Source organism: Petromyzon marinus, unplaced genomic scaffold (assembly GCF_048934315.1).
Source record: "Petromyzon marinus isolate PM22_M1 ecotype Great Lakes invasive population unplaced genomic scaffold, UKy_Petmar_22M1.pri1.0 PM_G_Scaffold_101, whole genome shotgun sequence".
Lineage (NCBI taxonomy): Eukaryota > Metazoa > Chordata > Hyperoartia > Petromyzontiformes > Petromyzontidae > Petromyzon > Petromyzon marinus.
Genome location: NW_027422653.1, coordinates 225,053 through 354,404, shown reverse-complemented (window position 1 = coordinate 354,404; position 129,352 = coordinate 225,053). Strand labels below are relative to the sequence as shown.

Genomic DNA, 129,352 nt, shown 5'->3' with positions numbered 1-129,352 from the left:
GGTAGAGGGACCCTGGTAGAGGGACCCTGGTAGAGGGACCCTGGTAGTGGGACCCCAGTAGAGGGACCCTGGTAGAGGGACCCTGGTAGTGGGACCCCAGTAGAGGGACCCCGGTAGAGGGACCCCGGTAGAGGGACCCTGGTAGAGGGATCCTGGTAGTGGGACCCTGGTAGAGGGACCCTGGTAGAGGGACCCTGGTAGAGGGACCCCGGTAGAGGGACCCTGGTAGAGGGACCCTGGTAGTGGGACCCTGGTAGAGGGACCCTGGTAGAGGGACCCTGGTAGAGGGACCCTGGTAGAGGGACCCCGGTAGAGGGACCCTGGTAGTGGGACCCCAGTAGAGGGACCCCGGTAGTGGGACCCCGGTAGAGGGACCCTGGTAGAGGGACCCTGGTAGAGGGACCCTGGTAGGGGGACCCCGGTAGAGGGACCCTGGTAGAGGGACCCTGGTAGAGGGACCCTGGTAGAGGGTCCCCGGTAGAGGGACCCTGGTAGTGGGACCCTGGTAGAGTGACCCTGGTAGAGGGACCCTGGTAGGGGGACCCCAGTAGAGGGACCCTGGTAGTGGGTCCCCCTCGTCCGCGTGCCACTCTCGTCACGTCCCGGTCGTTGGCGGCGATGGCGACGACGTCGCGAGTGAAGGTTTTGTTTTTGGCGTGAGGGAGAGCTGCCCAGGTCCTGGGGGGCTGTCCCCCCTCCTCCTCCCCCCCCAATCCTCCCCCCCCCCCGGTTGCCGTAGCCCCCCACGAAACTCTTTAGTCGGACGTGGCGGCGGTGTGGACGACGACGGTGGCGAAGGTGGCGAAGGTGGCGAAATTGGCGAAGGTGGCGAAGGTGATTCACGCGAACACGTAGGAGGGCGATGATGGGTGGTGGCGGCGTCTCTCTCCAGGGCGATGTCTCGTCTCTCTCTGGGCGTACGATCCGCATGGCTAGCGCATCGATGTTAGGGGTTTGATCGCTGTGTGTGTCTGTGTGTGTGTCTGTGTCTGTGTGTGTGTCTGTGTGTGTCTGTGTGTGTGTCTGTGTGTGTGTGTGTGTCTGTGTGTGTGTCTGTGTGTGTCTGTGTGTGTGTGTCTGTGTGTGTGCGTCTGTGTGTGTGTCTGTGTGTGTGTGTGTCTGTGTGTGTGTCTGTGTGTGTGTCTGCGCGTACACTTATTTGTTAATTGTTTTAAATAAGTATTAAATAGTTGTTGACGATTTTGCTGCGTTTGAAATTGTTCATTTGTTTGGGCTGCCAGAATTGAGGCCCATTTTGCTTAGTCGTAACGTGTGTAAGTTAGACCTTACGTATCGCTTGATTGATGAATGATCGCGAGCGTTATCGGTTCTAGTTAACGTAAGCTCTGCAGTGATTCTCACAGTGCTAAGATATTCGTATTGTCCCTCTCAGTCACGGCGGGGCTGTTTAGTGCTTATCATAGACGTGATAAGTCGGGCAATACAAATGATAGCCAGGATAAGATTCAGACTTTAAATCCTAGTCTGGATAGGTAATATAATGAATTTCGTAGATAGAATGAGTATGGTAATACAAATGATAGCTGAAACATGTGTTAAGGGGCCGTCCATAAATGACGTAACCCAGCTGGGGGGGTGGGGGAGAGGTCAGACATTTGTGACGATGTGTGAGGAGGTGGGGGGGGTGTTTGAGAAATGTGACGTCACGTCAAAATGCGCAACTTTAAATAAACACGTCCTGCTGAATTAAAGAGTAAACAGACTTCTTAATAAACGTTTCCTGATGACAGTGAACACACACCCAGCATGCACGTGCCTTGACACTCACTACAGTCAGGACACAGCAAGAACATTTATTTGATGAAGTGGGAGAGAGATGCTGTGGTAAGAGGTTATACAGTTTTGATTTAAAGCTTTCATGACTGCAGTAATTCATATTCTTAGTTTTTTCGGTAAAGTCACGTTGAAGAGAAACAACAAAATAATAAAATATATATAAAACAATAAAACATTCTCACGACGTTTCGACCATAACTCAAACGGTCATCTTCAGGTGTGTTGGTTTGCATAAACACCTGAAGATGACCGTTTGAGTTATGGTCGAAACGTCGTGAGAATTTTTTATTGTTATATATATTTTATTATTTTGTTGTTTCTCTTCAACGTGACTTTACCGAAAAAACTAAGAATGTAGGTTATACAGTGTCGGTAAGAGAGGGGGGTAGGGGGAGGGGAGCGTCCACGCAATTCTTGCTGTGGTTTTCCCAATGATGATGATGGACGCTTGTGTTACAATCGAAACGTCATTTATTTGATTTGATTACCTACGTGACTTTACCGAAAGAACCAAAGAGCATGTTTCCTCTTTGCGATAAGATATCATTAAACCTGGGTACAATGTATATGTGTGTGTGTGTGCACCCTAGTGGAGATAATGCATACTAGAATTTAAATAAAAACCTAGTGGCATTTGGTACGCTTCGTACCAAGACAGTTATATATCCATACGGTTTTATTTTCTGGGTGAGATCACTTCAATACAAATGTGCCGTTAAACCCGCCAACCAATTGGTATGGTGTCACGTAAATAGAACGTGGACAATTCCTTACTAGTACAGCACAGCGGTATGTTTCAGTGTAAATAGAACGTGGACAATTCCTTACTAGTACAGCACACCGCTGTGTTTGAGGGTAAATAGAACGTGGACAATTCCTTACTAGTACAGCACAGCAGTATGTTTCAGTGTAAATAGAACGTGGACAATTCCTTACTAGTACAGCACACCGCTGTGTTTGAGGGTAAATAGAACGTGGACAATTCCTTACTAGTACAGCACACCGCTGTGTTTGAGGGTAAATAGAACGTGGACAATTCCTTACTAGTACAGCACACCGCTGTGTTTGAGTGTAAATAGAATGTGGACAATTCCTTACTAGTACAGCACACCGCTGTGTTTGAGTGTAAATAGAACGTGGACAATTCCTTACTAGTACAGCACACCGCTGTGTTTGAGGGTAAATAGAACCTGGACAATTCTTTACTAGTACAGCACGCCGCTGTGTTTGAGGGTAAATAGAACGTGGACAATTCCTTACTAGTACAGCACACCGCTGTGTTTGAGGGTAAATAGAACGTGGAGAATTCCTTACTAGTACAGCGCACCGCTGTGTTTGAGGGTAAACAGAACGTGGACAATTCCGTACTAGTACAGCACACCGCTGTGTTTGAGTGTAAATAGAATGTGGACAATTCCTTACTAGTACAGCACACCGCTGTGTTTGAGTGTAAATAGAACGTGGACAATTCCTTACTAGTACAGCACAGTGGTGTGTGTGAGGGTAAATATAACGTGGACAATTCCTTACTAGTACAACACACCGCTGTGTTTGAGTGTAAATAGAACGTGGACATTTCCTTACTAGTACAGCACACCGCTGTGTTTGAGGGTAAATAGAACGTGGACAATTCCTTACTAGTACAGCACACCACTGTGTTTGAGGGTAAATAGAACGTGGACAATTCCTTACTAGTACAGCACACCGCTGTGTTTGAGGGTAAATAGAACGTGGACAATTCCTTACTAGTACAGCACACCGCTGTGTTTGAGGGTAAATAGAACGTGGACAATTCCTTACTAGTACAGCGCACCGCTGTGTTTGAGGGTAAATAGAACGTGGACAATTCCTTACTAGTACAGCACACCGCTGTGTTTGAGGGTAGATAGAACGTGGACAATTCCTTACTAGTACAGCACACCGCTGTGTTCTAGGGTAAATAGAACGTGGACAATTCCTTACTAGTACAGCACAGCAGTGTGTGTGAGGGTAAATAGAACGTGGACAATTCCTTACTAGTACAGTACACCGCTGTGTTTGAGTGTAAATAGAACGTGGACAATTCCTTACTAGTACAGCACACCGCTGTGTTTGAGGGTAAATAGAACGTGGACAATTCCTTACTAGTACAGCACACCGCTGTGTTTGAGGGTAGATAGAACGTGGAGAATTCCTTACTAATACAGCACACCGCTGTGTTTGAGGGTAAATAGAACGTGGACAATTCCTTTCTAGTACAGCGCACCGCTGTGTTTGAGGGTAAACAGAACGTGGACAATTCCGTACTAGTACAGCACACCGCTGTGTTTGAGTGTAAATAGAATGTGGACAATTCCTTACTAGTACAGCACACCGCTGTGTTTGAGTGTAAATAGAACGTGGACAATTCCTTACTAGTACAGCACAGTGGTGTGTGTGAGGGTAAATATAACGTGGACAATTCCTTACTAGTACAACACACCGCTGTGTTTGAGTGTAAATAGAACGTGGACATTTCCTTACTAGTACAGCACACCGCTGTGTTTGAGGGTAAATAGAACGTGGACAATTCCTTACTAGTACAGCACACCACTGTGTTTGAGGGTAAATAGAACGTGGACAATTCCTTACTAGTACAGCACACCGCTGTGTTTGAGGGTAAATAGAACGTGGACAATTCCTTACTAGTACAGCACACCGCTGTGTTTGAGGGTAAATAGAACGTGGACAATTCCTTACTAGTACAGCGCACCGCTGTGTTTGAGGGTAAATAGAACGTGGACAATTCCTTACTAGTACAGCACACCGCTGTGTTTGAGGGTAGATAGAACGTGGACAATTCCTTACTAGTACAGCACACCGCTGTGTTCTAGGGTAAATAGAACGTGGACAATTCCTTACTAGTACAGCACAGCAGTGTGTGTGAGGGTAAATAGAACGTGGACAATTCCTTACTAGTACAGTACACCGCTGTGTTTGAGTGTAAATAGAACGTGGACAATTCCTTACTAGTACAGCACACCGCTGTGTTTGAGGGTAAATAGAACGTGGACAATTCCTTACTAGTACAGCACACCGCTGTGTTTGAGGGTAGATAGAACGTGGAGAATTCCTTACTAATACAGCACACCGCTGTGTTTGAGGGTAAATAGAACGTGGACAATTCCTTTCTAGTACAGTACACCGCTGTGTTTGAGTGTAAATAGAACGTGGACAATTCCTTACTAGTACGGCACACCGTTGTGTTTGAGTGTAAATAGAACGTGGACAATTCCTTACTAGTACAGCACACCACTGTGTTTGAGGGTAAATAGAACGTGGACAATTCCTTACTAGTACAGCACACCGCTGTTTTTGAGTGTAAATAGAACGTGGACAATTCCTTACTAGTACAGCACAGCGGTGTGTGTGAGGGTAAATAGAACGTGGACAATTCCTTACTAGTACAGCACACCGTTGTGTTTGAGGGTAAATAGAACGTGGACAATTCCTTACTAGTACAGCACAGCGCTGTGTTTGAGGGTAAATTGAACGTGGACAATTCCTTACTAGTACAGTACACCGCTGTGTTTGAGTCTAAATAGAACGTGGACAATTCCTTACTAGTACAGCACACCGCTGTGTTTGAGGGTAAATAGAACGTGGACAATTCCTTATTAGTACAGTACACCGCTGTGTTTGAGTGTAAATAGAACGTGGACAATTCCTTACTAGTACAGCACAGCGGTGTGTGTGAGGGTAAATAGAACGTGGACAATTCCTTACTAGTACAGCACACCGCTGTGTTTGAGTGTAAATAGAACGTGGACAATTCCTTACTAGTACAGCACACCGCTGTGTTTGAGGGTAAATCCACAACATTTACTATTTGAGGACGACGTTTCACCAGTGATTACAGCCGGCATCATCAGGCGACAGCCAGATTTGGCTCCCCAACACACAGCCGGTGTCGTGCTGCACTCGTAACGAATTGGCACGTCTTGTTCACGTGACAAACCTCCCTGTTTGGCTGTCGGGTGGTGGCGGGTTTCACGACACACATTTAAGTGATCTAACTCCCCCCCCAAAAAACCCCCTCATGGATAAAATTGGTCGCAAAAGCTTCCTACTGCTACCACGTGTTCAAGTGTTTATACATTTCGTTTATTTTGACGGTAACTTTTTTTTTTACGTCTGTTGCAGTCGTGAAAAACCGAACATTAAAACGTTAATAACGGACATGAATACCGAGTCTGTGGTTTTCTCTCCCGTGATGGAACGTTCATATATCGCGACAATCGTCGTACCTAATAGCGAGAACTGGTATCGTACCGTGCACAACGACACCACGACAACACTCGTCACAACCCAGCTGGTACAGCAGGTTATGGTTGCAGCTTGTTGTGCTAAGTGCCTCCTGTAAAGCTGCCCTCTTGCATTCCTTGAAGCAATGACAGCTGAAAAGAAATCACTGGAAGTCTTAGAGCAGGGGTGGGGAACATTTTTTCTGCCAAGGGACATTCGGATATTTATAACATCATCATTCGCAGGGCCATACAAAATCATCAACTTAAAAATTTGCCCGTTAATATTTGGTCAAACATTTAATTAACTCGCCCCCTAATGCGATGGGCTGGAACTGCTTCTCTTTGGTGAGGCGTGTGATGATGTTAGCTGGTATTGATGATGTTAGCTGGTATTGATGTTAGCTGGTATTGATGATGTTAGCTGGTATTGATGATGTTAGCTGGTATTGACGATGTTAGCTGGTATTGACGATGTTAGCTGGTATTGACGATGTTAGCTGGTATTGACGATGTTAGCTGGTATTGACGATGTTAGCTGGTATTGATGATGTTAGCTGGTATTGATGATGTTAGCTGGTGTTGACGATGTTAGCTGGTATTGACGATGTTAGCTGGTATTGACGATGTTAGCTGGTATTGACGATGTTAGCTGGTATTGATGATGTTAGCTGGTATTGATGATGTTAGCTGGTATTGATGATGTTAGCTGGTATTGATGATGTTAGCTGGTGTTGACGATGTTAGCTGGTGTTGACGATGTTAGCTGGTATTGACGATGTTAGCTGGTGTTGACGATGTTAGCTGGTATTGACGATGTTAGCTGGTGTTGATGATGTTAGCTGGTGTTGACGATGTTAGCTGGTATTGACGATGTTAGCTGGTATTGATGATGTTAGCTGGTATTAACGACTTAAATTTACAGCACAATTGTGGAGTTCTGACAATGCGCCCCCACGTGCACCACCGTCTAAAGTTACAGATGTATTAATTTCCGGCCTGTCTGCTTGCAGGCCAAGGACAGCAAATGTAGCGGAAGCCAACCAACGGGTTTTGGGGCGTGACTGCCTCGCCCAATGGGGGTCATTTAATGGCACGTCAATCAAAACCAAGAGCCGCAAGCCGCCGTGCACTTTGTCTCTCGGGACGGATGATCCCGGTGCACGCAAAAAAACACGGAAATAAACAAAACGAGAGGATCGACGGGGAGACCTGGGAGGGGTCGCGAGGGACACACGAGAGAGAGGGAGGCAAGACGAGCCGGAGGGGTCGAGTCGATGAAGACAGAGGACGAGAGAAGCCGGACCGGCCAAGCTCGCCAGGCTGAGAGTAGCCCTGTGTGGCCCTGCGTAGCTGCCTAGGGTAGGGCCGCTAGGGGGTTAAGCGCGGTCCGTACGTCGGCACGCTTGACCCCCCGGGGGCTGCTGAGACACGGCGAGACACGGCAGCCGGGAGGGGTGAAACGGGGAGAGTAGGGAAGGAGAGCAGTGAATAGGATCGGGAAGGAGAGTAGTGAATAGGATCGTGAAGGAGAGTAGTGAATAGGATCGGGAAGGAGAGTAGCAATAGGATCGGGAAGGAGAGTAGTGAATAGGATCGTGACGGAGGGTAGTAATAGGATCGGGAAGGAGTGTAGTAATAGGATCGCGAAGGAGAGTAGTAATAGAATCGGGAAGGAGAGTAGTGAATAGGATCATGAAGGAGTGTAGTAATAGGATCGGGAAGGAGTTTAGTAATAGGATCGTGAAGGAGGGTAGTAATAGGATCGTGAAGGAGTGTAGTAATAGGATAAGGACGAGGCGAGTGAGGGAGCGAACGAGCGACGGGCCTAGCAGGCGAGTGTTGTGTAACGAACTGTGATAAAGTGGCCCGGACAGAAGACAAGAAATCGTCTTTATTTTCCACGCTGCAGGTAAGCACGAAGAGGCATACAGCAGCACGCATCAACTGGTTCAAGGCCAGCGTGCTTTGTCAACAATCTCGGCAAAAGCACCGGCGCTTGTGTCGCCGCAGAGTATCTCCTATGGGGATGGAAAAATAAAAAAATTAATGCGGTCAAGCAATTGGCTTATTGCCCCCCCCCCCCAATCACTTTCGACTCAAGAGTTCACTCAGCATCTGGCTGTGATCGTGCTGCTGCACGCTGAGCGGCTGTCCAAGAGAAGCAAACAGCGGCTTCTTGACACCACCACCACCGCTACCCCCAGCACCACCACTCTCGGTGTCAGCGTCGGCTGATTGACGTCGTTTGGATGCTCACCGAGGAGCAGCGGCAGCGGCAGCTTGCCGCTCCGCATGCTCCAGGTCAAGCTCCATCCGCTGCAGCTTGCTGCCACTCCGGATGCTCCAGCTGCTGCTGCCGCTGCTGCTCCCGAAGATCCAGCTGCTCCAGCCGCTGCTGCTCCCGGAGCTCCAGCTACCTGCGGCCGCTGATGCTGCCGGTGCCTCAGCACCAGGTGCAGCTCCAGGTGTGGGTCCAGCTGCTGCTCCTCAAACTCAAGCCGCTGCTGCTGCTGCTGCTGCTCCAGCTGATGCTGCTGCTACAGCAGCTCCAGCTGCTGCTGCAGCTCCAGCTCCAGCTGCTGCGCCAGCTGCTGCTGGTGCCGCAGCTCCAGCGGCTGCTGCTGCTGCTGCCGAAGTTCCAGCGGCTGCTGCTGCAGCTGCTGCTGCAGCTCCAGCTCCTGCTGCTGCTGCTGCTCCAGCGCCTGCTGGTGCCGCAGCTCCAGATGCTGCTGCTGCTCCTGCTGCTGTTGCCGGAGCTCCGCCTGCTCCAGCCACTCGTGGTGCTGAAGCCTCGTCACCAGGTGCAGCTCCAGGCTCGCGTCCAGCTGCTGGAAAAGCAGCTCCTCCTGCTGACGCCTCAGCTGCTGCTGCTGCAGCTCCAGCCGCTGCTGCTGGAATTCCAGCTGCTGCTGCTGCAGCTCCAGCTGCTGCTGCAGCTGCGGGAGATAACGCAGGAGCTCTAGGCAATACACTCCCCTATTCATCATCATCATGCAGTAACAAGCAGCATCATCATCAGCAGCAGCATCCATCATCACCCATCATCATGCAGTAACAAGCATCATCATCAGCAGCAGCATCCATCATCATCATGCAGTAACAAGCAGCATCATCATCATCAGCAGCATCCATCATCACCCATCATCATTCAGTAACAAGCATCATCATCATCATCCATCATCACCCATCATCATTCAGTAACAAGCATCATCATCATCATCAGCAGCATCATCACCCATCATCACGCAGCAACAAGCAGCATCATCATCAGCAGCAGCAGCAGCACCATCATCACCCATCATCATGCAGTAACAAGCAGCATCATCATCATCAGCAGCAGCATCCATCATCACCCATCATCATGCAGTAACAAGCAGCATCATCATCAGCAGCAGCAGCATCATCATCACCCATCATCATGCAGTAACAAGCAGCATCATCATCAGCAGCAGCATCATCACCCATCATCATGCAGTAACAAGCATCATCATCATCAGCAGCAGCAGCATCGCTGTTTGCCTTTTCCGAAAATGTAACGAAGAATGATTCTGCCCGTTTGGGTGTCATCAGGACGTAGCGCGGGGGCGTGGAGAGGGAGCACACCGCTCACGGCCCGCTGCATCACCCCTCGCCACAGACACAGAGAGATAACACAGAGACAACAACAACAACAACCGCCGTTCGCCACTAAGTGGCGGTGACATCACCACGACGCTTGTGCCAGGCCATGTGCACCCTGAGGCCACGTGAAGTGTCGAACGCCCGCTGGCAGGGGGTCACGGGGCAGACCCAGCAGGTGCCACGGGTTGACTGACTGAGATGACTGGCTGATGCACCACCTGTGCCCCCTACTGTGCCAACCTGCTGTGCTTTAGCCACCTGGCGCTCCGCTCGTTGTTGTGAGCGTCGTTCCTCCGCCCTCCGTTGTTGTTGGAGGGCGACTACCTCCAACTGCCCAGTAGCGTCCTTCACGAGCCTCCTCCACAGAGGCCGATCTTGACACCGCTGGTACCGGTCATCGGCAAGTCCACTCAGCTCCACGTCTTTCTGTACCACATCACTCCATCTCTTCTCCAGCCCGTGCCGCGCCCGTTTAGCCCCCTCAATCCGTCCGAACAAAAGCTGTTTAGACATGCGGTGGCTGGGCATGCGGGCTACATGACCCAGCTAACGCAGCCTTACCTGCCTGGAGGAACTCACCGATGGGACTTTGTCCAGATCTTTCGAGGATTTGTGAGCTGCTCACACAATCCAGCCTGGTTAAACCCAGGATTGATCGTAGGCAGGCCAGCCTAAATGTTTTTAACCGGCGAAGATATTCCATTAGGGGGGTCCATGTTTCGCAAGCGTAGAGATGCGGAGCGACAGACCATGTAGCTTCCACACAGCGTTATGCAACCGATGAAAAGATAATGCCGCTCGACTGATTCGGAGTGAGACCTCTGCTGTTAAACTGGAGCCGGCCATGAGCACACTGCCCAGGTATGGGAAACTCTCCACTCTCTCCACAACTGTCCCATCACCGATTGTGAGTTTCGGGGGTGGAGTGCCCGATGGTACAAAATACCCAGGCAGGTGCTTAGTTTTGGTGGGGCTGATGGTAAGGCCCCACCTCTTAGTGGCACACTCCAGTTTCAGCAGCAGCACCTCCAACGCCTCCTCTGAGTGAACCCCAATTACCAGGTCGTCGGCATACATAACGTGGTTGACCAATAGGGAGCCATCCCTTGACTGCACCCGGGCATCGATCAGCCTCCGATTGTATCTGTACCAGATGGAAATTCCTCTGGTACAGCTACTGAAGGTTTCACGAACTACGTGGTCAAAATAGATGTTAAATCATGTGGGAGCCAGAGGACATCCCTGTCGCACCCCAAGGTGTACAGGGAATGGCTCTGACTCCCAGCCACGTAGTTTTACCCGGGTCCGCTCACCATCATGAAGGTCCTTAATGATCGTGAGCAGAGGGTCAGGTACTCCAAAAGCACGAAGAACAACCCAGAGCCCAGGATTACTGATGGTATCATAGGCCTTGACCAGGTCAATAAAGCAGAGATGTAGGTCTTGTTGGAATTGCCTACACCACTGCTAACACAGAGACACACAGAGACACACAACATAGACACACAGACAGACACAGAGAGAGAGAGAGACAACACAGAGACACAGAGAGAGAACACAGAGACAGACACAAAGAGAGAGAGAGAGAGAGACACAGCAACAACACAGAGAGAAACACAGAGAGAGAGAAACACAGCAACAACACAGAGACACAGAGAGAGTTCATAGTTCATAGTTCATTTATTTGGTATAGCCCTGTGAGACATTCGGCTCTTGAATCGGGTGCAACCGCAACAAACAAAAAACATGAACAGGAAAACATCTTAAAGTGATTTTGTGACTGTGCAAACAGAAAATACAGGAAAAAAATATCAAAATATTCCTGAAATAGCACCGTACACCAACGCTGTGTGCAAAAATCCCAGTGGGATGCAGGTCAAACAACAACAACAACCACAAGACAACTAAGATTAAGGCTATCAGTCTAACTCCGTACTACAATAAACAAAAACATGGCCAAAACAAAAAAAACTTTTTGAAATCACCAAAATAAAAGCCATAAATGCAATGTAACAGTGATCATAGGGACTGTGACCGAATTTTTAACAATAAACTCCATAAATAAATTATAACACCAAAATCTAGGGCCATAATTTAGGTCACTGAATAGCAGTGGCAGCTAGGGTTGTACAACTCCTCTAGAGCAGTTTTGAGTGAGAGACAGCAACAACACAGAGACACAGAGAGAGGCACACCACAGAGACACAGATAGAGAGAGACACAGCAATAACACAGAGACACAGATAGAGAGAGACACACAGCAACAACACAGAGACACAGAGAGAGACACAGATAGAGAGAGAGACACACAGCAACAACACAGAGAGAGAGACACAGATAGAGACACACAGCAACAACACAGAGACACAGAGAGAGAGACAGATATAGAGACACAGCAACAACACAGAGACACAGAGAGAGGCACACCACAGAGACACAGATAGAGAGAGACACAGCAACAACACAGAGACACAGATAGAGAGAGACACAGCAACAACACAGAGACACAGAGAGAGAGAGACAACACAGAGACGCACTTGGCTGCTGAAGTCAAAACTGCGGGAATGAAGGACGCGCGGTACGGGAGGTGGATGGGGGAGAGAGTCGGGGTAGGGGGAGAGAGAGAGAGATGGGGAGAGATGTTGGAGCGCTGAATGAGAGAGGGGGGGTTATCTACTCACTTGCAGCGGAGATTTTACATTCTCCATCGCTACACCGGCAGATAAAAAAAATGTTTGTCAGCTGAGAAGCGGAGGAGCAGATTCCACCACCACCACCGTCACCACCACCGCTGCTGTGCGTGTGGGGGTGGGGGTGTCACGTGTCAGTATTTAAATGTCTTAGCCCAGCCACGTGCTGTGTTCAAAGTGCCTAGCTGGTGTGTCACGTGTCAGTATTTAAATGTCTTAGCCCAGCCACGTGCTGTGTTCAAAGTGTCTAGCTGGTGTCACGTGTCAGTATTTAAATGTCTGAGCCCAGCCACGTGCTGTGTTCAAAGTGCCTAGCTGGTGTGTCACGTGTCAGTATTTAAATGTCTTAGCCCAGCCACGTGCTGTGTTCAAAGTGCCTAGCGGGTGTGTCACGTGTCAGTATTTAAATGTCTTAGCCCAGCCACGTGCCTCCACTTAACACCTTAATTAACTGAGTGGTTAATTGCTTTAGCGGGTGGCGCGTGAGCATTTAAATGGTTTAGCCCAGCCACGTGCCTCCACTTAGCACCTTAATTAACTGAGTGGTTAATTGCTTTAGCCAGGTGTGGTGGTGTGTATATAAAATCTCCTCTTGAAATCACGCAATACCCTCCACCCCATTATTTTGGCCAAGTGTAAGAAATACAATTTTAAGACTTAAAACTTTCATGACTGCAGGAATTCATTTTCTTGGTGTTGGGATCGAAACGTCGTAGTTTATTTTATTTCCTTTGAAACCTTTATCCGTGACTTTACCGAATGACCCAAAGTCGCGTGACGTCATTTATGGACGTCCCCTTAATTATTATTTTTGTATAGAGGATTTTACCACGGTCAAGTCGTGCGTGAATGAAATGATCATTATTGCTGGGTTCCCAATCACTCCGTGTTCACACCTCGTCACACCTCGTCATGCTGTGTGTGTGTTCACACCTCGTTCACACCTCGTCACGCTGTGTGTGTGTTCACACCTCGTCACACACTGTGTGATCACACCTCGTTACAATGTGTGTGATCACACCTCGTTACAATGTGTGTGTGTTCACACCTCGTTACAATGTGTGTTCACACCTCGTCACGCTGTGTGTGTTCACACCTCGTCACACACTGTGTGATCACACCTCGTCATCCTGTGTGTTCACACCTCGTCACACTGTGTGTATGTTACACCTCGTCACACTGTGTGTGTTCACACCTCGTCACACTGTGTGTGTCTTCACACCTCGTCACGCTGTGTGTGTGTTCACACCTCGTCACACACTGTGATCACACCTCGTTACAATGTGTTACACCTCGTCACACTGTGTGTGTGTTCACACCTCGTCACGCTGTGTGTGTTCACACCTCGTCACACTGTGTGTGTGTTCACACCTCGTCACACACTGTGTGTGTTCACACCTCGTTACAATGTGTGTTCACACCTCGTCACGCTGTGTGTGTGTTACACCTCGTCACACTGTGTGTGTTCACACCTCGTTACAATGTGTGTTCACACCTCGTCACACTGTGTGTGTTCACACCTCGTCACACTGTGTGTGTGTGTTACACCTCGTCACGCTGTGTGTTCACACCTCGTCACACACTGTGTGTGTTCACACCTCGTCACACACTGTGTGTGTTCACACCTCGTCACACACTGTGTGTGTGTGTGTGTTCACACCTCGTCACACTGTGTGTTCACACCTCGTCACACTGTGAGTATTCACACCTCGTCACGCTGTGTGTGTTCACACCTCGTCACGCTGTGTGTGTGACGAGGTATTCTGGCTGTGGTGGGTGGGTGAGGCAGGGCGGGGCCAGGCACACACAAACACAAAGACAAAGATTCCCCACTGTGTAGCCTGTAACAGACTGTAGGGGCAAGTGCTGTTAGCGAGTAGCAGCAGCTATGAAGGCTGCCGGCACTGTGGCACACGAGGGGGTGGGTGGTCAGCACCACGCCCGGCCGCCTTTGTCTCCCTCCTGGCGATGATTACTACACACCGCACCAGGTACTCATTTGAGGTGAGGTGGGTGGTGGTTGTAGTGGTTGCAGTGGTGGCAGTGGTGGTGGTGGCCGTGGTGGTGGTGGTGGCGGTCGTGGCGGTGGTGGCAGTGGTGGTGGTGGCGGTCGTGGCAGTGGTGGCAGTGGTGGTGCGCGTTCACACACTAGGGGGCAGTGGGGGTGGTGTCTGACTTAGTCCACTAGGGGGCAGTGGGGGGTGGTGTCTGACTTAGTTAGTCCACTAGGGGACAGTGGGGGTGGTGTCTGACTTAGTCCACTAGGGGACAGTGGGGGTGGTGTCTGACTTAGTTAGTCCACTAGGGGGCAGTGGGGGGTGGTGTCTGACTTAGTCCACTAGGGGACAGTGGGGGTGGTGTCTGACTTAGTCCACTAGGGGACAGTGGGGGTGGTGTCTGACTTAGTCCACTAGGGGACAGTGGGGGTGGTGTCTGACTTAGTCCACTAGGGGGCAGTGGGGGTGGTGTCTGACTTAGTTAGTCCACTAGGGGGCAGTGGGGGTGGTGTCTGACTTAGTCCACTAGGGGCAGTGGGGGGTGGTGTCTGACTTAGTCCACTAGGGGGCGGTGGGGCGCCACCCCACCAGGCAGCTGGACATGAGAATGATTTTTCAAATAAAAAAGACTTTTCTATAGGTAACATTTTGAGTAGTTCGTATAAGAAACCGCCGCTGCAACGCCGCGCGGTCTGATTTGTGCCTCGTGGGAGGTCTCGAGACCTTTCGCCGTGGGGTTTATATCTTGCAGAACTAACGGACAACCTGAAGTGGCATCACCCTGTTTGGGCCGAAACGTCGTGAGAATTTTATTTGATCAATTTATTATTTTATTCTCATTCTACGTGGTAATGACTTTACCGAAAGAACCAAAGAAGATGAATCCTTGCAGTCACGAAAGCTTTAAATCGGAATTTAATGTTTGTGTTTTTTAATCACGAGTATGTTTGTTCTGTTCTGTATGTACATGGACACAGTTCAACATTCAAAGCATCACAAGGGACAATATCCTCTAAATGCGATGGGTTTTATTCCGCTGTTTAGCCGCTACAAGCAGGCACGGAGGAACAAACGCGGCCGCTCGTGAGCCCCGTACTTAGACCGCTTCGAGTCGCACCTTGGCACAGCGATGAGCAATGTCACCCGATTCCACCAAACGCGGCGTCCAACGTTTTGACCCACGTGCTGTCGTCAGGTGCCGCCAGCCCACGTGACCGTCTGTTGTGACGAGAATGTCGCCCCGATTGTCGGTGTCACTCGCTGAGCCCCGTGCCCCTGCTGGACGTCTTTGCGGGGGGGAAAAATTAATGAGTGGGTGAGTGAGTGGGTGGTTGGGTGGGTGAGTGGATGGGTGAGTGAGCGGGTGAGTGGGTGGGTGAGTGGGTGGGTGAGTGAGTGGGTGAGTGGATGGGTGAGTGAGCGGGTGAGTGGTTGGGTAAGTGAGTGGGTGAGTGAGTGGTTGGGTGAGTGGGTGAGTGGATGGGTGAGTGAGTGGGTGAGTGGATGGGTGAGTGAGCGGGTGAGTGAGTGACCGGGTGAGTTAGTGAGTGGGTGAGTGAGCGGGTGAGTGAGTGGGTGAGTGAGCGGGTGAGTGAGTGAGTTAGTGAGTGGAACGCGAGCCCGCCCGCCCACCCGCACGCCCGCATGCACGACCCTCCCCTGTATGTCCAGTGTGTCCGGCCTTCCACCCCGGCTGGCCGGCGCACAGTTGAATTTGGCTGCTCCTCGCTCGTCGACTCGATGGGCGACGAGGTCATGGAGAGGGAGGAGGAGGAGGAGAGAGAGAGAAGGGCGGGCGGGCGGGCGGGCGGCGATGAGAAAGGAAGATAGCGCGTGAGTCCGTGACGCGGGTCGCTCCACGCGCATCGAACGCACGCGGAGACACGGAGAGACATGGAGAGACGCGGAGAGACACGGAGAGAAGCGGAAACACGCGGAGACACGCGGAGACACGGAGAGACATGGAGAGACACGCAGAGACACGCGGAGACACGGAGAGACACGGAGAGACACGGAAAGACGCGGAGAGACAAGGAGAGACGCGGAGAGACACACGGAGACACGGAGAGACACGGAGAGAGACGGAGAGACGCGGAGAGACACGGAGAGACACGGAGAGACACGGAGAGACACGCGGAGAGACACGGAGAGACAAGGAGAGACACGGAGAGACGCGGAGAGACACGGAGAGACACGGAGAGACACAGAGAGACAAGGAGAGACGTGAAGAGACGTGGAGAGACACGGAGAGACACGGAGAGATGCAGAGAGACACGGAGAGACAAGGAGAGACACGGAGAGAAACGGAGAGACACGCGGAGACAAGGAGAGACACGGAGAGACAAGGAGAGACGCGGAGAGACATGGAGAGACACACGGTGACAAGAGACATGGAGAGGCACGGAGAGACGCGGAGAGACACGGAGAGACGTGGAGAGACACGGACACGGAGAGACACGGAGAGACACGCGGTGACAAGAGACACGGAGAGACGCGGAGAGACGCGGAGAGACACAGAGAGACGAGAGACACGCGGTGACAAGAGACACGGAGAGACACGGAGAGACATGGAGAGACACGCAGAGACACGGAGAGACACGCGGAGACAAGGAGAGACACGGAGAGACAAGGAGAGACAAGGAGAGACACGGAAAGACAAGAGACACGGAGAGACGCAGAGAGACACGGAGAGACAAGGAGAGACGCGGAGAGACACAGAGAGACACGGAGAGACACGCGGAGACAAGGAGAGACACGGAGAGACAAGGAGAGACAAGGAGAGACGCGGAGAGACACGGAGAGACACGCGGTGACAAGAGACACGGAGAGACACGGAGAGACGCGGAGAGACACGGAGAGACACGGAGAGACACGCGGTGACAAGAGACACGGAGAGACGCGGAGAGACGCGGAGAGACACGGAGAGACACGGAGAGACACGCGGTGACAAGAGACACGGAGAGACACGGAGACACGGAGAGACACGGAGAGACACGGAGAGACACGCGGAGACACGGAGAGACACGGAGAGACACGCGGAGACACGGAGAGACACGGAGAGACACGGAGAGACACGCAGTGACAAGAGACACGGAGAGACACGGAGAGACGCGGAGAGACACGGAGAGACGTGGAGAGACGCGAGAGACACGGAGAGACACGGAGAGACACGCGGTGACAAGAGACACGGAGAGACGCAGAGAGACACGGAGAGACACGGAGAGACACGCGGAGACACGGAGAGACACGGAGATACACGGAGAGACACGCAGAGACATGGAGAGACACGCGGTGACAAGAGACACGGAGAGACGCGGAGAGACACGCGGAGACACGGAGACACGGAGAGACACGGAGAGACACGAAGAGACAAGGAGAGACATGGAGAGACGTGGAGAGACACGGAGAGAAACGGAGAGACACGGAGAGACGCGGAGAGACACGGAGAGAAACGGAGAGATACGGAGAGACGCGGAGAGACACGGAGAGACACGGAGAGACACGGAGAGACGCGGAGAGACACGGAGAGACACGCGGAGACAAGAGACACGGACACGCGGAGAGACACGGAGAGACACGGAGACACACGGAGACACAGAGAGACGTGGAGAGACACGGAGAGACTCTCTCCCCCTCCTCTGTTCCGACCATGGACGAACTCATCCGTCTGAACGGGGCCCGTAGCTATCCGTGGTGCTAAAGTTGAGGGTAAGAATCCACCCATTTTTTGCCATATAGCATTGTGATATATAACGACTTATTGTTGGTAGCTGAGCTGATTGGAGAATATAGAGTTTATTGATAACATTAAGGTAATTTATATTTTAGTTTTTATTGGGTCACTATATAGTACTGTGAATAGCTCAGATGTGTAGGCCTTGACTTCAACATAGTCATTTCTGTGACCAGTCACTAGCTAATCACTCAGTTATTTCAATGCTAAATTCGCCTAGTTATTTCAATGCTAAATTCTCCTGTTTGATTTGTACTAAGTGCCTCGGTGAATGTGTATGGTCTGACTTTAACGTAGCTATTTCTGTAAGCAGTTACAAGCTAATCACTCAGCTATTTCAATGCTAAATTCTATGCTAATTCCATTGTCAAGGGGTGCCTCTGCGGATGTGTATGCTTTAACTTAGCTATTTCAATGCTAAATTCTATGCTAATTCCATTGTCAAGGGGTGCCTCTGCGGATGTGTATGCTTTAACTTTTAACATAACTATTTCTGTGACCAGTCACAAGCTAATCATTCAGCCATTTCAATGCTAAATTATATGCTAATTCCTTTGTCAAGGCGCTTTGTTCCTCTCACACAGCTTAAAGGCCGTGATCTGAACGTGGCTCTTTCACTCCAGCGCTGTCCTACCAGTCTCGTCCCTTCACCTGATGAAGGCCGCTTGTGTTGTGGCCGAAACGTCGTGAGAATATTATTGTGTTATTTTATTTTATCAATTTATTATTTTATTCTCATTCCTCGTGACTTTACCGAAAGAACCAAAGAAGACACAGGGTTTTATTAGTGATTCCTGGTCCTTTCTATGAAGTAACGGTAGATAGAAAATAAAAATAACGCGGCAAAAATTAGATAGTAAAAATGTTTAAATAATCACTGGGGAAATAACAAAAGCCAAAAAAGCCCACGACGTTTCGATGGCAACACGAGCGGCCTTCATCAGGCGGAGAGAAGAGTTGTTGTTAGTGTGAGAGCTGTACAGAGCAGCACACGAGGCGTGGCGGGGGGGGGGGCGACGTTGGGGATTGACCCACTCACCGGCACAGCGACGGCCTCACCACTGGCACAGCGAGAGAGAACAGCTTACCACTGGTACAGCGAGAGAACAGCTCACCACTGGCACACGGAGAGAACAGCTCACCACTGTTACAGAGAGAACAGCTCACCACTGGCACAGAGAAAACAGCTCACCACTGGCACAGAGAACAGCTCACCACTGACACAGTGAGAGAGAACAGCTCACCACTGACACAGTGAGAGAGAACAGCTCACCACTGTCACACACAGAGAGAACAGCTCACCACTGGCACACAGAGAGAGAACAGCTCACCACTGGTACAGAGAGAACAGCTCACCACTGGCACACACTAACAGCTCACCACTGGCACACAGAGAGAACAGCTCACCACTGAAACACAGAGAGAACAGCTCACCACTGGCACACAGAGAGAACAGCTCACCACTGGCACACAGAGAGAGAACAGCTCACCACTGGCACACAGAGAGAGAACAGCTCACCACTGGCACACAGAGAGAGAACAGCTCACCACTGGTACACAGAGAGAACAGCTCACCACTAGCACACAGAGAGAGAACAGCTCACCACTGGCACACACTAACAGCTCACCACTGGCACACAGAGAGAACAGCTCACCACTGGCACACAGAGAGAGAACAGCTCACCACTGGCACACAGAGAGAACAGCTCACCACTGGCACACAGAGAGAACAGCTCACCACTAGCACAGAGAGAGAGAACAGCTCACCACTGGCACACAGAGAGAACAGCTCACCACTGGCACACAGAGAGAGAACAGCTCACCACTGGCACACAGAGAGAGAACAGCTCACCACTGGCACACAGAGAGAGAACAGCTCACCACTGGTACACAGAGAGAACAGCTCACCACTAGCACACAGAGAGAGAACAGCTCACCACTGGCACACACTAACAGCTCACCACTGGCACACAGAGAGAACAGCTCACCACTGGCACACAGAGAGAGAACAGCTCACCACTGGCACACAGAGAGAACAGCTCACCACTGGCACACAGAGAGAGAACAGCTCACCACTGGCACACAGAGAGAACAGCTCACCACTGGCACAGCGAGAGAACAGCTCACCACTGACACAGAGATAACAGCTCACCACTGGCACAGAGAGAACAGCTCACCACTGGCACAGAGAGAGAACAGCTCACCACTGACACACAGAGAGAGAACAGCTCACCACTGGCACACAGAGAACAGCTCACCACTGGCACAGCGAGAGAACAGCTCACCACTGACACACAGAGAGAACAGCTCACCACTGGCACACAGAGAGAACAGCTCACCACTGGCACACAGAGAGAGGACAGCTCACCACTGGCACAGAGAGAACAGCTCACCACTGGCACACAGAGAGAACAGCTCACCACTGGCACACAGAGAGAACAGCTCACCACTGAAACACAGAGAGAACAGCTCACCACTGGCACACAGAGACAACAGCTCACCACTGGCACACAGAGACAACAGCTCACCACTGGCACACAGAGAACAGCTCACCACTGATACACAGAGAGAACAGCTCACCACTAGCACACAGAGAGAACAGCTCACCACTGGCACACACTAACAGCTCACCACTGGCACACAGAGAGAACAGCTCACCACTGGCACACAGAGAGAACAGCTCACCACTAGCACAGAGAGAGAGAACAGCTCACCACTGGCACACAGAGAGAACAGCTCACCACTGGCACACAGAGAGAACAGCTCACCACTGGCACACAGAGAGAACAGCTCACCACTGAAACACAGAGAGAACAGCTCACCACTGGCACACAGAGACAACAGCTCACCACTGGCACACAGAGACAACAGCTCACCACTGGCACACAGAGAACAGCTCACCACTGATACACAGAGAGAACAGCTCACCACTAGCACACAGAGAGAACAGCTCACCACTGGCACACACTAACAGCTCACCACTGGCACACAGAGAGAACAGCTCACCACTGGCACACAGAGAGAGAACAGCTCACCACTGGCACACAGAGAGAACAGCTCACCACTAGCACAGAGAGAGAGAGAACAGCTCACCACTGGCACACAGAGAGAGAACAGCTCACCACTGGCACACAGAGAGAGAACAGCTCACCACTGGCACACAGAGAACAGCTCACCACTGGCACACAGAGAGAACAGCTCACCCCTAGCACATAGAGAGAGAGAGAACAGCTCACCACTGGCACAGCGAGAGAACAGCTCACCACTGGCAAACACAGAGAGAGAACAGCTCACCACTGGCAAACACAGAGAGAGAACAGCTCACCACTGACACACAGAGAGAACAGCTCACCACTGGCACACAGAGAGAACAGCTCACCACTGGCACACAGAGAGAGAACAGCTCACCACTGGCACACAGAGAGAACAGCTCACCACTGGCACACAGAGAGAGAACAGCTCACCACTGGCACACAGAGAGAACAGCTCACCCCTAGCACATAGAGAGAGAGAACAGCTCACCACTGGCACAGCGAGAGAACAGCTCACCACTGGCAAACACAGAGAGAGAACAGCTCACCACTGGCAAACACAGAGAGAGAACAGCTCACCACTGACACACAGAGAGAACAGCTCACCACTGGCACACAGAGAGAACAGCTCACCACTGGCACACAGAGAGAGAACAGCTCACCACTGGCACACAGAGAGAACAGCTCACCACTGGCACAGCGAGAGAACAGCTCACCACTGACACACAGAGAGAACAGCTCACCACTGGCACAGAGAGAAAGCTCACCACTGGCACACACAGAGAGAACAGCTCACCACTGACACACAGAGAACAGCTCACCACTGGCACAGAGAGAACAGCTCACCACTGGCACAGAGAGAGAACAGCTCACCACTGACACACAGAGAGAGAACAGCTCACCACTGGCACACAGAGAACAGCTCACCACTGGCACAGCGAGAGAACAGCTCACCACTGACACACAGAGAGAACAGCTCACCACTGGCACACAGAGAGAACAGCTCACCACTGGCACACAGAGAGAGAACAGCTCACCACTGGCACAGAGAGAACAGCTCACCACTGGCACACAGAGAGAGAACAGCTCACCACTGGCACACAGAGAGAACAGCTCACCACTGGCCTACAGAGAGAACAGCTCACCACTGGCACACACACAGAGAGAACAGCTCACCACTGACAGAGAGAGAACAGCTCACCACTGGCACACAGAGAGAACAGCTCACCACTGGCACACAGAAAGAAAAGCTCACCACTGGCACACAGAGAGAGAACAGCTCACCACTGGCACACAGAGAGAACAGCTCACCACTGGCACACAGAGAGAACAGCTCACCACTGACACACAGAGAACAGCTCACCACTGGCACAGAGAGAACAGCTCACCACTGGCACACAGAGAGAACAGCTCACCACTGGCACACAGAGAGAACAGCTCACCACTGGCACACAGAGAGAGAACAGCTCACCACTGGCACACAGAGAGAGAACAGCTCACCACTGGTACACAGAGAGAACAGCTCACCACTAGCACACAGAGAGAACAGCTCACCACTGGCACACACTAACAGCTCACCACTGGCACACAGAGAGAACAGCTCACCACTGGCACACAGAGAGAGAACAGCTCACCACTGGCACACAGAGAGAGAACAGCTCACCACTGGCACACAGAGAGAACAGCTCACCACTAGCACAGAGAGAGAGAACAGCTCACCACTGGCACACAGAGAGAGAACAGCTCACCACTGGCACACAGAGAGAGAACAGCTCACCACTGGCACACAGAGAGAACAGCTCACCACTGGCACAGCGAGAGAACAGCTCACCACTGACACACAGAGAGAACAGCTCACCACTGGCACAGAGAGAAAGCTCACCACTGGCACACAGAGAGAGAACAGCTCACCACTGACAAACAGAGAACAGCTCACCACTGGCACAGAGAGAACAGCTCACCACTGGCACAGAGAGAGAACAGCTCACCACTGACACACAGAGAGAGAACAGCTCACCACTGGCACACAGAGAACAGCTCACCACTGGCACAGCGAGAGAACAGCTCACCACTGACACACAGAGAGAACAGCTCACCACTGGCACACAGAGAGAACAGCTCACCACTGGCACACAGAGAGAGAACAGCTCACCACTGGCACAGAGAGAACAGCTCACCACTGGCACACAGAGAGAACAGCTCACCACTGGCACACAGAGAGAACAGGTCACCACTGAAACACAGAGAGAACAGCTCACCACTGGCACACAGAGACAACAGCTCACCACTGGCACACAGAGACAACAGCTCACCACTGGCACACAGAGAACAGCTCACCACTGATACACAGAGAGAACAGCTCACCACTAGCACACAGAGAGAACAGCTCACCACTGGCACACACTAACAGCTCACCACTGGCACACAGAGAGAACAGCTCACCACTGGCACACAGAGAGAGAACAGCTCACCACTGGCACACAGAGAGAACAGCTCACCACTAGCACAGAGAGAGAGAGAACAGCTCACCACTGGCACACAGAGAGAGAACAGCTCACCACTGGCACACAGAGAGAGAACAGCTCACCACTGGCACACAGAGAACAGCTCACCACTGGCACACAGAGAGAACAGCTCACCCCTAGCACATAGAGAGAGAGAGAACAGCTCACCACTGGCACAGCGAGAGAACAGCTCACCACTGGCAAACACAGAGAGAGAACAGCTCACCACTGGCAAACACAGAGAGAGAACAGCTCACCACTGGCACACAGAGAGAACAGCTCACCACTGGCACACAGAGAGAGAACAGCTCACCACTGGCACACAGAGAGAACAGCTCACCACTGGCACAGCGAGAGAACAGCTCACCACTGACACACAGAGAGAACAGCTCACCACTGGCACACAGAGAGAGAACAGCTCACCACTGGCACACAGAGAGAACAGCTCACCCCTAGCACATAGAGAGAGAGAGAACAGCTCACCACTGGCACAGCGAGAGAACAGCTCACCACTGGCAAACACAGAGAGAGAACAGCTCACCACTGGCAAACACAGAGAGAGAACAGCTCACCACTGACACACAGAGAGAACAGCTCACCACTGGCACACAGAGAGAACAGCTCACCACTGGCACACAGAGAGAGAACAGCTCACCACTGGCACACAGAGAGAACAGCTCACCACTGGCACAGCGAGAGAACAGCTCACCACTGACACACAGAGAGAACAGCTCACCACTGGCACAGAGAGAAAGCTCACCACTGGCACACACAGAGAGAACAGCTCACCACTGACACACAGAGAACAGCTCACCACTGGCACAGAGAGAACAGCTCACCACTGGCACAGAGAGAGAACAGCTCACCACTGACACACAGAGAGAGAACAGCTCACCACTGGCACACAGAGAACAGCTCACCACTGGCACAGCGAGAGAACAGCTCACCACTGACACACAGAGAGAACAGCTCACCACTGGCACACAGAGAGAACAGCTCACCACTGGCACACAGAGAGAGAACAGCTCACCACTGGCACAGAGAGAACAGCTCACCACTGGCACACAGAGAGAGAACAGCTCACCACTGGCACACAGAGAGAACAGCTCACCACTGGCCTACAGAGAGAACAGCTCACCACTGGCACACACACAGAGAGAACAGCTCACCACTGACAGAGAGAGAACAGCTCACCACTGGCACACAGAGAGAACAGCTCACCACTGGCACACAGAAAGAAAAGCTCACCACTGGCACACAGAGACAGAACAGCTCACCACTGGCACACAGAGAGAACAGCTCACCACTGGCACACAGAGAGAACAGCTCACCACTGACACACAGAGAACAGCTCACCACTGGCACAGAGAGAACAGCTCACCACTGGCACACAGAGAGAACAGCTCACCACTGGCACACAGAGAGAACAGCTCACCACTGGCACACAGAGAGAGAACAGCTCACCACTGGCACACAGAGAGAGAACAGCTCACCACTGGTACACAGAGAGAACAGCTCACCACTAGCACACAGAGAGAACAGCTCACCACTGGCACACACTAACAGCTCACCACTGGCACACAGAGAGAACAGCTCACCACTGGCACACAGAGAGAGAACAGCTCACCACTGGCACACAGAGAGAGAACAGCTCACCACTGGCACACAGAGAGAACAGCTCACCACTAGCACAGAGAGAGAGAACAGCTCACCACTGGCACACAGAGAGAGAACAGCTCACCACTGGCACATAGAGAGAGAACAGCTCACCACTGGCACACAGAGAGAACAGCTCACCACTGGCACAGCGAGAGAACAGCTCACCACTGACACACAGAGAGAACAGCTCACCACTGGCACAGAGAGAAAGCTCACCACTGGCACACAGAGAGAGAACAGCTCACCACTGACAAACAGAGAACAGCTCACCACTGGCACAGAGAGAACAGCTCACCACTGGCACAGAGAGAGAACAGCTCACCACTGACACACAGAGAGAGAACAGCTCACCACTGGCACACAGAGAACAGCTCACCACTGGCACAGCGAGAGAACAGCTCACCACTGACACACAGAGAGAACAGCTCACCACTGGCACACAGAGAGAACAGCTCACCACTGGCACACAGAGAGAGAACAGCTCACCACTGGCACAGAGAGAACAGCTCACCACTGGCACACAGAGAGAACAGCTCACCACTGAAACACAGAGAGAACAGCTCACCACTGGCACACAGAGAGAACAGCTCACCACTGGCACACAGAGACAACAGCTCACCACTGGCACACAGAGAACAGCTCACCACTGGTACACAGAGAGAACAGCTCACCACTAGCACACAGAGAGAACAGCTCACCACTGGCACACACTAACAGCTCACCACTGGCACACAGAGAACAGCTCACCACTGGCACACAGAGAGAGAACAGCTCGCCACTGGCACACAGAGAGAGAACAGCTCACCACTGGCACACAGAGAGAACAGCTCACCACTAGCACAGAGAGAGAGAACAGCTCACCACTGGCACACAGAGAGAGAACAGCTCACCACTGGCACACAGAGAGAGAACAGCTCACCACTGGCACACAGAGAGAGAACAGCTCACCACTGGCACACAGAGAGAACAGCTCACCCCTAGCACATAGAGAGAGAGAGAGAACAGCTCACCACTGGCACAGCGAGAGAACAGCTCACCACTGGCAAACACAGAGAGAGAACAGCTCACCACTGGCAAACACAGAGAGAGAACAGCTCACCACTGACACACAGAGAGAACAGCTCACCACTGGCACACAGAGAGAACAGCTCACCACTGGCACACAGAGAGAGAACAGCTCACCACTGGCACACAGAGAGAACAGCTCACCACTGGCACAGCGAGAGAACAGCTCACCACTGACACACAGAGAGAACAGCTCACCACTGGCACAGAGAGAAAGCTCACCACTGGCACAAACAGAGAGAACAGCTCACCACTGACACACAGAGAACAGCTCACCACTGGCACAGAGAGAACAGCTCACCACTGGCACAGAGAGAGAACAGCTCACCACTGACACACAGAGAGAGAACAGCTCACCACTGGCACACAGAGAACAGCTCACCACTGGCACAGCAAGAGAACAGCTCACCACTGACACACAGAGAGAACAGCTCACCACTGGCACACAGAGAACAGCTCACCACTGGCACACAGAGAGAGAACAGCTCACCACTGGCACACAGAGAGAACAGCTCACCACTGGCCTACAGAGAGAACAGCTCACCACTGGCACACACACAGAGAGAACAGCTCACCACTGACAGAGAGAGAACAGCTCACCACTGACAGAGAGAGAACAGCTCACCACTGGCACACAGAGAGAACAGCTCACCACTGGCACACAGAAAGAAAAGCTCACCACTGGCACACAGAGAGAGAACAGCTCACCACTGGCACACAGAGAGAACAGCTCACCACTGGCACACAGAGAGAACAGCTCACCACTGGCACACAGACAGAACAGCTCACCACTGGCACACAGAGAGAGAACAGCTCACCACTGGCACATAGAGAGAACAGCTCACCACTGGCCTACAGAGAGAACAGCTCACCACTGGCACACACACAGAGAGAACAGCTCACCACTGACAGAGAGAGAACAGCTCACCACTGGCACACAGAGAGAGAACAGCTCACCACTGGCACACAGCGAGAGAACAGCTCACCACTGGCACACAGAGAGAGAACAGCTCACCACTGGCACACAGAGAGAGAACAGCTCACCACTGACACACAGAGAGAACAGCTCACCACTGGCACACAGAGAGAACAGCTCACCACTGGCACACACACAGAGAGAACAGCTCACCACTGACAGAGAGAGAACAGCTCACCACTGGCACACAGAGAGAGAACAGCTCACCACTGGCACACAGCGAGAGAACAGCTCACCACTGGCACACAGAGAGAGAACAGCTCACCACTGGCACACAGAGAGAGAACAGCTCACCACTGACACACAGAGAGAACAGCTCACCACTGGCACACAGAGAGAACAGCTCACTACTGGTACACAGAGAGAACAGCTCACCACTAGCACAGAGAGAACAGCTCACCACTGCCACACACAGAGAGAACAGCTCACCACTGGCACACACAGAGACAACAGCTCACCACTGGCACACAGAGAGAGAACAGCTCACCACTGGCACACAGAGGGAACAGCTCACCACTGGCACACAGAGAGAACAGCTCACTACTGGTACACAGAGAGAACAGCTCACTACTGGTACACAGAGAGAACAGCTCACCACTGGCACACAGAGAGAACAGCTCACCACTGGCACAGCGAGAGAACAGCTCACCACTGGCAAACACAGAGAGAGAACAGCTCATCACTGACACACAAAGAGAACAGCTCACCACTGACACACAGAGAGAGAGCAGCTCACCACTGGCACAGCGAGAGAACAGCTCACCACTGACACACAGAGAGAGAACAGCTCACTATTGGCACACAGAGAGAGAACAGCTCACCACTGACACACACAGAGATAACAGCTCACCACTGGCACACAGAGAGAACAGCTCACCACTGGCACACAGAGAGAGAACAGCTCACCACTGGCACACAGAGAGAGAACAGCTCACCACTGACACACAGAGAGAGAACAGCTCACCACTGACAGCTCACCACTGGCACACAGAGAGAACAGCTCACCACTGACACAGCTCACCACTGGCACACAGAGAGAACAGCTCACCACTGACACACAGAGAGAGAACAGCTCACCACTGGCACAAACACAGAGAGAACAGCTCACCACTGGCACACAGAGAGAACAGGTCACCACTGAAACACAGAGAGAACAGCTCACCACTGGCACACAGAGACAACAGCTCACCACTGGCACACAGAGACAACAGCTCACCACTGGCACACAGAGAACAGCTCACCACTGATACACAGAGAGAACAGCTCACCACTAGCACACAGAGAGAACAGCTCACCACTGGCACACACTAACAGCTCACCACTGGCACACAGAGAGAACAGCTCACCACTGGCACACAGAGAGAGAACAGCTCACCACTGGCACACAGAGAGAACAGCTCACCACTAGCACAGAGAGAGAGAGAACAGCTCACCACTGGCACACAGAGAGAGAACAGCTCACCACTGGCACACAGAGAGAGAACAGCTCACCACTGGCACACAGAGAACAGCTCACCACTGGCACACAGAGAGAACAGCTCACCCCTAGCACATAGAGAGAGAGAGAACAGCTCACCACTGGCACAGCGAGAGAACAGCTCACCACTGGCAAACACAGAGAGAGAACAGCTCACCACTGGCAAACACAGAGAGAGAACAGCTCACCACTGGCACACAGAGAGAACAGCTCACCACTGGCACACAGAGAGAGAACAGCTCACCACTGGCACACAGAGAGAACAGCTCACCACTGGCACAGCGAGAGAACAGCTCACCACTGACACACAGAGAGAACAGCTCACCACTGGCACACAGAGAGAGAACAGCTCACCACTGGCACACAGAGAGAACAGCTCACCCCTAGCACATAGAGAGAGAGAGAACAGCTCACCACTGGCACAGCGAGAGAACAGCTCACCACTGGCAAACACAGAGAGAGAACAGCTCACCACTGGCAAACACAGAGAGAGAACAGCTCACCACTGACACACAGAGAGAACAGCTCACCACTGGCACACAGAGAGAACAGCTCACCACTGGCACACAGAGAGAGAACAGCTCACCACTGGCACACAGAGAGAACAGCTCACCACTGGCACAGCGAGAGAACAGCTCACCACTGACACACAGAGAGAACAGCTCACCACTGGCACAGAGAGAAAGCTCACCACTGGCACACACAGAGAGAACAGCTCACCACTGACACACAGAGAACAGCTCACCACTGGCACAGAGAGAACAGCTCACCACTGGCACAGAGAGAGAACAGCTCACCACTGACACACAGAGAGAGAACAGCTCACCACTGGCACACAGAGAACAGCTCACCACTGGCACAGCGAGAGAACAGCTCACCACTGACACACAGAGAGAACAGCTCACCACTGGCACACAGAGAGAACAGCTCACCACTGGCACACAGAGAGAGAACAGCTCACCACTGGCACAGAGAGAACAGCTCACCACTGGCACACAGAGAGAGAACAGCTCACCACTGGCACACAGAGAGAACAGCTCACCACTGGCCTACAGAGAGAACAGCTCACCACTGGCACACACACAGAGAGAACAGCTCACCACTGACAGAGAGAGAACAGCTCACCACTGGCACACAGAGAGAACAGCTCACCACTGGCACACAGAAAGAAAAGCTCACCACTGGCACACAGAGACAGAACAGCTCACCACTGGCACACAGAGAGAACAGCTCACCACTGGCACACAGAGAGAACAGCTCACCACTGACACACAGAGAACAGCTCACCACTGGCACAGAGAGAACAGCTCACCACTGGCATACAGAGAGAACAGCTCACCACTGGCACACAGAGAGAACAGCTCACCACTGGCACACAGAGAGAGAACAGCTCACCACTGGCACACAGAGAGAGAACAGCTCACCACTGGTACACAGAGAGAACAGCTCACCACTAGCACACAGAGAGAACAGCTCACCACTGGCACACACTAACAGCTCACCACTGGCACACAGAGAGAACAGCTCACCACTGGCACACAGAGAGAGAACAGCTCACCACTGGCACACAGAGAGAGAACAGCTCACCACTGGCACACAGAGAGAACAGCTCACCACTAGCACAGAGAGAGAGAACAGCTCACCACTGGCACACAGAGAGAGAACAGCTCACCACTGGCACATAGAGAGAGAACAGCTCACCACTGGCACACAGAGAGAACAGCTCACCACTGGCACAGCGAGAGAACAGCTCACCACTGACACACAGAGAGAACAGCTCACCACTGGCACAGAGAGAAAGCTCACCACTGGCACACAGAGAGAGAACAGCTCACCACTGACAAACAGAGAACAGCTCACCACTGGCACAGAGAGAACAGCTCACCACTGGCACAGAGAGAGAACAGCTCACCACTGACACACAGAGAGAGAACAGCTCACCACTGGCACACAGAGAACAGCTCACCACTGGCACAGCGAGAGAACAGCTCACCACTGACACACAGAGAGAACAGCTCACCACTGGCACACAGAGAGAACAGCTCACCACTGGCACACAGAGAGAGAACAGCTCACCACTGGCACAGAGAGAACAGCTCACCACTGGCACACAGAGAGAACAGCTCACCACTGAAACACAGAGAGAACAGCTCACCACTGGCACACAGAGAGAACAGCTCACCACTGGCACACAGAGACAACAGCTCACCACTGGCACACAGAGAACAGCTCACCACTGGTACACAGAGAGAACAGCTCACCACTAGCACACAGAGAGAACAGCTCACCACTGGCACACACTAACAGCTCACCACTGGCACACAGAGAACAGCTCACCACTGGCACACAGAGAGAGAACAGCTCGCCACTGGCACACAGAGAGAGAACAGCTCACCACTGGCACACAGAGAGAACAGCTCACCACTAGCACAGAGAGAGAGAACAGCTCACCACTGGCACACAGAGAGAGAACAGCTCACCACTGGCACACAGAGAGAGAACAGCTCACCACTGGCACACAGAGAGAGAACAGCTCACCACTGGCACACAGAGAGAACAGCTCACCCCTAGCACATAGAGAGAGAGAGAGAACAGCTCACCACTGGCACAGCGAGAGAACAGCTCACCACTGGCAAACACAGAGAGAGAACAGCTCACCACTGGCAAACACAGAGAGAGAACAGCTCACCACTGACACACAGAGAGAACAGCTCACCACTGGCACACAGAGAGAACAGCTCACCACTGGCACACAGAGAGAGAACAGCTCACCACTGGCACACAGAGAGAACAGCTCACCACTGGCACAGCGAGAGAACAGCTCACCACTGACACACAGAGAGAACAGCTCACCACTGGCACAGAGAGAAAGCTCACCACTGGCACAAACAGAGAGAACAGCTCACCACTGACACACAGAGAACAGCTCACCACTGGCACAGAGAGAACAGCTCACCACTGGCACAGAGAGAGAACAGCTCACCACTGACACACAGAGAGAGAACAGCTCACCACTGGCACACAGAGAACAGCTCACCACTGGCACAGCAAGAGAACAGCTCACCACTGACACACAGAGAGAACAGCTCACCACTGGCACACAGAGAACAGCTCACCACTGGCACACAGAGAGAGAACAGCTCACCACTGGCACACAGAGAGAACAGCTCACCACTGGCCTACAGAGAGAACAGCTCACCACTGGCACACACACAGAGAGAACAGCTCACCACTGACAGAGAGAGAACAGCTCACCACTGACAGAGAGAGAACAGCTCACCACTGGCACACAGAGAGAACAGCTCACCACTGGCACACAGAAAGAAAAGCTCACCACTGGCACACAGAGAGAGAACAGCTCACCACTGGCACACAGAGAGAACAGCTCACCACTGGCACACAGAGAGAACAGCTCACCACTGGCACACAGACAGAACAGCTCACCACTGGCACACAGAGAGAGAACAGCTCACCACTGGCACATAGAGAGAACAGCTCACCACTGGCCTACAGAGAGAACAGCTCACCACTGGCACACACACAGAGAGAACAGCTCACCACTGACAGAGAGAGAACAGCTCACCACTGGCACACAGAGAGAGAACAGCTCACCACTGGCACACAGCGAGAGAACAGCTCACCACTGGCACACAGAGAGAGAACAGCTCACCACTGGCACACAGAGAGAGAACAGCTCACCACTGACACACAGAGAGAACAGCTCACCACTGGCACACACAGAGAACAGCTCACCACTGGCACACACACAGAGAGAACAGCTCACCACTGACAGAGAGAGAACAGCTCACCACTGGCACACAGAGAGAGAACAGCTCACCACTGGCACACAGCGAGAGAACAGCTCACCACTGGCACACAGAGAGAGAACAGCTCACCACTGGCACACAGAGAGAGAACAGCTCACCACTGACACACAGAGAGAACAGCTCACCACTGGCACACAGAGAGAACAGCTCACTACTGGTACACAGAGAGAACAGCTCACCACTAGCACAGAGAGAACAGCTCACCACTGCCACACACAGAGAGAACAGCTCACCACTGGCACACACAGAGACAACAGCTCACCACTGGCACACAGAGAGAGAACAGCTCACCACTGGCACACAGAGGGAACAGCTCACCACTGGCACACAGAGAGAACAGCTCACTACTGGTACACAGAGAGAACAGCTCACTACTGGTACACAGAGAGAACAGCTCACCACTGGCACACAGAGAGAACAGCTCACCACTGGCACAGCGAGAGAACAGCTCACCACTGGCAAACACAGAGAGAGAACAGCTCATCACTGACACACAAAGAGAACAGCTCACCACTGACACACAGAGAGAGAGCAGCTCACCACTGGCACAGCGAGAGAACAGCTCACCACTGACACACAGAGAGAGAACAGCTCACTATTGGCACACAGAGAGAGAACAGCTCACCACTGACACACACAGAGATAACAGCTCACCACTGGCACACAGAGAGAACAGCTCACCACTGGCACACAGAGAGAGAACAGCTCACCACTGGCACACAGAGAGAGAACAGCTCACCACTGACACACAGAGAGAGAACAGCTCACCACTGACAGCTCACCACTGGCACACAGAGAGAACAGCTCACCACTGACACAGCTCACCACTGGCACACAGAGAGAACAGCTCACCACTGACACACAGAGAGAGAACAGCTCACCACTGGCACAAACACAGAGAGAACAGCTCACCACTAGCACACAGAGAGAACAGCTCACAACTAGCACACAGAGAGAGAACAGCTCACCACTGACACAGCTCACCACTGGCACACAGAGAATAGCTCACCACTAGCCCACAAAGTTGCTCACCACTGCCAACCCAGCCAAAAGTGGACAGATTCCACACATCTAGTCCTGGTGCTACAACACACAAAGACCCCCAGTGTAACGAGCAGCGCCTACGAAGGCCGGCACAGAACAAGAGGGGGTGGGTGGCCGGCACCACGCCCGGCCGCCTTTGTCTCCCTCGAGGCCGATGTATACGCACTGCACCAGGTTACTCATTTAAGGCTAAGTCGACCTAGGGGGTTGCCCAGGACCGGATAACAAAAAATCGTCGCCGGTGCCGGTGGCCGTGAGCGGGAAGTGAACTGTGGGTCGCCGGGTTCGCAGTGCAGCGTGGCGCTAACCGCTGCGCCACCGCTCCGCACCTCCGGTTAGCGCACGGCCGGCTACGTACGAGGAACGAAACTGGTGGACCGCTCCACAAGTCTGGCTGTCGACCTGATGACGCTGGTTGTAATTACTGGCGAAACGTCACGGCACTCGGATTGTAAATGTTGTGGCTTGGCTCTGCCCCCCCCCAGTAGGGATGTGGAATCTCCACCACCGACTCTGCACCCCACACACCACTTGTTTGAGCGTTGACACAAATACATGTTTTTGCAAATTTCCGCGTAAAAAAATTAATGACGTCAACTAAAACAACAACAACGAAACGAATAGACGACTTTGCACAATCAAACACGCGCACAACCGGTGACGAATTTTGCCACGTTCTGTTGACGTTGACAACCCTTGCTCGTCGGCTGCGTCCGGTGGTTGGCGGGTCTTTCACGACGCGTTTAAATATTCACGCCGTCTAACCCCCAAAACACCTCCGTTGCGGATGATATCGGATCGTGAAAGCCTCCTAAAGGAACCCGTTGACTTTGACCCGCCGCCGTGACCCACCGTGTTCTGGGTTCAACGCGAAAGGAAAAAGCGTCACTGCGTGTGACGCCCAGAGGCTTCGCCCGAGGCAAGGCCGGTGAACTTCCAGACCACAAGAGGCAACTCACCCCCCCAGCCTCCCCCCTTCTCTATTCAATGCGGGTCCCTCCCACCCCCTCAGCTCGACACGAAACTCCACAGCAACACGGCAAGTTGCAGAACGTGCACCGTCACCACCGTCACGGTGTAGAACGTGACACTGTCACTGTGTACACCGTCACCACCGTCACGGTGTACAACGTGCACCGTCACCGTGTAGAACGTGCACCGTCACCACCGTCACGGTGTACAACGTGCACCGTCACCGTGTAGAACGTGCACCGTCACCACCGTCACCGTGTACAACGTGCACTGTCACGGTGTAGAGCGTGACACCGTCACGGTGTAGAACGTGCACCGTCACCGTGTACAACGTGCACCGTCGCTACGCGCCTGTTATACCGCGGAATGCGGCGCCGTTGCCGGGAGCGTGCCGACCACCGCCGCCCGCTTGCGATGCCGCGCCGAGCGAGCGAATCGACGGGGCTCAACGTTGGACTCGCGAACCAAATTTTGGGCTCGCCAACAAAGCGACTTCGGGAACGGCCCCTCTGGAACCCAAACTCGCTCGCTCGCGGAGGGAGTCACCCGCGACAAGCCAATTGCAGCCTCGCGAAGGCCGGAAACCCCCTCGCCGTGCCCCGCCCACCCCAACAGGCCACGCCCCCCTCGTCTGCCGCACGGCGGTTTGGCTCGCGATAAGCCGCGGGGTTAAATTGTGCAAATTTTTTATTTATTTTTTAAAGCAAAAATCGACGGATTTTAAGATTCGATTCTCTAATCCGGAACCCCCCCGACACTGAACAAACCTTTCGCCCAACTCGCTCGCCCGCCCGCCCTGCCGATTCCACCATCGACCGATCACGCGTCGGGGTGGAGGGGGAGGCGGGCGAGAGAGGCGCGCGGCACGTTCGCCGCTGGGAGCTACGCGCTGACAAAATTGAAATCGTGATCGCACGTCTAACCGGAACCGCCACCACCCCCACCGCTACCCACTCTCCCTCTCTCTCTCTCTGGATTACCGTTCGGCGATTTGCGGCGGCGACGACGTTCACCGCCTGACGCGTCGTTCCGCCTTCGTTTGAAACGTCGCTTTCGTTTACCGGGTCCGCGACGCGACGCCAACGGAGGGCTCCCGACGCCGCCGATTCAATCGGGCGTCAGGGGTCTCTCGCTCGCCGTCCCACAAGCCCCCCCCCACCCCCCGCCCCCCCCCCCTCCGAGAACCGGGAGCGAGCCGAGAGGTCGCCGCCGCACGACGGAACGGCGACGCTCTCACGGGCCGCTCTCCCCCCACCTCGCGCCGGAGGAGGCCCCGGCCCCCGCGCAGCCCTCCGCTCGCCCGTGGGGCGACCCGCCCGGGGCCCGGCGGAGCGCCGGGAGGCCGTCGGGGGGCGCCGGTGCCGGGAGGCCGACGGAGGCGCCGGTGCCGGGCAGGTCGCGGGTCGCGGGCGTGGGCGGGCGGCACATCGACACGGGGGGGCAGTCGTCAATCCTGCGGTGGGAGGTGAGGGAGGTGAGGGAGAGAGGGAGGTGAGGGAGGTGAGGGAGGGAGGTGAGGGAGGTGAGGGAGGTGAGGGAGGTGAGGGAGGGAGGTGAGGGAGGTGAGGTGAGGGAGGGAGGTGAGGGAGGTGAGGGAGGTGAGGTGAGGTGAGGGAGGTGAGGGAGGTGAGGGAGGGAGGTGAGGGGAGGTGAGGGAGGTGAGGTGAGGGAGGTGAGGGAGGTGAGGTGAGGGAGGTGAGGGAGGTGAGGGAGGTGAGGGAGGAAGGTGAGGTGAGGGAGGTGAGAGAGGGAGGTGAGGGAGGTGAGGTGAGGGAGGTGAGGGAGGGAGGTGAGGGAGGTGAGGGAGGTGAGGGAGGGAGGTGAGGGAGGTGAGGGAGGTGAGGGAGGGAGGTGAGGTGAGGGAGGGGAGGGGAGGGGAGGGGAGGTGAGGGAGGTGAGGTGAGGTGAGGGAGGGGAGGTGAGGGAGGTGAGGGAGGTGAGGGAGGTGAGGGAGGGAGGTGAGGTGAGGGAGGTGAGGGAGGGAGGTGAGGGAGGTGAGGTGAGGGAGGGTGGTGAGGTGAGGTGAGGGAGGTGAGGGAGGTGAGGGAGGTGAGGGAGGGAGGTGAGGGAGGTGAGGGAGGTGAGGGAGGGAGGTGAGGGAGGTGAGGGAGGTGAGGGAGGGAGGTGAGGTGAGGGAGGGGAGGTGAGGGAGGTGAGGGAGGTGAGGTGAGGTGAGGGAGGGGAGGTGAGGGAGGTGAGGGAGGTGAGGGAGGTGAGGTGAGGGAGGTGAGGGAGGGAGGTGAGGGAGGTGAGGTGAGGGAGGGAGGGAGGTGAGGTGAGGTGAGGGAGGTGAGGGAGGTGAGGGAGGGAGGTGAGGGAGGTGAGGGAGGTGAGTGAGGGAGGTGAGGGAGGTGAGGTGAGGTGAGGGAGGGGAGGTGAGGGAGGTGAGGGAGGGAGGTGAGGTGAGGGAGGTGAGGGAGGTGAGGGAGGGAGGTGAGGGAGGTGAAGGAGGGAGGTGAGGGAGGTGAGGGAGGTGAGGGAGGTGAGGTGAGGGAGGTGAGGTGAGGGAGGTGAGTGAGGTGAGGGAGGTGAGGGAGGTGAGGGAGGGAGGTGAGGTGAGGGAGGTGAGAAAGGGAGGTGAGGGAGGTGAGGGAGGGAGGTGAGGGAGGTGAGGGAGGGAGGTGAGGTGAGGGAGGTGAGAAAGGGTGGTGAGGGAGGTGAGGGAGGTGAGGTGAGGTGAGGGAGGGGAGGTGAGGGAGGTGAGGGAGGTGAGGGAGAGAGGGAGGTGAGGTGAGGTGAGGGAGGTAAGGTGAGGGAGGTGAGGGAGGTGAGGGAGGGAGGTGAGGGAGGTGAGGTGAGGTGAGGGAGGTGAGGGAGGTGAGGGAGGTGAGGGAGGGAGGGAGGTGAGGGAGGTGAAGGAGGTGAGGTGGGCGAGGGAGGTGAGGGAGGTGAGGGAGAGAGGTGAGGGAGGTGAGGGAGGGAGGTGAGGGAGGTGAGGGAGATGAGGGAGGGAGGTGAGGGAGGTGAGGTGAGGTGAGGGAGGTGAGGGAGGTGAGGGAGGTGAGGGAGGGAGGGTGGTGAGGGAGGTGAGAGAGGTGAGGGAGGTGAGGGAGGTGAGAGAGGGAGGTGAGGTGAGGGAGGTGAGGGAGGTGAAGTAGGTGAGGTGAGAGAGGGAGGTGAGGGAGGTGAGGGAGAGAAGGAGGGAGTTAGCATATAATATAGCATTGAAATGGCTGAGTGATTAGCTTGTGACTGGTCACAGAAATGGCTATGTTAAAAGTTAAAGCATACACATCCGCAGAGGCACCCCTTGACAAAGGAATTAGCATAGAATTTAGCATTGAAATAGCTGAGTGATTAGCTTGTAACTGGTCACAGAAATAGCTATGTTAAAGTCAGAGCATACACATTCACCGAGGCACTTAGTACAAATCAAACAGGAGAATTTAGCATTGAAATAACTAGGCGAATTTCGCATTGAAATAACTGAGTGATTAGCTAGTGACTGGTCACAGAAATGGCTATGTTGAATTCAAGGCCTACACATCTGAGCTATTCAAAGTACTATATAGTGAACCAATACAAAACTAAAATATAAATTACCTTAATGTTATCAATAAACTCTATATTCTCCAATCAGCTAAGATACCAACAATAAGTCGTTATATATCACAATGCTATATGGCGAAAAAATGGGTGGATTCTTACCCTCAACTTTAGCAACACGGATAGCTACGGGCCCCGTTCAGACGGACGAGTTCATCCATGGTCGGAACAGAGGAGGGGGAGAAAGATAGCTGCGAGGCGCTATTATACTCTATGTTGTAAACAATACCATTAACCGTGGTGTGAGAGGTATTAAGAGTCAAGGCTGGCGAAAAAGCTGCGGTCTGAAGGTCATCGTAAAATACAATTAATTAAGAACAGAAATGGTTTAAAACATCTTTCCAATGGTTACTAAGCCAGAATCCATCCTCTCGGTTGAAATTGTCTCTGTGCTTGTATATGTGAATGGCCTCATGAACGAATCTCTCATGGTAGCCGGTTGGTTTGCAAAGAACCTCCGTCTTGGAGAAGTCCATGTCATGTGAGCCCACTGAATTATAACAGTGATCTTCCACGGCAGAGGAGTTCGTTCTATCGTGTTTCAAGTCTGCTTTATGTTCGCGGATGCGGTCCGAGATATGTCGTTTGGTTTCTCCAATGTAGCTACTACCATAGAGGCACTTTAGTTTGTAAACGCCCGGGTACTGTATGTCTGGAACAGCATCTTTCACAGATGGAATTAAATCACGGATTTTATGTTCTGTGTTGAATCGGACCTGGATCTTGTGTTTATTCAGGATTTTGGAGCTCTTTTTAGTGACCCCTGCAATGTAGGGTAAGGTGATGGTTTTGAGTGGCTCCACAAGAGGATCCTACTTCATGACTGGAGTGATGGCTTTGCGGATTGTGTAGTCGGAGTAACCATTAGCCCTGAGAGCCTGGTGTACGTGCTTGAGTTCACTGGTAATGTGTTCCTGGTCGGCAATGCATTGGGCTCTATGGTATAGAGTCTTGATGAGGGAGTTCTTCTGGGATGGATGGTGGTGGGAATCCGGTTTCAAGTAAGCATCTGTATGGGTAGCTTTCCTGTAGACAGAGTGGCTCATTGAACCATCATGTCTTCTTTTAATTAAGACATCCAAAAAGGGTAGTTTGCCATCTTTTTCGACCTCCATGGTAAATCTGATGGCTGGGTGTATGGAATTGATGTGGTCGCGGAATTGGTCTAGAGCAGGCTGGCCATGTGGCCAGATGACAAAGGTGTCATCAACGTACCTCTTCCATAAGGTCGTGCGTAGAGTGGCAGTCTGGATGGCGTCAGTTTCAAATTTTTCCATGAATACGTTGGCTACAACCGGAGATAGGGGGGAGCCCATTGGGGTGCCCTCAGTTTGTTTGTTGAAAGCTCCATTCCAGGTGAAGTATGTGTTGGTTAAGCAATGTCTCACCAGGGGGGGTACATCAGTATGCAGTCCTTGATGAACCAGGTCTTCAATGATAGCGATGGTGTCAGGTACCGGGACTTTGGTGAACAAGGACACCACATCAAAACTGACAAGCAGGTCGTCTGGGGACAGGGAAATGCCTTTGATTGTCGATACCAGGTGAGTAGAATTTAGTACCGCAGAGGTGTTTTTTCCAGTGAATCAGCAAGAAAACGTGCCAGTTTGTAGGTGGGGGAGTTGATAGTAGAGACGATGGGACGAAGGGGTGTATCTTCTTTGTGTATCTTTGGAAGGCCATATAATCTTGGTGGTCTGGCAGCAGAGGGTTTCAACGAGAACTGTTTGATCTCATCAATTAATGCTGTTGAATCAGAGATGATTTTGTTCGTTTTGGTGACCAGGCTGTTGGTGGGATCTCTTTTTATTTTTGTATAGCTGCCATCGTTGAGTAGTTCTTGAATTTTGTTGTTATATTCTGTTTTGTCCATGATGACAGTGGCATTGCCCTTGTCGGCTGAGAGGACGACAATATCATCCCTCTTTTTTAATTGAGATAATTCAAAACGTTCGTCTTTGCTGATATACTGCGACCTTTCACTGGAAACTAAAGTGGCTCTGTGGTAGTAGCTACATTGGAGAAACCAAACGACATATCTCGGACCGCATCCGCGAACATAAAGCAGACTTGAAACACGGTAGAACGAACTCCTCTGCCGTGGCAGATCACTGTTATAATTCAGTGGGCTCACATGACATTGACTTCTCCAAGACGGAGGTTCTTTGCAAACCAACCGGCTACCATGAGAGATTCGTTCATGAGGCCATTCACATATACAAGCACAGAGACAATTTCAACCGAGAAGATGGATTCTGGCTTAGTAACCATTGGAAAGATGTTTAAAACCATTTCTGTTCTTAATTAATTGTATTTTACGATGACCTTCAGACCGCAGCTCTTTCGCCAGCCTTGACTCTTAATACCTCTCACACCACGGTTAATGGTATGGTTTACAACATGGAGTATAATAGCGCCTCGCAGCTGTCTCTCTCCCCCTCCTCTGTTCCGACCATGGATGAACTCGTCCGTCTGAACGGGACCCGTAGTTATCCGTGTTGCTAAAGTTGAGGGTAAGAATCCACCCATTTTTTCGCCATATAGCATTGTGATATATAACGACTTATTGTTGGTAGCTTAGCTGATTGGAGAATATAGAGTTTATTGATAACATTAAGGTAATTTATATTTTAGTTTTTTATTGGTTCACTATATAGTACTGTGAATAGCTCAGATGTGTAGGCCTTGACTTCAACATAGCCATTTCTGTGACCAGTCACTAGCTAATCACTCAGTTATTTCAATGCTAAATTCGCCTAGTTATTTCAATGCTAAATTCTCCTGTTTGATTTGTACTAAGTGCCTCGGTGAATGTGTATGCTCTGACTTTAACATAGCTATTTCTGTGACCAGTTACAAGCTAATCACTCAGCTATTTCAATGCTAAATTCTATGCTAATTCCTTTGTCAAGCGGTGCCTCTGCGGATGTGTATGCTTTAACTTTTAACATAGCCATTTCTGTGACCAGTCACAAGCTAATCACTCAGCCATTTCAATGCTAAATTATATGCTAATTCTTTTGTCAAGGCGCTTTGTTTCCTCTCACACAGCTTAAAGGTCGTGATCTGAACGTGGCTTTTTCACTCCAGCGCTGTCCTACCAGACAGTCTCGTCCCTTCACCTGATGAAGGCCGCTTGTGTTGTGGCCGAAACGTCGTGAGAATATTATTGCGTTATATCATTTGATCAATTTATTATTTTATTCTCATTCTACGTGACTTTACCGAAAGAACCAAAGAAGATGAATCATTGCAGTTACGAAAGCTTTAAATCGAACTTTAGAGGGAGGGAGGTGAGGGAGGTGAGGGAGAGAGGGAGGGAGGTGAGGGAGGGGATCAGACAAACGTCCATCTGTTAAAGTCACGACTGCTCAGAATCTCAGAATCAAGAATGTGTATTCAGGCTGTAGGAGGAAAGGAATCCGATGAGCTCTGAAGCTCTCTTTCACCGAGGTGCAGTGAGGGCAGGGGCTCAGCGAGTTGATGCTCACACACACACGGACGCTTCCACTTGCTGGAGTTTGTCCTCCGACTGTCACCGTCCGAGAATCTCAGGCAGATTCGGACCAACGCTGCTGCTGCAGCTGTGCGAGTGGGCGAGTGAGTCAGTGGGCGAGTGAGTCAGTGGGCGAGTGTGGTCAGTGGGCGAGTGAGTCAGTGGGCGAGTGGGTCAGTGGGTGAGTGAGTCAGTGGGTCAGTGGGCGAGTGGGTCAGTGGGCGAGTGGGTGAGTGGGTCAGTGGGCGAGTGGGCGAGTGGGTCAGTGGGCGAGTGGGCGAGTGGGTCAGTGGGTCAGTGGGCGAGTGGGTCAGTGGGCGAGTGGGTGAGTGGGTCAGTGGGCGAGTGGGTCAGTGGGCGAGTGGGCGAGTGAGTCAGTGGGCGAGTGAGTCAGTGGGCTAGTGGGTCAGTGGGCGAGGGGGCGAGTGGGTCAGTGGGCGAGTGAGTCAGTGTGCGAGTGGGTCAGAGGCCGAGTGGGCGAATGGGTCAGTGGGCGAGTGGGTGAGTGGGTCAGTGGGCGAGTGGGTCAGTGGGCGAGTGGGTCAGTGGGCGAGTGAGTCAGAGGCCGAGTTGGCGAATGGGTCAGTGGGCGAGTGGGTGAGTGGGTCAGTGGGCGAGTGGGTCAGTGGGCGAGTGGGTCAGTGGGCGAGTGGGTCAGTGGGCGAGTGAGTCAGTGGGCGAGTGGGTCAGTGGGTCAGTGGGCGAGTGGGCGAGTGGGTCAGTGGGCGAGTGGGCGAGTGTGTCAGTGGGCGACTGAGTCAGTGGGCAAGTGGGCGAGTGGGCGAGTGATTCAGTGGGCGAGCGGGCGAGTGGGCGAGTGGGTCATTGGGCGAGTGAGTCAGTGGGTCAGTGGGCGAGTGGGTCAGTGGGCGAGTGAGTCAGTGGGTGAGTGAGTCAGTGGGCGAGTGGGTCAGTGGGCGAGCGAGCAGGTAAGCGAGCGGGTAAAGCAAGTGAGCGGGCGGCCCGGGCTAGCAGGCGGGCGAGCGAGCGAGCGGGTGGGCCCTCACCGGATGTCGTTGTGGCGGTAGTCTCGGTCCCACGCCGCCTTGCGCTTGAGCAGCGGGTACAGGACGAGGAAGCCGATGGCGGCGACGACGACGAGGAGCACGCCCATCACGGCGCCCGTCACGACGCCGGCGTTAGCGCTCGCTGCACACGACACGATCACCCACACACGCGTAACCTTCACAGACTGTAGGGGAAAGTGCTGTCTGTAACAGACTGTAGGGGCAAGTGCTGTCTCTAACAGACTGTAGGGGCAAGTGCTGTCTGTAACAGACTGTAGGGGCGAGTGCTGCCTGTAACAGACTGTAGGGGCAAGTGCTGTCTGTAACAGACTGTAGGGGAAAGTGCTGGCTGTAACAGACTGTAGGGGCAAGTGCTGTCTGTAACAGACTGTAGGGGAAAGTGCTGTCTCTAACAGACTGTAGGGGCAAGTGCTGTCTGTAACAGACTGTAGGGGCGAGTGCTGCCTGTAACAGACTGTAAGGGCAAGTGCTGTCTGTAACAGACTGTAGGGGAAAGTGCTGGCTGTAACAGACTGTAGGGGCAAGTGCTGTCTGTAACAGACTGTAGGGGAAAGTGCTGTCTGTAACAGACTGTCAGGGCGAGTGCTGTCTGTAACAGACTGTAGGGGAAAGTGCTGTCTGTAACAGACTGTAGGGGCAAGTGCTGTTAGCGAGCAGCAGCAGCTATGAAAGCCGGAACGGTACACGAGGGGGTGGGTGGCCAGCACCACGCCCGGCCGCCTTTGTCTCCCCACTGGCGATGTTTACACACCGCACCAGGTACTCATTTGAGGCCGTGTCGACCGAGCGGAGGCCCAGGGACCGGTTCAGATAATGGTCACCGGCGGTGTTGGCCGTGAGCGGGAATCGAACCCCGGGTCGCCGGGTTCGTAGCACAGCCACACGCACACACACACACGTACACACAACAACCGCCATTCGCCACTAAGTGGCGGTGACGTCACCACGACGCTTGTGCCAGGCTATGTGCACCCTGAGGCCACGTGAAGTGTCGAACGCCCGCTGGCAGGAGGTCACGGGGCAGACCCAGGTGCCACGGGTCGACTGACTGAGATGACTGCCTGATGCACCACCTGTGCCCCCTACTGTGCCAACCTGCTGTGCTTTAGCCACCCGGCGCTCCGCTCGTTGTTCTGAGCGTCGCTCCTCCGCCCTCCGTTGTTGTTGGAGGGCGACTGCCTCCAACTGCCCAGTAGCATCCTTCACGAGCATCCTCCACAGAGGCCGATCTTGACACCGCTGGTACCAGTCATCGGCAAGTCCACTCAGCTCCACGTCCTCCTGTACCACATCACTCCATCTCTTCTCTAGCCCGTGCCGCGCCCGCTGAGCCCCCTCAATCCGGCCAAACAAAAGCTGTTTCGGCATGCGGTGGCTGGGCATGCGGGCTACATGACCCAGCCATCGCAGCCTTGCCTGCCGGAGCTCACCGATGGGACCCTGCCCAGATCTTCGAAGGATTTGTGAGCTCCTCACACAATCCAGTCTGGTTAAACCCAGGATGGATCGTAGGCAGGCCAGCCTAAATGTTTCTAACCGGCAAAGATGTTCCATTAGGGGGGTCCACGTTTCGCAAGCGTAGAGAAGGGAGGGAATGACCGTGGCCGAGAAGACCTGAAGCTTAGTGCGGAGCGACAGACCAGGTAGCTTCCACACAACGTTACGCAACCGATGAAAAGATATTGCCGCTCGACTGATTCGGAGTGAGACCTCTGCTGTTAAACTGGAGCCAGTCATAAGCACACTGCCCAGGTATGGGAAACTCTCCACTCTCTCCACAACTGCCCCATCACCGATTGGGAGTTGTGGGGGTGGAGTGTCCGATGGTACAAAATACCCAGGCAGGTGCTTAGTTTTGGTGGGGCTGATGATAAGGCCCCACCTCTTAGTGGCACGCTCCAGTCTCAGCAGCAGCATATCCAACTCCTCCTCTGACTGAGCAGCTATTACCAAATCATCAGCATACATAACGTGGTTGAGCAATAGGGAGCCATCCCTTGACCGCACCCGGGCATCGATTAGCCTCCCATTATATCTGTACCATATGGAGATTCCCCCGGTACAGCTATTGAAGGCTTCACGAACTACGTGGTCAAAATAGATGTTAAATAATGTGGGAGCCAAAGGACATCCCTGTCGCACCCCAAGGTGTACAGGGAATGGCTCTGACTCCCGGCCACGTAGTTTTACCCGGGCCCGCTCACCATCATGAAGGTCCTTAATGATCGTGAGCAGAGGGTCAGGTACTCCAAAAGCACGAAGAACGACCCAGAGCCCAGGCCTACTGATGGTATCATAGGCCTTGACCAGGTCAATAAAGCAGAGATGTAGGTCTTTTTGGAATTCCCTACACCTCTGCTGTAGCAGACGGACAGAAAATATGGCATCTGTGCAGGACCACCCTTTCCTGAAACCGCATTGGGGCTCCGCAAGCCTCTCCTCAGCGTGCCTGGCAAGGCGATGCTGAATAATCCTTGCCAGGACCTTTCCCGGCACACTGAGGAGTGAGATGCCCCTGTAGTTGTTACAGTCTGTGCGGTCCCCCTTCTTAAAAAGGGGGACCACCAGGGCATCCTTCCAATCCTGCGGAACCCGTCCAGTGGTCCAGACTGTTGTTATGATGTCATATAGGGCAGTCTGTGCACAAACGCCACCCTCCCTCAGCATTTCGCTTGGGAGATCATCTCTGCCCGCTGCCTTTCCTGGTCTCAGACTCCGGATCGCCTTCAATACTTCCTCAGCAGATGGCACCTCAGCCAGCCACTCACAGGGGGTGACTTCTTCCAATATTTGAGGCACCGTAGCCTCAGCAGGGTCATCCTCACTTTGTGCCACGATGTTTTCCTGGCTGAGGGATTTTCCCTCCCCCAGGACCTCACAGAAATGCTCAGCAAATCTGCGAACCTGTTCCTGGGGGTCGGAGATTGGATCACCGTTTTTTCCCCTAATGATGGTAATAGGTGTGGCGCTGCAGGTTACTTTTTTGATGGAGTTAAATAGAGATTTGTGATCACGGGCCACTGAGGCAGACTCCATCTCCTCAGCAACCCGCGACCACCACCCATCCTTGCAGCGCCTCACGGCTCTCCGAACCTCCGAGCGAAGGCTGCGGTAAGCCTCCTCATTCTCTGACGTGGGATTCTGTAACCGATGACAGTGGGCCTGTTGCTTTTTCTCAACCATCCTGAACACCTCCTCTGTTAGGCAGGGTCTCTGGGGAGGTCTGGACCGCGTACCCAAAGCAGCCATTGCAGCTGCATGAGTCACAGTCCTAAACCTCGCCCATTTACCCTCGACATCAGGAGGAGTCGGGGACGATGCCAATCCCAGCCGCAAGCGATGATGAATTCTCGCTTGCAACTTTCATCATATAACTGAGACCAGGCCACTTTATGTTGGAATGGGGTCCTGGGTGTACACCCACCACCGGAGTGGAAGAATGGCAGGCGCATCTTACAGATGACTAGTCGATGGTCAGAGGGCAGTTCAGCTCCACGGTAGGTCCTGGTTTCAAGGACATGGGCTTGCATTCGCTCGTCCGTCACTATGTAGTCCAGCAGATGTTCTTGCTTGGACCCGGCATGCATCCATGATGTTGTGTGGATGCGCCGATGCCGGAACAGCGTGTTGGTAATTACAAGCCCATGGGCTGCACAAAAATCTAGCAGCCTCCTACCATTGTTATTGAGCTGATCTGGCCCATGCCCTCCAATCACTCCAGACCAGGTGCCAGTATCATGACCAACTCGGGCATTGAAGTCACCCAACATGATGACTATCCCGAGGGGCCACTTTAGCCAGCACCTGTGACAGGAGGTCATAGAGGCATCTGACTCATCGGCTTTGCCTGCATCCCTCCACGGATGTTCATCTTCGGTGGGGGCATAAGTAACCACGACCACCATTCCTCGCCTCCGGTTGATGGGAAGGCGAGCCCAAAGTAGCCTGGGGCTTACAGCTTCCCACACCTCACCGCCACGCTCCCACACCCCCTTCATTCTTTTGTTCAAAAGAAGACCCACATCCTGTTGTTTGGCAGTCTGCTGCCCCGAGTAGAGGACTGTCCACCCCTCATGGTGGCAGGAGCCAGAGCCGGTCCACCGGACCTCCTGAATGCCGCATAGATCCAGGCGGTACCGGTCCAGCTCCCGACAGAGGAGTGGCAGCCTCTCCTCTGCAGTGAGCGTTCGAACATTCCACGTGGCCACCCGTAGTGGCTTTTCGTTGTTTCTGGAGTAGCCCCGAGGGTAGGTATTCAATCTCCTGGCTCCGCCAATTGGGGTTTGGCCAGGAGACGTCATAGACGCCTGGCCCCCCGGGGCCTCCGGCACAAGCTTATTAGTTACATATTTCAGTTTAATTCGTGGTTTCGTGGTAATTAATTGAAGGTGGAGGGGTTACCAGCCCCTCGCACCCGTCCAGAGCCCCCGTTTAGCCCCTGTGGTGGACACATATGCCATGAGGGGAGGAGCCAATCAAAATTGGATCTCCCCCCACAGCACTGTCCACGACAGAGTTGCCCGTCCGGCACCGCGAGGAGGTAGGGGGTTGTTTTGCCGGACCACGTACACACACACGCACACACACACACACACACGCACACACACGCGTGGCGCCCGCGTGCGTAGCGAGAGGCAGACTCACGGCTCACGAGCGAGAGGGTCACGACGCACGACCGCCAGCCCACGCGGTTGCTGGCGTTGCACCGATAGGTCCCCACGTGGCTCTCCCTCGCGTTGCTGATGCGCAGCGTTCCTCCTGCGTGCCGCACCAAGCGGGGAGAATCAACAAGCGGAGAGCTCACTCCTGTGGGTCTGTGTGTGGTGAGTCTGTGTGTGGTGAGTCTGTGGGTCTCTGTGTGGTGAGTCTGTGGGTCTCTGTGTGGTGAGTCTGTGGGTCTCTGTGTGGTGAGTCTGTGGGTCTCTGTGTGGTGAGTCTATGGGTCTCTGTGTGTGGTGAGTCTATGGGTCTCTGTGTGGTAAGTCTATGGGTCTCTGTGTGGTGAGTCTGTGGGTCTCTGTGAGGTGAGTCTGTGGGCCTCTGTGTGGTGAGTCTATGGGTCTCTGTGTGGTGAGTCTGTGGGTCTCTGTGTGTGGTGAGTCTATGGGTCTCTGTGTGGTGAGTCTGTGGGTCTCTGTGTGGTGAGTCTGTGGGTCTCTGTGTGGTGAGTCTGTGGGTCTCTGTGTGGTGAGTCTATGGGTCTCTGTGTGTGGTGAGTCTATGGGTCTCTGTGTGGTGAGTCTGTGGGTCTCTGTGTGGTGAGTCTGTGGGTCTCTGTGTGGTGAGTCTGTGGGTCTCTGTGTGTGGTGAGTCTGTGGGTCTGTGTGTGGTGAGTCTGTGGGTCTCTGTGCGATGAGTCTGTGGGTCTCTGTGTGTGGTGAGTCTGTGGGTCTCTGTGTGGTGAGTCTGTGGGTCTCTGTGTGGTGAGTCTGTGGGTCTCTGTGTGGTGAGTCTGTGGGTCTCTGTGTGTGGTGAGTCTGTGGGTCTCTGTGTGGTGAGTCTGTGGGCCTCTGTGTGGTGAGTCTGTGGGTCTCTGTGTGGTGAGTCTATGGGTCTCTGTGTGGTGAGTCTGTGGGTGTCTGTGTGGTGAGTCTGTGGGTCTCTGTGTGTGGTGAGTCTGTGGGTCTCTGTGTGTGATGAGTCTATGGGTCTCTGTGTTGTGAGTCTATGGGTCTCTGTGTGGTGAGTCTGTGGGTCTCTGTGTGTGGTGAGTTTGTGAGTCTATGTGTGGTGAGTCTGTGGGTCTCTTTGTGGTGAGTCTATGAGTCTCTGTGTGGTGAGTCTGTGGGTCTCTGTGTGGTGAGTCTATGGGTCTCTGTGTGGTGAGTCTGTGGGTGTCTGTGTGGTGAGTCTGTGGGTCTCTGTGTGTGGTGAGTCTGTGGGTCTCTGTGTGTGATGAGTCTATGGGTCTCTGTGTGGCGAGTCTATGGGTCTCTGTGTGGTGAGTCTGTGGGTCTCTGTGTGTGGTGAGTCTGTGGGTCTCTGTGTGGTGAGTCTATGGGTCTCTGTGTGGTGAGTCTGTGGGTCTGTGTGTGGTGAGTCTGTGGGTCTCTCTGTGAGTGAGTCTATGGGTCTCTGTGTGGTGAGTCTGTGGGTGTCTGTGTGGTGAGTCTGTGGGTCTCTGTGTGTGGTGAGTCTGTGGGTCTCTGTGTGTGGTGAGTCTGTGGGTCTCTGTGTGGTGAGTCTATGGGTCTCTGTGTGGTGAGTCTGTGGGTCTCTGTGTGTGGTGAGTCTGTGGGTCTCTGTGTGAGTGAGTCTGTGGGTCTCTGTGTGTGGTGAGTCTGTGGGTCTCTGTGTGGTGAGTCTGTGGGTCTCTTTGTGAGTCTATGGGTCTCTGTGTGTGGTGAGTCTGTGGGTCTCTGTGTGGTGAGTCTGTGGGTCTCTGTGTGGTGAGTCTATGGGTCTCTGTGTGTGGTGAGTCTATGGGTCTCTGTGTGGTGAGTCTGTGGGTCTCTGTGTGGTGAGTCTGTGGGTCTCTGGGTGGTGAGTCTGTGGGTCTCTGTGTGTGGTGAGTCTGTGGGTCTGTGTGTGGTGATTCTGTGGGTCGCTGTGTGTGGTGAGTCTATGGGTCTCTGTGTGGTGAGTCTGTGGGTCTCTGTGTGGTGATTCTGTGGGTCTCTGTGTGGTGAGTCTGTGGGTCTCTGTGTGATGAGTCTGTGGGTCTCTGTGTGTGGTGAGTCTGTGGGTCTCTGTGTAGTGAGTCTGTGGGTATCTGTGTGGTGAGTCTGTGGGTCTCTGTGTGGTGAGTCTGTGGGTCTCTGTGTGTGGTGAGTCTGTGGGTCTCTGTGTGGTGAGTCTGTGGGTCTCTGTGTGGTGAGTCTGTGGGTCTCTGTGTGGTGAGTCTATGGGTCTCTGTGTGGTGAGTCTGTGGGTCTCTGTGTGTGGTGAGTTTGTGAGTCTCTGTGTGGTGAGTCTGTGGGTCTCTGTGTGGTGAGTCTATGAGCTCTGTGTGGTGAGTCTGTGGGTGTCTGTGTGGTGAGTCTGTGGGTCTGTGTGTGTGGTGAGTCTGTTGGTCTCTGTGTGTGATGAGTCTATGGGTCTCTGTGTGGTGAGTCTATGGGTCTCTGTGTGGTGAGTCTGTGGGTCTCTGTGTGTGGTGAGTCTGTGGTTCTCTGTGTGGTGAGTCTATGGGTCTCTGTGTGGTGAGTCTGTGGGTCTCTGTGTGTGGTGAGTCTGTGGGTCTCTGTGGGAGTGAGTCTGTGGGTCTCTGTGTGTGGTGAGTCTGTGGGTCTCTGTGTGGTGAGTCTGTGGGTCTCTTTGTGAGTCTATGGGTCTCTGTGTGTGCTGAGTCTGTGGGTCTCTGTGTGGTGAGTCTGTGGGTCTCTGTGTGATGATTCTATGGGTCTCTGTGTGGTGAGTCTGTGGGTCTCTGTGTGGTGAGTCTATGGATCTCTGTGTGGTGAGTCTACGGGTCTCTGTGTGTGGTGAGTCTGTGGGTCTCTGTGTGGTGAGTCTGTGGGTCTCTGTGTGGTGAGTCTATGGGTCTCTGTGTGGTGAGTCTATGGGTCTCTGTGTGGTGAGTCTATGGGTCTCTGTGTGGTGAGTCTATGGGTCTCTGTGTGTGGGCAGTTTATGGGTCTCTGTGTGTTGTGAGTCTATGGGTCTCTGTGTGTGGTGAGTCTGTGGGTCTCTGTGTGGTGAGTCTGTGGGTCTCTGTGTGGTGAGTCTGTGGGTCTCTGTGTGGTGAGTCTATGGGTCTCTATGTGTGGTGAGTCTATGGGTCTCTGTGTGATGAGTCTATGGGTCTCTGTGTGGTGAGTCTATGGGTCTCTGTGTGGTGAGTCTGTGGGTCTCTGTGTGTGGTGAGTCTGTGGGTCTCTGTGTGGTGAGTCTATGGGTCTCTGTGTGGTGAGTCTGTGGGTCTCTGTGTGGTGAGTCTATGGGTCTCTGTGTGGTGAGTCTATGGGTCTCTGTGTGGTGAGTCTATGGGTCTCTGTGTGGTGAGTCTATGAGTATCTGTGTGTGCTGAGTCTATGAGTCTCTGTGTGGTGATGAGTCTATGAGTCTCTGTGTGCTGATTCTATGAGTCTCTGTGTGTGGTGAGTCTATGGGTCTCTGTGTGTGGTAAGTCTATGGGTCTCTGTGTGTGGTGTGCCTATGAGTCTCTGTGTGTGGTGAGTCTATGGGTCTCTGTGTGTGGTGAGTCTATGGGTCTCTGTGTGTGGTGAGTCTATGGGTCTCTGTGTGTGGTGAGTCTATGGGTCTCTGTGTGTGGTGAGTCTATGAGTCTCTGTGTGTGGTGAGTCTGTGGGTCTCTGTGTGTGGTGAGTCTATGGGTCTCTGTGTGTGGTGAGTCTGTGGGTCTCTGTGTGTGGTGAGTCTATGGGTCTCTGTGTGTGGTAAGTCTATGGGTCTCTGTGTGTGGTGAGACTATGGGTCTCTGTGTGTGGTGAGTCTATGGGTCTCTGTGTGTGGTGAGTCTATGGGTCTCTGTGTGTGGTGAGTCTATGGGTCTCTGTGTGTGGTGAGTCTATGGGTCTCTGTGTGTGGTGAGTCTATGGGTCTCTATGTGTGGTGAGTCTATGGGTCTCTGTGTGTGGTGAGTCTATGAGTCTCTGTGTGTGGTGAGTCTGTGGGTCTCTGTGTGTGGTGAGTCTATGGGTCTCTGTGTGTGGTGAGTCTATGGGTCTCTGTGTGGTGAGTCTGTGGGACTCTCTGTGTGGTGAGTCTGTGGGTCTCTTTATGAGTCTATGGGTCTCTGTGTGTGGAGTGTCTGTGGGTATCTGTCTGGTGAGTCTGTGGGTCTCTGTGTGGTGAGTCTATGGGTCTCTGTGTGTGGTGAGTCTGTGGGTCTCTGTGTGGTGAGTCTGTGGGTCTCTGTGTGGTGAGTCTATGGGTCTGTGTGTGGTGAGTCTGTGGGTCTGTGTGTGGTGAGTCTGTGGGTCTCTGTGTGTGGTGAGTCTATGGGTCTCTGTGTGTGGTGAGTCTGTGGGTCTCTGTGTGGTGAGTCTGTGGGTCTCTGTGTGGTGAGTCTATGGGTCTCTGTGTGGTGAGTCTATGGGTCTCTGTGTGGTGAGTCTATGGGTCTCTGTGTGGTGAGTCTATGGGTCTCTGTGTGTGGTGAGTTTATGGGTCTCTGTGTGTGGTGAGTCTATGGGTCTCTGTGTGTGGTGAGTCTGTGGGTCTCTGTGTGGTGAGTCTGTGGGTCTCTGTGTGGTGAGTCTGTGGGTCTCTGTGTGGTGAGTCTATGGGTCTCTGTGTGTGGTGAGTCTATGGGTCTCTGTGTGATGAGTCTATGGGTCTCTGTGTGGTGAGTCTATGGGTCTCTGTGTGGTGAGTCTGTGGGTCTCTGTGTGTGGTGAGTCTGTGGGTCTCTGTGTGGTGAGTCTATGGGTCTCTGTGTGGTGAGTCTGTGGGTCTCTGTGTGGTGAGTCTATGGGGCTCTGTGTGGTGAGTCTATGGGTCTCTGTGTGGTGAGTCTATGGGTCTCTGTGTGGTGAGTCTATGAGTATCTGTGTGTGCTGAGTCTATGAGTCTCTGTGTGGTGATGAGTCTATGAGTCTCTGTGTGCTGATTCTATGAGTCTCTGTGTGTGGTGAGTCTATGGGTCTCTGTGTGTGGTAAGTCTATGGGTCTCTGTGTGTGGTGAGTCTATGGGTCTCTGTGTGTGGTGAGTCTATGGGTCTCTGTGTGTGGTGAGTCTATGGGTCTCTGTGTGTGGTGAGTCTATGGGTCTCTGTGTGTGGTGAGTCTATGGGTCTCTGTGTGTGGTGAGTCTATGGGTCTCTGTGTGTGGTGAGTCTATGGGTCTCTGTGTGTGGTGAGTCTATGAGTCTCTGTGTGTGGTGAGTCTGTGGGTCTCTGTGTGTGGTGAGTCTATGGGTCTCTGTGTGTGGTGAGTCTGTGGGTCTCTGTGTGTGGTGAGTCTATGGGTCTCTGTGTGTGGTAAGTCTATGGGTCTCTGTGTGTGGTGAGTCTATGGGTCTCTGTGTGTGGTGAGTCTATGGGTCTCTGTGTGTGGTGAGTCTATGGGTCTCTGTGTGTGGTGAGTCTATGGGTCTCTGTGTGTGGTGAGTCTATGGGTCTCTGTGTGTGGTGAGTCTATGAGTCTCTGTGTGTGGTGAGTCTGTGGGTCTCTGTGTGTGGTGAGTCTATGGGTCTCTGTGTGTGGTGAGTCTGTGGGTCTCTGTGTGTGGTGAGTCTATGGGTCTCTGTGTGTGGTAAGTCTATGGGTCTCTGTGTGTGGTGAGACTATGGGTCTCTGTGTGTGGTGAGTTTATGGGTCTCTGTGTGTGGTGAGTTTATGGGTCTCTGTGTGTGGTGAGTCTGTGGGTCTCTGTGTGGTGAGTCTATGGGTCTCTGTGTGGTGAGTCTGTGGGTCTCTGTGTGGTGAGTCTATGGGTCTCTGTGTGTGGTGAGTCTATGGGTCTCTGTGTGGTGAGTCTGTGGGTCTCTGTGTGGTGAGTCTGTGGGTCTCTGTGTGGTGAGTCTGTGGGTCTCTGTGTGTGGTGAGTCTGTGGGTCTGTGTGTGGTGAGTCTGTGGGTCTCTGTGTGTGGTGAGTCTATGGGTCTCTGTGTGGTGAGTCTGTGGGTCTCTGTGTGGTGAGTCTGTGGGTCTCTGTGTGATGAGTCTGTGGGTCTCTGTGTGTGGTGAGTCTGTTGGTCTCTGTGTAGTGAGTCTGTGGGTCTCTGTGTGGTGAGTCTGTGGGTCTCTGTGTGGTGAGTCTGTGGGTCTCTGTGTGTGGTGAGTCTGTGGGTCTCTGTGTGGTGAGTCTGTGGGTCTCTGTGTGGTGAGTCTGGGGGTCTCTGTGTGTGGTGAGTTTGTGAGTCTCTGTGTGGTGAGTCTGTGGGTCTCTGTGTGGTGAGTCTATGAGTCTCTGTGTGGTGAGTCTGTGGGTGTCTGTGTGGTGAGTCTGTGGGTCTCTGTGTGGTGAGTCTATGGGTCTCTGTGTGGTGAGTCTGTGGGTCTCTGTGTGTGGTGAGTCTGTGGGTCTCTGTGTGAGTGAGTCTGTGGGTCTCTGTGTGTGGTGAGTCTGTGGGTCTCTGTGTGGTGAGTCTGTGGGTCTCTTTGTGAGTCTATGGGTCTCTGTGTGTGGTGAGTCTGTGGGTCTCTGTGTGGTGAGTCTGTGGGTCTCTGTGTGATGATTCTATGGGTCTCTGTGTGGTGAGTCTGTGGGTCTCTGTGTGGTGAGTCTATGGGTCTCTGTGTGGTGAGTCTATGGGTCTCTGTGTGTGGTGAGTTTATGGGTCTCTGTGTGTGGTGAGTCTATGGGTCTCTGTGTGTGGTGAATCTGTGGGTCTCTGTGTGGTGAGTCTGTGGGTCTCTGTGTGGTGAGTCTGTGGGTCTCTGTGTGGTGAGTCTATGGGTCTCTGTGTGTGGTGAGTCTATGGGTCTCTGTGTGATGAGTCTATGGGTCTCTGTGTGGTGAGTCTATGGGTCTCTGTGTGGTGAGTCTGTGGGTCTCTGTGTGTGGTGAGTCTGTGGGTCTCTGTGTGGTGAGTCTATGGGTCTCTGTGTGGTGAGTCTGTGGGTCTCTGGATGGTGAGTCTATGGGGCTCTGTGTGGTGAGTCTATGGGTCTCTGTGTGGTGAGTCTATGGGTCTCTGTGTGGTGAGTCTATGAGTATCTGTGTGTGCTGAGTCTATGAGTCTCTGTGTGGTGATGAGTCTATGAATCTCTGTGTGCTGATTCTATGAGTCTCTGTGTGTGGTGAGTATATGGGTCTCTGTGTGTGGTAAGTCTATGGGTCTCTGTGTGTGGTGAGACTATGGGTCTCTGTGTGTGGTGAGTCTATGGGTCTCTGTGTGTGGTGAGTCTATGGGTCTCTGTGTGTGGTGAGTCTATGGGTCTCTGTGTGTGGTGAGTCTATGGGTCTCTGTGTGTGGTGAGTCTATGGGTCTCTGTGTGTGGTGAGTCTATGGGTCTCTGTGTGTGGTGAGTCTATGAGTCTCTGTGTGTGGTGAGTCTGTGGGTCTCTGTGTGTGGTGAGTCTATGGGTCTCTGTTTGTGGTGAGTCTGTGGGTCTCTGTGTGTGGTGAGTCTATGGGTCTCTGTGTGTGGTAAGTCTATGGGTCTCTGTGTGTGGTGAGTCTATGGGTCTCTGTGTGTGGTGAGTCTATGGGTCTCTGTGTGTGGTGAGTCTATGGGTCTCTGTGTGTGGTGAGTCTATGGGTCTCTGTGTGTGGTGAGTCTATGGATCTCTGTGTGTGGTGAGTCTATGAGTCTCTGTGTGTGGTGAGTCTGTGGGTCTCTGTGTGTGGTGAGTCTATGGGTCTCTGTGTGTGGTGAGTCTGTGGGTCTCTGTGTGTGGTGAGTCTATGGGTCTCTGTGTGTGGTAAGTCTATGGCTCTCTGTGTGTGGTGAGACTATGGGTCTCTGTGTGTGGTGAGTCTATGGGTCTCTGTGTGTGGTGAGTCTATGGGTCTCTGTGTGTGGTGAGTCTATGGGTCTCTGTGTGTGGTGAGTCTATGGGTCTCTGTGTGTGGTGAGTCTATGGGTCTCTGTGTGTGGTGAGTCTATGGGTCTCTGTGTGTGGTGAGTCTATGAGTCTCTGTGTGTGGTGAGTCTGTGGGTCTCTGTGTGTGGTGAGTCTATGGGTCTCTGTGTGGTGAGTCTGTGGGTCTCTGTGTGGTGAGTCTATGGGTCTCTGTGTGTGGTGAGTCTATGGGTCTCTGTGTGGTGAGTCTGTGGGTCTCTGTGTGGTGAGTCTGTGGGTCTCTGTGTGGTGAGTCTGTGGATCTCTGTGTGTGGTGAGTCTGTGGGTCTGTGTGTGGTGAGTCTGTGGGTCTCTGTGTGTGGTGAGTCTATGGGTCTCTGTGTGCTGAGTCTGTGGGTCTCTGTGTGGTGAGTCTGTGGGTCTCTGTGTGGTGAGTCTGTGGGTATCTGTGTGATGAGTCTGTGGGTCTCTGTGTGTGGTGAGTCTGTGGGTCTCTGTGTGTGGTGAGTCTGTGGGTCTGTGTGTGGTGAGTCTGTGGGTCTCTGTGTGTGGTGAGTCTATGGGTCTCTGTGTGCTGAGTCTGTGGGTCTCTGTGTGGTGAGTCTGTGGGTCTCTGTGTGGTGAGTCTGTGGGTCTCTGTGTGTGGTGAGTTTGTGAGTCTCTGTGTGGTGAGTCTGTGGGTCGCTGTGTGGTGAGTCTATGAGTCTCTGTGTGGTGAGTCTGTGGGTGTCTGTGTGGTGAGTCTGTGGGTCTCTGTGTGTGGTGAGTCTGTTGGTCTCTGTGTGTGATGAGTCTATGGGTCTCTGTGTGGTGAGTCTATGGGTCTCTGTGTGGTGAGTCTGTGGGTCTCTGTGTGTGGTGAGTCTGTGGGTCTCTGTGTGGTGAGTCTATGGGTCTCTGTGTGGTGAGTCTGTGGGTCTCTGTGTGTGGTGAGTCTGTGGGTCTCTGTGTGAGTGAGTCTGTGGGTCTCTGTGTGTGGTGAGTCTGTGGGTCTCTGTGTGGTGAGTCTGTGGGTCTCTTTGTGAGTCTATGGGTCTCTGTGTGTGGTGAGTCTGTGGGTCTCTGTGTGGTGAGTCTGTGGGTCTCTGTGTGATGATTCTATGGGTCTCTGTGTGGTGAGTCTGTGGGTCTCTGTGTGGTGAGTCTATGGGTCTCTGTGTGGTGAGTCTATGGGTCTCTGTGTGTGGTGAGTCTGTGGGTCTCTGTGTGGTGAGTCTGTGGGTCTCTGTGTGGTGAGTCTATGGGTCTCTGTGTGGTGAGTCTATGGGTCTCTGTGTGGTGACTCTATGGGTCTCTGTGTGGTGAGTCTATGGGTCTCTGTGTGTGGTGAGTTTATGGGTCTCTGTGTGTGGTGAGTCTATGGGTCTCTGTGTGTGGTGAGTCTGTGGGTCTCTGTGTGGTGAGTCTGTGGGTCTCTGTGTGGTGAGTCTGTGGGTCTCTGTGTGGTGAGTCTATGGGTCTCTGTGTGTGGTGAGTCTATGGGTCTCTGTGTGATGAGTCTATGGGTCTCTGTGTGGTGAGTCTATGGGTCTCTGTGTGGTGAGTCTGTGGGTCTCTGTGTGTGGTGAGTCTGTGGGTCTCTGTGTGGTGAGTCTATGGGTCTCTGTGTGGTGAGTCTGTGGGTCTCTGTGTGGTGAGTCTATGGGGCTCTGTGTGGTGAGTCTATGGGTCTCTGTGTGGTGAGTCTATGGGTCTCTGTGTGGTGAGTCTATGAGTATCTGTGTGTGCTGAGTCTATGAGTCTCTGTGTGGTGATGAGTCTATGAGTCTCTGTGTGCTGATTCTATGAGTCTCTGTGTGTGGTGAGTCTATGGGTCTCTGTGTGTGGTGAGTCTATGGGTCTCTGTGTGTGGTGAGACTATGGGTCTCTGTGTGTGGTGAGTCTATGGGTCTCTGTGTGTGGTGAGTCTATGGGTCTCTGTGTGTGGTGAGTCTATGGGTCTCTGTGTGTGGTGAGTCTATGGGTCTCTGTGTGTGGTGAGTCTATGGGTCTCTGTGTGTGGTGAGTCTATGAGTCTCTGTGTGTGGTGAGTCTGTGGGTCTCTGTGTGGTGAGTCTATGAGTATCTGTGTGTGCTGAGTCTATGAGTCTCTGTGTGGTGAGTCTGTGGGTCTCTGTGTGTGGTGAGTCTGTGGGTCTCTGTGTGGTGAGTCTGTGGGTCTCTGTGTGTGGTGAGTTTGTGAGTCTCTGTGTGGTGAGTCTGTGGGTCGCTGTGTGGTGAGTCTATGAGTCTCTGTGTGGTGAGTCTGTGGGTGTCTGTGTGGTGAGTCTGTGGGTCTCTGTGTGTGGTGAGTCTGTTGGTCTCTGTGTGTGATGAGTCTATGGGTCTCTGTGTGGTGAGTCTATGGGTCTCTGTGTGGTGAGTCTGTGGGTCTCTGTGTGTGGTGAGTCTGTGGGTCTCTGTGTGGTGAGTCTATGGGTCTCTGTGTGGTGAGTCTGTGGGTCTCTGTGTGTGGTGAGTCTGTGGGTCTCTGTGTGAGTGAGTCTGTGGGTCTCTGTGTGTGGTGAGTCTGTGGGTCTCTGTGTGGTGAGTCTGTGGGTCTCTTTGTGAGTCTATGGGTCTCTGTGTGTGGTGAGTCTGTGGGTCTCTGTGTGGTGAGTCTGTGGGTCTCTGTGTGATGATTCTATGGGTCTCTGTGTGGTGAGTCTGTGGGTCTCTGTGTGGTGAGTCTATGGGTCTCTGTGTGGTGAGTCTATGGGTCTCTGTGTGTGGTGAGTCTGTGGGTCTCTGTGTGGTGAGTCTGTGGGTCTCTGTGTGGTGAGTCTATGGGTCTCTGTGTGGTGAGTCTATGGGTCTCTGTGTGGTGACTCTATGGGTCTCTGTGTGGTGAGTCTATGGGTCTCTGTGTGTGGTGAGTTTATGGGTCTCTGTGTGTGGTGAGTCTATGGGTCTCTGTGTGTGGTGAGTCTGTGGGTCTCTGTGTGGTGAGTCTGTGGGTCTCTGTGTGGTGAGTCTGTGGGTCTCTGTGTGGTGAGTCTATGGGTCTCTGTGTGTGGTGAGTCTATGGGTCTCTGTGTGATGAGTCTATGGGTCTCTGTGTGGTGAGTCTATGGGTCTCTGTGTGGTGAGTCTGTGGGTCTCTGTGTGTGGTGAGTCTGTGGGTCTCTGTGTGGTGAGTCTATGGGTCTCTGTGTGGTGAGTCTGTGGGTCTCTGTGTGGTGAGTCTATGGGGCTCTGTGTGGTGAGTCTATGGGTCTCTGTGTGGTGAGTCTATGGGTCTCTGTGTGGTGAGTCTATGAGTATCTGTGTGTGCTGAGTCTATGAGTCTCTGTGTGGTGATGAGTCTATGAGTCTCTGTGTGCTGATTCTATGAGTCTCTGTGTGTGGTGAGTCTATGGGTCTCTGTGTGTGGTGAGTCTATGGGTCTCTGTGTGTGGTGAGACTATGGGTCTCTGTGTGTGGTGAGTCTATGGGTCTCTGTGTGTGGTGAGTCTATGGGTCTCTGTGTGTGGTGAGTCTATGGGTCTCTGTGTGTGGTGAGTCTATGGGTCTCTGTGTGTGGTGAGTCTATGGGTCTCTGTGTGTGGTGAGTCTATGAGTCTCTGTGTGTGGTGAGTCTGTGGTTCTCTGTGTGGTGAGTCTATGGGTCTCTGTGTGGTGAGTCTGTGGGTCTCTGTGTGTGGTGAGTCTGTGGGTCTCTGTGGGAGTGAGTCTGTGGGTCTCTGTGTGTGGTGAGTCTGTGGGTCTCTGTGTGGTGAGTCTGTGGGTCTCTTTGTGAGTCTATGGGTCTCTGTGTGTGCTGAGTCTGTGGGTCTCTGTGTGGTGAGTCTGTGGGTCTCTGTGTGATGATTCTATGGGTCTCTGTGTGGTGAGTCTGTGGGTCTCTGTGTGGTGAGTCTATGGATCTCTGTGTGGTGAGTCTACGGGTCTCTGTGTGTGGTGAGTCTGTGGGTCTCTGTGTGGTGAGTCTGTGGGTCTCTGTGTGGTGAGTCTATGGGTCTCTGTGTGGTGAGTCTATGGGTCTCTGTGTGGTGAGTCTATGGGTCTCTGTGTGGTGAGTCTATGGGTCTCTGTGTGTGGGCAGTTTATGGGTCTCTGTGTGTTGTGAGTCTATGGGTCTCTGTGTGTGGTGAGTCTGTGGGTCTCTGTGTGGTGAGTCTGTGGGTCTCTGTGTGGTGAGTCTGTGGGTCTCTGTGTGGTGAGTCTATGGGTCTCTATGTGTGGTGAGTCTATGGGTCTCTGTGTGATGAGTCTATGGGTCTCTGTGTGGTGAGTCTATGGGTCTCTGTGTGGTGAGTCTGTGGGTCTCTGTGTGTGGTGAGTCTGTGGGTCTCTGTGTGGTGAGTCTATGGGTCTCTGTGTGGTGAGTCTGTGGGTCTCTGTGTGGTGAGTCTATGGGTCTCTGTGTGGTGAGTCTATGGGTCTCTGTGTGGTGAGTCTATGGGTCTCTGTGTGGTGAGTCTATGAGTATCTGTGTGTGCTGAGTCTATGAGTCTCTGTGTGGTGATGAGTCTATGAGTCTCTGTGTGCTGATTCTATGAGTCTCTGTGTGTGGTGAGTCTATGGGTCTCTGTGTGTGGTAAGTCTATGGGTCTCTGTGTGTGGTGTGCCTATGAGTCTCTGTGTGTGGTGAGTCTATGGGTCTCTGTGTGTGGTGAGTCTATGGGTCTCTGTGTGTGGTGAGTCTATGGGTCTCTGTGTGTGGTGAGTCTATGGGTCTCTGTGTGTGGTGAGTCTATGAGTCTCTGTGTGTGGTGAGTCTGTGGGTCTCTGTGTGTGGTGAGTCTATGGGTCTCTGTGTGTGGTGAGTCTGTGGGTCTCTGTGTGTGGTGAGTCTATGGGTCTCTGTGTGTGGTAAGTCTATGGGTCTCTGTGTGTGGTGAGACTATGGGTCTCTGTGTGTGGTGAGTCTATGGGTCTCTGTGTGTGGTGAGTCTATGGGTCTCTGTGTGTGGTGAGTCTATGGGTCTCTGTGTGTGGTGAGTCTATGGGTCTCTGTGTGTGGTGAGTCTATGGGTCTCTATGTGTGGTGAGTCTATGGGTCTCTGTGTGTGGTGAGTCTATGAGTCTCTGTGTGTGGTGAGTCTGTGGGTCTCTGTGTGTGGTGAGTCTATGGGTCTCTGTGTGTGGTGAGTCTATGGGTCTCTGTGTGGTGAGTCTGTGGGACTCTCTGTGTGGTGAGTCTGTGGGTCTCTTTATGAGTCTATGGGTCTCTGTGTGTGGAGTGTCTGTGGGTATCTGTCTGGTGAGTCTGTGGGTCTCTGTGTGGTGAGTCTATGGGTCTCTGTGTGTGGTGAGTCTGTGGGTCTCTGTGTGGTGAGTCTGTGGGTCTCTGTGTGGTGAGTCTATGGGTCTGTGTGTGGTGAGTCTGTGGGTCTGTGTGTGGTGAGTCTGTGGGTCTCTGTGTGTGGTGAGTCTATGGGTCTCTGTGTGTGGTGAGTCTGTGGGTCTCTGTGTGGTGAGTCTGTGGGTCTCTGTGTGGTGAGTCTATGGGTCTCTGTGTGGTGAGTCTATGGGTCTCTGTGTGGTGAGTCTATGGGTCTCTGTGTGGTGAGTCTATGGGTCTCTGTGTGTGGTGAGTTTATGGGTCTCTGTGTGTGGTGAGTCTATGGGTCTCTGTGTGTGGTGAGTCTGTGGGTCTCTGTGTGGTGAGTCTGTGGGTCTCTGTGTGGTGAGTCTGTGGGTCTCTGTGTGGTGAGTCTATGGGTCTCTGTGTGTGGTGAGTCTATGGGTCTCTGTGTGATGAGTCTATGGGTCTCTGTGTGGTGAGTCTATGGGTCTCTGTGTGGTGAGTCTGTGGGTCTCTGTGTGTGGTGAGTCTGTGGGTCTCTGTGTGGTGAGTCTATGGGTCTCTGTGTGGTGAGTCTGTGGGTCTCTGTGTGGTGAGTCTATGGGGCTCTGTGTGGTGAGTCTATGGGTCTCTGTGTGGTGAGTCTATGGGTCTCTGTGTGGTGAGTCTATGAGTATCTGTGTGTGCTGAGTCTATGAGTCTCTGTGTGGTGATGAGTCTATGAGTCTCTGTGTGCTGATTCTATGAGTCTCTGTGTGTGGTGAGTCTATGGGTCTCTGTGTGTGGTAAGTCTATGGGTCTCTGTGTGTGGTGAGTCTATGGGTCTCTGTGTGTGGTGAGTCTATGGGTCTCTGTGTGTGGTGAGTCTATGGGTCTCTGTGTGTGGTGAGTCTATGGGTCTCTGTGTGTGGTGAGTCTATGGGTCTCTGTGTGTGGTGAGTCTATGGGTCTCTGTGTGTGGTGAGTCTATGGGTCTCTGTGTGTGGTGAGTCTATGAGTCTCTGTGTGTGGTGAGTCTGTGGGTCTCTGTGTGTGGTGAGTCTATGGGTCTCTGTGTGTGGTGAGTCTGTGGGTCTCTGTGTGTGGTGAGTCTATGGGTCTCTGTGTGTGGTAAGTCTATGGGTCTCTGTGTGTGGTGAGTCTATGGGTCTCTGTGTGTGGTGAGTCTATGGGTCTCTGTGTGTGGTGAGTCTATGGGTCTCTGTGTGTGGTGAGTCTATGGGTCTCTGTGTGTGGTGAGTCTATGGGTCTCTGTGTGTGGTGAGTCTATGAGTCTCTGTGTGTGGTGAGTCTGTGGGTCTCTGTGTGTGGTGAGTCTATGGGTCTCTGTGTGTGGTGAGTCTGTGGGTCTCTGTGTGTGGTGAGTCTATGGGTCTCTGTGTGTGGTAAGTCTATGGGTCTCTGTGTGTGGTGAGACTATGGGTCTCTGTGTGTGGTGAGTTTATGGGTCTCTGTGTGTGGTGAGTTTATGGGTCTCTGTGTGTGGTGAGTCTGTGGGTCTCTGTGTGGTGAGTCTATGGGTCTCTGTGTGGTGAGTCTGTGGGTCTCTGTGTGGTGAGTCTATGGGTCTCTGTGTGTGGTGAGTCTATGGGTCTCTGTGTGGTGAGTCTGTGGGTCTCTGTGTGGTGAGTCTGTGGGTCTCTGTGTGGTGAGTCTGTGGGTCTCTGTGTGTGGTGAGTCTGTGGGTCTGTGTGTGGTGAGTCTGTGGGTCTCTGTGTGTGGTGAGTCTATGGGTCTCTGTGTGGTGAGTCTGTGGGTCTCTGTGTGGTGAGTCTGTGGGTCTCTGTGTGATGAGTCTGTGGGTCTCTGTGTGTGGTGAGTCTGTTGGTCTCTGTGTAGTGAGTCTGTGGGTCTCTGTGTGGTGAGTCTGTGGGTCTCTGTGTGGTGAGTCTGTGGGTCTCTGTGTGTGGTGAGTCTGTGGGTCTCTGTGTGGTGAGTCTGTGGGTCTCTGTGTGGTGAGTCTGGGGGTCTCTGTGTGTGGTGAGTTTGTGAGTCTCTGTGTGGTGAGTCTGTGGGTCTCTGTGTGGTGAGTCTATGAGTCTCTGTGTGGTGAGTCTGTGGGTGTCTGTGTGGTGAGTCTGTGGGTCTCTGTGTGGTGAGTCTATGGGTCTCTGTGTGGTGAGTCTGTGGGTCTCTGTGTGTGGTGAGTCTGTGGGTCTCTGTGTGAGTGAGTCTGTGGGTCTCTGTGTGTGGTGAGTCTGTGGGTCTCTGTGTGGTGAGTCTGTGGGTCTCTTTGTGAGTCTATGGGTCTCTGTGTGTGGTGAGTCTGTGGGTCTCTGTGTGGTGAGTCTGTGGGTCTCTGTGTGATGATTCTATGGGTCTCTGTGTGGTGAGTCTGTGGGTCTCTGTGTGGTGAGTCTATGGGTCTCTGTGTGGTGAGTCTATGGGTCTCTGTGTGTGGTGAGTTTATGGGTCTCTGTGTGTGGTGAGTCTATGGGTCTCTGTGTGTGGTGAATCTGTGGGTCTCTGTGTGGTGAGTCTGTGGGTCTCTGTGTGGTGAGTCTGTGGGTCTCTGTGTGGTGAGTCTATGGGTCTCTGTGTGTGGTGAGTCTATGGGTCTCTGTGTGATGAGTCTATGGGTCTCTGTGTGGTGAGTCTATGGGTCTCTGTGTGGTGAGTCTGTGGGTCTCTGTGTGTGGTGAGTCTGTGGGTCTCTGTGTGGTGAGTCTATGGGTCTCTGTGTGGTGAGTCTGTGGGTCTCTGGATGGTGAGTCTATGGGGCTCTGTGTGGTGAGTCTATGGGTCTCTGTGTGGTGAGTCTATGGGTCTCTGTGTGGTGAGTCTATGAGTATCTGTGTGTGCTGAGTCTATGAGTCTCTGTGTGGTGATGAGTCTATGAATCTCTGTGTGCTGATTCTATGAGTCTCTGTGTGTGGTGAGTATATGGGTCTCTGTGTGTGGTAAGTCTATGGGTCTCTGTGTGTGGTGAGACTATGGGTCTCTGTGTGTGGTGAGTCTATGGGTCTCTGTGTGTGGTGAGTCTATGGGTCTCTGTGTGTGGTGAGTCTATGGGTCTCTGTGTGTGGTGAGTCTATGGGTCTCTGTGTGTGGTGAGTCTATGGGTCTCTGTGTGTGGTGAGTCTATGGGTCTCTGTGTGTGGTGAGTCTATGAGTCTCTGTGTGTGGTGAGTCTGTGGGTCTCTGTGTGTGGTGAGTCTATGGGTCTCTGTTTGTGGTGAGTCTGTGGGTCTCTGTGTGTGGTGAGTCTATGGGTCTCTGTGTGTGGTAAGTCTATGGGTCTCTGTGTGTGGTGAGTCTATGGGTCTCTGTGTGTGGTGAGTCTATGGGTCTCTGTGTGTGGTGAGTCTATGGGTCTCTGTGTGTGGTGAGTCTATGGGTCTCTGTGTGTGGTGAGTCTATGGATCTCTGTGTGTGGTGAGTCTATGAGTCTCTGTGTGTGGTGAGTCTGTGGGTCTCTGTGTGTGGTGAGTCTATGGGTCTCTGTGTGTGGTGAGTCTGTGGGTCTCTGTGTGTGGTGAGTCTATGGGTCTCTGTGTGTGGTAAGTCTATGGCTCTCTGTGTGTGGTGAGACTATGGGTCTCTGTGTGTGGTGAGTCTATGGGTCTCTGTGTGTGGTGAGTCTATGGGTCTCTGTGTGTGGTGAGTCTATGGGTCTCTGTGTGTGGTGAGTCTATGGGTCTCTGTGTGTGGTGAGTCTATGGGTCTCTGTGTGTGGTGAGTCTATGGGTCTCTGTGTGTGGTGAGTCTATGAGTCTCTGTGTGTGGTGAGTCTGTGGGTCTCTGTGTGTGGTGAGTCTATGGGTCTCTGTGTGGTGAGTCTGTGGGTCTCTGTGTGGTGAGTCTATGGGTCTCTGTGTGTGGTGAGTCTATGGGTCTCTGTGTGGTGAGTCTGTGGGTCTCTGTGTGGTGAGTCTGTGGGTCTCTGTGTGGTGAGTCTGTGGATCTCTGTGTGTGGTGAGTCTGTGGGTCTGTGTGTGGTGAGTCTGTGGGTCTCTGTGTGTGGTGAGTCTATGGGTCTCTGTGTGCTGAGTCTGTGGGTCTCTGTGTGGTGAGTCTGTGGGTCTCTGTGTGGTGAGTCTGTGGGTATCTGTGTGATGAGTCTGTGGGTCTCTGTGTGTGGTGAGTCTGTGGGTCTCTGTGTGTGGTGAGTCTGTGGGTCTGTGTGTGGTGAGTCTGTGGGTCTCTGTGTGTGGTGAGTCTATGGGTCTCTGTGTGCTGAGTCTGTGGGTCTCTGTGTGGTGAGTCTGTGGGTCTCTGTGTGGTGAGTCTGTGGGTCTCTGTGTGTGGTGAGTTTGTGAGTCTCTGTGTGGTGAGTCTGTGGGTCGCTGTGTGGTGAGTCTATGAGTCTCTGTGTGGTGAGTCTGTGGGTGTCTGTGTGGTGAGTCTGTGGGTCTCTGTGTGTGGTGAGTCTGTTGGTCTCTGTGTGTGATGAGTCTATGGGTCTCTGTGTGGTGAGTCTATGGGTCTCTGTGTGGTGAGTCTGTGGGTCTCTGTGTGTGGTGAGTCTGTGGGTCTCTGTGTGGTGAGTCTATGGGTCTCTGTGTGGTGAGTCTGTGGGTCTCTGTGTGTGGTGAGTCTGTGGGTCTCTGTGTGAGTGAGTCTGTGGGTCTCTGTGTGTGGTGAGTCTGTGGGTCTCTGTGTGGTGAGTCTGTGGGTCTCTTTGTGAGTCTATGGGTCTCTGTGTGTGGTGAGTCTGTGGGTCTCTGTGTGGTGAGTCTGTGGGTCTCTGTGTGATGATTCTATGGGTCTCTGTGTGGTGAGTCTGTGGGTCTCTGTGTGGTGAGTCTATGGGTCTCTGTGTGGTGAGTCTATGGGTCTCTGTGTGTGGTGAGTCTGTGGGTCTCTGTGTGGTGAGTCTGTGGGTCTCTGTGTGGTGAGTCTATGGGTCTCTGTGTGGTGAGTCTATGGGTCTCTGTGTGGTGACTCTATGGGTCTCTGTGTGGTGAGTCTATGGGTCTCTGTGTGTGGTGAGTTTATGGGTCTCTGTGTGTGGTGAGTCTATGGGTCTCTGTGTGTGGTGAGTCTGTGGGTCTCTGTGTGGTGAGTCTGTGGGTCTCTGTGTGGTGAGTCTGTGGGTCTCTGTGTGGTGAGTCTATGGGTCTCTGTGTGTGGTGAGTCTATGGGTCTCTGTGTGATGAGTCTATGGGTCTCTGTGTGGTGAGTCTATGGGTCTCTGTGTGGTGAGTCTGTGGGTCTCTGTGTGTGGTGAGTCTGTGGGTCTCTGTGTGGTGAGTCTATGGGTCTCTGTGTGGTGAGTCTGTGGGTCTCTGTGTGGTGAGTCTATGGGGCTCTGTGTGGTGAGTCTATGGGTCTCTGTGTGGTGAGTCTATGGGTCTCTGTGTGGTGAGTCTATGAGTATCTGTGTGTGCTGAGTCTATGAGTCTCTGTGTGGTGATGAGTCTATGAGTCTCTGTGTGCTGATTCTATGAGTCTCTGTGTGTGGTGAGTCTATGGGTCTCTGTGTGTGGTGAGTCTATGGGTCTCTGTGTGTGGTGAGACTATGGGTCTCTGTGTGTGGTGAGTCTATGGGTCTCTGTGTGTGGTGAGTCTATGGGTCTCTGTGTGTGGTGAGTCTATGGGTCTCTGTGTGTGGTGAGTCTATGGGTCTCTGTGTGTGGTGAGTCTATGGGTCTCTGTGTGTGGTGAGTCTATGAGTCTCTGTGTGTGGTGAGTCTGTGGGTCTCTGTGTGGTGAGTCTATGAGTATCTGTGTGTGCTGAGTCTATGAGTCTCTGTGTGGTGAGTCTGTGGGTCTCTGTGTGTGGTGAGTCTGTGGGTCTCTGTGTGGTGAGTCTGTGGGTCTCTGTGTGTGGTGAGTTTGTGAGTCTCTGTGTGGTGAGTCTGTGGGTCGCTGTGTGGTGAGTCTATGAGTCTCTGTGTGGTGAGTCTGTGGGTGTCTGTGTGGTGAGTCTGTGGGTCTCTGTGTGTGGTGAGTCTGTTGGTCTCTGTGTGTGATGAGTCTATGGGTCTCTGTGTGGTGAGTCTATGGGTCTCTGTGTGGTGAGTCTGTGGGTCTCTGTGTGTGGTGAGTCTGTGGGTCTCTGTGTGGTGAGTCTATGGGTCTCTGTGTGGTGAGTCTGTGGGTCTCTGTGTGTGGTGAGTCTGTGGGTCTCTGTGTGAGTGAGTCTGTGGGTCTCTGTGTGTGGTGAGTCTGTGGGTCTCTGTGTGGTGAGTCTGTGGGTCTCTTTGTGAGTCTATGGGTCTCTGTGTGTGGTGAGTCTGTGGGTCTCTGTGTGGTGAGTCTGTGGGTCTCTGTGTGATGATTCTATGGGTCTCTGTGTGGTGAGTCTGTGGGTCTCTGTGTGGTGAGTCTATGGGTCTCTGTGTGGTGAGTCTATGGGTCTCTGTGTGTGGTGAGTCTGTGGGTCTCTGTGTGGTGAGTCTGTGGGTCTCTGTGTGGTGAGTCTATGGGTCTCTGTGTGGTGAGTCTATGGGTCTCTGTGTGGTGACTCTATGGGTCTCTGTGTGGTGAGTCTATGGGTCTCTGTGTGTGGTGAGTTTATGGGTCTCTGTGTGTGGTGAGTCTATGGGTCTCTGTGTGTGGTGAGTCTGTGGGTCTCTGTGTGGTGAGTCTGTGGGTCTCTGTGTGGTGAGTCTGTGGGTCTCTGTGTGGTGAGTCTATGGGTCTCTGTGTGTGGTGAGTCTATGGGTCTCTGTGTGATGAGTCTATGGGTCTCTGTGTGGTGAGTCTATGGGTCTCTGTGTGGTGAGTCTGTGGGTCTCTGTGTGTGGTGAGTCTGTGGGTCTCTGTGTGGTGAGTCTATGGGTCTCTGTGTGGTGAGTCTGTGGGTCTCTGTGTGGTGAGTCTATGGGGCTCTGTGTGGTGAGTCTATGGGTCTCTGTGTGGTGAGTCTATGGGTCTCTGTGTGGTGAGTCTATGAGTATCTGTGTGTGCTGAGTCTATGAGTCTCTGTGTGGTGATGAGTCTATGAGTCTCTGTGTGCTGATTCTATGAGTCTCTGTGTGTGGTGAGTCTATGGGTCTCTGTGTGTGGTGAGTCTATGGGTCTCTGTGTGTGGTGAGACTATGGGTCTCTGTGTGTGGTGAGTCTATGGGTCTCTGTGTGTGGTGAGTCTATGGGTCTCTGTGTGTGGTGAGTCTATGGGTCTCTGTGTGTGGTGAGTCTATGGGTCTCTGTGTGTGGTGAGTCTATGGGTCTCTGTGTGTGGTGAGTCTATGAGTCTCTGTGTGTGGTGAGTCTGTGGGTCTCTGTGTGGTGAGTCTATGAGTATCTGTGTGTGCTGAGTCTATGAGTCTCTGTGTGGTGAGTCTGTGGGTCTCTGTGTGTGGTGAGTCTGTGGGTCTCTGTGTGGTGAGTCTGTGGGTCTCTGTGTGTGGTGAGTTTGTGAGTCTCTGTGTGGTGAGTCTGTGGGTCGCTGTGTGGTGAGTCTATGAGTCTCTGTGTGGTGAGTCTGTGGGTGTCTGTGTGGTGAGTCTGTGGGTCTCTGTGTGTGGTGAGTCTGTTGGTCTCTGTGTGTGATGAGTCTATGGGTCTCTGTGTGGTGAGTCTATGGGTCTCTGTGTGGTGAGTCTGTGGGTCTCTGTGTGTGGTGAGTCTGTGGGTCTCTGTGTGGTGAGTCTATGGGTCTCTGTGTGGTGAGTCTGTGGGTCTCTGTGTGTGGTGAGTCTGTGGGTCTCTGTGTGAGTGAGTCTGTGGGTCTCTGTGTGTGGTGAGTCTGTGGGTCTCTGTGTGGTGAGTCTGTGGGTCTCTTTGTGAGTCTATGGGTCTCTGTGTGTGGTGAGTCTGTGGGTCTCTGTGTGGTGAGTCTGTGGGTCTCTGTGTGATGATTCTATGGGTCTCTGTGTGGTGAGTCTGTGGGTCTCTGTGTGGTGAGTCTATGGGTCTCTGTGTGGTGAGTCTATGGGTCTCTGTGTGTGGTGAGTCTGTGGGTCTCTGTGTGGTGAGTCTGTGGGTCTCTGTGTGGTGAGTCTATGGGTCTCTGTGTGGTGAGTCTATGGGTCTCTGTGTGGTGACTCTATGGGTCTCTGTGTGGTGAGTCTATGGGTCTCTGTGTGTGGTGAGTTTATGGGTCTCTGTGTGTGGTGAGTCTATGGGTCTCTGTGTGTGGTGAGTCTGTGGGTCTCTGTGTGGTGAGTCTGTGGGTCTCTGTGTGGTGAGTCTGTGGGTCTCTGTGTGGTGAGTCTATGGGTCTCTGTGTGTGGTGAGTCTATGGGTCTCTGTGTGATGAGTCTATGGGTCTCTGTGTGGTGAGTCTATGGGTCTCTGTGTGGTGAGTCTGTGGGTCTCTGTGTTTGGTGAGTCTGTGGGTCTCTGTGTGGTGAGTCTATGGGTCTCTGTGTGGTGAGTCTGTGGGTCTCTGTGTGGTGAGTCTATGGGGCTCTGTGTGGTGAGTCTATGGGTCTCTGTGTGGTGAGTCTATGGGTCTCTGTGTGGTGAGTCTATGAGTATCTGTGTGTGCTGAGTCTATGAGTCTCTGTGTGGTGATGAGTCTATGAGTCTCTGTGTGCTGATTCTATGAGTCTCTGTGTGTGGTGAGTCTATGGGTCTCTGTGTGTGGTGAGTCTATGGGTCTCTGTGTGTGGTGAGACTATGGGTCTCTGTGTGTGGTGAGTCTATGGGTCTCTGTGTGTGGTGAGTCTATGGGTCTCTGTGTGTGGTGAGTCTATGGGTCTCTGTGTGTGGTGAGTCTATGGGTCTCTGTGTGTGGTGAGTCTATGGGTCTCTGTGTGTGGTGAGTCTATGAGTCTCTGTGTGTGGTGAGTCTGTGGGTCTCTGTGTGGTGAGTCTATGAGTATCTGTGTGTGCTGAGTCTATGAGTCTCTGTGTGGTGATGAGTCTATGAGTCTCTGTGTGCTGATTCTATGAGTCTCTGTGTGTGGTGAGTCTATGGGTCTCTGTGTGTGGTGAGTCTATGGGTCTCTGTGTGTGGTGAGACTATGGGTCTCTGTGTGTGGTGAGTCTATGGGTCTCTGTGTGTGGTGAGTCTATGGGTCTCTGTGTGTGGTGAGTCTATGGGTCTCTGTGTGTGGTGAGACTATGGGTCTCTGTGTGTGGTGAGTCTATGGGTCTCTGTGTGTGGTGAGTCTATGGGTCTCTGTGTGTGGTGAGTCTGTGGGTCTCTGTGTGTGGTGAGTCTATGGGTCTCTGTGTGTGGTGAGTCTATGAGTCTCTGTGTGTGGTGAGTCTGTGGGTCTCTGTGTGTGGTGAGTCTATGGGTCTCTGTGTGTGGTGAGTCTATGGGTCTCTGTGTGGTGAGTCTGTGGGACTCTGTGTGGTGAGTCTATGGGTCTCTATGTGTGTTGAGTCTGTGGGTCTCATCATCATCATCATAGTCATCATCGTCGTCATCGTCGTCATCGTCGTCATCGTCCTCGTCACGTTCCTCGCGCCGTCTGAGGTGCCACCCACCCAGCACGGACGGTGAGGGACCCTCCTCCCCGCCGGCCTTGCTCCACCGATATCTGATGGGCGACGTCCCCTCCGTGGACAGGCACTGCAGCGACAGCTCCTCGCCCTGCTGCAGCGAACCGTTCACCACGCAGCTGGGCTGGGACGGCTTCACTGTGCCAGGTGGGACAGTGGGGGGTGGGGGTGGGGCAGCAGGAGAAAGGGCTCACAACAGGCCCAAGTCCTCTCTGTTGCGCTCCGTTTGGCGCCTGTGGCCACGTGACGAAACAAGATCAACGTGCGCACGTAACACTCGTAGACACCCACGGGCACCCAGACACCCACGGGCACCCACAGAGAGCCGCAGACACAGAGACACCCACAGAGACCCACAGAGACACTCACAGAGACCCAGAGAGACTCACAGAGACCCACAGACACCCACAGAGACCCACAGACACAGAGACACTCACAGAGACCCACAGAGACACCCACAGAGACCCACAGAGACCCACAGAGACTCACAGAGACCCACAGAGACCCGCAGACACAGAGACACTCACAGAGACTCACAAAGACCCACAGACACAGAGACACAGAGACACTCACAGAGACTCACAGAGACCCACAGACACCCAGACCCACAGAGACCCACAGACACAGAGACACCCACAGAGACCCACAAACACCCAGACCCACAGAGACCCACAGAGACCCGCAGACACAGAGACACCCACAGAGACCCACAGAGACTCACAGAGACCCAGAGACCCGCAGACACAGAGACCCACAGAGACCCACAGAGACCCACAGACACCCAGACCCACAGAGACCCACAGAGACCCACAGACACCCAGACCCACAGAGACCCACAGACGCCCAGACCCACAGAGACCCGCAGACACAAAGACTCACAGAGACCCACAGAGACCCGCAGACACAGAGACACCCACAGAGACTCACAGAGACCCACAGAGACGTGCAGACACAGAGACACCCATAGAGACCCACAGAGACCCACAGACACCCAGACCCACAGAGACCCACAGAGACCCACAGACACCCAGACCCACAGAGACCCGCAGACACAGAGACACTCACAGAGACCCAGAGACCCACAGACACAGAGACCCACAGAGACCCACAGAGACCCACAGAGACCCACAGAGACCCACAGAGACCCGCAGACACAGAGACACTCACAGAGACTCACAGAGACCCACAGACACAGAGACACTCACAGAGACTCACAGAGACCCACAGACACCCACAAAGACCCAGAGACCCACAGACACAGAGACACCCACAGAGACCTGCAGAGACCCACAGACACCCAGACCCACAGAGACCCACAGACACCCAGAGACCCACAGAGACCCACAGACGCCCAGACCCACAGAGACCCGCAGACACAGAGACCCACAGAGACCCACAGAGACCCACAGACAACCAGACCCACAGAGACCCACAGAGACCCACAGACACCCAGAGACCCACAGAGACCCACAGACGCCCAGACCCACAGAGACCCGCAGACACAGAGACTCACAGAGACCCACAGAGACCCGCAGACACAGAGACACTCACAGAGACCCAGAGACCCACAGACACAGAGACCCAGAGAGACCCACAGAGACTCACAGAGACCCGCAGACACAGAGACACTCACAGAGACCCACAGAGACCCACAGAGACCCACAGAGACCTGCAGACACAGAGACACCCACAGAGACCCAGAGACCCGCAGACACAGAGACACCCACAGAGACCTGCAGAGACCCACAGACACCCAGACCCACAGAGACCCACAGACACAGAGACACCCACAGAGACCCACAGACACCCAGACCCACAGAGACCCACAGAGACCCGCAGACACAGAGACACCCACAGAGACCCACAGAGACTCACAGAGACCCAGAGACCCGCAGACACAGAGACCCACAGAGACCCACAGAGACCCACAGACACCCAGACCCACAGAAACCCACAGAGACCCACAGACACCCAGACCCACAGAGACCCACAGACGCCCAGACCCACAGAGACCCGCAGACACAGAGACTCACAGAGACCCACAGAGACCCGCAGACACAGAGACACCCACAGAGACTCACAGAGACCCACAGAGACGTGCAGACACAGAGACACCCATAGAGACGCACAGAGACCCACAGACACCCAGACCCACAGAAACCCACAGAGACCCACAGACACCCAGACCCACAGAGACCCGCAGACACAGAGACACTCACAGAGACCCAGAGACCCACAGACACAGAGATCCACAGAGACCCACAGAGACCCGCAGACACAGAGACACTCACAGAGACTCACAGAGACCCACAGACACAGAGACACTCACAGAGACTCACAGAGACCCACAGACACCCACAAAGACCCAGAGACCCGCAGACACAGAGACACCCACAGAGACCTGCAGAGACCCACAGACACCCAGACCCACAGAGACCCACAGACACAGAGACACCCACAAAGACCCACAGACACCCAGACCAACAGAGACCCACAGAGACCCGCAGACACAGAGACCCACAGAGACTCACAGAGACCCAGAGACCCGCAGACACAGAGACCCACAGAGACCCACAGAGACCCACAGACACCCAGACCCACAGAGACCCACAGAGACCCACAGACACCCAGAGACCCACAGAGACCCACAGACGCCCAGACCCACAGAGACCCGCAGACACAGAGACTCACAGAGACCCACAGAGACCCGCAGACACAGAGACACCCACAGAGACCCACAGAGACCCGCAGAGACCCACAGAGACTCACAGAGAACCACACAGACGTGTAGACACAGAGACACCCATAGAGACCCACAGAGACCCACAGACACCCAGACCCACAGAGACCCACAGAGACCCACAGACACCCAGACCCACAGAGACCCGCAGACACAGAGACACTCACAGAGACCCAGAGACCCACAGACACAGAGACCCAGAGAGACCCACAGAGACTCACAGAGACCCGCAGACACAGAGACACTCACAGAGACCCACAGAGACCCACAGACACCCGCAGACACAGAGACACCCACAGAGACCCACAGAGACCCACAGACACAGAGAAACCCACAGAGACCCACAGAGACCCACAGAGACCCATAGAGACTCGCAGACACAGAGACACCCACAAAGACCCACAGAGACCCACAGAGACCCACAGAGACTCACAGAGACCCACAGAGACCCGCAGACACAGAGACACTCACAGAGACCCACAGACACAGAGACACCCACAGAGACCCACAGAGACCCACAGAGACCCACAGAGACTCACAGAGACACTCACAGAGACCCACAGAGACCCACAGACACAGAGACCCACAGAGACCCACAGAGACCCACAGAGACCCGCAGACACAGAGACCCACAGAGACCCACAGAGACCCGCAGACACAGAGACCCACAGAGACCCACAGAGACCCACAGACACAGAGACACTCACAGAGACCCACAGAGACTCACAGAGACCCACAGAGACCCGCAGACACAGAGACCCACAGAGACCCACAGACACAGAGACCCACAGACACAGAGACCCACAGCACGGTTGGCTACTTTACGGCGCGAAACAAGTTCAACGTGCACACGTACACTCGTAGACACCCACAGACACCCAGACCCACAGAGACCCACACGTACACGCACGCACACGTGTGTGTGCGTGCGTGCACGTACGTGCGTGTACGTGCGTGTACGTATGTCTACATGTGTGCGTGTACGTGCGTACGTGCGTGCAAGTGCGTGTACGTGCGTGTACGTGCGTGTGTGTACGTGCATGTGTGTACGTGTGTGTACGTGCGTGTGCGTGCGTGCATGTGCGTGCGTGTACATGCGTGTACGTGCATGTGTGTGCGTGCGTGCACGTGCGTGTACGTGCGTGTGCGCGCGTGTACGTGTGTGTGTGTGTACGTGCGTGTGTGTATGTGTGTGTACGGGTGCGAGGGGCTGGTAACCCCTCCACCTTCAATTAATTACCACTAAACCACGAGTTAAACTGAAATATGTAACTAATAAGCTTGTGCCGGAGGCCCCGGGGGGCCAGGCGTCTATGACGTCTCCTGGCCAAACCCCAATTGGCGGAGCCAGGAGATTGAATATCTACCCTCGGGGCTCCTCCAGAAACAACGAAAAGCCACTACGGGTGGCCACGTGGAATGTTCGAACGCTCACTGCGGAGGAGAGGCTGCCACTCCTCTGTCGGGAGCTGGAACGGTACCGCCTGGATCTGTGTGGCATTCAGGAGGTCCGGTGGACCGGCTCTGGCTCCTGCCACCATGAGGGGTGGACCGTCCTCTACTCGGGGCAGCAGACTGCCAAACAACAGGGTGTGGCTCTTCTTTTGAACAAAAGAATGAGGGGGCGTGGGAGCGTAGCGGTGAGGTGTGAGAAGCTGTAAGTCCCAGGCTACTTTGGGCTCGCCTTCCCATCAACCGGAGGCGAGGAATGGTGGTCGTTGTTACTTATGCCCCCACCAAAGATGAACATCCGTGGAGGGATGCAGGCAAAGCCGATGAGTCAGATGCCTTCTATGACCTCCTGTCACAGGTGCTGGCTAAAGTGGCCCCTCGGGATAGAGTTATCATGTTGGGTGACTTCAATGCCCGAGTTGGTCATGATACTGGCACCTGGTCTGGAGTGATTGGAGGGCATGGGCCAGATCAGCTCAATAACAACGGTAGGAGGCTGCTAGATGTTTGTGCAGCCCATGGGCTTGTAATTACCAACACGCTGTTCCGGCATCGGCGCATCCACACAACATCATGGATGCATGCCGGGTCCAAGCAAGAACATCTGCTGGACTACATAGTGACGGACCAGCGGATGCGAGCCCATGTCCTTGACACCAGGACCTACCGTGGAGCTGATCTGCCCTCTGACCATCGACTAGTCATCTGTAAGATGTGCCTGCCATTCTTCCACTCCGGTGGTGGGTGTATACCCAGGACCCCATTCCAACCTAAAGTGGCCTGGTCTCAGTTATCTGATGAAAGTTGCAAGCGAGAATTTCATCATCGCTTGCGGCTGGGATTGGCATCGTCCTCCACTCCTCCTGATGTCGAGGGTAAATGGGCGAGGTTTAGGACTGTGACTCATGCAGCTGCAATGGCTGCTTTGGGTACGCGGTCCAGACCTCCCCATAGACCCTGGCTGACAGAGGAGGTGTTCAGGATGGTTGAGAAAAAGCGACAGGCCCACTGTCATCGGCTACAGAATCCCACGTCAGAGAATGTGGAGGCTTACCGCAGCCTTCGCTCGGAGGTTCGGAGAGCCGTGAGGCGCTGCAAGGATGGGTGGTAGTCGCGGGTTGCTGAGGAGATTGAGTCTGCCTCAGTGGCCCGTGATCACAAATCTCTATTTAACTCCATCAAAAAAGTAATTTGCAGCGCCACACCTATTACCATCATTAGGGGAAAAAACGGTGACCCAATCTCCGACCCCCAGAAACAGGTTTGCAGGTTTTCTGAGCATTTCTGTGAGGTCCTGGGGGAGGGAAAATCCCTCAGCCAGGAAAACATCGTGGCACAAAGTGAGGATGACCCTGCTAAGGCTGCGGTGCCTCAAATATTGGAAGAAGTCACCCCCTGTGAGTGGCTGGCTGAGGTGCCATCTGTTGAGGAAGTACTGATGGCGATCCGGAGTCTGAGACCAGAAAAGGCAGCGGGCAGAGATGATCTCCCAAGCGAAATGCTGAGGGAGGGCGGCGTTTGTGCACAGACTGCCCTATATGACATCATAACAACAGTCTGGACCACTGGATGGGTTCCGCAGGATTGGAAGGATGCCCTGGTGGTCCCCCTTTTTAAGAAGGGGGACCGCACAGACTGTAACAACTACAGGGGCATCTCACTCCTCAGTGTGCCGGGAAAGGTCCTGGCAAGGATTATTCAACATCGCCTTGCCAGGCATGCTGAGGAGAGGCTTGCGGAGCCCCAATGCGGTTTCAGGAAAGGGCGGTCCTGCACAGATGCCATATTTTCTGTCCGTCTGCTACAGCAGAGGTGTAGGGAATTCCAACAAGACCTACATCTCTGCTTTATTGACCTGGTCAAGGCCTATGATACCATCAGTAGGCCTGGGCTCTGGGTTGTTCTTCGTGCTTTTGGAGTACCTGACCCTCTGCTCACGATCATTAAGGACCTTCATGATGGTGAGCGGGCCCGGGTAAAACTACGTGGCCGGGAGTCAGAGCCATTCCCTGTTAACCTTGGGGTGTGACAGGGATGTCCTCTGGCTCCCACATTATTTAACATCTACTTTGACCACGTAGTTCGTGAAGCCTTCAATAGCTGTACCGGGGGAATCTCCATATGGTACAGATATAATGGGAGGCTGATCGACGCCCGGGTGCGGTCAAGGGATGGCTCCCTATTGCTCAACCATGTTATGTATGCTGATGATTTGGTAATAACTGCTCATTCAGAGGAGGAGTTGGAAACGCTGCTGCTGAGACTGGAGCGTGCCACTAAGAGGTGGGGCCTTACCATCAGCCCCACCAAAACTAAGCACCTGCCTGGGTATTTTGTACCATCGGACACTCCGCCCCCAAAACTCCCAATCGGTGATGGGGCAGTTGTGGAGAGAGTGGAGAGTTTCCCATACCTGGGCAGTGTGCTTATGACTGGCTCCAGTTTAACAGCAGAGGTCTCACTCCGAATCAGTCGAGCGGCAATATCTTTTCATCGGTTGCGTAACGCTGTGTGGAAGCTACCTGGTCTGTCGCTCCGCACTAAGCTTCAGGTCTTCTCGGCCACGGTCATTCCCTCCCTTCTCTACGCTTGCGAAACGTGGACCCCCCTAATGGAACATCTTCGCCGGTTAGAAACATTTATGCTGGCCTGCCTACGATCCATCCTGGGTTTAACCAGAATGGATTGTGTGAGGAGCTCACAAATCCTTGAAAGATCTGGGCAAGGTCCCATCGGTGAGCTCCTCCGGCGAGGAAGGCTGCGATGGCTGGGTCATGTAGCCCGCATGCCCAGCCACCGCATGCCGAAACAGCTTTTGTTTGGCCGGATTGAGGGGGCTACGCCGGCACGGCACGGGCTAGAGAAGAGATGGAGTGATGTGGTACAGGAGGACGTGGAGCTGAGTGGGCTTGCCGATGACTGGTACCAGCGGTGTCAAGATCGGCCTCTGTGGAGGAGGCTCGTGAAGGACGCTACTGGGCAGTTGGAGGCAGTCACCCTCCAACAACAACGGAGGGCGGAGGAGCGACGCTCACAACAACGAGCGGAGCGCCGGGTGGCTAAAGCACAGCAGGTTGCCACAGTCAGTCGACCCGTGGCACCTGGGTCTGCCCCGTGACCTCCTGCCAGCGGGCGTTCGACACTTCACGTGGCCTCAGGGTGCACATAGCCTGGCACAAGCGTCGTGGTGACGTCACCGCCACTTAGTGGCGAATGGCGGTTGTTGTTGTTGTACGTGCGTGCGTGCATGTACGTGCGTGTGTGTGCGTGCGTGTGTGTACGTGCGTGCGTGTACGTGTGTGTACGTGTGTGTGCGTGGGTGCATGTGCGCGTGCGTGCGTGTGTGTACGTGCATGTGCGTGTACGTGTGTACGTGCGTGCGTGCGTGTGCGTGCGTGTGTGTACGTGCGTGTGCGTGCGTGTACGTGTGTACGTGCGTGCGTGTGCGTGCATGTGTGTACGTGCGTGTGCGTGCGTATACGTGTGTACGTGCATGCGTGTGTGTACGTGTGTGTGCGTGTACGTGTGTGTACGTGCGTACCTGCGTGTGCGTACGTGCGTGTGCGCGTGCGTGCGTTCGTTACCCAGCACGGTGAGCCTGATGGTTTCTAGCTTGATGAAAGTGCCGAACTTCACCTTGCACGTGTAGACGCCGGCGTCGCTCGCCCGCAGCCCGGCGATCTGCAGCGACGCGTCCCTCCGCGTCGCGTTGCGGGCGAATCGCACGCGGGACGCGAAGTCCGGGTAGATGTGCCCCTCGCCCCCGGCGAACGTGGCAACCTGAGGGCAGGGGGGTGGGGGACGGACAAAAAGGGCTCCGCCATCGCCACCGCCGCCGCCGTGAGGCTATCCGCACGTACCTACACGGAGACAATTTCAACCGAGGAGATGGATTCTGGGCTTAGCAATCGTCGGAAGGATTTGACTAACCATTTGGGGTCTTAATTGATTGTTCACGCTTACGGTTACCAAGAGAGATTCGTTCATGAGGCTATCCGCACGTACCTACACGGAGACAATTTCAACCGAGGAGATGGATTCTGGGCTTAGCAATCGTTGGAAGGATTTGACAAACCATTTGGGGTCTTAATTGATTGTTCACGCTTACAGTTACCAAGAGAGATTCGTTCATGAGGCTATCCGCACGTACAAACACGGAGACAATTTCAACCGAGGAGATGGATTCTGGGCTTAGCAATCATTGGAAGGATTTGATCAACCATTTGGGGTCTTAATTGCTTGTTCACCCTTACGGTTACCAAGAGAGATTCGTTCATGAGGCTATCCGCACGTACAAACACGGAGACAATTTCAACCGAGGAGATGGATTCTGGGCTTAGCAATCGTTGGAAGGATTTGATAAACCATTTGGGGTCTTAATTGATTGTTCACGCTTACGGTTACCAAGAGAGATTCGTTCATGAGGCTATCCGCATATACAAACACGGAGACAATTTCAACCGAGAAGATGGATTCTGGGCTTAGCAATCGTTGGAAGGATTTGATAAACCATTTCGGGTCTTAATTGATTGTTCACGCTTACGGTTACCAAGAGAGTTTCGTTCATGAGGCTATCCGCACGTACAAACACGGAGACAATTTCAACCGAGGAGATGGATTCTGGGCTTAGCAATCGTTGGAAGGATTTGATAAACCATTTGGGGTCTTAATTGATTGTTCACGATTACGGTTACCAAGAGAGATTCGTTCATGAGGCTATCCGCATATACAAACACGGAGACAATTTCAACCGAGGAGATGGATTCTGGGCTTAGCAATCGTTGGAAGGATTTGCTAAACCATTTCGGGTCTTGATTGATTGTTCACGCTTACGGTGACTTTCAGACCGCATCCATTATTTTCGTCTCCCCCCTCCTCTTTTCCGAACATAGATGGACTCGTCCATCTGAACAAACTTCCAAATCGCTCTCCGTGGTGCTGACGTTAAAAAAAAACCGCCATTTTTATTCAAATTGTTCTTGCTGTGGTTTTCACACCTGACGATGATTGCTTCTTGTGTTGCAGTCGAAACGTCGTGAGAATTTTATTGTTTTATATTTTTATTATTTTATTGTTTCCCTTCTACGTGGCGGTGACTTTACCGAAAGAACCAAGAATAAGACCCTAATAGTTCAGTGGGCTTTACCAGGTTTAAATTTACATTTATTTTTATACTGTTCAATTGATTTGTTTTCCTATACGTTGCACTCCTGACACGTGTTCTTGTAGCCGTTTGTTGTTGGAACGTTCTGACCCACCCCATCTGTGAACAAAGAGCTTTACAGCTCATCGGATTCCTCCTGCAGTGTATATACATATTCCGATTCTGTTTCGATTTAAAGCTTTCGTGACTGCAGGGATTCACATTCTTGGTTCTTTCGGTAAAGTCACCGCCACGTAGACTGGAAATAAAATAATGAAGTCAAGTAATAATGCAATTCTCACGACGTTTCGGCCACAACACAAGTGGCCTTCTTCAGGTGAAGAAACAGGGCTATCAAGAAGACGGAGCTTGAATGAACGCTGTTAAGCAAGGACCACGTCTTTTGAAGCTGTGTGGGCGGAATTTTGATTTAAAGCTTTCGTGACTGCAGTGATTCATATTGTTAGCTCTTTCGGTAAAGTCACGTTGAAGGGAAACAATAAAATAATAAAATATATATAAAACAATAAAAAATTATTGTTGTATATATTTTATTATTTTAATATATTTTATTATTTTATTGTTGCCCTTCAACGTGACTTTACCGAAAGAGCTAAGAATATGTGTGGGCAGAGTTGAATTAGCATGTTACCATCCCACCTCCCTCTCCGGAGGTGAGGCTGGTAACATGCTAATTCAACTTCGCCCACACAGCTTCAAAAGACGCGGTCCTTGCCTGACAGCGTTCATTCAAGTTCCGTCTTCTTGATAGCCCTGTTTCTTCACCTGAAGAAGGCCCACTTGTGTTGTGGCCGAAACGTCGTGAGAATCGCATTATTATTATTTTATTTCATTATTTTATTTCCAGTCTATGTGGCGGTGACTTTACCGAAAGAACCAAGAAGGTGAATTCTGATTCTGTACGAGCCTGTGAGGGCGGCTTCTGTGTAGGAGCCTGTGGGGGCGGCTTCTGTGTAGGAGCCTGTGGGGGCGGCTTCTGTGTAGGAGCCTGTGGGGGCGGCTTCTGTGTAGGAGCCTGCTGGTGCCTGTGTAGGAGCCTGTGGGGGCGGCTTCTGTGTAGGATCCTACGGGCGCCTGTGTAGGAGCCTGCTGGTGTCTGTGTAGGAGCCTGCTGGTGCCTGTGTAGGAGCCTGCTGGTGTGTGTGTAGGAGCCTGCTGGTGTCTGTGTAGGAGCCTGCTGGTGTCTGTGTAGGATCCTGCTGGTGTGTGTGTAGGAGCCTGTTGGTGCCTGTGTAGGAGCCTGCTGGTGTCTGTGTAGGAGCCTGCTGGTGTGTGTGTAGGAGCCTGCTGGTGCCTGTGTAGGAGCCTGCTGGTGTGTGTGTAGGAGCCTGCTGGTGCCTGTGTAGGAGCCTGCTGGTGCCTGTGTAGGAGCCTGTTGGTGCCTGTGTAGGAGCCTGCTGGTGTCTGTGTAGGAGCCTGCTGGTGTGTGTGTGTAGGAGCCTGCTGGTGCCTGTGTAGGAGCCTGCTGGTGCCTGTGTAGGAGCCTGTTGGTGCCTGTGTAGGAGCCTGTTGGTGTCTGTGTAGGAGCCTGCTGGTGCGTGTGTAGGAGCCTGTTGGTGCCTGTGTAGGAGCCTGCTGGTGTCTGTGTAGGAGCCTGCTGGTGTGTGTGTAGGAGCCTGCTGGTGTCTGTGTAGGAGCCTGCTGGTGTCTGTGTAGGAGCCTGCTGGTGTCTGTGTAGGAGCCTACTGGTGTCTGTGTAGGAGCCTGCTGGTGCCTGTGTAGGAGCCTGCTGGTGCCTGTGTAGGAGCCTGCTGGTGCCTGTGTAGGAGCCTGCGGACTTCTACGTAGGAGCTACGGGCGTCTCTGAGTAGGAGCCCAAGGGAGTCTCTGAGTAGGAGCTACAGGCGTCTCTGCGTGTCCGATGGGCGTCTCTGAGTAGGAGCTACGGGCGTCTCTGAGTAGGAGCTACGGGCGTCTCTGAATAGGAGCCCAAGGGAGTCTCTGCGTAGGAGCTACGGGCGTCTCTGAGTAGGAGCTACAGGCGTTTTTGAGTAGGAGCTACAGGCATCTCTGAGTACGAGCTACAGGCGTCTCTGAGTAGGAGCTAAGGGCGTCTCTGAGTAGGAGCTACGGGCGTCTCTGAGTAGGAGCTACGGGCGTCTCTGAGTAGGAGCTACAGGCGTCACTGAGTAGGAGCTACAGGCGTCTCTGAGTAGGAGCTATGGGCGTCTCTGTGTAGGAGCTACAGGCGTCTCTGAGTAGGAGCTACGGGCGTCTCTGAGTAGGAGCTACGGGCGTCTCTGAGTAGGAGCTACGGGCGTCTCTGAGCAGGAGCTACAGGCGTCTCTGAGTAGGAGCTACGGGCGTCTCTGAGTAGGAGCTACAGGCGTCTCTGAGTAGGAGCTACGGGCGTCTCTGAGTAGGAGCTACGGGCGTCTCTGAGTAGAAGCTACAGGCATCTCTGAGTAGCGATGTGCGTCTCTGTATCCCTCTCTCTTCCTCACGTAGATGTTCGTAGTGGGCATCTGCAGGAACCACTCCACGTCCAGGACCTCGGTGTCCGTGGGGTCGCCCGTCCAGGTGCAGCCCAGCACCACCGTCTCCCCCTGCACTTTCTCCATCCACGAGACGGCTGCAAAGAGGGGGGAAAGGGGGTGGTGGTGGTGACACGGTTGTGAAGTAATATCTTCAAGTAGACTCACACAGAGACCCGTAGACTCACACAGAGACCTGTAGACTCATACGGAGACCCATAAACTCACAGAGACCCATAGACTTTACACAGATACCCGTAGACTCACACATATACCCATAGACTCACACAGAGACCCATAGACTCACACAAATACCCGTAGACTCACACAGACACCCGTAGACTCACACAGACACCCGTAGACTTACACAGAGACCTGTAGACTCACACAGAGACCCATAGACTCACAGAGACCCATAGACTTTACACAGATACCCGTAGACTCACACATATACCCATAGACTCACACAGACACCCGTAGACTCACACAGATACCCGTAGACTCACACAGAGACCCGTAGACTCACACAGAGACCCGTAGACTCACACATAGACCCATAGACTCACACAGAGACCCGTAGACTCACACAGAGACCCGTAGACTCACACAGAGACCCGTAGACTCACACAGAGACCCGTAGACTCACACAGATACCTGTAGACTCACACAGAGACCCGTAGACTCACACAGAGACCCGTAGACTCACACAGATGCCCGTAGACTCACACAGAGACCCATAGACTCACACGGAAACCCAAAGACTCACAGAGAGCCATAGACTTTACACAGATACCTGTAGATTCATACAGAGAACCGTAGACTCACACAGAGACCCGTAGACTCAAACAGAGACACGTAGACTCACACAGATACCCGTAGACTCACACAGATGCCCGTAGACTCACACAGAGACCCATAGACTCACACAGAGACCCGTAGACTCACACAGATACCCGCAGACTCACACAGAGACCCATACCCAGAGAATTACACAGGGACCGATAAGATTTTATCGTGGCCTCTTGCGTTTTCACCCGCTTGAAACAAAATCAGCTAAGGTGACCCACTCCTGGGCGGAGGGGTACGTCTATATGCACGCTGAACTTCTTTCGCACAACCGTAACGTAGCCAACCGTGCGAATCGGAAGTGCGGGGGAAGGACAAAAAAACTAAACGTTAAAAGCAGATTGTTGTTGTGGTGGTGGTGGCTAGACTCTCGTTGCGAAAGCTCCCTCCTCGCGGTGGCCATGAACAACACAGAGCTGCCTCTGAGCTGCCTGCTTCTTCAAGTGACTCTCTGTGGTTCACTGGGAACGGAACCCGCGGAAGTGGACATCACAGAGCTGCCTCTGAGCTGCCTGCTTCTTCAAGTGACTCTCTGTGGTTCACTGGGAACGGAACCCGCGGAAGTGGACATCACACATTGAAGTATCACCTATGAAGTGTCACCTATGAAGTGTCACCTATGAAGTGTCACCTATGAAGTGTCACCTATGAAGCGTCACCTATGAAGTGTCACCTATGAGTATCACCTATGAAGCGTCACCTATGAAGTGTCACCTATGAAGTGTCACCTATGAAATGTCACCTATGAAGCGTCACCTATGAAGTGTCACCTATGAGTGTCACCTATGAAGTGTCACCTATGAAGTGTCACCTATGAAGTGTCACCTATGAGTATCACCTATGAAGCGTCACCTATGAGTGTCACCTATGAAGTGTCACCTATCAAGTGTCACCTATGAAGTATCACCTATGAAGTGTCACCTATGAAGTGTCACCTATGAAGTATCACCTATGAAGTATCACCTATGAAGTGTCACCTATGAAGTGTCACCTATGAAGTATCACCTATGAAGTATCACCTATGAAGTGTCACCTATGAAGTATCACCTATGAAGTATCACCTATGAAGTATCACCTATGAAGTGTCACCTATGAAGTATCACCTATGAAGTGTCACCTATGAAGTATCACCTATGAAGTGTCACCTATGAAGTATCACCTATGAAGTGTCACCTATGAAGTATCACCTATGAAGTATCACCTGTGGTATCACCTGTGGTATCACCTATGAAGTGTCACCTATGAAGTGTCACCTATGAAGTGTCACCTATGAAGCGTCACCTATGAGTGTCACCTATGAAGTGTCACCTATGAAGTGTCACCTATGAAGTATCACCTATGAAGTATCACCTATGAAGTGTCACCTATGAAGTGTCACCTATGAAGTATCACCTATGAAGTATCAACTATGAAGTGTCACCTATGAAGTGTCACCTATGAAGTATAACCTATGAAGTGTCACCTATGAAGTGTCACCTATAAAGTGTCACCTATGACGTGTCACCTATGAAGTGTCACCTATGAGTATCACCTATGAAGTGTCACCTATGAAGTATAACCTATGAAGTGTCACCTATGAAGTGTCAGCTATGAAGTATAACCTATGAAGTGTCACCTATGAAGTGTCACCTATGAAGTGTCACCTATGACGTGTCACCTATGAGTATCACCTATGAAGTGTCACCTATGAAGTATAACCTATGAAGTGTCACCTATGAAGTGTCACCTATGAAGTGTCACCTATGAAGTGTCACCTATGACGTGTCACCTATGAGTATCACCTATGAAGTGTCACCTATGAAGTGTCACCTATGAAGTGTCACCTATGAAGTATCACCTATGATGTATCACCTATGAAGTGTCACCTATGAAGTGTCACCTATGAAGTATCACCTATGAAGTATCACCTATGAAGTGTCACCTATGAAGTGTCACCTATGAAGTATCACCTATGAAGTATCACCTATGAAGTGTCACCTATGAAGTGTCACCTATGAAGTATCACCTATGAAGTATCACCTATGAAGTGTCAACTATGAAGTGTCACCTATGAAGTATCACCTATGAAGTATCACCTATGAAGTATCACCTATGAAGTGTCACCTATGAAGTATCACCTATGAAGTGTCACCTATGAAGTATCACCTATTAAGTGTCACCTATGAAGTATCACCTATGAAGTGTCACCTATGAAGTATCACCTATGAAGTATCACCTGTGGTATCACCTATGAAGTGTCACCTATGAAGTGTCACCTATGAAGTGTCACCTATGAAGTGTCACCTATGAAGCGTCACCTATGAGTGTCACCTATGAAGTGTCACCTATGAAGTGTCACCTATAAAGTGTCACCTATGACGTGTCACCTATGAAGTGTCACCTATGAGTATCACCTATGAAGTGTCACCTATGAAGTATAACCTATGAAGTGTCACCTATGAAGTGTCACCTATGAAGTATAACCTATGAAGTGTCACCTATGAAGTGTCACCTATGACGTGTCACCTATGACGTGTCACCTATGAAGTGTCACCTATGAAGTGTCACCTATGAAGTGTCACCTATGATGAAGGTCTGACACGCGAGAGAGACTGTGTCCAGGAAAGACAAAGCTCCCCCGTGTAGCCTTCAACAGGCTGTAGGGGCAAGTGCTGCTAGCGAGTCAGCAGCAGCAGCAGCTGCTACAACATGTGACACAGCACCACGCCCGGCCGCCTTTGTCTCCCTCCCTCCCACCCCCCCCCCAGTGGCGACGTTCAACCCAGTCGCTAACCACTGCGCCACCGCTCCCCGTTACCGCACCAGCCTCGTGTGCCAGGCTAGGTTCACTTTGAGACATCGAACACCCCCTCACAGATCCGCACCGCCCGCACCGCCCCCGCCCACCACCGTTATCAACGCCGCTCGTGCCAGGCTAGGTGCACTTGGGAAAACAGAACAAACTTACCCAAACAAACACACACACAAACACAAAGCCTCGCCAATAAGACGGCACGACCAGCGAGACAGCCGCCGACTCACCGCTCATAGCGATCGCAGTCACTTGCAGCAGCAGCAGCGGCAGCAGCAGCAGCAGCGCAGAGCGAGACACCGCCATAGCCGCCATCTTGTCTTCTCCTCGTCTCTCTCGCGCCCTGACGTCACGCATCACGTGGGCAAGGGGCGGAGCTCCGGTGGATTCACCCCCCCCCACACGCAACCCCCACCCACGAAACTACCCCCACCCACGCCCACGCCCCTCACCCCATTCACCCAACCCACTCTCTCTCCCACCCCTAAGCTCTCAACACGTCACGTGGGTGAGGGGCGGAGCTCCGGTGGATTCACCCCCCACCCCCTCCTCACGCAACCCCCACCCACGAAACTACCCCCACCCACCCACCCACGGCCACGCCCCTCACCCCATTCACCCAACCCCCTCTCTCTCTCCCCCACTCCGCTCTCAACACGTCACGTGGGCGAGGGGTGGAGCTCCGGTAGACTCCCCCGCCCCAACCACGCCCCTCTTTACAAGGACCCTCCCCCTTCCCTAAGACCTCGGCAAGGTTAAAGGTCAAAAGCAACGAGCCGACTTTTGCCCGATCTTTGACCCTTACCGTCATTCACCATCATCACCGTCATCATTACCATCATCACCATCATCGTCATCATCATCACCATCACCGTCAACATCATCATTACCATCATCACCGTTATCATCATCACCATCACCGTCATCATCACCGTCACCATCATCACCATCATCACCACCGTCATCGTCACTGTCACCGTCACCATCATCACCGTCATCATTACCATCATCACCATCACCGTCAACATCATCATTACCATCATCACCATCACCGTCAACATCATCATTACCATCATCACCGTCATCATTACCATCATCACCATCACCACCATCACCGTCATCATCACCGTCGTCACCATCACCGTCATCATCACCATCACCATCAACCTCATCACCGTCATCATCACCATCACCGTCATCATCATCACCGTCATCACCGTCATCACCATCACCGTCATCATCACCATCACTGTCATCACCACCGTCACCATCATCATCACCGTAATCATCATCATCACCATCATCATCATCACCGTCATCATCACCATCATCATTACCATCACCATCATCACCGTCACCATCATCACCATCATCACCGTCGTCACCGTCATCATCACCATCACCGTCATCGTCACCGGTGGACCAAGCAACTCTCCTCACGTGACCCCTCAACAACAATGGACTACACCCACGGGCGGAGTTTTGGGGTGGGGTGGGGGGCAATGCCCCCCCTAACCTGCACACCTTCATCAATGTATGTTCAGTAGTTTACAAGTTAGGGGCGGGGGGGTGGAAGTTTTATTAAATGGACCCGCGATTCCGAACGCGAGGGACAAAGCAAACTGGAACCCAACTGTGCTTCCATTCCGCTGCATCTTGCATAGAGAGCGATGCAAAATAATCCACCACATTCTCCTGTTCAAACTCGACAAGTACTTATTAAATTATTACACAAACCCCCTGCCACTAACTACCACCCCCCCCCCCTCGGTAAATATGAAAATCAAACGCTGCCTATGAATACGACGCAAATCCTGATGCAGGTTTGTGTCTCTAGATCATCGGGCGTTCTTCATCACCCCCAGGGGGAATGCGAGATGCCCTCTCTGGGCGTGCGAGACGACACGGCCAGACGTTTCTTTAGAAGGCAAATCGGAAACACAAATCAGGCGTGGGCACGTTGGCGTTGCAGCTCTTTCTTACGTCTCAACGAGAGCATCGTGGGGGTGGGGAGTGTTTGAGGAAGGGAGGGGGAGCGGTTGTCGTTCATGGAGCGACCGGTGACGGTGCTTTAGTAGCAATGTGGAATTTCCACAGACCAATTCAGGACCTCATATTCTTGGTTCTTTCGGTAAAGTCACCGCGTAGAAGGGAAACAATAAAATTATAAAAATTAAATCACGACGTTTCGACAGCAACACAAGCAATCATCATCAGGTGTGAAAACCACAGCAAGAACCATTTGAAAAAAAAAACGCCACTTTTTTCAAATTTTCTTGCCGTGGTTTTTCACACCTGATGATGATTGCTTCTTGTGTTGCAGTCGAAACGTGGTGATTTAATTGTATTGTTTTATATTTTTATTATTTTATTGTTTCCCTTCTACGTGCTGGTGACTTTACCGAAAGAACCAAGAATATGAATCCCTGCAGTCACGAAAGCTTTAAATAAAAAATTCAATTCAGGAGCGTGAACAGGGAAGAGGCGGTGACGGAGCTCAGCGCTCGCTTGAGGCTCAGTCTCTGAAACGAGACGCTACGTCGAGTTACTGCAGACACACGGTCGGTATGAAAAACATCACCAACGTTTATTCAACTCGCCATAGTACAGCACGCTACGCACGGTCACACGGCAGCGGTCACACGGCAGCGGGGGAAATGAACAACCTTCTCTGGTTCTTTCGGTAAAGTCACCACCACGTAGAATGATAATAAAATAATAAAATAACACGATGAAATTCTCGCGACGTTTCGGCCACAACGCAAGCGGCCTTCTTCAGGTGAAAGGAACAAACCTGTCGGGACGACGGAGCCTCTTCTCTGTTCAGAGCTACATTGAAGCTCTGTCGTCCCGGCAGGTTTGTTCCTTTCACCTGAAGAAGGCCGCTTGCGTTGTGGCCGAAACGTCGTGATAATTTTATTGTGTTATTTTATTATTTTATTCTCATTCTACGTGGTGGTGACTTTACCGAAAGAACCAAAGAAGATGAATCCTTGCAGTCACGAAAGCTTCAAGTCGAAATTTAAAATGAACAACGGTTCACAGCAACGCAACGCGTCCTCACGCAAGCACCCTCCTGAAGCGCGCGTCCCGAGACTCGGGCGAGGCTTTCTCGGGAAATCGACGACGCATCATCATCATCATCAGAAGAACGGTTAGCGCGCCGTCCTCTGAACCCGCTGACCCGACCTTCATTGCCGGCCGCGGTTAACTTAAATGGCAAGCGATGTCCGGATCGGTCCCCTTCAGCAACCCGCGCCGACCGGCACGGTGAAGTATGGCCTCGCAACCCCCCCATTACATATTCTTAGCTCTTTCGGTAAAGTCACCACTGGCACAAAAACTGACACCTTTATTCAAGGCATCATGTTTGCAATAACCACAACACAAGCAGTCAAAATGCAAACAAACAAAAAAGACAACTCTGATAATGATATTGGCACTGTCCTTGAATTTGATTGGTCCACACCCGAGACAGCTTTTCTTAGAGCCCTTTAGTCTCCACTGGTGTTGGACCTTTTGGCGTCTTCTGGTCCAACACCAATGGAGACTAGGCTCTAAGAAAAGCCGTCTCGGGTGTGGACCAATCAAATTCAAGGACAGTGCCAATATTATTATTATCAGAGTTGTCTTTTTTGTTTGCATTTTGACTGCTTGTGTTGTGGTTATTGCAAACACGATGCCTTGAATAAAGGTGTCAGTTTTTGTGCCAGTTAAAAGGGTAAAACCTATTCCTATATCTTGTTACTGGCAAAGGAGGTCTCATAATGAGAATGATTCTGCGAGGCCGTTGGCGATGGAGGTTAAGCCCATCGGCTCGCCGTCAACTCGCCGCGCGCTCGCGCCGAAAGGCGAGCCGTGTCCGCGAAGAACCAACGCCGGCTGAAGCCGCGATCGGACCGCGGGAGTGGAACCCGTGGTCCTCGGTGGTCCCCCAGTCCCCGACGGAGCTCAGCCACTCGTGGACGCCCGCCCGAGGTACACGCAACAACCTCCTTCCCGACGTGCGACACGCGACTCCGTCACGATCGCGCCGCAGAAACCCCACCGTGGATTTCGTGGTGGTTTCCGTGCCGTTCCCGCCCACCCCCCCCCCCCCCCCAAACATTTTTATATCATTAGAACGTAAAACAACGTAAACAACGCATTATAATAATAATCTAATTATACGATGTGCATGGGCATCGTTGGGTATTCAAGAAAAGAACGAGGTTTTTGTAACGGATGCACCGGGGCTTCCCAAACTTGTCTCCGTTGTCTTGTGGCACTGGGCGGAGTCGGGATGCCCTCCGGATGTCTGCACTTTGACGCCGTTTGCAAAACCTTAAAGGGAAAAGAACCCCGCCACAAAGAACAAGGAATGAAGATCCGAAGGCCGGCGGTCCCTCCCCACCCACCGGCGGTCCCTCCCCACCACCCATCGGCAGTCCCTCCCCACCCTCCGCCGGTCTCTCCCCACCACCCACCGGCGGTCTCTCCCCACCCACCGGCGGTCTCTCCCCACCACCCACCGGCGGTCTCTCCCCACCCACCGGTGGTCCCTCCCCACCCACCGGCGGTCTCTCCCCACCACCCACCGGCGGTCTCTCCCCACCACCCACCGGCGGTCTCTCCCCACCACCCACCGGCGGTCCCTCCCCACCACCCATCGGCGGTCTCTCCCCGCCCACCGGCGGTCTCTCCCCACCACCCACCGGCGGTCTCTCCCCACCACCCACCGGCGGTCTCTCCCCACCACCCACCGGCGGTCTCTCCCCACCATCCACCGGCGGTCCCTCCCCACCACCCATCGGCGGTCCCTCCCCACCCACCGGCGGTCCCTCCCCACCCATCGGCGGTCCCTCCCCACCCACCGGCAGTCCCTCCCCACCCACCGGCGGTCCCTCCCCACCCACCGGCGGTCCCTCCCCACCCACCGGCGGTCTCTCCCCACCCACCGGCGGTCCCTCCCCACCCACCGGCGGTCTCTCCCCACCCTTTCTCATCGTCTTCATCGGCCAAACCTCCACTTCCTCCCCCTCTCCTGCCGGGAAAACAACAACAACATGATAATTGTTTTTTTTTACCCTTTTATCTGACAACAAAACTGACACCTTTTTTAACAAGGAGTCATGTTTACATTGACCACAATACCTGCGGTCGGAACGCAAACACAAAACAACAACTCTGATAATGTATGTGGCACTGTACTTGAAATTGATTGGTCCACACCCGAGACAGCTTTCTTTAGAGCCTCGTGCATACATTATCAGAGTTGTTGTTTTTTGGTTGCTTTCCGACCGCAGGTATTGTGGTCAATGTAAACATGACTCCTTGTAAAAAAGGTGTCAGTTTTGTTGCCAGATAAAAGGCTAAAAAAACAATTATCATATTTTGTTACTGGCAAATGAGGTTTCCAATGGAACAACAACAACAATTACCATCGTCATCGTTGCCTGTAGATGGTTGTTGCCTTCAATGCCGTTGCAAAGTACCTTCGTCTTAGAGAAATCAATGTCGTGTGAGCCCACCGCATTAAAACAATGATCAGCACACGGCCGAGGTATTGGTCCTACCGTGTTTCAGATCTGACTTATGGTCACGAGAACGGTCCGAGACACGTCGCTTAGTTTCCCCAATGTAACGACAGCTTAGTTTGTAGACGCTGGGGTATTGCATGTCAGGGATCACATCCTTCACAGATGCGATCAGATCACGAATTTTACGTGCTGTGTTAATTCGAACCTGCATTTTGTGTTTGCTCATTGTTTTTTAATTATTTTTGGTGACCTCTTGCTATGGCAAGGTGATGTTTTTGAATTGGGTCCTCAGACGGTTATTTCCCAACGGTTGGGGTGATAGCTTTACGGATTGTGTAGTCTGAATATCCATTCATCTTGAGAGCTTGGTGTACGTGTTCAAGTTCACTGGCTCGGTGATGACGGTCGGAAATACATCCAGCTCCATAGTGTAGAGCTTTGATGAGGGAATTCTTCTGGGAAGGATGGTGGTGGGAGTCAGGTTTTAGATAAGCATCCGTATGGGTGGCTTTCCTGTAGACAGAGTGTCCCATTGAGCCATCTGGTCTCCTTTCGATTAAAACATCCAAGAAGGGTAGCTTGCCATCCTTTTCCACTTCCATTGTGAATTTGATGTCTGGGTGTATGGAGAGTTGATGCGGTTGAGGAATCTGTTCAGAGCTGGTCGGCCATGTGGCCAGATGACGAATTTGTCATCCACGTACCGCAAGGATGGACGTAGGGTGGATGCCTGGACGGCATCCGTCTCAAAGTTGTCCATGCAAAACATTGGCTAGGATTGGAGATAAGGGAGAACCCATTGGGGTACCTTCAACTTGTTTGCAGAATGTTCCATTCCAGGTGAAGTAAGTGTTGGTGAGGCAGTGTGTCACCAGGGCCGGTACATCAGCATTCAGCCCTTGTTGGACCAAATCTCCAATGCTTGCAATTGTGTCAGGCACAGGAACTTTGATAAACAAAGAGACTACATCAAAACTATCGCGGCGGTGGTGTTGGGAATGGTGATGGTGGAGCTGCTGGTGGTGGTGTTGGGAATGGTGATGGTGGAGCTGCTGGTGGTGGTGGGGGTGGTGGTGTTGGGAATGGTGATAGTGGAGCTGCTGGTGGTGGTGGCGGTGGCTACCTGCACTCGGCAGAGACGGCGTGACTCATCAGCAGGCACTCGGGAACCAGGATTGGGACGCTCCGTCACTCCCTCGCTGGAGGAAAGAGAACGAGAAGATCACGCGCAGGGTGGGAAGATAAACTCAACAACGCACGGAACTCCGTTGACGCTTCCCGAAATACAACAGCAGCAGCAGCAAGCAGCATCGTCAGGTCTGTTGATGTTTCTGGTTGTTGTTGTCGTAGTTACCGGTGAAATGTCACCAGGTACTCGAATTGTAAAACGTTGTAGTGGATTTACTCTCCAACACACAACCAGTTAGTACTGAACTAGTATACTACACTATAGACTACACGATACACTACACTATATACTACACTATAGACTACACTATACACCACACTGTATACTACACTATAGACTACACTATAAACTAAACTATAGACTACACTATACACTACACTGTATACTACACTACACTATAAACTACACTATAATTGTAAATGTTGTAGTGGGTTTACTCTCCAACACACAACCAGTTAGTGTTGAACTAGTATACTACATTATACACTACACTATACATTAAACTGTATACTACACTACACTATAAACTACACTATAATTGTAAATGTTGTAGTGGATTTACTCTCCAACACACAACCAGTTAGTAATGAATTAGTATACTACACTATAGACTACGCCATACACTACACTGTACAGTACACTATAGACTACGCTATACACTACACTGTACAGTACACTATAGACTACACTATACACTGTATACTACACTACACTATAATTTGATTTGAAGCTTTCGTAACTGCAGGGATAACTCTTTGGTTTTTTTCGATAAAGTCACGTATAAATAAGAAATAATGAAATAACATAATAGCGTACGACGTTTCGGTTGCAACACAAGCAACCATCATCAGGTACAGAAGAGCTAAATTTACAAGACAGGGGAGACACATAACCTCAGATGTATATACAAACACCCAAGTAGGGGGAACTGACACAGATACAACAGGGGACACAGAGAGAGAAGCATACCAGACAAACAGGGTTTAGCAAAATTTTTGGAAACCATATAAAGCAACACAGACAAATGTTGTGTGCTGCAGCGCCCTGCTTTGCTCCGTGCATGCCTCGTGCTGATTTTGTCCCATTGTCACTCAGCCTTGCCTTCTCTGCCTGTTTGGGGCGGCTTTGCTGTGTCCTTGTCTCTGTGCTGGCTCGCTCCACTTGGTTGTCTGTGTGTGTGTGTCTGTATTTTGAGTCCGGCAAAACAACCCCCTGCCTCCTCGCGGTGCCGGACGGGCAACTCTGTCGTGGACAGTGCTGTGGGGGGAGATCCAATTTTGATTGGCTCCTCCCCTCATGGCATATGTGTCCACCACAGGGGCTAAACGGGGGCTCTGGACGGGTGCGAGGGGCTGGTAACCCCTCCACCTTCAATTAATTACCACGAAACCACGAATTAAACTGAAATATGTAACTAATAAGCTTGTGCCGGAGGCCCCGGGGGGCCAGGCGTCTATGACGTCTCCTGGCCAAACCCCAATTGGCGGAGCCAGGAGATTGAATACCTACCCTCGGGGCTACTCCAGAAACAACGAAAAGCCACTACGGGTGGCCACATGGAATGTTCGAACGCTCACTGCAGAGGAGAGGCTGCCACTCCTCTGTCGGGAGCTGGACCGGTACCGCCTGGATCTATGCGGCATTCAGGAGGTCCGGTGGACCGGCTCTGGCTCCTGCCACCATGAGGGGTGGACAGTCCTCTACTCGGGGCAGCAGACTGCCAAACAACAGGGTGTGGGTCTTCTTTTGAACAAAAGAATGAAGGGGGCGTGGGAGCGTGGCGGTGAGGTGTGGGAAGCTGTAAGCCCCAGGCTACTTTGGGCTCGCCTTCCCATCAACCGGAGGCGAGGAATGGTGGTCGTGGTTACTTATGCCCCCACCGAAGATGAACATCCGTGGAGGGATGCAGGCAAAGCCGATGAGTCAGATGCCTTCTATGACCTCCTGTCACAGGTGCTGGCTAAAGTGGCCCCTCGGGATAGAGTCATCATGTTGGGTGACTTCAATGCCCGAGTTGGTCATGATACTGGCACCTGGTCTGGAGTGATTGGAGGGCATGGGCCAGATCAGCTCAATAACAACGGTAGGAGGCTGCTAGATTTTTGTGCAGCCCATGGGCTTGTAATTACCAACATGCTGTTCGGGCATCGGCGCATCCATACAACATCATGGATGCATGCCGGGTCCAAGCAAGAACATCTGCTGGACTACATAGTGACGGACCAGCGAATGCGAGCCCATGTCCTTGACACCAGGACCTACCGTGGAGCTGATCTGCCCTCTGACCATCGACTAGTCATCTGTAAGATGCGCCTGCCATTCTTCCACTCCGGTGGTGGGTGTACACCCAGGACCCCATTCCAACATAAAGTGGCCTGGTCTCAGTTATCTGATGAAAGTTGCAAGCGAGAATTTCATCATCGCTTGCGGCTGGGATTGGCATCGTCCCCGACTCCTCCTGATGTCGAGGGTAAATGGGCGAGGTTTAGGACTGTGACTCATGCAGCTGCAATGGCTGCTTTGGGTACGCGGTCCAGACCTCCCCAGAGACCCTGGCTGACAGAGAAGGTGTTCAGGATGGTTGAGAAAAAGCGACAGGCCCACTGTCATCGGCTACAGAATCCCACGTCAGAGAATGAGGAGGCTTACCGCAGCCTTCGCTCGGAGGTTCGGAGAGCCGTGAGGCGCTGCAAGGATGGGTGGTGGTCGCGGGTTGCTGAGGAGATGGAGTCTGCCTCAGTGGCCCGTGATCACAAATCTCTATTTAACTCCATCAAAAAAGTAACCTGAAGCGCCACACCTATTACCATCATTCGGGGAAAAAACGGTGATCCAATCTCCGACCCCCAGGAACAGGTTCGCAGATTTGCTGAGCATTTCTGTGAGGTCCTGGGGGAGGGAAAATCCCTCAGCCAGGAAAACATCGTGGCACAAAGTGAGGATGACCCTGCTGAGGCTGCAGTGCCAGAAGAAGAAGAAGAGGGGGCTAAGCGGGCGCGGCACGGGCTAGAGAAGAGATGGAGTGATGTGGTACAGGAGGACGTGGAGCTGAGTGGACTTGCCGATGACTGGTACCAGCGGTGTCAAGATCGGCCTCTGTGGAGGAGGCTCATGAAGGATGCTACTGGGCAGTTGGAGGCAGTCGCCCTCCAACAACAACGGAGGGCGGAGGAGCGACGCTCAGAACAACGAGCGGAGCGCCGGGTGGCTAAAGCACAGCAGGTTGGCACAGTAGGGGGCACAGGTGGTGCATCAGCCAGTCATCTCAGTCAGTCGACCCGTGGCACCTGGGTCTGCCCAGTGACCTCCTGCCAGCGGGCGTTCGACACTTCACGTGGCCTCACGGTGCACATAGCCTGGCACAAGCGTCGTGGTGACGTCACCGCCACTTAGTGGCGAATGGCGGTTGTTGTTGTATTTTGAGTTTCATACTTTACTTGCAATTTAGCAATCTTTTGAAATAGCGTGATCAACCGGACTATGCGTTAATTGTGTTTTGACCGACCGACTGTGTTGCTTTACATGGTTTCCAAAAATTTTGCTAAACCCTGTTTGTCTGGTATGCTTCTCTCTCTGTGTCCCCTGTTGTATCTGTGTTAGTTCCCCCTACTTGGGTGTCTGTGTATACATCTGAGGTTATGTGTCTCCATTCTCGTAAATTTAGCTCTTCTGTACCTGATGATGGCTGCTTGTGTTGCAACCGAAACGTCGTACGCTATTATGTTATTTCATTATTTCTTATTTATACGTGACTTTACCGAAAAAACCAAAGAGTACACTATAATTGTAAATGTTGTAGTGCATTTACTCTCCAACACACAACCAGTTAGTGTTGAACTAGTATACTACTTTATACACTACACTATACATTAAACTGTATACTACGCTACACTATAAACTACACTATAATTGTAAATGTTGCAGTGGGTTTACGTTCCAACACACAACGAGTTAGTGTTGAACAAGTATACTACACTATACACTACACTATACACTACACTATAAACTACACTATAATTGTAAATGTTGTAGTGGGTTCACGCTCCAACACACAAACGGTATGTGATGAACTCGTATACTACACTATAGACTACACTATACACTACACTGTATACTACACTATAGACTACACTGCATACTACACTGTACACTACACTATACACTACACTGTACAGTACACTATAGACTACACGATAAACGAGTAACTACTTAGCACGTTTTGTTTATGTGACACAAACCTTACTAATTGGCTGTGTCAGGTGATGGCGGGTTTAACGACAGAGCATTTATATTTATACGATCACACCCAAACAAACTCTACTATGGACAGGATCAAAATCTCGTGTTTAGAAAGACAGAGAGAGACGCAGACTTCAAATGTACAGCAGACATCAGGGTCAGACCCATGACCTCCTGCATACCGGGCGAGGTAGTTAACATCTCATAGCCACCGTGATGATGAGAGACACCACAAATTCAAAATACAGAACAGGTGGCGGGCTTCAGCGCACCTTGCAGACGAACGCGGCGAAGACGGCAGCAGCCCCGGCCACCAAGCCCAGCGCTGTCAACGTCGCCACCGCCACCGCCTCCACCACCGCCGCCACCAGCCACGTCCCCTTCGTGGGCGAGGGGAGCGGCGCGGTCGCTGTGGGGTCGGAGGCGGCGTCGCCACCGCGCCGCCGCGGGGCTGACAGAGAACCGGGGCGGCGACGGAGAAGGGCTCGGTGAGACCGGCACGCGGCGCCACCGGCTCAACGCGGCTTCGCGTTTTGTTCGTTCGCTGTTGTTGCTGCACCCGACCTGAGAGCCGCGCGGCTCGCAGGGCCGCGCCCGATAAAATGAAATGAAAAAAAAAACTTGAAACTTCGCCTGCGGCAAGGCAGGCAGGAGGATCAATCGCTAAAACGTGGCACTGCCTGGACACGGCTCACCGGGGGGAGGGGGGGGGCATCTTCACCGTTATCACTCTAACCCCGCACGCTCTCTTCTAAGGGCGTCGACAACAACAACAACACGGCGCTTGTCGCCAGGCTCGGCGCACTTGAAGACTGGCGGTAGGTCACGGGGACAGACCCAGCAGCAGGCGCCGTGGGGTCGACCGATGCGCACCAGACGTGCGACGTTATCACGCAGGACGCTCAAGAGTATCAAAGGCAAAAATCCCCCTGTACAGCCTCGACAGACGGTTAGGTCAAGTGCCGCTAGCGAGCAGCGGCTATGAAAGCTGGCACACTACAACCAGGCGGGTGGGTGTCCAGCACCACGCCTGCCCGGCTCGCCTTTGTCTCCCCAGCGGCGATGTTTGCAAACCGCACTGGGAACTCGTTTCAGGCCGACGCCGGATCAAATCACCGTCACCGGCGTTGGCCGCGAACGGGAATCGAACTCGGGCCGCCAGATTCGTAGCAGCAGCAGCGTAGCGCTAACCGCCAACGCAGCTGCTCCCCGCTCGGGCCGTCGCACGGGATGACACCGGCTTCATCCCTCGGGCCCGCGTGAATCGTGCTACACGAGAATTCTCCCCTCGCGCGCACGCCACCGGTACACTGCAGGCAGGCCTCCCTCAGTGCTCGAGGTGCGGCCCCCTGGGAAAAGTGAGCGCTAAAGGAATCCTCGTTAAAGGGGGGCGGTGGGGGGAGTCATTATGCTAGCGTATATAGATGCTAAACGCGATATCAGAATTTACAAATATAATTTATATTTCGATTTAAAGCTTTCGTGACTGCAAGGATTCATCTTCTTTGGTTCTTTCGGTAAAGTCACCACGTAGAATGAAAATAAAATATTATTGTGTTATTTTATTTTATCAATTTATTATTTTATTCTCAATCTGCGTGACTTTACCAAAAGAACCAAAGAAGATAATTTATATTATTATAATAATTGATCACAGGGACTCCCTACTTACGAATGTCCTACTAGGAACTTTCAGAAATACGAACAAACCGGGTACCCGTGTGTCCGGTCGCCTAATTTGGACCGAGAGTCCCAAGCTCAACAGACGGCGGCAGTGGCGTCTGCAACATCTTCAGGACGTGACGAACGGAAAGGGGTAAAAAAAGCAGCCTCTTCTTTTCGTCATCATCGTGAGACCGCCAAAAATGTTCCCGTAGATATATAAAACCAACCCACACTCTTTGGTTCTATTCGGTAAAGTCACGTAGGTAAAAATAAAATAGCAAAAAATCACGACGTTTCGACCGCAACGCGAGCGATCATCATCAGGTGTGAAAACCACAGCAAAAGACATTTGGAAAAAAAAGTGTCTAATGGCGGGAGTTTAGGCATTGTGAGCCAGATTGATGCGTCGATATGGATTGGTGATGTAGAAAGGATGGTCCCGGCGTTGGTTTCAAGTTCACTGGCGGTGCCTTGTTTATTGGGGACGGATTATTTTAAGAGGATGCCCCTTTGGATTTTAATTGACCGGGGTTGGGTGGAGTTACCGTTGAGGTTTTTGGAGTCCCCTTCAAATCTAGAATAAAACCAACCCACACCCACCCACCCATCTTTTGCCAAGTGGCCTTTTGTGATCGGACGGTCCCCCCCAAACGCCGCTCGCTCCGTTCACCTGCGACCGTCACGTTCAGCGTCGCCTCCCGTGCCACCGCAACGTCCTCCGCGTTGCACCGCCCGCAGACCACCATGCACCCAATCACGGGGCCGAGGCCCGCGGAGACGCGCCGGAGCCTCACGGAGCAGTCGCCCTTCGCCACGTCGCCCACGTGCGCGGCCACCCCGACGCCGACGACGTCGACGCCCGAGTTGTAGATCTGCGGACGAGAAAAAAGGAAAGGCCGCGATCCGGTGTTGCCGCCCGCCCGCCCGCCCGTCTCCGGCCCGTCTCTCCCGAGCGTCCCACAGCGGCTCCCGGCGACTCGCGCAGCGTTCCCAGACTCCGGTGCGGAGGAGGCGGCGAAGTTTCGCGATGCACGACTTTTTTTTATTTTGTTTGATTCCTGCAGCGTACGAATTCGGCCGCGATTTGATTGATGCCCGATTGGCTGTGGCCCCGCCGTCATCCGCTTAAGTGGGCGGAGCCTTCTGCTGGGCAGGGGCAGTAAAGTGTTATCATTCGGCATGCGCGTCTCGTCAGTGACATGTAAATATTCTTTGGGTCTTCCGGTAAAAGTCACGCAGATAGGTTCAAATAAAATGAACCTATCTACGTGACTTTGCCGAAAGAAGGGAAATAAGTCACGAAAACTTGAAATCGAAATTTTAGCGAAAGACCCAAAGAATATGAACTCGTGAAGTCACGAAAGCCTTAAGTCTAGTAATGTATAACTTATATTAGTGGTTTCTGGCATAGAGATCCACAGAAACTGGTTAAAGTTGTGGATTATCCGTGACTTTGAATTATCCATGGCCGTCTTCCCGATCTGTAAGTGCGGATAATCAAAGAGTCCACTTTATTTGTTTGGAACATCGCACGCTCTTTCCTTGTGCACGTGGGGCTTTATCCCTTGGGTGTGCCAGTTTCATTCAATAGGAAGCCGTTCAATTACGAAATTAGGCAAACTTCTTAAAACGAGATCCTTATTTAAAACAACAAAAAAGTGGCACTCGACGAGACGTTAGCTGGGTCGTTGAGTGACACCGTCACTCCTCTGGAGCAAAACAAACACGCGCAAATAACGCGCCGCCGGTTAAACAAAAACCGCGGCGTGTCAATGCCAGCGGCGACACGGACGGGGGAGTCAGGTCATTCAAAGTTAGAGCCGGGATGAGGTCCGCCCATCACCTGGATGACGTCGCCAATGGGCGTGTTCTTCGAGTAGAACGCGGGCAACACGGACCACTTGACGATGACGTGATTCGGGTCGGTCGGCGGCGGTGAGAAAGAGCAGTTGATGGTCAAGCTCACCCCCTCCGTCACGTCCAGCCTCTCCGGCAGGGAGAGCCGGAGCTTTGCTGCGAACGTTACATCTGCACGGGAAGAGAGGAGAAAGAGAGTTTAACACGTAGTAGGCTTTCGCGACCAATATTATTCACAATAAAGGTTGTTTTTGGGTTAGATCGCGTTATTTATAAATGTGTCGTAACCCTCCACCACCCGACACGGCCAATCAGCAAAAAAAAAGTGTCACGTTGACAAAAGACAAATAGTTCACTATTTTAGCCCCACACCGGTGGTGTTGAAGAGTGAATCCACAACATTTACAGTTTGAGTATTATTAAATAATACATATTACAATTCCTTATAGGGGAAACACATGCTAATTAACGGATTACTAACGTAGCATATAATCACTAACACACATTACAACTAATTACTAATCTACAACTCATTACTAATCATAACCAATGGCTGATTACCAATCGATTATATAATTACAATTCCCCCCCTGCCTCTCATCACTGCACCTGATATGAGTTAAATGATGACGTCACCCTGCTGCTCTATTTAAGACCGGGAGCAAGCGAGGGCTTTACCATTCTGGCAAATTGCCCGATGATGCTGGATGTATTTACCAGCGAAACGTCGTACTCAAACTGTAAATGTGGATTCACTCTTTAACACACCGGTGGGCTAAAGTAGTGAATTATTTGTCTTTTGTCAACGTGACACTTTTTTTTGCTGATTGGCCGTGTCGGGTGGTGGAGGGTTACGACACATTTATAAATAACGCGATCTAACCCAAAAACCTTTATTATGAATAATATTGGTCGCGAAAGCCTACGTGTTAAACTAATCAAAGAGGAGTTGTGTTAAGATGTTCCAACACCAAATAGACACCTTTTGCAGGGAACCAAGTCTGAAAATGACCACACATACGGTACGTGTGGTGACCATGCAAACAACCTCTGATAATATATGCAGTGCTTTAATAATAATAATGTAACTATATTCTTGGTTCTTTCGGTAAAGTCAAGTAGAAGGGAAACAATAAAATAATAAATACATTGTTTGCCGTGGTTTTTCACACCTGATGATGATTGCTTGTGTTGCAGTCTAAACATCGTGATAATTTTATTGTTTTATATATATATTATTATTTTATTGTTTCCCTTCTACGTGGTGACTTTACCGAAAGAAGCAAGAATATGAATCCCTGCAGTCACGAAAGCTTTAAATAAAAAAAGTAACATGACTATAATGTTATATGCATTGTCTTTGAGAAACCGATTGGTCTACACCAGAGACAGCCTTGTTCTTAATGGCCTAGCCTCACCATTGTCAGACCAGGGAACGCCAACAACAGTACAAAGACAATGCGCTATTTCTAGATTTGAAGATTTCGTGACTGCAAGGATTCATACTCTTTGGTTTTTTCGGGAAAGTCACGTGGGTAAAAAAAAATCAATAAAAGAAATGAAAACAACTAAATTAAATCATTTAATTTAGTTGTTTAATTCAGCTGTTATCATTTAGATTCTAGATTTTTTTTTTACCTACGTGACTTTACCGAAAAAACCAAAGAGTACAATGCACTATATATATATTTTTTTATCAGACCATGTCTGTTTGCATGTTCACCACAAGTACGTGTAGCTGATGCAGTAATTGATTCCTTGACAAAGTTATCTATTTGGTATTTGAACATAATAACATGTTTTCTTGGTCATTTCGGTAAAGTCACATAGAAGGGAATTTTATTGTTTTATATTGTTATTATTTTATTGTTTCCCTTCTACATGGTGACTTTACCGAAAGAACCAAGAATATGAATCCCTGCAGTCCCGAAAGCTTTAAATCAAAATATAATAACATCTGTTTTCTTGGTCAAAAGGGTCAAATCTATTCTTATATTTAATACTTTGATACTGGTGAAAAGGTATCCCATGATAGAGCTGCTCACCCCGAGCTATGAATGCTCCGATACGTGTGGCATTCTCCTGTAGCTCGCCATTGCTCAAGCGCAGGCCCTGGGCTGTTTATTTGTTCAATGCACAGAACACTGGCGATTCCAGCCACCCTATTAGCCTCTCCAAATGATGAACTCTGCTGATAACAGCGATGTCGGAAACCTGCTGCCACAACTACGGATTATACGATGGCGGTGCTGACGCGTCTACGGATGACGATGACGATGACGACGCTAGACAAGACGATGCCGAACAACGGCGTCAATGACGATTACCGTCACGGTGACGCTTGCTGGATGCTGCCGCTGCGGTTTCTTGTTCGTGTTATTGTTTCGTTGCGGTTGCAACCCGATTCAAGAGCCGCATGGCTCACAGGGCTCTAACCAATAAGCGAACTGGACTGGTCGGTGTTCACGGTGGTTGTTACCTCGGACCGCGACGGAGGCCAGAAGGAGCACCGCTAGACACCGCGGCAACATGGCGTGGCCGGCGCGTTCTTGCTGCCGCTGGTGTAGCTGGTACACCACCACCGTCCCCTTCTCCTCCCGCCGTGAACCCTATGTATGTTGCGTATTAAAACACAATGCATTTCACACCATTAGATTATTGATTAAGACAATGCACACACCACTACAATGACATTATACAATACAAATAAGTTAACATCTCTAACCTGCAATAAGTCGATCAGACACCATCCTTCCACCGCGCTTCATATTTTAGACCTTAATAATTCACAGTATTTTATAGCATTGAAATGGACGTTCACATTCAGCTCTGAGGCGGCGACCATTGGTTCTTGTACCTCGTCAACAACACCAGCGTTATCGACTGTTACATCACAGCAACATCGCACTCTCCTCACCAAAACGCATTTACAGTGGACGACCGCTTTGGAATACGTTGAATTTGGTCCACGTCGTGTATTTGACGAGAGAAAAAATGTCTTGGGATACGTCTTGCTTGGGGTACGACGCGCTTGCTGCAACTTGTATGGGTCGGGATGAGTCACCGCGTAGAGTAGAGCCCGTTCACGACTTAAACAAAGCGCCGCTCCTCAGTCTGCCTGTCCAGTAGATCTCGTTCAGTGCGCAACCCTTTTGCTACAACTCTCCGTGAATTTCCACGTGGTGTTTTTTGTCATTTTAACGTTAATTTTTTTTGTCAATTCATTCAAGGTTAGTGAGGAAAGCCAAGCTGCGAAGAAAATGGCGAGGATCACTGTCGACGTGAAATAAGAGATCGTAGAAAAAAGTATGACAGCGGCGTGCGCGTCACTGATCTTGCGGTGGCATCGCGTATATGCCGAGAGCAACAATTTAGACGATGGTGAAGAAAACATAACGAAGCCATCGAATCAGCTAACGTTGCAAAAGGGGGTGAAATTTATATCAAACACAAAGATCACGGACATCAGAGCAAGTAGAAACATTGTCTTCTTTGGTTCTTTCGGTAAAGTCACGTAGAATGAGAATAAAATAACAAATTGATAAAATAAAATAAAATAACACAATAATATTCTCACGACGTTTCGGCCACAACACAAGCGGCCTTCATCAGGTGAAGGGACGAGACTGTCTGGTAGGACAGCGCTGGAGTGAAAGAGCCACGTTCAGATCACGGCCTTTAAGCTGTGTGAGAGGAACAAAGCGCCTTGACAAAGGAATTAGCATAAAATTTAGCATTGAAATGGCTGAATGATTAGCTTGTGACTGGTCACAGAAATAGTTATGTTAAAAGTTAAAGCATACACATCCGCAGAGGCACCCCTTGACAATGGAATTAGCATAGAATTTAGCATTGAAATAGCTAAGTTAAAGCATACACATCCGCAGAGGCACCCCTTGACAATGGAATTAGCATAGAATTTAGCATTGAAATAGCTGAGTGATTAGCTTGTAACTGCTCACAGAAATAGCTACGTTAAAGTCAGACCATACACATTCACCGAGGCACTTAGTACAAATCAAACAGGAGAATTTAGCATTGAAATAACTAGGCGAATTTAGCATTGAAACAACTGAGTGATTAGCTAGTGACTGGTCACAGAAATGACTATGTTGAAGTCAAGGCCTACACATCTGAGCTATTCACAGTACTATATAGTGAACCAATAAACAACTAAAATAAAAATTACCTTAATGTTATCAATAAACTCTATATTCTCCAATCAGCTAAGCTACCAACAATAAGTCGTTATATATCACAATGCTATATGGCGAAAAAATGGGTGGATTCTTACCCTCAACTTTAGCACCACGGATAGCTACGGGCCCCGTTCAGACGGACGAGTTCGTCCATGGTCGGAACAGAGGAGGGGGAGAGAGACAGCTGCGAGGCCCTAGTATACTCCATGTTGTAAAACCATACCATTAACCGTGGTGTGAGAGGTATTAAGAGGCAATGCTGGCGAAAGAGCTGCGGTCTGAAGGTCATCGTAAAAATACAATTAATTAAGAACAGAAATGATTTAAAACATCTTTCCAGTGGTTACTAAGCCAGAATCCATCTTCTCGGTTGAAATTGTCTCTGTGCTTGTATATGTGAATGGCCTCATGAACGAATCTCTCATGGTAGCCGGTTGGTTTGCAAAGAACCTCCGTCTTGGAGAAGTCAATGTCATGTGAGCCCACTGAATTATAACAGTGATCTGCCACGGCAGAGGAGTTCGTCCTACCGTGTTTCAAGTCTGCTTTATGTTCGCGGATGCGGTCCGAGATATGTCTTTTGGTTTCTCCAATGTAGCTACTACCACAGAGGCACTTTAGTTTGTAAACGCCCGGGTACTGTATGTCTGGAACAGCATCTTTTACAGATGGAACTAAATCACGGATTTTATGTACTGTGTTGAATCGGACCTGGATCTTGTGTTTATTCAGGATTTTGGAGATCTTTTTTAGTGACCCCTGCAATGTAGGGTAAGGTGATGGTTTTGAGTGGCTCCACAAGAGGATCCTTCTTCATGACTGGAGTGATGGCTTTGCGGATTGTGTAGCCGGAGTAGCCATTAGCCCTGAGAGCCTGGTGTACGTTCTTGAGTTCACTGATAATGTGTTCCTGGTCAGAAATGCATTGGGCTCTATGGCATAGAGTCTTGATGAGGGAGTTCTTCTGGGATGGATGGTGGTGGGAATCCGGTTTCAAGTAAGCATCTGTATGGGTAGCTTTCCTGTAGACAGAGTGGCTCATTGAACCATCATGTCTCCTTTTAATTAAGACATCCAAAAAGGGTAGTTTGCCATCTTTTTCGACCTCCATGGTAAATCTGATGGCTGGGTGTATGGAATTGATGTGGTCGCGGAATTGGTCTAGAGCAGGCTGGCCATGTGGCCAGATGACAAAGGTGTCATCAACGTACCTCTTCCATAAGGTCGGGCGTAGAGTGGCAGTCTGGATGGCGTCAGTTTCAAATTTTTCCATGAATACGTTGGCTACAACCGGAGATAGGAGGGAGCCCATTGGGGTGCCCTCAGTTTGTTTGTAGAAAGTTCCATTCCAGGTGAAGTATGTGTTGGTTAAGCAATGTCTCACCAGGGGGGGTACATCAGTATGCAGTCCTTGATGAACCAGGTCTTCAATGATAGCGATGGTGTCAGGTACCGGGACTTTGGTGAACAAGGACACCACATCAAAACTGACAAGCAGGTCGTTTGGGGACAGGGAAATGCCTTTGATTGTCGATACCAGGTGAGTAGAATTTAGTACCGCAGAGGTGGTTTTTCCAGTGAAAGGTCGCAGTATATCAGCATGAAAACGTGCCAGTTTGTAGGTGGGGGAGTTGATAGTAGAGACGATGGGACGAAGGGGTGTATCTTCTTTGTGTATCTTTGGAAGGCCATATAATCTTGGTGGTCTGGCAGCAGAGGGTTTCAACGAGAACTGTTTGATCTCATCAATTAATGCTGTTGAATCAGAGATGATTTTGTTCGTTTTGGTGACCAGGCTGTTGGTGGGATCTCTTTTTATTTTTGTATAGCTGCCATCGTCGAGTAGTTCTTGAATTTTGTTGTTATATTCTGTTTTGTCCATGATGACAGTGGCATTGCCTTTGTCGGCTGAGAGGACGACAATATCATCCCTCTTTTTTAATTGAGATAATTCAAAACGTTCGTCTTTGCTGATGTTGCTGGGTGGCAACTTAGCGTTTTTGAGGGTTGCAGCGATTTCAGATCTTGCTACGCTGCAGAGATGTGACTCAAGCCCTTGAGTGCAACGTCGACATGGGCAATGATATCATTAACCGGTAAGTGTCTCGGTGTGACAGCAAACTTTAGACCTTTAGCTAAAACGGATTTCAGACCATCTGAAATTATTATTGTGTTATTTTATTTTATCAATTCATTATTTTATTCTCATTCTACGTGACTTTACCGAAAGAACCAAAGAAGATGAATCATTGCAGTCACGAAAGCTTTAAATCGAAATTTAACCGCCTCTACGGGGAGGGATTCCACACATCCTTAAGATCATTCAAAAGACTCCGGGATAAGAAGGCTCAACTAATCGAGTCTCTCACCTTTCTGAAGAGATGCCGCGACTCTAAGGTAATACCAACCGCATTTACACTAACCTCTGCTGTTGCAACTTCTCTCAATGCAAAACGAATTCTAGCTAGAACTAGCTTCGCTTTTATCTCGGAAAAAATCAGACTTACACGCACCGAACTCGATCAGTTAGACAAGACACTCTACAAATCACACTTAAAATTGACAGCAACAATGTCTACATCGGATTGAGAACATGTAGACAATATGACTACCTCTTCGGCTGCCACTATGTCGAACAAATGTAGGGACAATTTGATTTCCAAATTCAATCACCTCTCCAGCAAAAAATCGGATCCACACACCGAAAAGATAGACGTCAACAAAGTCGTAATTAATCGCAGTAACAGTTCCATTTCTGATGGTCTGAAATCCGTTTTAGCTAAAGGTCTAAACTTTGCTGTCACACCGAGACACTTACCGGTTAATGATATCATTGCCCATGTCGACGTTGCACTCAAGGGCTTGAGTCACATCTCTGCAGACATAGCAAGATCTGAAATCGCTGCAACCCTCAAAAACGCTAAGTTGCCACCCAGCAACATCAGCAAAGACGAACGTTTTGAATTATCTCAATTAAAAAAGAGGGATGATATTGTCTCAGCCGACAAAGGCAATGCCACTGTCATCATGGACAAAACAGAATATAACAAAATTCAAGAACTACTCGACGATGGCAGCTATACAAAAATAAAAAGAGATCCCACCAACAGCCTGGTCACCAAAACGAACAAAATCATCTCTGATTCAACAGCATTAATTGATGAGATCAAACAGTTCTCGTTGAAACCCTCTGCTGCCAGACCACCAAGATTATATGGCCTTCCAAAGATACACAAAGAAGATACACCCCTTCGTCCCATCGTCTCTACTATCAACTCCCCCACCTACAAACTGGCACGTTTTATTGCTGATATACTGCGACCTTTCACTGGAAAAACCACCTCTGCGGTACTAAATTCTACTCACCTGGTATCGACAATCAAAGGCATTTCCCTGTCCCCAAACGACCTGCTTGTCAGTTTTGATGTGGTGTCCTTGTTCACCAAAGTCCCGGTACCTGACACCATCGCTATCATTGAAGACCTGGTTCATCAAGGACTGCATACTGATGTACCCCCCCTGGTGAGACATTGCTTAACCAACACATACTTCACCTGGAATGGAACTTTCTACAAACAAACTGAGGGCACCCCAATGGGCTCCCCCCTATCTCCGGTTGTAGCCAACGTATTCATGGAAAAATTTGAAACTGACGCCATCCAGACTGCCACTCTACGCCCGACCTTATGGAAGAGGTACGTTGATGACACCTTTGTCATCTGGCCACATGGCCAGCCTGCTCTAGACCAATTCTGCGACCACATCAATTCCATACACCCAGCCATCAGATTTACCATGGAGGTCGAAAAAGATGGCAAACTACCCTTTTTGGATGTCTTAATTAAAAGGAGACATGATGGTTCAATGAGCCACTCTGTCTACAGGAAAGCTACCCATACAGATGCTTACTTGAAACCGGATTCCCACCACCATCCATCCCAGAAGAACTCCCTCATCAAGACTCTATGCCATAGAGCCCAATGCATTTCCGACCAGGAACACATTATCAGTGAACTCAAGCACGTACACCAGGCTCTCAGGGCTAATGGCTACTCCGGCTACACAATCCGCAAAGCCATCACTCCAGTCATGAAGAAGGATCCTCTTGTGGAGCCACTCAAAACCATCACCTTACCCTACATTGCAGGGGTCACTAAAAAAGATCTCCAAAATCCTGAATAAACACAAGATCCAGGTCCGATTCAACACAGTACATAAAATCCGTGATTTAGTTCCATCTGTAAAAGATGCTGTTCCAGACATACAGTACCCGGGCGTTTACAAACTAAAGTGCCTCTGTGGTAGTAGCTACATTGGAGAAACCAAAAGACATATCTCGGACCGCATCCGCGAACATAAAGCAGACTTGAAACACGGTAGGACGAACTCCTCTGCCGTGGCAGATCACTGTTATAATTCAGTGGGCTCACATGACATTGACTTCTCCAAGACGGAGGTTCTTTGCAAACCAACCGGCTACCATGAGAGATTCGTTCATGAGGCCATTCACATATACAAGCACAGAGACAATTTCAACCGAGAAGATGGATTCTGGCTTAGTAACCACTGGAAAGATGTTTTAAATCATTTCTGTTCTTAATTAATTGTATTTTTACGATGACCTTCAGACCGCAGCTCTTTCGCCAGCATTGCCTCTTAATACCTCTCACACCACGGTTAATGGTATGGTTTTACAACATGGAGTATACTAGGGCCTCGCAGCTGTCTCTCTCCCCCTCCTCTGTTCCGACCATGGACGAACTCGTCCGTCTGAACGGGGCCCGTAGCTATCCGTGGTGCTAAAGTTGAGGCTTAAAGGCCGTGATCTGAACGTGGCTCTTTCACTCCAGCGCTGTCCTACCAGACAGTCTCGTCCCTTCACCTGATGAAGGCCGCTTGTGTTGTGGCCGAAACGTCGTGAGAATATTATTGTGTTATTTTATTTTATCAATTTATTATTTTATTCTTATTCTACGTGACTTTACCGAAAGAACCAAAGAAGATGAATCATTGCAGTCACGAAAGCTTTAAATCGAAATATTTGTCTTTGTTGTGTGTATGAGATGCATGTGTGTGTGTGTGTGTATGGGAAGCGGTAGTGCAGCGGTGATCGTGCTGCACTACGAACCTGGCGACCTGAGTGATTCCCACTCACGGCCAACACCAGCGACGATGATCTGAACCAGTCCTGGGCTTCCCCTGGGTCGACTCAGTTTAAAACCTAGTAGGCTTTTGCGACCAATATCATCCATAATAAAGGGACCTTTTTTTGGGTTAGATTGCGTAAATATAAATGTGTCGTTAAACCCGCCACCACCTGACACAGCCAATTAGTAAGGTTTGTCACGTAAACAAAACGTGCCAATTAGTTACTGCTTCAGCACACTGGTTGTGTATTGGATAGTAAACCCAGAACATTTACCATTAGAGTATGACGTTTCACTGATTATTACAACCAGCTTCATCAGGCGATTTGCCATAATTGTGAAGAAGTATTCCTGTTTCCGTCTTTGAAGTCAACTCAGCCTTAAATGAGTACTTGGTGCAGGGTGTGAACATCGCCACTTGGGAGACAAATGCGGCCGGGCGTGGTGTTTGGCCACCCACCCCATCGTGTGCTGGGCCGGCCTTCATAGGTGTTGGCTCCCAGCGATTGCCCCGAGTCTGTTAAGGCTATACGGGGGTCTTTGTCTTTGTGTGTATGAGATGCATGCGAGTGTGTGTGTATGAGATGTGTGTGTGTATGAGATGTGTGTGTGTGTATGAGATGTGTGTGTATATGAGATGCATGTGTATATGAGATGCGTGTGTGTGTATGAGATGCATGTGTGTGTATGAGATGCGTGGGTGTGTATGAGATGTGTGTGTGTATGAGATGTGTGTGTGTGTATGAGATGCGTGTGTGTATGAGATGCGTGTGTGTGTGTATGAGATGTGTGTGTGTGTATGAGATGCACTGCTGTATAATAATGTACTACTCACTACTGAGTACACAGACAGTCCCCACTGTGTTCACAGCTACCACCCCAATGCACGCATAAACTCAACTCAGTCATTAAAAATGTTAAGTTATGTTTAGCAAACAATAGTCATTGCAACGTTATACTTGAATCTAATAACAAGTTTAAGGCACTGCTGTATAATAATGTACTTGTCACTACTAACCACACAGTACCCACTGTGTTCACAGCTACCACCCCAACGCACACATAAACTCAACACACACTCACACAGTGCGCTAACCACTGCACCGCCGCTCCCCACACACACACAGTGCGCTAACCACTGCACCACCGCTCCCCACGTCCACCACAACCTGGCACCCGATGATGTATCGATCGGCTCGGCTTACCGTGGCTGCTGCGCCAAGTCACCTGCAGAGAAAATCGATTCAAATTTCGATTAACTATTCTCGCGCCGATTCCTAATGGGATAACATTAGGAATCGATTATAATAGAATTACGGATGTATGAGTCGATTTCAATTGGGACAACATGGGAACCGATTTATTTGTGGCTTAGGCTAATAAAATCGATTTGCATTGGGATAACATGGGAATCAACAGTGGTCTAAAATGAACCTTCATTAATCGATTCCTACTGTGTAGACGTGGGAATCGACCACGTTGGACGATCACGTGTGTGGGCGTGGTCTCTCAACGTCAATCAACCAGGTAGGGCGTTGACTGGTGGAGAGTTTGGGATCTGATTGATTGATTGCTTCTGTGGACAGGTGTCTTTTATACAGGTAACGAGCTGAGATTAGGAGCACTCCCTCTAAGAGTGTGCTCCTAATCTCAGCTCGTTACCTGTATAAAAGACACCTGGGAGCCAGAAATCTTTCTGATTGAGAGGGAGTCAAATACTTATTTCCCTCATTAAAATGCAAATCAATTTATAGCATTTTTGACATGCATTTTTCTGGATTTTGTTGTTGTTATTCTATCTCTCACTGTTCAAATAAACCTACCATTAAAATTATATTTCTTAAAATTATATTTCTTAAAATTATATTTCTTTGTCAGTGGGCAAACGTACAAAATCAGCAGGGGATCAAATACTTTTTTTCCCTCACTGTAAACCCCAATGATCCGATCGAAATGAGGGATTTTGATCGGATCATTGGGGGGCCACGTGTCACCACCACCCCCCCCCCCCCCCAAACAGTCATGAGCAGCACCTCCCCACACGCCCTGCCACCAAGAAAAATGTTTCACGTACGAGAGTGAAACTGATATTTTCATTCTCAGCTGGAATTTAGCCAAATGCAATACGCTTGAGAAACCTGGTTTAAAATCACAAGCAAGTTGCCTGAATTTCAAACCCATGGTCTCAGCGGTACAGCTCGGTGCTCTTGACAGGCTGAGCCAACCGGTCACTTCATCGCAAGCAACCGGAAGCATCAAGGTTGTCAATGCCGTGTGCGTCGTCCTAATGGGGAGCGGCAGTGTGGTGGCTTGCAATGCTGTGTTGCGAACCCAGTGAACAGAGTTCAATTCCTCCCCACTCACGACCAATAATGGTGCCGAATATTTAAACCGCTTTCCATGGGTCGGTATGGCTTTAAATGAGTACCTGGTGCAGTGTGATCGTGGTGGTGGTTGTGATGGTGGTGATGATCATGGTTGTGATGGTGGTGGTGATGGTGTCTCTATGGGTCTCTGTGAGTCCCTGAGCCTCTATGGGTGTCTACGAGTCTCAGTCACTCTGGGTGTATATGGGTCTCTATGAGTCTCTACGGGTCTGTACGGGTCTCTGTGTGTCCCTGTGGGTCTCTATGAGTCTCTGTGTCTGTTGGTCTCTGTGTATCTCAGTGTGTCTCTGTGGGTGTCTCTGGGTCTCTGTGTGTCTCTGTCGGTCTCTCTGAGTCTCTGTGGGTCTCTGTGTGTCTCTGTCAGAATCTATGTTTCCCTGTGGGTCTCTGTGGGTCTCTGGTGGCCCGGCCTGCTGTTGGCCACCCACTGCTCGTGTGCTGTGCCAGCCTTCATAGACGCTGTTACTCGCCAACAGCAATTTCCTCAACAGTCTGTTATTCAAGTTTCATTTCAAGTTTTCATGTATTAGGTATAGCCCTGTGACATTGGAATCAATAGTGGTCACCCACCTAAGTTCATTATGAATGTGGGAGCATTATACGCATTAGTTCGCTATCACGACATACAGTACCCTGGTGTCTACAAACTAAGTTGTCTCTGTGGTAGTAGTTACATTGGAGAAACCAAACGCCATGTCTCGGACCGCATTCGTGAACACAAAGCAGACCTTAAACACGGTAGGACCAACACCTCGGCCATGGCAGATCACTGTTATAATTCAGTAGGCTCACATTACATTGACTTCTCCAAGACAGAGGTTCTTTGCAATCCATCTGGCTACCATGAGAGATTTGTTCATGAGGCTATCCACATATACAAACACAGAGACACTTTCAACCGAGAAAATGGACTCTGGCTTAGCAATCATTGGAAGGATTTGATAAACCATTTCAGGTCTTAATTGATTGTTCACGCTTACGGTGGCTTTCAGACAGCATAAATTAATTTTTCGTCTCCCCCCTCCTCTTTTCAGAACATAGATGGACTCTTGATTTAAAGCTTTCGTGACTGCAGTAATTCATATTCTTAGCTCTTTCGGTAAAGTCACGTTGAAGGGAAACAATAAAACAATAAAATATATATATAACACAATATATATTTTATTATTCTTAGTTTTTTCGGTAAAGTCACGTTGAAGAGAAACAACAAAATAACAAAATATATATAAAACAATAAAAAAAATCTCACGACGTTTCGACCATAACTCAAACGGTCATCATAATTTATAAATAAATGTGCCGTTTAAAAATAAATTTATGCAAACCAACACACCTGATGATGACCGTTTGAGTTATGGTCGAAACGTCGTGAGAATTTTTTATTGTTTTATATATATTTTGTTATTTTGTTGTTTCTCTTCAACGTGACTTTACCGAAAAAACTAAGAATATGAATTACTGCAGTCACGAAAGCTTTAGATCAAAATATATTTTATTGTTTCCCTTCAACGTGACTTTACCGAAAGAGCTAAGAATATGAATTACTGCAGTAAGGAAAGCTTTAAATCAAAACATCAACAGGCTGATGTGCCACATCTCCTCCTTCAAGAAGTCTCACAGCCCTGCGATGTTGTGTCCACACAACCCAAACTACGGAGTGCCTGGTGGTAAACCGCTGTGCTGTAGCCTGCGCCCCTCCAGTGGAGGAGGAACAGTAAAACCTCGCTGATGCTCTCCTGAAGCACTCCTGTGCGCAACAATCATTGAGACTAGTTGCACGTGCATCGATTGTAAAACCCCGTTCCGTTTCAGGAAGTGGGGACAGTTGGTGCCGTGTGCTCGTTTCACGTCGGGGTGCCACTAAAGGCGCAGGTCCCACTCCTGAGTGATCGGTTACGCGACGCTCTTTTGCACGAATAATCAATCTCTTGCAATTTTATTTAATTATTTAAATCTTTCGTGACTGCGGCGATTCATATTCTTTGTTCTTTCGGTAAAGTCACCACGTAGAAGGGAAACAATTAAATAATAATAAAAATATATAAAACAATAAAATTCTTACGACGTTTCGACCGCAACACAAGCAATCATCGTCAGGTGTGAAAACCACAGCAAGAACATTTAACTCGTAATCTCGTAGTCACTTACGTGTTAATATCGCCTGATGATGTCACTTACATGTTAATATCGCCTGATGATGTCACTTCCCTCTTAATGTCGCCTAATGATGTCACTTCCCTCTTAATGTTGACTGATGATGTCACTTCCCTCTTAATGTCGCCTGATGATGTCACTTACCTCTTAATGTCGCCTAATGATGTCACTTCCCTGTTAATATCGCCTGATGATGTCACTTCCCTCTTATTGATGCCTATTGATGTCACTTCCCCTCTCAATGTCACCTGATGATGTCACTTCCGTCTAAATGTCGCCTGATGTCACTTCCTTCTTAATGTCGCCTGATGATGTCACTTCCTGCTTAATGTCACCTCATGATGTCACTTCCCTCTTAATGTCACCTGATGATGTCACTTCCCTCGCATTCAATGCAAACATGTCCAGGGCCCCGAGCCCCCCACCTCCGTCTGAAATGTCCAATGCGCCCATCGCAGAAAGCTGGTGCTACACACAGGTAACTTGTTCCCCTGTGGCCAATCACATTCAACGGGTCTCCGTCTTGTGCCGGTCAAAGTATGCGCATGGCTAATGCATTTAACTTTTACACGTTTTTTGTTAATTGCAAAGCCATCCAAAATGGTTTCATAATTATGTGTAAGTGCAATTATGGATTATCATTGTACAGGCTATTTTTGTACATCAGATTGCAAAGTTCATAGAATTGCACTAACAACATTATACTAGATAATTGTCTCTGATTTTGACTGGTAGTGTATTTTTACAAAAGGGGCAGCAGTTTTTATCAAATAAAAAAAATAAAAAGGGCTTTTATTGCACACTCTAATCTATGACATGTTGAGACTTGTGTTAACGCTGTGCAGTAATGAACATGCAAGGTAATCCCAGAACACTAATAAGACCCTTTCATTTACAGTAATGTTTCTTTCCTTATAGACAGTTTGTGTTTTTGAGCACAATATTCAGATGTGTGGGTGAAATACTTCAGGGTTTGTCAATGGTCATGTATTTATGGTAATGAATGAGCTTTATAGCTGTTATGTGCTCGTGTATTTCAGGTTAAGGTGGTAAAGTTCTCTTATATGTGGACCATCAACAATTTCAGCTTCTGTCTTGAAGAAATGGGCCAAGTTCTCAAGAGTTCTACATTTTCAGCAGGCACCAATGATACATTGAAATGGTACAGTAAATTCTGGCTATTTTATGACATTAAAAAAAATCACAATGCTCACGGAGGTGCTTTACTAGAACAATTTTGCATAGTGCATGTTTTAGTTCATACTATATTGTTTTAGTAATGTAGTCTGCGCGTACATACACACCTAATATTAACGACCATGTCTTGTTCATATGTTCAATCAGGTGCCTACGCATAAACCCCGAGGGTTTTGACGAAGAGAGCAAAGATTACCTATCGTTGTACTTGTTATTGGTCAGCTGTCCCAAGAGTGAAGTCTACGCCAAGTTCAAGATTTCTATTCTTAATGCCAAGGGAGAGGAAACCAAGGCTATGGGTGAAACTACTTGTATTAAAGTATCAATTCACGTCATATGTGTATTTGGTAACAGGATTATATCATAATCAGCCATTATTTATCGACTGCTTGAAACATTGTATAAACCTTACGAACACCATCCCTCATCCTTCACATGAGCTGATCTAATATCTCCTTGTCTACGTTTGACATCGTCTTGAGCATGTACTCTACTTTTCTTCCCATTCGACCACTAGTCTCATCCATCAACCATCCCATTTAGCGATGTGTCCTGTCCAAGCCCAATCTATATTTACAACAGTCAATATGATGTCTCTAATTTGCCGTTTTGATTTGACCAACGTGTTCCTCTTTCAGTTTCTCACTGTAATTCTCAACATACTTCTCTCCACGCTTTGTGTACTTTGTAGTTTTATTCCATTTGTCAGTGTTTCTATTTGTAATCAGTGTTTCATAGTAGGTAATATGCACTAGATTGGAATCTTTCATCCTGTAGCACATTGCAACTTTTCATTATCAAATTCATATTCCAAAAGTGATCTTGATCCTGTTCCACCTTCAGGAGTTTCCATTATGCATATTTTTTGTGTTTTCCATGATATTGACCCTCCAATAATAATTTTATTTTGCTTAGTGTACCTGGACATTGTCATTCACGGACATTTCTTTTCCTAGTTTTACAATCTTCACCATGTGTTATTCCATTGTAATTTATCAAGTGACGGCTTTATTTTTTCTGCTTGCACTCACTGTTTATTACAACTTCATTATTTTTGTTTGTATTCTCATCCATTTTTTTATTCATTTCTGGTGGTTTTACAAAGGTTGGCATTTTCATCCCATTTCACACTTCTCCTTTACCTTGCTTTAGTGGTTCATATTGTTTGTTTTATAATTGCCTTATTACTTTCAGGATACTCTTTCAATGCGCGATAACTATTTTAAGTGATGACATCCATACATTTACTGTGCTTTGCTAAGGCTATTAACATTTCTCTGAGAGTCTAAATCTATCTTTTTGTTTTAAACTTTCATGTTTTTTTCTTAGTATTTGCTTTGGTGTTGTCTTTGGTAATGTTAACATGTAACTCACGTCACACAACCATGTTTACAAAGACAAGCATTATTAATACACAAACACATTCACCTAATCCATATGAACTATATCTTCATACACTTAAATCCAGGTCTGATTTTCATCTACCTTGAAGTTAAAAGCTAAACTGAACTATTTTTATTTTACCAGGCAAGGCCCACTGAGCTACAGTGTGGGAAAAAAGTATTTGATGCCCTGCTGATTTTATACGTTTGCCCACTAACAAAGAAATGATCAGTCTATAATTTTCATGGTAGGTTTATTTGAACAGTGAGAGACAGAATAACAACAACAAAATCCAGAAAAACGCATGTCAAAAATTGTATAAATTGATTGGCATTTTAATGAGGGAAATAAGTATTTGACTCCCTCTCAATCAGAAAGATTTCTGGCTCCCAGGTGTCTTTTATACAGGTAACGAGCTGAGATTAGGAGCACACTCTTAAAGGGAGTGCTCCTAATCTCAGCTTACCTGTATAACAGACACCTTTCCACAGAAGCAATCAATCAGATTCCAAACTCTCCACCATGGCCAAGACCAAAGAGCTCTCCAAGGATGGCAGGGACAAGATTGTAGACCTACACATGGCTGGAATGGGCTACAAGACCATTGCCAAGCAGCTTGGTGAGAAGGTGACAACAGTTGGTGCGATTATTCGCAAATGGAAGAAACACAAAAGAACTGTCAATCTCCCTCGGTCTGGGGCCCCATGCAAGATCTCACCTCGTGGGGTTGCAATGATCATGAGAACGGTGAGGAATCAGCCCAGAACTACACAGGAGGATCTTGTCAATGATCTCAATGCAGCTGGGACCATAGCCACCAAGAAAACAATTGGTAACACACTACGCCGTGAAGGACTGAAATCCTGCAGCGCCCGCAAGGTCCCCCTGCTCAAGAAAGCACATATACATGCCCGTCTGAAGCTTGCCAATGAACATCTGAGTGATTCAGAGGACAACTGGGTGAAAGTGTTGTGGTCAGATGAGACCAAAATGGACCTCTTTGGCATCAACTCAACTCGCCGTGTTTGGAGGAGGAGGAATGCTGCCTATGATGCCAAAAACACCATCCCCACTGTCAAACATGGAGGTGGAAACATTATGCTTTGGGGGTGTTTTTCTGCTAAGGGGACGGGACAACTTCACCGCATCAAAGGGAAAATGGACGGGGCCATGTGAGAACCTCCTTCCCTCAGCCAGGGCATTGAAAATGGGTCGTGTATGGGTATTCCAGCATGACAATAACCCAAAACACACGGCCAAGGCAACAAAGGAGTGGCTCAAGAAAAAGCACATTAAGGTCCTGGAGTGGCCTAGCCAGTCTCCAGACCTTAATCCCATAGAAAATATGTGGAGGGAGCTGAAGGTTCGAGTTGCCAAACGTCAGCCTCGAAACCTTAATGACTTGGAGAAGATCTGCAAAGAGGAGTGGGACAAAATCCCTCCTGAGATGTGTGCAAACCAGGTGGCCAACTACAAGAAACGTCTGACCTCTGTGATTGCCAACAAGGGTTTTGCCACCAAGTACTAGGTCATGTTTTGCAGAGGGGTAAAATATTTATTTCCCTCATTAAAATGCAAATCAATTTATAACATTTTTGACATGCGTTTTTCTGGATTTTGTTGTTATTCTGTCTCTCACTGTTCAAATAAACCTTATCATTAAAATGATAGACTGATCATTTCTTTGTCAGTGGGCAAACGTACAAAATCAGCAGGGGATCAAATACTTTTTTTTCCTCACTGTACATAGCTCTTTTTCAGAAGTGCCCTGGCCACAAACAATAGCCTAACGAGATGGCTTATTGTGTGGAAATGCATAGCAGCCAAATACTCTGGATTTTTATAAATATGGAGGGAAAAACCGGAAGACCTGGATAAAAATACATGCAAGCACAAGGAGAACATGCAGACTCCAAATATACAGGCATCAGGGTTGAGATCGAACCCATGACCTATATACCAGGCAAGGTAGTTGACTGCCACCGTGGCGCAGGGCTTTAGAATACATTGCTATCTTTACATTTTGAAAATATAATGAAGTTTTTTTCCCATTACATGAAATTACCACAGTTTATTGTAAGAACTGGTGAGTATTGTTTGAAACCTATTTTTTTACAGAGACCCCGCGAGCATACCGCTTTGTCCAAGGAAAAGACTGGGGATTTAAAAAAATTCATTCGAAGAGATTTTTTGCTTGATGAATCTAATAGCTTGCTTCCAGATAACAAACTGACACTCTTTGGTGAAGTAAGTATGACATGCTGCGGCTAATGTGTAATTTTCTATTTTAGTCATTACAATTGCACAGTTGGAGTCAATATTCTACTTAATTGAAGATTGTAATAATTACTTTCCCTGTTCCATACAAGGAAATTGTTAACATGAGTTTTCCAAGCACTTTTTTCCTCCACTGGTGCTAGAGTTAACATAGCACAACAATTAAATAATCAAGCGTAATTTTTTTTAGGTTTTCTCCCTCTGGATAGTGTTTATATTTATACCTTGACATTTTTATAAACTAGAATGTCAGGTATTACATAAAGTGTTTTGTTTAAATGTCGCCACATGAATTCCTTTTCCTATTCTCGGACATCAGCCAGTTTGATGTAAATGTTTATTGTCCTTGGGGGGGTCCTTTTAATCACCAGATTAAATTTTTTTACCTTTAAAATCCTTTACAAAATACAAGCATTTTTGATAATGAAAGGAAGCACATCAAGGAGGGCTGTTCACTTCCTCTGTTGTTGTGCAGAACCCATAATTAGGGGCCTCACTACCTGTTGAAACTGTTTATACAGTGTAAAATAACTTGACAAAAATATAGAATGAAAATTGATTAATATGAAAAACATTTCACGGACCACTATTTTGGCATTATTCACAACACTTGTTCTGATATAGGATGTTTGTGCAGATTTGCTTGCTTGATTGAACCAAAGCCTACATCTTCATGCAAAATGTGAAGTTAAGTGAGGATTTGTAAAAAAAAATCATCAAATGCCTTCTCAAAGCTGGTTGATGTTTATGCAGGTTAGTGTGGGGCAGGATTCCGTGAACATTTCTGGTCAATCCAGCATGAGTACATTCAAAGTACCAGATTGCCGGCTGGCAGTTGACTTCGGGGAGATCTGGGACAATTCCCGCTTCACTGACTGCCTGCTTCGTGTTGGTGGCCAGGAGTTTAAAGCCCACAAGGCCGTATTGGCAGGTCTGTGCCACAACAAGCAACACATGCGTCGTTTAGTGTACAATAGAACCATATAATTAATGATACTGTAATTAGTTTGGGGTAATCAACTACAGCCATTTCCTGTTTTACACTGAATTTTATTAACTACCACTGGCAAATGCTTACGTCAATTTGTAATGCTTTTTGTTAAAGGATACATCAGTAAATATGTGTAATGAATTCAACTGAGTCACAGACGCACTTCTTCAACCAACACACGGGGTACTACCCCTTAACACATGAACAACCTATGGTGGTGGACCACCAGGCTATCTACACTATTTACACGGGAATTAGCTACGGCGGACCGGACCCACGTGTTGGTGACTCTTGTAGGACGTATATTCTTCAGGATGAACAACAGCAGCCGGTCCCTCTCAGGGACCCGGCTTTTATCCTCTGTGGCGAGGGTGGCTCCGCCCTTGGCCACGGCCACCTTCTGGAATCCTCTAGCGGGTTCCCGGCCCTGACACGTGACCACCCCTAGCCCCCACCTGGGGGCCCTGTGTACACTTTACCGGTCACGTGTCCTTCGTGGTCAAGTGCCATGGCCCTTGGTAACCCCATTCCCATGGCCAGCACTCTCACACCCTATCCTGTAGGGGTCGGCACCGCACGCAGAGCGTGGTGCCACTCAGCACTGTCAGACAGCACTCACCATGCCCCTCTCGGGCCGGTACTGCACCCACATCCACGTGGTGCCCGCGATGTTAATACATCGCACGCCGTGCCTCTCTGTAGCCGGCATTACACAGTGACATTTGCGATGTCACTACATATATATAAATGTAATATTGTATTGTGTGAGAGATAAACATATTTAATAATCCTGTTGCTAAAGTTTTTATTCCGTTTTTATTTACTTCACTATATCATCGTTGTGCAGGAATTCATTTTTCACAATGTAGTTATTGTGTAGGTTTTGAGCCTCTAATTTGGACATTTATTTGTGTCCATGTTTTACAAATCTGTAATGGATATGCCATATGAAATAAAATATGGATCTGGATTTTACCTCTTTTGTATCTAGATTATTTGATCTCTAGATATAAAATCTAAATGTGTCTGTACCACATTCCGGTGTTTTTCCAATTCACTGTACAGTAAAACCTTGAATTGCGAGTAACTTGGTCTGCAAGTGTTTTGCAAGACGAGCAAATTTTTTAAATAAATATTAATTTGATAAACGAGTGAGGTTTTGCAATACGAGTCGTACGTATACGCTTTGTCTGCCGAGCGTCACGTGATCACAACTGATATACGAGTGCTTTGATATACGAGTGCTTTGGATTACAAACACGTTTCCGGAACAAATTATTCTCGCAATCCAAGGTTTTACTCTATTTGTTAACAGTTGCTTTACCTTTTTCAGGTCGGTCACTTGTTTTTAATGCTATGTTTGAACATGAAATGGAAGAGAGCAAAAAGGTATCTTTAAATGCAATCTTAATACAGCACATTAATACTGTGATCATACATTTCCAAGGTGCATTTGTCACAATGGATCGGTTGATAAGTATCTCTTGAGAGTGCTGTCAAATGTTGAACTATTACCCTAGTAACTCTTTTGGCGCATTGCACATTTATTATCAAAAAGTATTCATTCCGAGGGAATGTTAGATTGTATTTTATAGCTATTTTATATTCAACATTTCACAGAAGGCCATTGCATGTGTGTCAAGAATGGATTTATTACGCGCAATAAATAGTCATCGGCAAGTTGAATACAACTTGAATGGAGCCACTTTACATGTGTTGTGTAGATATAAAGGATGTTTATTTTATTTAATTTAATGCTATATTTTCGTCTCCCAATATATGCCGAAGTTAATTTGAATATATTGTGTTGCTACCTTGCAGAATCGAGTGGAGATTAATGATGTGGAGCCTGACGTGTTCAAGGAAATGATGAGTTTTGTCTATACGGGAAGGGCTCCAAACCTGGAGAAGATGGCTGATGAGCTGCTGGCCGCTGCTGACAAGGTTACACGCTTAAAATATTAACATGAGATCGCACCACCTTGTGATGAATCGGTATGCAGTTGTAGGTCGCAAGTGAAATTAAAACAGCATTTAGGTATTTTCTAAAGCCCGTGTCACAAATAATATGAATAGCAAATGTATATGATGTAGACGTTCACATTCGTGCTTTCAGGTTTTGGAATTGATGTCCTGGGAGATGATTGAATTTTCAACAAAAAATATAAATTGTCATGCAATTTCACGATTGAATTGAATGTCAAACTGGTATTAGTCCATGCTAGAGGCTAGTACGTGTGCATTGAAGTGCATTCACATGCAGCATTTTTATCCTAAGTGCAACCATTTGGCTGTGTGTTCTTGTTTTGAGGGTTTTTTGTTAATCACATTAACAATTGATACAATTAGTAATAAAATAAAGGGAAGTGTTTTAAAAGATTGTTTGATGTGGCATGGCTGTATAGAAATAAATTGGAACAAATATACTTTTATTAAGGAAACGGATATCCTGCTGTTCCTGAAGATCTGCCAGATAATCAGTTAAGAGTCATTACTCTCCCTTCTGGAACATCATATTCAATAGTTCCTAAAGCGATTGTAATGAAATAAGAATACAAATCGTATAAAGTCGCATGTTCAAGCTTTGTTCATTAAAGTTTAATATTCTGCTAGAGTTGAAATATGGTGGCTTGCAGTTGCATTGTTTATCAGCTTAACAACCAAACTTTTTAAGCTCTTGGAAAACAACATCTCACCTCCTTTGTAATTTGCATGACTTTGTAACCAATATAATAAAGTTTAGGACAAGGACCCCTAATTATAGTAGAGATCAATAAATACATGACTTAAAACATAAATATGCTGAAAGGTTGATGCCATGTTTTAAGAAAATTCTCAAACATTTGACTGCTGTATACTGCGTTTATAAAGTAGTTCATGGGGTGAGGGAATGTTATACAAGCGAAATAGGTAGAGAAAATAGTGTTCTTAATACTGAAATTGCACTTTGTTTTTACTTTTCTCAAGTATGCATTAGAGAGGTTGAAGGTGATGTGCGAGGAGGCACTATGCACAAACTTGTCGGTGGAAAATGTTGCAGAGACTTTGATCTTGGCCGATTTGCACAGTGCAGAGCAGTTGAAGGCCCGGGCCATTGACTTCATAATAAACAGGCAAGTCTAGTGAGAGTGTGACTGTCACTGAGCTGCGTAACATTGATGATGCTTACATGGCAATTTGCATTACAGTCCCTTTTAATGGAGACTAACCGTTTGCCCCAATCCTTATAGACACTGCTTATTAGGAGCTCGCTTAACCCTGACTTGTACTTGCAGTCATGCGATGGACGTAATGGAGACGGCGGGCTGAAAGTCCATGGTTCTGTCTCGCCCTCACCTGGTTGCGGATGCTTTCCGTGCCTTGGCCACGGCCCAGTCTCCACAGCTGGGACCTCCATGCAAGCGTCTCAAACAGACTTAACGGTGGCAGGCAAAGAACATCTATGACCAGGAAAACTTGGGCTGCACGGTGCGGTTATTTACCTGTGGCCTCCATGCAAACAACCGTGAAGACTTTGCATCAGACTACCAACTTTCCTCTGCTTTGAAAATAATGTTAATTTAAGCAAATTTGTTTACTTTCACAAAAAGGTGGCCAAATTAACTTTACCATGTAATATAGTGCTACATCTATACATCTACAACTCTATAAACAAGTACATATGTAGAAAAAATGGAAAACTACAACCTAATAAACACCACGACATATCCCAATTGAGAGAGTGTAAAATAAAACGTTCGATGTGATTGTCCCTAGGTGGTAGGACAATTTGGTTCAATTGTTTAGTTAAGCAAAAACAGAATGGTCTAAAACCCTGCAATGTCTACCTTAACATGAAGGATGAGTATTCGTCCAGTGTCTGTGTACTCAAGGTTACAGATAGTGGTATAGGGAACAACCAGTTCTGAAAGATAAGAATGTGCCAAGCCATATAAGGCCTTAATTCAAGAGGTAAACTTTTCAGATTGATTTTTCATTGCACAGACAGCTTATGCATTGACTAGAACAGGAGTACTATGATTGCCGAGTTTGAAGACTGACAAAGATAATATTGCAGTCGTGTATCCTGCGTATAACAAAGCATGGATGGAGTGCTCGGTGTAAGAAAAGGCAAGGCACAGCATCAATTTGGTCACGTTACGCAGTTGATAACTTCACTTTTTTGCTTGTATGGGCTTTCATGTATGACCCAAAGATTTTTGACTTACAACAAAAGTAAATCTTACTTCCATCAATTTAGTAGTTTGTTTTCACGGAAACAAGATGTGCTGTTTTCTAAGTTTTGTTTCGTATTATATTGTAATGATTTGTTTTTATTATAAATTTAATCTATTACCAACTCGTAGCATCATGTCAACCCAGAGTTTTACGTGATTGGAAGGACCATAATTTTTGCATCAGCGCTGTTTTACGTAACCTCTCACTTAAAATTAAATTGTACATAAAATTGCATAAGCTTTGAAGGATTACACACATAGATTTGGAAGCACAGATTTAAATAATATTCAAAGCTGCAGGATATAATATGAAAGTACAACAAATGAGCAGTGTCATGGATTTGAGTCGATTTGAAGAATATTACAATCTAATGCAATGTGTTGGGATATGAACAAATGCAAACGACGAGAATGTTGGAGGTTTTTTTACGTGTTAAACGTACAAAACAAGTTGGATAATACATGCAAAATTAAGGATAGCCAGTGTTGTAAGCAGTCTATTTATTTTGTTATTTGTTTAATATTTTAGTTTCGTCCTTATATATATTTGATGCTAAAGATGTATATGGTACATTGCACTCTACCTATTCAATTAAAAACTGATTAGGTGATTCGGGGAAGTTATTTGTTGTCATGGTGAGAGTTAAAGCATTGAAATCTGATTGGGGTTCTAATCTGCAGCAAGTCTATGCTGTCATAAGTGAGTGTGACAAAAAAGCTTAGCAGAGTGCAGCCAGTGCAGTGCGGTGGACTAATTGACCTCTGAAATGTATCAGGCAGTTACCGATAATGTACTCTTCAAATTGTTGCCTTGTATGACTTCCGAAATTGAAAACACTTTGCGCCAAATGTAAATGTTTATTGGAAAATGGATATACTGTAACTGCCAAAAAATATATATAATTGCAGAAATAATAATATGGTCTTTGTAAAAAGTGTGTGTTTTGAAAAAGTGTGATTGCATGCAAGACAGTTTTGGGTTCTTCCCACGAGTTTTTTTGCATATTCAGAGATGAAAAATGTTAATTGGTTAAATTAAATTTTTTTGCTACAATTGTAATACAAAAATATAAACTTGAAGCTAGAAATGCTTTATAGTGCCCCAATGTTTGACCTTTTTATCTTTTTCCATTACAGATAATACTGTTTTGGATGTAATATAAATGTTTTGTAAGGCCCTTTTACAATGAATTGTCAGCAGATGATTGGAATTGCAAAATGAACCATTCTTGTATATTACGTGTTTTCTAAATTGATTTGCATTATAAATGGCAATATAAACCCTTTTCATGTGGTAAATATATTACCGTTATCTGATCTCTTCTAGAAATCAGTATTTGGATATAAGAAAAAAAGCTGCTTTTAGCTCTGCACCACTTATTCCACATTTTTTTCATTAAAATTGTTTTTGATAATGTTAATATTTTCATTTATGACATTTTGCAGTGTTACACTTTTTTTCGGTAAAGTCTCGTCGAAAGAAATTACTACACGACTTTACCCGAAAGAACCAAAGAGTCATTCCTGCAGTCACGAAAGCTTTGAATCTATTTTGCTGTGTATTTAAAAGTTGAATAAACATTAATGTACCTGGAAATATGTCCAGTTTAAGTTGTCATGTTCTTTACTCTGGGAATGTTACAGATATGTGGATATGTCAAATTTCAATTGACACCCAACAACAACATTTTAACAAGTTGTATTTTGGAGCCTTGCCACTTTTAAAGGCATGTTTACCATGTGTTGATAAACAGTTCACTGGAGAATTGTAATGTGTTCACTGTTCATCATTTACAGCGTTTTGTCAACCCACTGCTTAAACGAAGGCCTCACCACACCATGTCGGTCATTCTTCACCCACTGATGTTAACTGTGGCTGGGAATTTAACTGGTTGTTTCGTCAGTTTCCTAGTGCCACCACTCCATTCAATTACATCCTGTTTAATGTGTATTATTATAAGTGGCATTCTTACTCTTTGGTTCTATTCGGTAAAGTCACGTAGGTAAAAAAATTAAAACAAAAATCACGACGTTTCGGCCACAACACAAGCGGCCTTCATCAGGTGAAGGGACCAACCTGTCCAGCGGGCAGCGTTGGAGTGAAGAAAGCCAAGCGCTGGTCGCCTCCCTTTAAGCTGTGAGGGGGCAAACAGCAAACGCTCTGACAAAGGAAATTAGCATGAAATGCACCACTGACAAAGCTTGGAATTAGCACAAGATGATAATACACCACCCTGGGAGTTTGGAATACCACTATGCATGTTGTTGTTGCGTTGCAACAACAACAACATGCATAAATACAAACTGACAATTTCATCCTTGCAGTCACAAAAGCTTCAAATCTAGAAGTCGCATTCTATTTTTGGTGATCATACGTTCAGTATTTTCTGCTGAACTGAGTGTTGGATTTATTCATTTTAAATGTACCTTTTGCTTGGTTACATTTTGCTCAGGTAACAGCTCGCATTTGCGGTAACTGGTGCCATACATCAATGTCTTGTCTGGCATTAGACACGTCTGTACGAACAGTGTTTTCATTAGCCTCCATTTATCAGTTAGGGGAACAACTAAGCTCGAAGGGGCAGTACGTGTCGTTCTGGTCACTCAACACGACGTGTACTGTTCACGGACCACTGAGAAAACGCGTTGCAACAACACCATGCATAAATACAAACTGACAATTTCAGCCAGTGCAGCAGCTTTATATAGCATGACCACATCGATTCAAGTTTCACAAACTTCTTATTCGTATGTGCAGACGTGTAGCAACTACAATAATGTTTCTTTGAGATGGTAGAGCCGGATGACTGCGTCAGCTGTAGCAGATTGTATCACTGTAATGCCTCCATTATGTTTGTGAATCGGGCATTGAATTGTTATATGTTCCATGGTTCTGGGTGACCCCAGTCGCACACTGGAGAGTTTTTTTTTTATTTTCCTTTTTTGTGCATCGACCGAATGTTGTTTAGGGTAGCCCGTAAGCTTTACGGAAGATTGAAGCCAGGTACCGGGTCTTTCATGAGGTGTTTGTGTCTTGTGGACTTCATTCGGATTTCCAAGAATCACGTTTGAATGTTGCCTTAAAGCTTTCGTGACTGCAGGAATTCACATTCTTGGGTCTTTCGGTAAAGTCACGTAGATAGGTTCAAATAAAATAACAAAAAAAATCTACGACGTTTCGATCACAGCACAAGCAATCGTCATCAGGAGAGCAATCTTATTATCCCTGAGATCAGGGCTAGGCCAGCCCTGAACAAGATCTGTTTACCATTGGGAGAAGTGACAACAGCAGATGTCAGTGTGAAGGCGATCGGTATTACCTAAGTGTCGCGGCATCTCTTCAGAAATGTGAGTGACTTGATCGAGTCGACGGATCTTGTTCAGGGCTGGCCTAGCCCTGATCTCAGAGATAATAAGATTGCTCTCCTGATGACGATTGCTTGTGTTGTGATCGAAACGTTGCAGTTTTTTTTGTTATTTTCTTTGAACCTATCTACGTGACTTTACCGAAAGACCCAAGAATATCACGTTTGAAGTTACATTGTTGAAGGTTAAGCGCGTGGGTCCAAAAAGGCTTGCGCGACTCGAGTGCTGGCGAGGGACTGTATTGAGATCCGAATGGATGGGGAGACGTTCGTTTTTCCACGATTTGCTGTGCTTCCCGGACAGTTGCAGTATTGAGGCAAATGGATGGGGAAGTGATGCGTGGCAACTCGAGAAGCCAGGATTTTGGATCCTGCTTTAAGGTTCCAGTGCCACCGCATTGCATCGTTCAATTGGACATCAACAAGCCGGGTGTGTGCCGAGCTATTTATGGTCCATGCCGTTGCACAGAATACACAAGGACCATGGCTTATACCATAGCACTGGTGATAAATAAGAATGATCAAACAAGAACATGGAACAAAAGCTGAAAAGTATTTAGGAAAAAAGTGTGGAGTGGTGCATGCTGAGAGTTACTCTGGATGGAAAGAGGAATGCAGATGTACTGACATCGCAGACGTCGCTGTGTAATGCCGGCGCTAGAGGGGCACGGTGTGCGATGTACTCACATCGTGGACACCACGTATATAGTGACATCGTGGATGTCACTGTGTAATGCCGGCCCTAGAGAGGCACGGCGTGCGATGTACTCACATCGCGGACACCACTTGTATGCGGGTGTCGTGCTGGCCCTAGAGGGGCTCTGTGAGCGCTGAGTCATAGCGCTGAGTGACACCACGCTCAGGTGTGCATTGCCGACCCCTACAGGATGGGGTGTGAGAGTGTCAGCCATGGAATCGGGTTACTTTAGGCCATGGCACTCTGGTTGACCCTGGAGAACACGTGACTGGTAAAGTCTACACAGGGTCCCCGAGTGGGGGGCTAGGGGTGGTCACGTGTCGGGGCGAGATCCTGCTCGAGGATTCTAGAAGGTGGTCGTGGCCAAGGGTGCGGCCAGCCACGACCACGGAGGATATAAGCTGGGTCCCCAGAATTGCTGTTGTCATCCTGAAGATCTACATTCGACGTCCGTGAAGAGTCACCAACACGTGGACCTGGACCCAAGCTGGGGTCCTGTCCGTTGTAGCTACTCCCAGTGTAGTTACGGTGTAATTAGTGTAGTTAGCCTGGTGGTCACGTAGCTAGTTACGGTGTAATTAGTGTAGTTAGCCTGGTGGTTATGTAGCTAGTTACGGTGTAATTAGTGTCGTTAGCCTGGTGGTCACGTAGCTAGTTACGGTGTAATTAGTGTAGTTAGCCTGGTGGTTACGTAGCTAGTTACGGTGTAATTAGTGTAGTTAGCCTGGTGGTCACGTAGCTAGTTACGGTGTAATTATTGTAGTTAGCCTGGTGGTTACGTAGCTAGGTACGGTGTAATTAGTGTAGTTAGCCTGGTGGTTATGTAGCTAGTTACGTTGTAATTAGTGTAGTTAGTCTGGTGGACACGTAGCTAGTTATGGTTTAATTAGTGTCGTGATTCATAATAAAGGTTTTTGGGTTAGATCGCGTTAGTTATAAATGTGTCGTAACCCTCCACCACCCGACACGGCCAATCAGCAAAAAAGTGTCACGTTGACAAAAACTACACACCGCTGTGTTGAAGGGTGAATCCACAACATTTACAGTTTGAATACGACGTTTCGCTGGTAATTACATCCAGCATCATCGGGCAATTCGCCAGAATGGTAAAGCCCTCACTTGCTCCCGGTCTTAAATAGAGCAGCAGTAGGGTGACGTCTTTATTTAACTCATTCAGGTGCAGTAATTATATAATCGATTGGTGATCAGTGACAGCACCGTGACTACACGGGATGTCGCGCTTGGCCTGAGCAAAAGGCAGACGGCACAAAGAATGAAGACGCACAATATGACACTGTGAACTTGCGAGACGATTTCGTTTTGCGCGTACGACAATCACCGCCATTCTGCTGGGTAAAATGTGTAGTACTCTTTGGTTCTATTGGGTAAAGTCACGTAGGTGAAAATAACATAACAAAAAATCACGACGTTTCGGCCACAACACAAGCGGCCTTCATCAGGTGAAGGGACGAGACTGTCTGGAGGACAGCGCTGACTTTACCCAATAGAACCAAAGAGTATGGATCCTAGCAGTCATGAAAGCTTTAAATCTAGAATTAAAATGTGTAGTCCAATCACTTGGCACTAAACATTTTATTTAAATGTGAAGACCTTTGTCGATCCACTGCTGGATAAATTCCTCCACCACGATGTTTCTGCCATGGGGGTTGTTTGACCATCATTCACCACATTGGTCAGTGTGGATTGGTGGACAGGTAGGT

At 50.3% G+C, this 129,352-nt stretch overlaps 3 protein-coding genes across 5 annotated transcripts; 1 reads left to right on the top strand and 2 right to left on the bottom strand.

The window, feature by feature from the left end:
• Positions 1-34,255: 34,255 nt before the first annotated feature.
• LOC142908808 (coxsackievirus and adenovirus receptor homolog) lies at positions 34,256-85,462 on the bottom strand. 2 transcript variants are annotated; one of them, XM_076059424.1, is made up of 8 exons: positions 85,379-85,462; positions 81,482-81,609; positions 77,458-77,653; positions 69,667-69,819; positions 47,374-47,487; positions 42,709-42,850; positions 41,431-41,470; positions 36,054-36,112 (listed from the first exon to the last, which is right to left on the bottom strand). In XM_076059424.1, exons 1-8 carry the CDS (start codon positions 85,452-85,454, stop codon positions 36,107-36,109), a joined length of 855 nt encoding a protein of 284 aa, XP_075915539.1. In that variant the 5' UTR covers positions 85,455-85,462; the 3' UTR covers positions 36,054-36,106. The 2 variants fall into 2 exon arrangements, with proteins under 2 accessions (XP_075915538.1, XP_075915539.1); XM_076059423.1 differs by lacking the exon at positions 41,431-41,470 and having other exon boundaries at positions 34,256-36,112.
• Positions 85,463-87,710: 2,248 nt separating this feature from the next.
• On the bottom strand, positions 87,711-110,239 carry LOC142908807 (uncharacterized). The gene is made up of 8 exons (XM_076059422.1): positions 110,169-110,239; positions 102,097-102,226; positions 99,604-99,788; positions 98,431-98,632; positions 96,368-96,546; positions 91,791-91,866; positions 90,107-90,171; positions 87,711-89,471 (listed from the first exon to the last, which is right to left on the bottom strand). The coding sequence occupies exons 2-6, from the start codon at positions 102,146-102,148 to the stop codon at positions 91,819-91,821; spliced, it is 666 nt and encodes a 221-aa protein (XP_075915537.1). The 5' UTR covers positions 102,149-102,226; positions 110,169-110,239; the 3' UTR covers positions 87,711-89,471; positions 90,107-90,171; positions 91,791-91,818.
• A 3,629-nt stretch (positions 110,240-113,868) lies between these two features.
• Positions 113,869-125,341, top strand: LOC142908806 (speckle-type POZ protein-like). Of its 2 annotated transcripts, XM_076059421.1 has the most exons (9): positions 113,869-113,982; positions 114,545-114,666; positions 114,849-115,000; positions 118,203-118,331; positions 119,115-119,292; positions 120,686-120,741; positions 121,174-121,296; positions 122,320-122,465; positions 122,628-125,341. In XM_076059421.1, exons 3-9 carry the CDS (start codon positions 114,971-114,973, stop codon positions 122,659-122,661), a joined length of 696 nt encoding a protein of 231 aa, XP_075915536.1. In that variant the 5' UTR covers positions 113,869-113,982; positions 114,545-114,666; positions 114,849-114,970; the 3' UTR covers positions 122,662-125,341. The 2 variants fall into 2 exon arrangements, 1 of the variants encoding a protein (XP_075915536.1); XR_012932002.1 differs by lacking the exon at positions 120,686-120,741.
• The last annotated feature ends 4,011 nt before the right edge of the window (positions 125,342-129,352 follow it).

Coding starts and splice junctions, on each gene's coding strand:
- LOC142908806 (XM_076059421.1), top strand. CDS start 114,971: ATGCCAAGGGAGAGGAAACCAAGGCTATGG. Junction 118,332..119,114: donor AACTGACACTCTTTGGTGAA/GTAAGTATGACA, acceptor ATGTTTATGCAG/GTTAGTGTGGGGCAGGATTC. Junction 119,293..120,685: donor CCACAAGGCCGTATTGGCAG/GTCTGTGCCACA, acceptor TACCTTTTTCAG/GTCGGTCACTTGTTTTTAAT.
- LOC142908808 (XM_076059423.1), bottom strand. CDS start 85,454: ATGGCGGTGTCTCGCTCTGCGCTGCTGCTGCTGCTGCCGCTGCTGCTG. Junction 47,488..69,666: donor TCCCTCACCGTCCGTGCTGG/GTGGGTGGCACC, acceptor TGCGGCACGCAG/GAGGAACGCTGCGCATCAGC. Junction 36,113..42,708: donor TACCGCCACAACGACATCCG/GTGAGGGCCCAC, acceptor CTCCCACCGCAG/GATTGACGACTGCCCCCCCG.
- LOC142908807 (XM_076059422.1), bottom strand. CDS start 102,148: ATGTTGCCGCGGTGTCTAGCGGTGCTCCTTCTGGCCTCCGTCGCGGTC. Junction 96,547..98,430: donor GCTGAACGTGACGGTCGCAG/GTGAACGGAGCG, acceptor GTTCTCTGTCAG/CCCCGCGGCGGCGCGGTGGC. Junction 91,867..96,367: donor TCGCCGCGTTCGTCTGCAAG/GTGCGCTGAAGC, acceptor TCTTTCCTCCAG/CGAGGGAGTGACGGAGCGTC.